The 144,179-nt window shown below is 33.1% G+C and overlaps 5 protein-coding genes across 8 annotated transcripts; 2 read left to right on the top strand and 3 right to left on the bottom strand.

The window, feature by feature from the left end:
- The first annotated feature begins 13,921 nt into the window (after positions 1 to 13,921).
- LOC132724218 (large ribosomal subunit protein uL22-like) lies at positions 13,922 to 25,047 on the top strand. The gene is made up of 6 exons (XM_060709042.1): positions 13,922 to 14,050; positions 16,760 to 16,800; positions 18,937 to 19,071; positions 23,027 to 23,125; positions 24,180 to 24,276; positions 24,850 to 25,047. The coding sequence occupies exons 1-6, from the start codon at positions 14,011 to 14,013 to the stop codon at positions 24,996 to 24,998; spliced, it is 561 nt and encodes a 186-aa protein (XP_060565025.1). The 5' UTR covers positions 13,922 to 14,010; the 3' UTR covers positions 24,999 to 25,047.
- Positions 25,048 to 27,689: 2,642 nt separating this feature from the next.
- Positions 27,690 to 41,076, bottom strand: LOC132724217 (uncharacterized). 2 transcript variants are annotated; one of them, XM_060709039.1, is made up of 14 exons: positions 40,938 to 41,076; positions 39,266 to 39,406; positions 37,238 to 37,287; positions 36,513 to 36,612; positions 35,543 to 35,631; positions 35,000 to 35,114; positions 34,186 to 34,317; positions 33,523 to 33,750; positions 32,928 to 33,083; positions 31,844 to 31,932; positions 31,584 to 31,642; positions 30,826 to 30,917; positions 30,375 to 30,426; positions 27,690 to 29,775 (listed from the first exon to the last, which is right to left on the bottom strand). In XM_060709039.1, the coding sequence occupies exons 2-14, from the start codon at positions 39,386 to 39,388 to the stop codon at positions 28,943 to 28,945; spliced, it is 2,118 nt and encodes a 705-aa protein (XP_060565022.1). In that variant the 5' UTR covers positions 39,389 to 39,406; positions 40,938 to 41,076; the 3' UTR covers positions 27,690 to 28,942. The 2 variants fall into 2 exon arrangements, with proteins under 2 accessions (XP_060565022.1, XP_060565023.1); XM_060709040.1 differs by having other exon boundaries at positions 39,266 to 39,393; positions 40,938 to 40,959.
- Positions 41,077 to 46,465: 5,389 nt separating this feature from the next.
- LOC132724215 (regulation of nuclear pre-mRNA domain-containing protein 2-like) lies at positions 46,466 to 66,446 on the bottom strand. 2 transcript variants are annotated; one of them, XM_060709037.1, is made up of 10 exons: positions 66,035 to 66,446; positions 63,232 to 63,361; positions 61,712 to 61,818; positions 60,966 to 61,147; positions 60,269 to 60,395; positions 59,368 to 59,543; positions 58,863 to 59,073; positions 57,008 to 57,106; positions 51,497 to 51,559; positions 46,466 to 50,708 (listed from the first exon to the last, which is right to left on the bottom strand). In XM_060709037.1, exons 1-10 carry the CDS (start codon positions 66,195 to 66,197, stop codon positions 48,313 to 48,315), a joined length of 3,654 nt encoding a protein of 1,217 aa, XP_060565020.1. In that variant the 5' UTR covers positions 66,198 to 66,446; the 3' UTR covers positions 46,466 to 48,312. The 2 variants fall into 2 exon arrangements, with proteins under 2 accessions (XP_060565020.1, XP_060565021.1); XM_060709038.1 differs by lacking the exon at positions 57,008 to 57,106.
- A 3,383-nt stretch (positions 66,447 to 69,829) lies between these two features.
- On the top strand, positions 69,830 to 104,080 carry LOC132724214 (chondroitin sulfate synthase 1-like). 2 transcript variants are annotated; one of them, XM_060709036.1, is made up of 3 exons: positions 69,830 to 69,955; positions 70,046 to 71,020; positions 101,797 to 104,080. In XM_060709036.1, the coding sequence occupies exons 2-3, from the start codon at positions 70,217 to 70,219 to the stop codon at positions 103,330 to 103,332; spliced, it is 2,340 nt and encodes a 779-aa protein (XP_060565019.1). In that variant the 5' UTR covers positions 69,830 to 69,955; positions 70,046 to 70,216; the 3' UTR covers positions 103,333 to 104,080. The 2 variants fall into 2 exon arrangements, with proteins under 2 accessions (XP_060565019.1, XP_060565018.1); XM_060709035.1 differs by having other exon boundaries at positions 69,830 to 71,020.
- A 22,157-nt stretch (positions 104,081 to 126,237) lies between these two features.
- Positions 126,238 to 140,657, bottom strand: LOC132724213 (stabilizer of axonemal microtubules 5-like). The gene is made up of 8 exons (XM_060709034.1): positions 140,505 to 140,657; positions 137,373 to 137,929; positions 133,935 to 134,041; positions 131,150 to 131,381; positions 129,845 to 129,963; positions 129,221 to 129,419; positions 128,720 to 128,808; positions 126,238 to 127,920 (listed from the first exon to the last, which is right to left on the bottom strand). Exons 2-8 carry the CDS (start codon positions 137,923 to 137,925, stop codon positions 127,756 to 127,758), a joined length of 1,464 nt encoding a protein of 487 aa, XP_060565017.1. The 5' UTR covers positions 137,926 to 137,929; positions 140,505 to 140,657; the 3' UTR covers positions 126,238 to 127,755.
- Positions 140,658 to 144,179: the final 3,522 nt, after the last annotated feature.

Below are 144,179 nucleotides of genomic sequence, written 5' to 3'. Positions count from 1 at the left end.
AAACTTTGTAGACACTTACAAGAAGATGTTTCATGCTTAATATCTAAACTCTAGCTATTTGGGTTTTTTTCAAAGAAGATTTTAAGATTTTGCTATACACATATAAAGAAAATCAATGACCCCCAGGGCGGGGCCAATTTTGACCCCAGGTCTTTTATTTGAACAAACTTTGTAGACACTCACTAAAAGATGTTTCATGCTTAATATCTTAACTCTAGCTATTTGGGTTTTTTCAAAGAAGATTTTTTAAGTTTTTGCTATACACATATAAGGAAAATCTATGACCCCCGGGGCGGTGCCAATTTTGACCCCAGGGCTTTTATTTGAACAAACTTGGTAGACACCTATTAGAACATGTTTGATGCTAAATATCTTAGCCATAGCTCTTTGAGTTCTTTAATAGAAGATTTTTTAAGTTTTTACTATATGCATCTTGGGAAAATCAATGACCCCCTGGGGCGGGGCCAATTTTGACCCCAGAGCTTTTATTTGAACAAACTTGGTAGACACTTATTAGAACATGTTTCATGCTAAATATCTTAGCTCTAACTCTTTTGGTTCTTTAAAAGAAGATTTTTTAAGTTTTTACTATATGCATATAGGGAAAATCAATGACCCCCTGGGGCGGGGCCAATTTTGACCCCAGGGCTTTTATTTGAACAAACTTAGTAGACACCTTTTAGAACATGTTTGATGCTCAATATCTTAGCCATAGCTCTTTGAGTTCTTTAAAAGAAGATTTTTTAAGTTTTTACTATATGCATATAGGGAAAATCAATGACCCCCCGGGGCGGGGCCAATTTTGACCCCAGGGCTTTTATTTGAACAAACTTGGTAGACACCCATTAGAAAATGTTTCATGCTAAATATCTTAGCTCTAGCTCTTTGGGTTCTTTAAAAGAAGATTTTTTAAGTTTTACTATATGCATATAGGGAAAATCAATGACCCCCCCCCCCGGGGCGGGGCCAATTTTGACCCCAGGGCTTTTATTTGAACAAACTTGGTAGACACCCATAAGAACATGTTTCATGCTTAATATCTTAGCTCTAGCTCTTTGGGTTATTTAAAAGAAGCTTTTTTAAGTTTTTACTATATGCATATAGGGAAAATCAATGACCCCCCGGGGCGGGGCCAATTTTGACCCCAGGGCTTTTATTTGAACAAATTTGGTAGACACTCACTAGAAGATGTTTCATGCCAAATATCTAAGCTCTAGCTCTTATGGTTTTTAAAAGAAGATATTTAAAGTTTTTTCTTTCGGTTGCCATGGCAACCAGAGTTCTGCATGGAATTAAATTCTTTGAACAATTTTTAAAGGTGACCACCAAAGGAACATTCCTGTGAAGTTTGGATGAAATTGGCTTAGTGGTTTATGAGGAGATGTCATTTAAAGTAAAAGTTTACGGACGGACGACGGACGGACGGACGGACGCCGGACGAAAAGCGATCACAAAAGCTCACCCTGTCACTTTGTGACAGGTGAGCTAAAAAGTAAAGAAGTTATAATATTTCTTAAAGAAAATCCTAAGTTCAAAGAAAGATAAATCTGTAAATATTGCTTCAAGAGTTATTAACCTTGTCACATAAAATGTAATTGATGATAAGGAATAAGTATTTGAAGTTTGAGGGAGATACCTTTAAAAATAAAAAAGTTATAATAAAAAATAACATTTTTCTAGTAAAAAAATCTAAGTTCAAAGGGAGATAATTCTTGCAATATTGGTGCTAGAGTTATGAACCTTGTCACACAAGATGTGGATGATGATAACATAAATATATTTGAAGTATGAAGTTTATCCCTTTAGAAATAAATAAGTAACAGTAAAAAATAGTACTTTTTATGGAAAATTCTAAGTTCAAGGGGAGATAAATCTGAAAATATTGGTGCTAGAGTTATGAACATTGTCACATAAGATGGGGATGATGATAAGGTACATATATTTGAAGTATGAGGTTGATCCCTTAAGAAATAAAGAAGTAACAGTAAAAATTAGTATTTTTTAAGGAAAATTCTAAGTTCAAGGGGAGATAAATCTGAAAAATATTGGTGCTAGAGTTATGAACCTTGTCACATCAGATGTGGTTGATGATAAGGAACATATATTTGAAGTTTGAAGTTGATACCTTAAGAAATGACAAAGTTATAGTGAAAAATATTTTACTGCACCAAAACTTTAATCTAAAATCTGGACGCGGACGCCGACGCCGGGGCGAGTAGGACAGCTCTCCATATACTTCGTATAGTCAAGCTAAAAAGTGAACATTAAGATCTCTCAATTCATTTTGACTAAATGGTTAATACTCACATTTTATTGTTGTTTTTTTTAACTTCACTTTAAAATATTGTGCACAACACTGTAAATTTGTATTACAATTTTGAATTCTTGTGTCAGGTTATATAACAATCTCTCATATCACTATGGAGATGACCTTGACCTTTGACCTAGAGATTTTTTCCATGTTTGCAATGCTATGTGTCATGATGGTGTGTCAAGTGATACCAAGATTCCTGCATGCATGTACAACTGAAGATATGCTCCAGACAAATGTCTCTGGTAATTTTGACCCTTTGACCTATGTAATGCTGACAGATATATATGTACTTTTTATCTGACCTTTGACTTTACATGTGTTCTTGAACTTGAAAACAGAGCCCTTAACTGGTAATACATGTAATAATGTAATAAGGATTCGATATTCTGATCAGAAAAGCTTGTCATTTCATTTAAAAGGTCTGAAGTATCGTAAACATCTACCAATCATTTAAATGTGGGAGACTTATTCCTATCAAGTAATAGAAATAGAATGTTGCCTGCCATAAGGCAATTCCATAATACAACCTCTTTATTAACAGGAAAATAATAAATTAAAGCCGTATGGTGCCTAGTCAGATTACCTGTTTATTTCTAAATGAAAAATCCATGCATCTGAAAATTTACAACAGTTACTAACTTAACATTTAACAAAAAATAAAAAAATTAGCAATAAAGGAAAAAGGAACATAACTGCATTAGACAAAAAGGAAAATGATTTTCTTTGATCATGTTAAAAATAGTCTATGAAAACACAAAAACATTAGCTTCAACATTGTTTGGTGTTCACTGTCCTAGACAAAACATGTTTTTTAAAACTTCTATATAATACAGTAACAAACTTCTGGTCAAACATGAACACACCTTGTCAAATTAACAAGTGTATTCTCAGCGTAAATTTAAGTTCATCAAAACATATCCCCCAAAAAACACAAAACAGGATGAATATCAGAAATTCCTTCTGCGCAATTACCTCCAGTCCGTGTTATACAGCTATAGTTTTCAATGCTCATATATTATAACATGTTCACATTATACCGGCTGGTAGAACTATTCTAATTTGATCATCATCATAACAAACAACAAGAAGATAGTTTTCTACAAACATCATTTTCTCATCACATTAACCATTCTATACAGCAAACAATATACAAAAATGTATATTTTTTTCCTATACTTACAACTTACATTAGTCATACAATCATAAATTACTTTCAGATAATTATTTAGAATAATCCATTATGATAAGAATATTTATCTGTTTATTGCACAATAAATATTATATACATGTAAATGTTCACTGACATAATTATGAGAAGCAAAAAAATCAAACAACAAGTCAAGGTATTTTTATTAGGTCATTACTATCCGAAGTTATCCTATTATATGTACATATTATTATCATTATTATTTATTACTATTATTATTATTATTATTATGTATATTCATAAGAAAATTTGAATGTATTTTTCCTTTAGACATTGAACAGAAAAATGTATGTTGCGGTACAATGTACAAGACTATTAAATGGTATATACCTACATGTATATCAAGTTTAGTGAAGCATTTATCTATATAAATCCGTTTTTTTTTTAAATTCCAATGACACGCACAAATGCTACTGTATTTTATAATGATTGAAATGTATGGTTTTATAAATCTACGGTATATAATATTATACTAATATTCTTTGTATTCCATTACATGTATAATCCTGTATAAACCAGTATACCAGTATGTTTGTTGTTTCAAAGCGGCCAGCTGTCACATGAGACATCATTCAATTAGTACTGACATAGGTTAACGCCCTCTACATCACAGGTTAACATATATCATAGTCATTTACAGGGAGGTTCATTCAAATGTAAATACCCTCTTTGCTAATAAATGCAAAAAAATGTTGGTGACTGACTGATCAAAGGACTGATCATAATGCAAAGTATTTCTGAATTATAAGTTTCTCTCCTGAAATTGGAATTATCCCATAAAAACTCAGAATTTCCTTTTTCTAAATTGCGCAGTAAAAATTTCAATATATCCAAGTTTGTGAATTTTTTTTAATTACTTAAATGCCCATTTTGGCTCCAAAGTGCTTTTTTTTATTTTTGATATACAAGTACTTTTACAAAAATTTACTAGTATTTAATTCTGAGGCATATTGTTTTTGTTTTGTTTTTTCCAGAAAAATGTAAGATAAACAATTTTAGATTTTTTTCAAATTACTTTCCTTTTCTCCTCAAAAATGAATCCCAAATTATATCATGGCAACTTTTATTTCTTCTTTTAAAAAAACACCTTCCATTACTCTACAATATCTTACATCACTTTTACTCTTTTTCCTATAACTCTAAAATAGTAACATAACTAAAGTACATGTACCTATCCTACCATTATTTGCATTGATTCAAAAATACCTATAGTATAATGTTTTTTTCAAATATATTTTGTCACTCTAAATAAAGTACCTTCAAATCCTTCTATAAGACACTCCATTACTTTAAGTGAGACTTTTTTCCATAGCTGGTTACCCTAGTTACTGAAGAAAGGTCATTACACTTACAAAACATTATCATATCTGTTCAGTGATCTGACAAAGGTCATGTTATATCATGTACCCAAATTATCTTGATATAAATGATAATTTCCATAAATTAATTATATGCTGCTTATCAATAAAAAGCTAAAATATATATTGGGTATTCTAAATAATATGTGTATTAAATTATAAACATATTTCTATTTCTGACACTGAAACCTAACGATTTACCATAGTTTCATTACTTGTTAGCTAAATCATGTAAATGTTGCATGTATGATTACTGTACTCTGTATAAGTTATTGCTTTTTCCCTTTTTGTGCCTTTTGTAAGTCACTTGGAATAGCCTGATACACAAGTCTAAGTCTTGATCTCTCAAAGTCATTTCAGAAGTGCCTTCAACTTCGTCTCACCAAAGTTCTTCTGCAATTATCAGTGTCTATTCTAAAATGCTCAATTGCGAGATTCACACTATTTTTTCAAAGATAGAGCACATTTATCAGGCATGAGCATACAAATCCCTCATCTGAATTGATGTTAAATTTTCAGTGGGCCTATTTGACCAAAAACTAATGGAAGCCATCAGAAGGTAACTATTATATTATTAAAAAAATTTGTTGAAAAAGTTTAGGGGGACAACTCTTGTAGCCGTAAATAAAAATAATAATTTTAATCAAAGAATTACATTGATTGAACATTACTGTGAACAAAGTTTAGACAATCATGTCATTCAAAAGAATAATACATTTCTTTCATAAACTGGCACTGATCAAGCATAATTCTCAGGAGATGCACAGTTCAATAATTCTATAACACAACCTGAATGAGGCTGCTGACAGCCATATAGCTGGCAGCCTTGTAAATTTCTGGGAAAAAGATTGGTCCTGACTTGATATAAACATCATTGTTGGCACCCATTGTTTTTGGAAATCACCCCTATTTTTCGATTCACCCCTATTTTTTTTAAATTCACCCTGAGGGGGAAATTCACTATTTCTAGAATTCTGAATAGGCACTGAATTATTATAAATAATTCAACTGGCATACCCATATTCTTTTATTTAATTTAATTTCTTAATCATCTTTTTAATTTGTATCAACTTGCACTAAACCAAAGAAGTCTTACGTTGAATATATACAATATAAAATAAGACTATAGTCTATACTGAAGATAAAAACGTAAGTAATAATCAATAAGAAAACTATAATCATCCATTTTGTTTAGAATTTTGACAATGAATGAGTCATAAAATGTGAACAAAACTGATAAAACTATCTCAAATGCACAAATATTATCATTAACAAGTTTATCTGTAAGTCATATCCATATTATGGCCAGCTATCAAATTTAGGATAAGAAATAATTCAAGCAATATTTTGCAAGAAAGTTTGCCCAATATATCATAAGCATAATCTTCAACATTGTCATTGTAAAATGTTGGTATTTATATGTCATGGTGACAGACATGGTCACCTGTGGAAAAATCCCTGGATCCAATATACAGAGTTGTATTTCAATGACAGTTACTAAGTTAGGCTGGCAAATGTTTGTGTTTCCAACAGGAGGGCTGACCCTGCCACAAGGATGAGAAGGCAAATCTTTCAGAAAATGATAGAACTTTATTCGATGAATAGTTAACCTTTAAAAAAAAATAAAAGGAGATATTTATATAGAAGAAAATAACTTACTTTCCAAAAATTCTCTAGCCTTGCCATGTCCAAGACCTGTATAACCAATAAGTTTTTCAACTGCGTCTAACTTCTGTGACTGATCCATCTGGCCTTTAATTATAGGAAAATCTCATCTACAAACAGAAGTATTTATATCAATTAACAGTACATATAAATTAAATGAATTTAGCATTTTAGCATACTGTGGGAGTGTGGGCAGAAGAATGTATTTCAATATGCTTGTTATAAGTGCAATATGCTGTCAAATCTTGCACATAACAAACTGGCCTAGCTAAAAGTAACTTTTATAGTGCTATTTAAATATACTATATTTACTAATGATCCATGCATTCTATGTTGTAGAAATTTTGCAGATCTATACATTAACTTTACTTTGATGTTTAAAACTATCCAATGGTTTTCTTTCTTAACAAACATTTGTTGAAACTTTCTGACTTACACTTAAAAGGTGTTGACTCGAGGAGTAGGACACTCAGGGACAAAATTAGCATCAATATAGTCCAACTAATTGTATACTATTACGCAATGAGATATTGTGGTATTTTGTGCCTGGGCATTCCAGCATTCTGACCCAGAACGAAAATTTCTCAGAATCTAGCTTTGGCACATCAAAATATCTTCATTATCATCGATGGAATTGTCCGCAGTAATCAATTAAAAACGGTCAAGTAAAACATTGACGACTAACAGTTTGTTCTATTTATAGATATTTTGTATTTTTCTAAGCATAATATAGACTTCTAGCAACATTCCAGATTTATGTTATTATTAATAGAAACACATGTTACTATTTATAGTAACACACATGACTATTTGTTACCTCTTTTTTAGTCACGTCATTTGTATGGTTTTTCTATCGATGGATAATCGATACACATTTCAAAAAAAAGAGATAATTTTGACTTTAATAAACTGAAGGCATAGGAGGACTAAGAGAAACCACATGTCACCACCTGATTGGTTGAAATTAAATTTTTAAAGTCTACTTACAATGATCTTCATCAGGACAAAAAATGGTTAAATTCATCATTAAAGTACTAAAGGCACGAATCGATGAGAATAAGGCATATATGGCATATTGTATATTGTTTTGTTGCTTGAGGAGGGGTAGCCTCCAACATACTGGCTGACTTAGCAAAAGATGAAATGTATGTAGAATAAATTCAGAAGAACAAAACCTTATACAAGCGGTACATTAATGTTTTGATTTTTTTTTCTCATCTGGGAACTGATAAATATTTTTAGATATGATATTTAAGGTCTATTTTAGTCCTATAACATAAGACGTTTCCGTTAGTACTACGTACACTCCAACGTCTTATCGACTTCTTCATAAGTTCCTTAAGCAAAACACGTTCACAAGTATACAGGTAAAATGGCCGAATGTATATAGCAGTGAAAGAGGTATAAATTGTTTTGGATTGGATTTATTTACATTCGAAGGTGAGTCATTTATTTTTTTTTTGCTGCACATTGATGCAAAAATGTTTAAATTTACTGTTTGCATATCTTTTGACTCAAAATATTGTTTTTGTAGAAAATTACGACGGTTTATATAGTGCTTCAAAATCGCTGCAGGTTTTGCTAAAGGAACTTATGAAAAAGTCGATAAGACATTGGAGTGTACGTAGTAGTAATGGAAACGTCTTATGTTATAGCTGGGATATACGATATCGTATGTCCCAGGTTATAGGACTAGGTCTATTTGAACTTTGAAGTAGATAAAACTAAAATATAAACAACTTTTGTTTGGTAATACAATACAAAACTTAATTGTAATTAAACTGTGTATACAAAACATGTAACAAACTATAGCAAAACAATAGGTTAGACGCAATTATTTGTGTTAAAACTATCATTCAGTTGAATAAATAAATACCATTGACAAGTTGGTGGGTGGGGTATGCTCCAGCACGAACAACAGAAATAAAAACGTTTGTGACTAGATAACTGCAATGACGTTTTCATAGCATCCTTTATATCATATGTATATATCCATCCTGGTATGTTCCATAAATTTTTTACTTGAAATATAACTGCTTTAGAATGGTACTAAAATAATTTGGAATATTTTCTGTTGATTATTCACCAACGAACAGAAGAGCATGTGCGCATGCGCAGTCATTTTGACAGACGGCTCGAGTTTTTGGGCTATGAATCATATAGGGATGCTGTTTACCAATAGTAGCCTCTCCTATAAGTCATTATTATGGCACTATTTCATGAATTTTGTGACGTTTTGATAATGATCATGATGACATGCAGTATCATTCTCTGCTAAACCTTAAAGTATGTCTAATTCAAGATTACACTTAGCACATTAATTCTGAATCTTTTTTATTAATAAATTAATTTATGTATTTCTTATTTTTTCTTCCCCTTTTTTGGAGGGGGTGGGGTGTTTGGTGGTTTTTAATTAAATTCAGTCAAATGGACATTTAAGACATTTTGATATTTAATTTACATCACTCTATTATGCCTATCACTTTTAAGGCTACGTACATGACGTGCACATTACCTGGCTTGAAACACTCGTATCAACTTTAAATTTCATATACTTGTGAGTAAGGACCTGTCATAATATCTTTATGATATGTGATATTCTTTACATGTATGTCATGTAACCATATCATTATATAAATATTGATTTCAAAAAAACATAAAAGTCATTTATGGCACCTTTTTTGCACAGAGCTATATATAATGTAATAAAGTCTCTCTTTAAATTACTTACTAGGATGCACTAGGCCGGGAAAATTTAAATTTTCATTTATGCATTATAATTATCAAGCGATAAGGCTTAATTAAGATAAAGTAAATGGAAATTATACGTGTTCATTTTGATATACCTTTGTATAACAAAAATGGAATGATGAAGAGCTGTGAAGACGGAAAATGATACGGACTGTGTTGAAGAGCAATGGGCTACTTTCCAATTTATACCGAACTTTATGGATTGTTGAATCCACCCCTTTCCTTATATTTGGTGGGTCGCAATGAGAATGAAAACCTTTTAAATATTTTATGGTATTTTGTTTTACAGATCGAATGATTTTCTGAAGAATTCATTATGTATACTAAAGAAAGTCAAATTTTAACAAAAACACATGTCAAGATTAACATCGCTTGCGGCACTCATTGCTTCCTAGGATGATATGTACTGTTTTTTTTTTTAAATAGAACACTATTTCTTAATATGTAGATGAATTTACCTGTCCCCACAGATTTTTAAACGCAACCCCAACACAATATAGCAACACAAGACCACCGCCAAGGAGCCCAGCAGGACACCAAACAAAAACAGGGAAGGTCACATATATAACGCAAAAAAGGGACGGGGCGATCACTTTAATAATAGGAAACAACAGAAACCGACAAGGAAATTAAAGTAGACGATTTTTTACGGTAATAGGCATCATCACTGCTTGGAGTTTAAACCGTTTATGGTGCACTTAACCCCACTCATAGCTCCCACGATTCGTTTAAACGAGACAGTGTAAAAATGAATCACAGGCAAGTAAAATTCTAACAGTTGTTATGGTTACAAAAGATGAAATAAGTAAAACACGGAAAATACGATGTAGATAAATATAAAAGTAAACCCAATGACCGTAACAAAAGTATTCAAAGACAGAGCAGCAATAAAATCACCTACACGGGCCCGACGAAGCAAGCAGAAGACGAAAATTAAGATCATTCATTCCTAAAAGGATTAACGAACTGTCCATCATAGAGCTCCATTTGGTACGTCAGATGTAATCAAAAGAGGAAGCGTAGCCTCCAACTATACAAGGGTTGAACATAAAGCATTTAGTAAATATAAAAAAAAAACATCAACAAGTTTTGGTGACCCGGGGGCAGAACATGCTTCTTCAAATTAATATTCCCCGTCCCATTCAATTTGCACCTATCAGCTAAGGTTCACGAATAAACTCGAACGTTGTCTCAGTATGTTTTCAGGATATTCCTAATAGATAACTATTTGAAAAACCCTTTCCTAGCCCTTTTGAAATGAGTCAGCTCTGGGTCTAGGGCATAAAATAAGTTCGATATATAATGTCCCAAACTAACAACAATTATTTTTTCTTGCCCTCCCTGTTCTACAATTTGCATACATATATGTACATTTACCCAGGTGTCCTTTCCATTTTTGTCATGTTTTATACTATTTATATTCTGTACTCTGCTGGATCAGTTTGGGTATCTATCAAGTGGCTGTTGTGTGTGTTTGGGGGATACAACATTCAGTGATGGCTGCTTTCCTTTTTATTTTGTTTTCATATCATATCCAGTTTTATAAATACGCATATATGTATTAATAGAAAAATTCATTGACTTATTTTCTTTCTAAAATAAATCCATCAAGGCTATGTACAACTTGATTTCAAGATTTATTCAATACTTTTATGGTTCATAAGAACATATGGCATAAATTTCAAAATTGTGAACATGTAACAACCGGAACACATGAAATATACGTAAAAACGGGAGAATTAATGAGTGACAATTATATTGTACCCGTAAAATAAGTAATAGAAAGAGCACCGAAACACGAGGCTATCTGATTTGTACGAGGGGGCGTATTAATCAGATTGCCGAGTGTTTTGGTGTTCTTTCTCTTTTGTATCATAGTCAAACATAAAAACACGTTCCTTAATGTCACAATATGAAACCCCGGCAAAAATGAACCAATGAACGAACATCTGAATATGATATTTCTGTCGCTTTCCCTTTCTCTGCCGTCACAATATGTAAACCCCAGCAAAAATGAGCCAATCAATGGGCATGCTCTGGAGTGCGGGTAACTAATACCCGCACTCCAGTTAACGCACGGTGCATGTATATGTATATACGATTTAACCCTGACACATTTTCAACAGAAAGGTCTCCAAACTATGATACAAATTAAAGATATGACTAGATTCTTAATAATAACAGAGACCTTAAAATACATGTTATATGTCTCTGTTGATAACCGAAATTTATGTTTCATAAACAAATTTTTCTAGGAGATTAATGATACAATTGATACTAATTATTACTTGCATGTTGTGATTATTTAAAAAACATGACAAAATTTGTAAAATGTTGGTGTTTGACACCTACTTGGGGTAAAATGATTCGATTAGGGCAATTCATGTGAATTCGATTGGTTGCTAAAAAAACCAAATACAGTCTACTTGTATACCTACACTTCCTTTTCCGGTTCAGTCTCAGGTTTTAACGTTTGTTTATTTAGATCAAATTTACATCCTTCAGAATCTATGTAACTAGAGCCTTTGAAACACATTATGTTCAAATTATTGAAAGCTTCTTCATTTATCTTACTACTCAAGATGTCGTGTCCCGGTTTAACGCCTTAATGAACTTGTAATAGTCGTTTAAATTTACCGTCCTAGTCTGATGTTTCTTCAACAGTCCCGCAAATAAACATGCATGTAACGATCTACATCTACATCTACATTGTACGTCGGCGCAATCACACTTGATTATGACGCGACGGGTGGTGCTAGGTCAAGAAAAAGAAATATACAAGAAATGATAGAAAGTAAGAAGAGGTTGGATAGTACAAAGATAGAGATATAGACAAAAAGTATGGCCAGCTATATTTCGCCTCTTCAACCCAAACCTCTCCGGTTACGGTGGCCGCTGCCGGCACAGCCTTGGATATCACTAGTGGGTACTTGTAGCTGGGCCCCTAAGGCGACTTAGAATGTGAGGGCTGATAGCCCCTGCTTGAAGGATACCAAGTCAGGAGCCTCTGCAACGGAGGCAGGTAAGCTGTTCCATATCGTGGCTGTACGAGGGAAGAAGGAGTTCTTGTAGTACGATGTAGATGTTGATGGTAGATGGAACTTCTTGGAGTGGTCACTTCTAGTGCGGCTCGGGGCAGGGGTGAGATAATCGCTGACTGGTATGTCCACAAGGTCATTGGTGATCTTGAACATCATGGTCAGCTGGGCTTTGGTCCGTCGTGACTCTAATGTCTCCCACTCCAAGTGTTGGATCATTGAGGATACGCTGCTTGTGTTGTGGTAACGGTTCGTCACATATCTTGCAGCTCTCCTCTGGACCATCTCGAGCTTGCGTGTAAGGTCCTTGGTATAAGGGTTCCAGATGGTGGAGCAATATTCAAGGCCTGGTCGCACGAGTGACATGTAGGCTGCGCTCTTGACCTGTTCATTGCTGATGCGCAGGTTGCGTCGAAGGAAGCCGAGTGTGCTGTTGCCCTTCTTTACGATCTTGTCAACATGTTGATTCCAGGAGAGGTTTCCAGACATATGGACTCCGAGGTACTTGGTTATCGAGTCTATCTCGAGTGTGTGGCCCTTCAAGGAGTACGGGTATATGATGGGGTTCCTCTTCCTGTGGACCCTGATTATACTGCATTTCTCTGGGTGAAAACTCATGCCCCAGCGTTTCTCCCACAATGCCAACTTCTTCAGGTCATCCTGCAAAACGTGGCAGTCCTCTTCAGTGTTGATTTCCCGGTATACCACACAGTCGTCAGCAAAGAGTCTGGCTTTGGACGTGACATGAAGTGGCAGGTCATTGATGAAGACCAGGAAGAGTATGGGTCCGAGCACACTTCCCTGGGGGACTCCGCTGATAACGGGTGCTGGGTCGGACGTTGCTCCATCAAGAACTACGCGCTGAGTGCGGCCTGTGAGAAATGCCTCAATCCACTTCAAGGTATGGTTTCTGATGCCATAATGATGTAGCTTGACAAGCAAGCGGCTGTGTGGGACGCGGTCGAAGGCTTTGCTGAAGTCCAGCACAGCGAGGTCATGTTGTTTACGTCTGTCCATGGACTTGATGAGCTCGTCTGTCAGCGTTAGTAGCTGGGTTTCGCAGCTCCGCCTTCTTCTAAATCCAGATGTTTCTTTTGTCATGGGATTTAAACGTGGCTAAGCTGCTACTCTGAAGCGACTAAGTCTCCTCAAATAATCATTTACCATTTAAAATGACAGTATATGATCATCAATTAAGACAAGTCGAACGAATAATAAACTTAAAATTTTAATTTGACAATAATTTCAGACAAACCCTGATGTAATATGTTATGGTCTGGCATTACGAACGGATAAAAGTTATGTGACAGTGTTTATATGTACACATCGTCGGTGTAAAAAGCTCATCAGAGCTTATGTTTATTGTTGATGTATCCGACTTATAAATAAAATTGACTTGACTTGATTGAGCGGCTATATCCTGGATTAGACCCCGGGGTCTAAACCAGGAGTATATATAAGGTTCATTCCGTTTTCTCTAGTGTATTATATATACAAGTTTTTTACTCCTGAAAAATACATAGAGGTCTAAACCAGGAGATTGCCGATTGAGCATTAATGCATGAAACAAGTAAAATTGTTTTGTACAAGTGCTATGTGTTAAAGCTTTACTGAAAAGTGTTGTATGTATAGAGTTATAATTTATATTTATGTTTATTTATTATTTACAGAACCAATATGACGAGATACGCTTCAGAACCAGAGAACCCCTCAAAATGTGAGTTCTTGTGTTTGTTTACAAACATTTAATATGGGGAAGACAAACCGTGGGCCCGGGCTTTGGCTTGCCCGGCTATAGACTACACGTGTATATTTAAAAGAAAATCAAATAAAAAAAAAAAAATAAAAAATATGTAGAATTCTATACCTATCAATAAAAATTTTCAGTGTCGGTTTTAGTTAGGGGCCGCCATTTACAATGTTACTCAATGATAACGGAACAAATCTCAACTTTTCGGATTAATAATAATCGTCGAGGGTTCCAAGTGAAAACGGAAGCGGGTACATATAATACTGAATGACACCTTTAAAACGGAAAAATGAAATGATTTTTTTACCGACTTCCCCGTTCATAGGCTTTGACTAATTTCATATTATCATTTTAAAAGTTATTTAATATCATTTTAAAAGTATCATTCACTTGAATTTTTTACAAGCTTTATCATGGAAAATATATCACAGACATGTCAGTCTTTCAGTTTGGACAAAATAAAATACGACCTGTCATCAGAAAACCACAAGGTAGTTGGGTTAGTGGTTGTCAAAATCTACTAATTGGTTCAGGTTTAAATTAACACATGTACAAGCCAAAAAATATTTAACTTTGAAAGTGGAAAATTGGATGAAGAATAATGAATCCTGTAGTAATTTTGTAGCTCTTTTCCTTGAATTGGGGTTAACTTGCATAAATTTGAAATTCATTTCATTTTCAGAAACTGATATTACTAATTTTTCATAAGCTAGTTATCCAGAGCTCCAGATAGCGTGCGTATAAGCGTAAAATACGCATAGAAATTCTAAAATACGCATCACTTTCAAAATTCGTGCGTCAAAGTTACGCACAACAAAATGAAAATACGCCTGTATGTCCAGGGCCAAAAAACCCTTCTTTGTAGAGGCCGTATATAGGCTACTTCCCCAACAAAACTAGCCTCTTTTTTTCCCCAGTTTGGTCCTCAAAATTCCCCAGTCTTTTGAAATTTCCCATAGAATTAAGAACAAAATTAAATGATGGTGTTGAATTATGGATTTTGACTGCCTCATTTGTATTTCCCAGTGCTTTTTGCTTTTCTATTTTAAAGAACTTGTTAAAAGTTTGTGTTAAATTTGAGACCCCTTTTCCCAAAGTATGCCAAAATCACGCATATTTTCCCCAAGAAAAAGGCTGAGGCCCCTTCCCCAAAAATGGTGTTTTGGCCCTGATGTCAAAATTTAAGCGTGAAAGAAAAGAAGTGTAAACATTCGATATTAAGAAAGAGGATGTTTTGAGCATAAAAATACAATATATTTCCATTTTATTGCATTGAAAACTAAAAATTCTGTTGTCAACAACGCATGTTTAAAACGAAAGTAGCAGGAAGTACAGAAGAGAGGTAACTCGCGTAACTCAACCTGTGAAATTATTGATAAAATTTGTTCCAGATAATCATCGTAGGAGTTAACATAGTATTAAGTTTGTTTTGGCATCTGTTGACCAGTGATTTTCCTACTTATATATCAGACTCCGAAAAAAGGCCTCTTCCCTATTGAAATTTTCTTTAAAATCATGCAGTTTTCCCAAAAATCTGAACTTAAACCAGCTTTTTTACTTCCCAAATCAGCAGTTTTAGCGATGTTTTTTCCCAAAATCAAGAGGCTAAGGCCTCTTCCCAATTAAGTGAGAAAAATCACTGGTTGACATGCTTATGCCTCAATGTAAACAGAAATATATTTTAATTTCTTTCACTTTTGTTGTGGGAACAAAATAACATGTTTTTCACCTGCAGTTTTGTACTCAATATTTTCGTACCCAGTCTACAGTTACGGACACTTCTCTCAGACCAATATTTTTTTAAGGAAAGATGAAAAAAATCTTGTTTATTTTTTCTTTAATTCTAATTTCAACTATAATTGTTCAAACTGGAGTACATGATAAGATACATGCCAACAGAAATAAAGAAAGAAAATATTGACTCCTAGAAAATAAAATAATTTCAAGGCATCCACTCCTTCATTTTGGCTTTTGACCTCCTAAAATCTAATACTTTTCCTTCTATACCTAGCCCTATATAATGTGACTTCCAATATCAGAGATTTTGAAGTCTTTGACTTCCAAATTTTGAAAATGGAAATCCTGATAATTTTGCTGTGTATCCTTAACTTGAGTTCCAGTATACTCTGGAAGTCTGCCTTTGCAGGGCATGTTTTGTATTGTTTCACATTGAATCAGTATTTTATTTGTAAAGGGTTTTCTAAAAAAAGAAAATAAACAAACAAACAAAAACAACAAGTTTAATTTGCTTATAAAAAATGCAAAATGCTTCTTTGACAGATTTTACCCCTTAAGTTTTTCAGAATTTGCATTTTACCCCTCACTCTAAATTTTGAGGGGTAAAAACCCCTTGGCCAAAAAAATTATCTGGAGCTCTGGTTATCAATTGAATTTTACGGGCCTGATCAAAGTTTTACTTGCTAGTGGCCTTTGCGCTAAACTCTCACACAGAAACAGTTTATTCTTTGGTAATTTGACATTTTTTTTGTCAAATTTTCAATGAAAGAAAAAGTACAATGATCAGACAGCAGGAATGACATGCAGGTTGGTCATGGTCTCCCTAGTTACTTGGGTTTATGTACTTGCGGCCAGCAGGCTTTGTCTTATATTTGATAGTTGAAAATATGTTCTAATTTATAAAGATGTTTTTAATACAAATCTTTCTTCTCATTTCAGCGGCAAAAGCCAAGGGTTCCTATCTCAGGGTTCACTTCAAGGTATGACCAGTATAAGTTTTTCATAATTCGTGGCAGATATAATTATTTAAAAACATTCACAACTGACTAGATGCTAGATTGAACTTTAAATCTCAAAATTAGTGTTTATAACTTTGAAAGTGGAAAGGAACTAAGAATTATGAATCATGTAGTAATGACTAATTTTGTAGTTCTATTGCCTGAATTGGGATTAAGTTAACTTGTATAACATTATTTCTCTAGCTTCATATATATAAATTTATTGTAATAAACAGTAAGCAATTACAATCAAAAGGTATAAACATGAAAAAATTCATTATGACAAGGTGCAGTTTTAGACTAAGGACATAATTCTGAAAGCAATTTTTGGAGTTGGGTCTCTTTTTAACTTACAATTTTAACCGACTTTTAACTTCTAACATTTTTCCAAATTTATGCTAGGGGCCTTTTTCCAAAATATAGCTTGAAAGGCCCTGTTAAATGATGTGAAAGTATCATAATCTACTTACTTGTTTTTTTAGCTCACCTGTCACAAAGTGACAGGGTGAGCTTTTGTGATCGCTTTTCGTCCGGCGTCCGTCGTCCGTCCGTCCGTCCGTAAACTTTTGCTTTAAATGACATCTCCTCATAAACCACTGAGCCAATTTCATCCAAACTTCACAGGAATGTTCCTTTGGTGGTCACCTTTAAAAATTGTTCAAAGAATTTAATTCCATGCAGAACTCTGGTTGCCATGGCAACCGAAAGAAAAATCTTTAAATATCTTCTTTTAAACAACCCTAAGAGCTAGAGCTTAGATATATGGCATGAAACATCTTCTAGTGAGTGTCTACCAAGTTTGTTCAAATAAAAGCCCTGGGGTCAAAATTGGCCCCGCCCCAGGGGGTCATTGATTTTCCCTATATGCATATAGTAAAAACTTAAAAAATCTTTTTTTAAAGAACCCAAAGAGCTAGAGCTAAGATATTTGGCATGAAACATCTTCTAGTGAGTGTCTACCAAGTTTGTTGAAATAAAAGCCCTGGGGTCAAAATTGGCACCGCCCCGGGGGGTCATTGATTTTCCCTATATGCATATAGTAAAAACTTATAAAATCTTCTTTTCAAGAACCCAAAGAGCTAGAGCTAAGATATTAAGCATGAAACATCTTCTAGTGAGTGTCTACCAAGTTTGTTCAAATTAAAGCCCTGGGGTCAAAATTGGCCCCGCCCCGGGGGGTCATTGATTTTCCCTATATGCATATAGTAAAAACTTAAAAAATCTTCTTTTAAAGAACCATAAGCGCTAGAGCTTAGATATTTGGCATGAAACGTCTTCTAGTGAATGTCTACCAAGTTTGTTCAAATAAAAGCCCTGGGGTCAAAATTGACCCCGCCCCAGGGGGTCATAGATTTTCCCTATATGCATATAGTAAAAACTTAAAAAATCTTCTTTTAAAGAACCCAAAGAGCTAGATCTAAGATATTTAGCATGAAACATCTTCTAATGAGTGTCTACCAAGTTTGTTCAAATAAAAGCCCTTGGGTCAAAATTGGCCCCGCCCCAGGGAGTCATTGATTTTCCCTATATGCATATAGTAAAAACTTAAAAAATCTTCTTTTAAAGAACTCAAAGAGCTAGAGCTAAGATATTTAGCATGAAACATGTTCTAATGGGTGTCTACCAAGTATGTTCAAATGAAAGCCCTGGGGTCAAAACTGGCCCCGCCCGGGGGGGTCATTGATTTTCCTTATATGTGTATAGCAAAAACTTAAAAATCTTCTTTGAAAAAAACCAAATAGCTAGAGTTTAGATATTAAGCATGAAACATCTTTAAGTAAATATCTACAAAGTTTGTTCAAATAAAAGCCCGGGGGTCAAAACTGGCTCTGCCCCAGGGGTGTCATTGTTTTTAACTATATGTGTATAGTAAAAACTTTAAAAATCTTCTTTTAAAGAACCCAATGAGCTAGAACTTAGATGTTTAGCATGAAACATCTTCTTATGGGTGTCTACCAAGTCTGTTCAAATAAACAAATAAAAGCCCTTGGATAAAAATTGGCCCGGGGGGGGGGGGCCTATATACAGGTGAGCGACCTCAGGGCCATCATGGCCCTCTTGTTTATCTGATCATTTTCGAATTCTGATTTATGCCAACATTGGTTTTGATATTTTTAGAACACCAGAGAGACGGCTGCGGCTGTCAAGCATATGCATGTCAAGCGTGCTACACGTTATTTAAAAAATGTTATTGCCAAGAAGGAAGTTGTTCCCTTCACACATTTTAATGGAGCTGTAGGCAGAAAAGCACAGGTAAATTATTATGTTAAGTGTTATAGAAAGGTTCTGTTACGTTGTTTATCATAGTTGAAATGGCAACAGTAATTAAACAATACGGAAGACTTGCCCTTGTCTGTCCTGATATCCATATACAGTAAATTGTGTAGTATGTAAAAAAGTAAAAAAAGTAATAACTGCCAAAATGTGACTCTTTCTATGAATAGTTACCAGCTTGTGAACTTGAGCACTTTGGTATTTAAATTTGATGTTTTTAACATTTAAGATTGGCAGCGCTGTAACGTCTCAACTAAGCAACAATTCATTTTAGACATCAGTCATGTGTACTAAGTCCAATAGTATTGCAGCTATGACCATAAAACCTCTATTCATATTTGATGTGAGCATGTGACCTTAAACAATTACAGTACTTTGATGTAGATTTGTTTGGGATCTACAGTCATGCAAGCCGATTTATTATGCCACCGCGGCATCTGCGATGCGGTGGCATATAGCGATTCACCTGTGTGTGTGTTTGTGTGTGTGTTATATAGATTATATAGTGAACTTAAAAAATCTTCTTGTAAAAAACCGCTAGTCCAATTTCAACCAAACTTGGCAGGATTGTTCCTTGGGTGAAGGGCTTCCAAAGTTGTTCAAAGAATTTCATTCCATGCAGATATCTGGTTGCCATGGCAATCAGAAGGAATTATAAGAATAAATTTAAAAGATCTTCTTGTAAAGACCCAAAGGCCTAGATCTTAGATATTTTGCATAAGGCATTTTCTGGTAGACCTCTAACAAGATTGTTCAAATTATAGCCCTGGGGTCAAAATTGGCCCCGCCCCAGGGGTCATGGATTTTCACTATGTACCAGGGTTCTCACTAGGACTTTAAAACATGGAGTCCATGGACTCCCAACCCTGAAAAAGTTGGAGTCCAAAAGCGTGTCGCAATTAATATGTTTACAGATTAGTCATTCAATGCTCACAATAGTATTGCTGATATTTTGAATCTTCAAGAGACTTCCAAAGTTTATAGTTATTCAAAAGAAACTCTGAACTACATAGTATAATTATTGTTTTGTTGTTAATATTCATTATGAAATTATTTCATTATAATGCATCAACACATGGAAATCGTTGTTTTTGTTTTTTTCACTTTTATACCAAATTAAATTTAATTCTGGTTAAATAAGTCCACTCTAAAGATTTGTAAAAAAACGTAAAGCGTTTAGCGGAATGAATAGGAAAATCGTGTACAGCTTCACACAGTGTGTAAGAGATTCATCCGGTCGACAATTATTTTAGCAAATATCTTCAAAAGGGGGCAAATTGAAGATCGATATTTAAAGATTTAAAGTTGATTAAATAATAAAAGAACAATTCATTCGTATGTTTGGCTTGGAAACCGAGAATTTTTGCAAAATTTTAGGGTTTCTGGCGAACGTGAAATCGCCGATGTTCGGGATCAATTTTCGGATAGAATCTAAATATCAAAGAAAAGTGTATGTGTATTTTGGTTTGTTGTCCTGGCATTTCGGCAAAATATCTTAAATTCTTAATACTCTTATAGAAAGATTTTGCAAGAATGAAACTAAAGCAAAATTGTGCCTAGAAAATGCCGAAACTATTGGACAATCATTCAAAATTACACTCGTTTGTAATTTGAGAAAACAGTCTTTAAACTTGCGGTGTAATTGATAATTTATCCTTTTGTCGGTAAAATTTGCTAATTTCCAATCAACTGTTGATCAAAGATATAAAATTATCACCTCGTGTTATATCTGGTAATTACATACAGCGCGTGTATACATTAGTCTAATCACTATTGCGTGATAATGATCGGAAGCGTTAGCGCTGATTGGCTAATCGCTTCACGGGTCGATGTGCATAGGACCGCCTACCATAGATTGACACGCGCTGACGCATTTGTGTATTTGTGGTTGTAAACAATCGGTAATGTTTATGCGTCCCCAGGCAAAATTAAGCATACGTGGAATCCTTGCTCTGAAATATTTGCGTCCAGCTGTAATAAACATGCGTACCGGGACGCCAAAATAAGCGTCCCCGAGAACCCTGTGTACATATAGTAAAAACTTAAAATACCTTCTTGTAAAAACCCAAAAGGCCTAGAGCTTAGATATTTTGCATAAGGCATCGTCTGGTAGACCCTTACTAAGATTGTTCAAATTATAGCCCTTGGATCAAAATCGGCCCCGCCCCGGGGTCATTGATTTTCAATATATTTACATATAGTAAAAACTTAAAACACCTTGTAAAGACCCAAAAGGCCTAGAGCTTAGATATTTCGCATAAGGCATTGTCTTGTAGACCTCTACCCAGATTGTTCAAATTATAGCCCTGGGGTCAAAATCGGCCCGCCCCGGGGGTCATTGGTTTTCCTTATATGTATATAGTAAAAACTTATAGTAAAAACTTCAAAAAAAAATTATTCTAGCAATTGACAAATGCTAGAGGTTAGATATTTTGCATGAAACATGGTGTAGTAAACCTCTAGCAAGATTGTTCAAATTATAGCCCTGGGGTCAAAATTGCCCCCGCCCTGGGGGTCATTGATTTCAATATATACATATAGTAAAAAATAAAAAAATCTTATTGTCTGAAGGTACTAGGCTTAGAGCTTTAATATTTGTTAAATAATATCATCTAAAGGTACTCTACAAAAGTCATTCAAATTTTGCCTCTTGTGTCAAAATTAGCCCCGGCCCCGGGGGCCATATGTTTTCCTTATATGTATATAGTAAAAACTTAAAAAATCATCTTCTCTAAATTTACAAAGGCTAGAGTTAAGATATTTTGCATGAAACATTGTGTAGTGAACCTCTTGCAAGATTGTTCAAATTATAGCCCTGGGGTCAAAATTGGTTCCGCCCCGGGGGTCATTGATTTTCATTATGTACATATAGTGAAAAAAATAAAAAATATTTTTGTCTGAAGATACAAGGCATAGAGCTTTGATGTTTGATATATATCATTTATAGGTCCTCTACCAAAGTTGTTAAAATTTTTACCCTGGTGTCAAAATTGGCCCTGCCCAGGGGCAGTGATTCTCATTATGTTCACATAGTAAAAACAGAAAATAAAACAAATGTTTTCTGAATGGGAGAAAGCTATAGCTTAGATATTTGACTTGAAATGTTGTTTGGTGGACCTGTATCAAAATTGTTTTGAATTAAACCCTTGGGTAAAAATTATGCCTTGCCCAAGGGGACAGTGACCTACTTTCTTGTCCTTTGATGTACAGCAATGACATTTTGACCATGTGCACAGGTTTAGTTGTAAAATTGAACTTTGATATCAGGTGACCTAGATTTTGATGATGTGACCTACTTTCTTGTCCTTTGATGTACAGCTATGAAATTTGAACCATGCGGTGGCATAGCATTTTTCTCAAATGCAATCTTGTTTTTAGGCTTGTGTCTAGCTCCAAATTTACCGCCTCCGTGGTCGAAGGGTTAGAGTCGATGACTTCTAATCCAGTTACCTCTCTGGCGTGGGTTCGATCCCCGGGAGATGCTTTGGTAGTTTAGCGCGGAGGAAGGTAGTCTAGTACTGGTGTAACCCTCCAGGAACGATGGTTAGGAAACTACCCGCCTATATGACTGAAATACTGTTGGGAAAAGGCGTAAAATGAAACAAACAAGCTCCAAATTTAGAACTAAGTTTGTACAGGATTGCTTGTAATGTGGGGTTATCCATGACTAAGTTCTCCTACTATGACAAGTTTTTCGAGTCCTGTCAAAGCAGTATCAAGTGTAACCAAAACAGTATTTTTACTTTTCAAAAACTTTTCCCCAAATGACAAAAATGCCTGTTTTTCCAGAATTTATGGATTCAAAAGGTGACTTTTAAAGAATTAATCTATTAATAAAGTAATAATATTGCTGTTATATAAAAATGTTCAATTGGACTAATAGTATAAAAGACACTGCCACAATCTTGTTTTGATACAAATTATTTTCTTACAGGCTAAGGCATGGGGTGTCACACAAGGTCGTTGGCCAAAAAAGAGTGCAGAATTTCTTCTGCAGCTATTGAAAAATGCTGAGAGCAATGCTGAGTTCAAGGTGAGTCTATTTTACTTTGTTCTAATTTTCCATTTGTTCAAGTATCACATTGAGTACCCTCATTATTTTTAAAAAGATGGAAACAGAAACGGGTCATTGAATGGGATTGCACATGGTGTGGTCCAGATAATTTCCATAATGGACCTTTCCGGTGTTTACAGTTTTATGTAAATTGGCTAACTTGTTATCCAATCGCTACAGTGAGATAATACATAGTCACTGGTTGACCTGGTTTGCACAAAAGAACACATGCTTATGTTTGTGATACTGTTTGTGAGCAGTTGACCTAGCAATGAATGGAAAAGGTGTGGCTAAATGTTTCGCTACGAAAAACCGGAATGGTCCATTGCTTGGAGCATTACGAGGCATAGTAATAATAGCAAAATCAAGTCAGGTAATTTTGACAAAGGTCAAGGTTGCATGCTTGTCAAAGGTCAGATGATATTTTGAAAATTTAAGTTACAGTATCTGTTTTTTAGTCACTATGAATTATAGTATTTTAATGTAAATGTTCACTGTTGTCAGTGATTTTTCTCAATTAATTGGGAAGAGGCCTGAGCCTCTTGATTTTGGGAAAAATTATCGCTAAAATTGCTAATTTGGGAAGTAAAAAAGCTGGTTTGAGTTCAGATTTTTGGGAAAACTGCATGATTTTAAAGAAAATTTCAATTGGGAAGAGGCCTTTTTTCGGAGTCTGTTATATAAGTAGGAAAATCACTGGTTGTATGTAAGGCTAAACACAAGTGGCAAACTGGCATTTCTGTTGCAGTTTAAATTGACAATTTGTATATTGAATGTAGGAAATGAGAGATTATTTCCATAAATATAAACTAGGTAACAGTTTTCTGGCCATGCTCCAGTGAATTGTTATACCTGAAATAATACAAAGAGCACCAGCGGTCTCTGTCCTATTAAAGAAATGTTGTGTGACTTGCCACCTAACCAAAAAAAGATATACATGTATATTAATTTGTTATGAAGAATTTATATTACTTGCTTTGTTAAGGAATAAAGGTCAGTGTAACACTAGCTTATTAATCCATTATGTTTTCAGGGACTTGACACAGATCATTTGGTGATTGAACATATTATGGTAAATGCAGCTCCAAAAATGAGGAGACGAACATACAGAGCTCATGGTAGAATTAACCGTAAGTATTGAATACTCTGATTTATATCTTACTGTACGGTAACTCGAGAGTTAGTTGTACAAAAGGACATGGTGCCAGGGTTATCCTAAGTTAGACTTCTGTGTCCCTGTCACAAGTTCTGTCCTCCCAAGATGTGCATTCATCTTTCTGTGGATGTGTCATATCATCCTATTTATACTTTTAACATTGTGAATTATTGCACTGCCAGTAAATTGCACACCGGTTTAAGCTGACAAATTTCCTCATTTATGTAAAATAAGGTTTTAGATTTATTGAATACGTCTCCTTGAAAGGTGTGTCATATTTTCATTTGAAGCACTGCTGGCAGTGCATTACAAAATTAAATATTAGAAAAATCTTTTATATTCTGGCAGAAGTAGAGACAATAGTCACACCACAGATATTTAATAGGAGTAACTTAATGTTTGTAATTGTTTATAATGTCTAGACTTCAAACCCAGTTTCTATCAACAAACTCCTCTCGGTAAATATTAATAAAAAGATGAATTATGCACATGGTAAAAATTTTTTTCAAGGGAACTAATCAAATGTTTTTGTTTTAAATGATTCTAGCATACATGAGCAGTCCATGTCACATTGAGTTGATCCTGGCTGAACGTGAGGCGGCTGTACCTCGACCAGTGGGTGGTGAAGATGAACCAGTCAAAAAGAAGGTCTCGCAAAAGAAATTGAAAAGACAAAAGATGATGATGAGAGAATAAACCATTCACTGACCTGTACAGTTAATACAAATAAAGAAAAAAAACTGAACATTTTCTTATTATATTTTCTTATTTTAATATTACCTTTCGGAATCAATATGAATAGATGTATAAACACAACTGGTAGGAAATTTATGAAAAACTTGAGTCTAAAGCATTAAACTTAGAATTCTTGCTTCATAAAATTGAAAAAAAAAACCTGCAAAAGATGGTAAAGAAAAATACTAATTTTTAATGCGGTTTGAGTGAAAAGTATTGCAACGCCTTTAAGGTTTTTGGTAATTTTTCACAAAAATATGTCTTGGAATACAGATTTAGGGGATGTTTGAAATTTTGCACACTAGTTACAATTAAAAATACACATCTCGAAAGAAAATATTTTCAGTTCCTGCATGTCAAAAAACTTTAGTGAACAAGTTAATAGATGATGATAAAACACGATGATACTAGATGCTTGTGTTACATGTATGGGGATGTCTTTAAATTAAATGATATGTTCAGTCTATTTTGAGGGGTCACAGCGGTTAAGATGCACAATTTTGAATTTGAGAATCCTACCAGTGCTTATATTGTTTCATGTTGGAAAGCTTCTTGGCTAGTTTATTAGGTCTTCCTTCATCTGTAATGTTGCCATATGACATATACTTGTATTAGAAGGACTACAATCAACTACAAAATGATAGAGGAATAGCAAAACAATATTGTGTAAAATATACCTTTGGAAACAATGAATGGCAGAAAGTAGGAAAGTCTATACTACGATTACTTGGTGCATACATTTGAAAGGAAATTAAAGATATTACAATTGAAATGTAATTTCATACAGAATGGAGGATATGAAGTTTTGTCAACCTGGAAAGATCATTAAATGATATTTAATATTAGAAATAAGTAATCTAAAATTGTCAACATACTGATGTCTAAAATCAATATTAAAAGGAATTCCACCATTGATCAAATCAGCATCCCATAAATTACAAATCCAGTTGAGATAAGCAGGTGGTTGAATGATAATCTGGAATTGCAAAACACCAGTAATCAACTATATGACTATATTTCGAATCTATGATTTTCTTATTGCCCTGCTGATACTGTACTTGAATGCTACAGAATGTTGCTAGTGTATTACACAAACTTATATGCAGAAAAAAGGTACTGATGACTTTCTCAAAGGTTTTAATCTGGCTATTCATTCCATCTACATGTAGTGCAGTTTCCTTATACTAATTGCAACATGTGGGAGAGGACACTCATAAGCTTTATAGCTTTCTGCCCAATCCCAAAATGTACTTTGTAAATATTGTTCATGTCACGGTTCAGAACTGTTCACTATTTAGGGGAGAAGATGTGTAAGCGGCCGGATAGCTCAGTCGGTAGAACCGCGGAACGGTATTCCGAGGGTCCCGGGTTCGAGTCCCGGTCAGGCTGCACATTTTTCTCACCCTGTGACACCTTGTTGAATGTTTTGTTGAATAAAAATGTTTAAACCAATTGCAACATGTAACATAAATTCCTATTGGGTCTTAGGACTGCTTGCTGTCTCAATAAAAGATCCAACTAAACACTTCAGACTTTGAGGAATAACCAGAGTATTGTTGGTGATATTATTTAATATTTGTATGGACATGGAGGAAAACTTGTATCAAATTCAGTAGTGTAAAAATCAAATGGTAATTTCATTATCTTTAACACAATATAGAATTGATCTGCACTATCCTTAAAACCAGAAGTCATAAGTTTGATGTCTGTATGTTGTCAACAGTATTACTTGTTAATTTCAATTGCACATGGAGTGTAGTATCTGATGTAGACTGATGAATAGTTGATCTTAACGAAATTCAAGAAAATTTTTGCTGACCATGTATCAAAATGATTTTGGTTCAGACATTGATGGAAAATCAACACATAAAACAATATACAATCTGATTTTTGCACCATAATTTCTCTGTCTTGTCCACATCAAGTATAGAATTACCACCACCAGTAGAGGCTTCGTAGCTGAGGGTTTAAATCTCGACAAGGACTCTGGATTCTTTCATGTGAGGAAGCTTTTCAGCTAGCTTACAGAAGGTTGGTGGTTCCACTCGGGTACCTGAAATAATGCACCCGAGGTCTTTCTCAATCATTAAGCTGGAATGTTGCCATATGACCTATACTGTGTTGGTGCAACATAAGAGCCAACCAAAAAAAACACTTCCAGTATTCTGATTATTCCACAAAACTCCATCTAGGTGGGACTTGTAAAAATGGATGCTATGTGAACCTAGTAAATTGTCAGTTACACAAAACCTTCAGCAGAATAAGTTTTAAATTGACCATAATCCTACTACATTTGTTGTATAAGTACACAAGAGAATTTCTTTGAAATTTGATCTGTCCCATGATCATCTTAATGCTCTGACAGATTGACCAGTGATCCAATCATAGTAGTTTCCGTAATAAATTTTCAGTAAATGCCCCAATATTATCTTTTATGGAAAACTCAAATAATGCTAGTCTCTTTTCAATTCATAGCAAGCAAAAAGTTGATGTTTCTACAATGCTACAAATCTGGTAAAGTTGTGTGTGCCACCACAAGGAAGAGGGACTTTCCCAGGGGTTTTAAAAATCCTAAAGTCAAAGTTGCCACTGTTGCTGTGGGTGGGCAACAATACAGCATAATCTTATAACGACAAAACAAAAACATCTGTAAAATAAAATTTATTTGCATAACATAATGTCTAACATTTCATTGCAAAACAAATAAGGCAATATAACTATAAAGTTGCATAATGTTTAACAATAAATATACAAAACATTCTTCGAGATCAATATAAATTATTACTGTCCAACAATATTGACCTGGCACTTCATTAAATTTCAAAAAGGTCATATGAATAAACATTGACCATTACCAATCGAATATATCGATATTTTTGCTAACTTCACTCGTCAGTGAGGTGTGGTGTATTGGTATAGATGTCGGACTACAGATCTGAAGGTCTCTGGTTCGATACCTAACCAACACCACATTATGTTTTTTTTGAAATTTAATTGTTAGAATTAATTTGAAATCGTTTTACTACACCTGGTTTTAGAATACCTTTTAAGTGGTGTTTTTATGCACAATTTTATTTTATTACAGTATCTTTCAACGGTTCTTTTTGTGACATTATGCAATCGTATATGCTTAAGCGCATACATGCTATAAAGGCAGTTATTAAAAATTCTAAATAGCAAAAAGGTTTTCAATAGTTTAAAGAGAATGGCAATTTTAAAATTAAAATAAAAAATAAATCGCTGAAATAGGATTCGAACCTACAGGTCTACGTCTACAAGTGAAAACTCTTTATCAAGGCATTTTAATTTACACCACATTAACAATTGGATATTTACATTCATATTGATTTACAAGTAGATCGTAACGTTTACGGAATATACCGACTACAGGGTCAAATGCAAGAGTGCCAGGTCAATGTTGTTGGACAAAATCAGGCACTAGTACCCTAAGTTGTCTCACTGAGGTATTGTTTATTTTGGTCAATCCAAGTACATATTAGGTATAAAAATATGGTAATCATACTAATTGAAATGTTATAATATGGTTTAATCATTTAGCAAATATTTAAATAATAATAAAATTTCTGACAAATGAGAAACTATGTTAAAAGAAAATTACATAAAGTAAACAATTCATGTTTTTATTTTATTCTTACATGTAACAACAGTTTTGTAAGGAAACAAATGAATTAAAATATGAGGCAATTAATTGAAACATACTGTAAGCTTGATTGTGAGAAATCTGACAGCCTATTTCAATCAAAAAAGAAATTGAAATGGAAAATACATGGCAAAATATGGACATGACCCTAATATAGTTTGAATAGATGATCCCTGGGTTGAGATGTAGATATGCTAATCACTTGGTCGCTCCTCCCCTGAGATAATTTATCAATTGAGGTATGTTACCTAAATGCTGGTCTACTTCTGTGGAAGCCTTTCCCCTGAATTTGTTTCCCTAATTTCTCAGTAAGAACTTCCTCTTGAGAGACTGGTCTCTCAGCAGCAGACTGATTACTTTCAAAACTTTCTTCTTTAGAGGACAGTCTACTTAAACTTCCTGATCTCCTCAACTGAAGAGTTTTATTTGGTACAAAGGTATTTGGCACATATCCCAGTTTTTTCTTTTTTACTTTTGGAGGTTTTTGACTGGTAGTAGTCTCAATATGTTTATTAACACCTGTATCAATGCTGTCAACACTTGTGTGAATATCTTCCCCAAAATCTGTTTTTGAAAGATAATTAAAAAGTTCAGCATCTGACATTTCTTTTGTATCACTTTCCGAATGTTCTCTTTCTGTTTCATGTGATTCTAAATTTAGATCAGATATACCTCTCTCTAATGGCTTTTCATCTAATATACTGACCCATTCTTTCTTATGTAGTGGTTTCTCTTTTGACCTTTGCTTTGACCTTTTTAAAGTTGGCAGCGGTTTTTCACTGATATCACACTCTAAGCTTAGCTCTTTGTCTACTGCATTATTTTTATCACTTTCAACAACATTGTCTGCAATATCTGATGATGTAAAACTATTTTGCACTGTTGATATTAATGATGATTGAGATCTGTTTTCTTGCTCTTCTAAAAGGTCTCGCAATTCTTTATCTAGTCTGGCCTGCTCATTGCGAACTTCCTCGACACGGCCCGCCTCTATATCTCTCCTTGACTGCTCTTTACGTACCAACTTTTCCAGTGCTTCAAAGAACTCGTCACCATATTGTGACAACACCTTAGAACCTGTATGGAAAATATAAATCAGTCCTATATATAAAATTGATAAATAATTTATATAGACATTAACATTTCTAGTATTGTATATAGGGGAGAGTAAACGCAACCTATTGAGGCCAAAACAACATTATAAAAGTTTCTTTAAGATAATTGAGAATTATTCCATAACTCTCCTTTGCTCTTTAAGAAGAGTGGTGGCCTAATGGTTAAGGTGTTTGCCTCTCAACCCAGGGACCATGGGTTCGAGCCTTACTTGGGTCAGGTCATGTTTCTTCATATGACAACAGTACGAAGTGGACTTGAAAGTGATTGATAAAAGTTGCAAGAACTTGTTTTGCAATCAAGCTTAAATAAATATGTTTAAACAAAGTCCTTTACTCTTATGAACTTTGTGTAGTAATGGAATGTCCTTCTTATAATCTAGAATCTGTAAATGTCCATTACTTAATTTTGTACATATACCTAGACACCTGCACGAGAGTTAAATCTAGCCAGGTCTATATATAATGAAACCTCAAAACTGAATCGATTTTTAAATAAGTATGTATGCAGTAGTATGCAAACAAAAGCCTTAAAATACTGTAAGAGTTTTAAAAGAAAAGTACCTTCTGATTCTTCAAATGCTTTCACTTGAATTGTCTCCACTATAGTGCTCAGCTAAAATAATGAAATTAAAATTCTTTTTTAGCAAAATTGAAGAACAAAGAAATACAGAAGAGTACATTTTTTCAAATAATTAAACTGTTTTAACTTAACAAATTGTTCCAATTAGTAGGATTTCCTAGTTGAAATGCTGGCAGTATTTTGCTACTGAATAAAAAAGAAATTACAGAAAGAAAATGTATATTTATATTTATGATTATTTCTTTTTTAAAATAGGTCTGCATGTTTCAGATATCTAAATAAATGTCTAGTAGTCTATTTTATCCTATGTATTTAGCTATAATTTTCCTCCACATGAGCTCAGCACATGCACAAAGTATTTGGATATACAAGCTACCCAAAGGAAACATAAAAATCTTATGTGGGTGCTTCACAAGAGTGTTAATATGTTACCTGCGGAACCTGGTCTTTAAATGTCTGTATGAATTTTTTAAGGGAAACCTCAGATGCTGACTGACTTAAATTCATGTAAGCTTCTAGAACCACTGAAAATATATCATATGTGTAATATAATTAGACTGACAGGGCAGTTACAGGTAATTCTTTATTTACAATAAATCTTTAATCTAAACATAGACAATATTGAACAAAGTTGCACAAAACACATTTTTTTTACAAATGGCAAACTGTACCTTTGAGGTTAAAATCAGACCAAAATTCAGTCAAAAACCAGAGTTTGAGCTGGAGTTATGGGCCTTAGTTAATGACATCCTTTTATTCGCTTAAGTTATAAGGAAGATCTCTAGTGGTTGAAAAAAAATGATGTTGTACAAGAAGTTGCTTGAGAAACTTTTACCAAAGTGTTAAGCTTATGCAGACTCCCAGGTATGAAGGATAGCCCCACTTCTTTGAATATTCAATCTAAAAACATATTTTGAACATGGCCTTTCCAAATACAAATTTTAGATTATTTTTTTAGATTAGGATACTTCATTTTCAAGCCTTGATCTTGAATGAAATGTAAAAATGAACATGGCAGGAAAATGGTAACATATGCAATGCAATCTTCTTTCCAATTCATTTTATCTTTCCTTAAAGTTTCCTTAAAGGTAGAACACAATATTTTTTTGTTGTCTGTACAAAAAAACCAATATGCTGTACAAGAGTTTCAGAGAAGAAAATGATAATAAATTTTGTTTATAAGAAATTACCATTGATTGGTTTAACTATCAAGTCATTACTAGTATCTTCAAAACTTGTGTAGGCCTCCCTGAAATTAAACAAACATATCCAATGTAATTGTCAAATGTAAATAATAAGGTTAGAAAGCAGACTACATTTGTATTTATAAACTTTAGGTTATCAATCAAATTAGAACAAATTAATAGTAAATAACAGACAGCTTCTCAATATAAGGGGGACAAAAAGGAATTAGTACTAGTTTCAGAAAAGAAATGAAACAACCAATTACCTTATAGCTTGAAATAAAGACTCTGTATATTTGAGCTGCAGATTGTAAACTTTCTGATGATACTTCACTTCTTCTCTCAAACATTTATTCTGAAAATTTCAAACATAATCATGCATCAGTATTTAACCTTGAATCTGCTGGAACCAAAAGTCTTTAACCTTTGCCACAAGTATAAAGCCAGGCCAGCATGCACATTGGTAAGTCTGAACTGACTCTATACTGTTGGTAGCTCAATTTTTGTGTTTGAACACAGTATATTTATCGAAATAGTCTCTAAAAACATGTAACACTGATATGCCTGGATTGCTTGATTACCTGTAAAATCTATGTTTACTATACATATGTTGATTTGTCGTTTTACATGTCATGAGTCTACTATATACTTTTAATGTCATTTGGATATGTTCGTTGTTCTCTATTTACTTAATAAGAAAATTTAAAATACTTTAAACTTTGAACAGATTGTGCAGGAATATCATGATATTTGACAGAATTCTTTGACTACCAGCAACTCATTTTATAAAATTTCAATATTGTGATTTTCAATAATATGATGTAACTGATCTTAAAAGTCTTCAAATATGTAAGTTTAACTCTTGACCTAATGAATTTATATAATGGACAGGACTGGTCCTTATTTTATTTCAGAACAGTCCATTTGTATTTTTTCAGGGACCTCAAAATTGCAAACCTTTTTATCATTGTTTAGAAAATGTTTTAAACTTGACACTTTTACCAAAGCCATAAGTAACTGATTCAAAATTAATTTTAATATTCTATCTTTATTTGTTATGTTTATAGATAAAAAAAACAAAAAACAATTTTAATGGTGAAAGAAAGTTAGCAAAAGAGCCTGCATGAAACTTCAACAAAGCAAGGTTTCCAATTCAGAGGCTTTGATGAAGAATCCATATTATCACCTGCAAGGCACATTCTTTTCTACTTGTGTCTACTACCTTTTCTTTACCATAAATTGGATCCTAATAAGTATCAATGGTTCTTAGAATTTTTAACTTCAAGAAAGAACCTTGCCCAAATAAATCTTATGGGAACACAGATTTTCAAAATTTAGGAAGTTCATTACCTGGTTTTGAAGCATATATACTTTATAGTTGAAAGCTTTCACCAATGCTTTTATCATCTGGTTCATGTCCTCTGACCTTGACCTTGACCTAGCTGGTAAACATGCCAACACTCTCTCTGCTGTGATCTCTTTAAGTGCACATGTCTTCAGTGGTGGCTATAAATAGAAAACGAAAAAAAGGTTACCCCTAAACCTAAGGAATTTCTAAAATGGACTTGTCCAGCTTCAATTTTTGGAATTGTCCATTATCAATTTGGGGGATATCAAAATGAAAATTTGAAGCTGATCAGCCATCAGTACAGTTTATGGAAGTGCAGTCTAATAAAATAATGTCCTTTGCCTCAGTAGAGCACCTTGTCACCAATTATTCAAAGTTACTTCTTAATATCTTTTAAAATGTTTAAATAACTGGCTACATTAAAGTTTTTGCATGATAACAACAACAACAAAAGAGACACTGTGATGACAATATCTTGACTATTTTGATGATAGATAAAAATGATAAATATTTTATTTTTAAGATTTTATATTTTCTTTTGTTTTAAGAAAGGCAGAATAAAAAGATGATTTCTTTAGAAATGCTCCACTTTCTTACCCAAGGTGCACTTGGATACAGTATTGATAAATTAAGAAGGTCTGAGCTACATTCTTTCATCACTGCACATGTTTTTAGAATCTGGGTCATCAGCCTCTCTCTGGCAGGTGTGGTCACATGACAGGAAGTCCATAAATATGCTGAGTCACTGTCATTTTCAGGTTCCATGATGGAATGAAGTTGAATGAGATCCTTGTAAAGGGAGCTAAGTTTTGTTTCTAACTTTGTCTGTGGAAAATAACATACCATTATAAACATGGGCAATACATAGAACTGGTGAGAGTAAAACATAAGAACTGATAAATGCGAGTAAAATCTTTTTCAAACTGAAGATCAACATTTGTCATTTATAAGAATAAGCAAATAAACATTAGAAAATGATTTCTATTTTTGTAAAAGGTACATCTTTGCACACTGTCGACCATCTTTTCATACTAACTTCTAAATAAATTACAATTTTAATTTAAAAGAAAAAAAGGAAACCTCCTTTTTACATGTATTAACTCATATATTAATGAATTCAAGTACAAATAACATCTCCATTACAGAATCAAATCTGGAGCAAAACTACATTTAATATCCTATGAAACAGTTCCCAGTAATTTTAAATTAAATTTGGAAAATATAGTATTTATATCAAACTAATTAAATAAGTATAAATACCACATGTTTGAGATTTAAATGTTCAAGATTTCCAGAGGCTATCTCTAACAGTGTAACATCATGTTCTCTACTAGACTGTAGAAAATCACTAGTGAATTTCAATGGTCTAGATAAATTCTCCGTGGATCTATTCTGGAAAATACAGTATATTTAAAAACAATGATAAGATGTTGTGAAATAAAGTGAGCAAGTATTGTAACTTCAAATTCTCAATTTGTATAGTGGACTTTCATTTCTTTGAATTGTGGACAGTCCATAAGTAGTTTAAATGGTCAGAATCAAATAGTAAAATTAACAGTTAAACATAGTGTTTGGATAAACTGAAGGAATATTCACAAGTTGATATTGTTTGATAAAAGAAGCAAAGGTCTGTTAATTACTACTGTCACTAACTTAAATTAAGATATGCATTAGGTTTAACTTCAGTTTAAAGAGGTATTTCAGTTTTACTTCACCAATCAATTACTTAACCTGTTTTCTATAATTCTGTATTAATTTGTTAGTGTTTTTTTTTAAGTAATAATACCATTTCATTTGTATACATGTATATACAAATACAAGTACTAAGTTGAAGAACAAATGTCCATGACGAACACATTGTTTTCATCTAAATCTATAAATAAAGAACAGTGCCATGTCTGAAACTTGAACTTGCTAATTTAGTTGTGTAAACCTAATACATGTACTCTTCTACAATAAATGGCTAGGCTTGCGCCACTACCTTACCGACCATATGAAGTTCTTCAATTTAAACATTGATTCGTACTGTTTTGAAAAGTTTTTTTTTTAAATCAGAATTGAGAAAATAGAGTACCTCAATCTGTTTGTACAACTTGATCCTTGCAGATTCTGTGGTCTCTACCATCAATGTTAACTCTGATCTATCTACAGGAACTTGAGCACCTCTCACATCTTTACTGATTAATGACCTTCAATAATTATCACGGAATAATGAAATACTATTTTATGTTGAATGCATCAATCTTTTAACCATATTATTTCATCACAGGATATCTAAACTTAAACTTGTATGTAAAGGTACATAACTCTGTTGTACTATCTCAACATATCGGGCAGGTAACAAGTAGGTGTCAAAATGGCGACAGAGGGTATAGCCACATTATTGTTGTTTAAAGAAATGTTTGATAGTGAAAGTAAGAGAAACATTTTGCTTGATAACAATCTGATTAATATCTCTTTTAAAACATGCAGCGAAACACAATGTATGAAGGGGTTTATAACAGTGGAGCGATTAAGACATTATATGCATGTGCATTGCCTTTACCCAACCAGTCCTTTTTGCAACTTTTGTCACTACGAGAATTATCATGTTAATATGTTGTTTCTATTACAATACCTGCATTTATCTGCCAGCCACTGAAGATTATTCTCTACATCAAACAAAGTCTCACTTCTAGATGTCAGGGCTTCACTAAATAACAGCAACTGTGAAAACATAAAACAGATAATAACATAAGACACAACATGTTGAGGAAATGCCCTTAAAGCTACTTACTTTTATAAGCTCTGGTGGCCACTTTGTTTAACAGACCCTAACCATTTTTGTAAAGGACCACCTAATGACCATTCCTGTAGAGTTTCATTAAAAACTAAAGCATAGTTGAAAAGGAAATGTTGTTTGAAGCTTATATTTTAAGTGCTGGAAACAATCTTCTGCAGCAGACTGTAAGGGTTTCAACAATTATTAATCATATACCACTGTATGTAAAATTTCACAATAATCTAGTTAAGAAGGAGATGTTGATAAGGGGTTTTACTAGTTTTGGCTCTAGTGGCTATTTAATGCAGTAGACCTGAGCAATTTTAGCAAAAAATCTAATAGTCACTTCTATATAGTTTCATCAAAATCTATCCAGTTGTTGAGATATTGTTTAAACATTTTACTAATTTTAGCTCTGACAGCAAGCCGATTTAAGTATTTTTCATAGAAGACCAAGGAAGACCCTTTTTAGTTTCATTACTATTGGGTAAGGCATTTAGGAGGAGATTTTGTTTAAGTAAAATGTTAACAACGCAGATCAATGCTGGACACAGGGTGATCACAATAACTCACCTTTACCTCTGGTGAGCTCATTAATTAAAGTTGATATGACACCTTAGTGCAGTAACAAGTCTCCTTAAATAATTTAATAGGAATTAACCCATTACTGCACTAAGGTGACAAATTGTGATGGTTTATCAATTAACTAATTGTTCACAAACAAACAATTATGTAATGCATGTTTACTTCAATGGCTTCAATTACTAAACTTATGGTTATTTTGTCATGCGTTCTTTTAAATAGTCTCATACATCATGAAGAATACCTGTCTCTCTAGCTGTATAATCTGTGACTTCAACAGAGTTACCCTCCGTTCATCAAACTTCTCATGGCTATTCTCTTGTACTAGCTGATTGTACAATGACCTAGTGTGAATAATATATGAGCCGTGTCATGACAAAACCAACATAATGGGTTTGCGACCAGCATGGATCGAGACCAGCCTGCGCATCCGCGTAGTCTGATCAGGATCCATGCTGTTCGCTTACCGACTCTATTAAAAGTAGAAAAACTGATAGCGAACAGCATGGATCCTGATCAGGCTGGTCTGGATCCATGCTGGTCGCAAACCCATTATGTTGGTTTTGTCATGACACGGCTCATATTAATATAATTATGTATATTGTTAGTTTTAAAGATTTTTGACAGATTATATGACATATGGTTATGTTACATATATTATAGTACCGTAGATAGATCCGAAATGATTCCATTTAAATAAGTCTGACAACTGACAGTAGCTACAAAGTCTAAAAAAAAATCAAAATGTTTACTGCCAGGATATTTATCAGTTTCAAACAGTACACTGTAAAGTACATTATAATAATATTCCAGTAAAGTTATGTGTATGTTATCATTTGTTATGTTTGTTGCTTGTTAGAATATGTAATAAATCTGTACCAATAGATAGCAGAAAATGGATTAATGAATACAGTATTCATTATAGCATTATACAACCATGATGAAATAATTTGATAACAGTCAACAAACCTGACTTCTGTTAGATCATCCTTTAACTTCCGGTTCTCTTGCTTTAACAGCTGAAAATATTCAACACTTTCATACAAAAGTTATCGCAAGCATGGGTGATGAATTTTAAATCTTTATGTAGGAAACATGTACAAAAATATGTATCAGATAATGAAAGCTATCTGACAAATGAATTTATTAGGTTACAAAAAGTTTAAAATTTATATAATATTATACATTATCTACCAACACTTGATGGATAAATAGTTTTTAAACAGATAACAAATCCTACATTGCAAGATATATGCATCAGTTGATCTTTAACATTATGTTAATTTATAATAAACTGATTTATTCTCTATAAAACTAAATGTTTTTCTTTCTGTTTTCTGAGGAGTTATAATATTTAATGTATTTAACCAAGAGATTATTGAGTACAATTTCTTTATAATATATGTTTTCAATGGCCCTGAAATCGCTCACCTGTATATAGGCCCCTGGGGTAGGACCAATTTTAACCCAAGGGCTTTTATTTGAACAATTTTGGTAGACACCCATTAGAAGATTTTTCATGATAAAAAATCTTAGCTCTAGTGCATTGAGAATTTTAAAAGAAGATTTTTTTAGTTTTTACGATACACATATATATAGGTAAAAACAATAATCCCCGACTCCCGGGTGGGGCCAATTTTGACCCCAGGGATTTTATTTAAACAAAGTTGGTATACACTCACTAGAAGATATTTCATCCTTGGTATCTAAACTCTAGTTCTTTGGGTTTTTAAAAGAAGATTTTTTAAGTTTTCATAATATACATATTGGGATAACAATGACCCCCTGGGGTGGGGCCAATTTTGACCATAAAACACACTTGGAAGACACCCACCAGAAGATGTTTTATGCTTAATATCTAAGCTCTAGCTATTTGAATTTTTTAAAAGAAGATTTTTTCAGTTTTTACTATATACATTAAGGGAAAAACAATGACCCCAGGGGCCGGGCCAATTTTGACCCTAGGGCTTATATTTGAACAAACTTGGTAGACACCCACTAGAAGATGTTTCATGCTTAATATCTAAGCTCCACTAGAAGATGTTTCATGCTTAATATCTAAGCTCTAGCTATTTGGGTTTTTTAAAAAGAAGATTTTTTAAGTTTTCACTATATACATATAGGGAAAACAATGACACCCTGGGGCGGGGCCAATTTTGACCCTAAGGCTTTTATTTGAACAAACTTGTTATACACCCACCAGAAGATGTTTCATGCCAAAAATCTAAGCTATAGCTATTTGAAAGTTTTTTCTATATACAAATCAATGACACCCCCCCCCCCCCCAGGCGGGGCCAATTTTGACCCCAGGGCATTTATTTGAACAAACAAACCTGGTAGACTCTGACTAGATGATGTTTCATGCAAAATATTTAAGCTCTAGCTCTTTTGATTTTTTCAAAGAAGATTTTTTAAGTTTTTTTCTTTCGTTTGCCATGGCAACCAGAGTTCTGCATGGAATTAAATTCTTTGAACAATTTTTAAAGTTCACTACCAAAGGAACTGTCCTGTGAAGTTTGGATGAAATTGGCTCAGCCGTTTATGAGGAGATGTCGTTTAAATTAAAAGTTTATGGCCGGACAAAAAACGATCACAAAATCTCACCATGTCATTTTGTGACAGGTGAACTAAAAATTAAGGAATAATTAGGACTGCTGTTATTGAAATCATAAGTACACTGGATTGTTTTAGGAATTTGGGAACATGACACATACCCACAAAATTATAATGACTGAAAAAATATATGACTGAATTGTAATTAAATTAATCCAAACAATCACTGTCTGTGATGGCATCTTCATACATTTAAACTCTATAACAGTGAATAAGCCCTTATTTTCAAAGAATTCAATATTTTTATTTTGTAACTTTCAATTGGGATTTTTTTTCCGTGGATTGGGAAAGTAATATACTATTTTCATTTGGGAATAATGACCAAATATCAGCTATAAAATATGCCAAAAATCCCTGGTACATGTAAACACATTTCATGACAACCTTTATTTCTTTTTCTGCTTTAGTCACACTTGAGCTTTTAATCTCACTAGTGTCCAATGGCTCAAGGTGTGGCTGTCTTGCCATCGCACCAGACAGGGTCAATCTAGCTCCAGTCTTCCTCATGGTCACTGTAAGAAGAACCTGAAATATAAACAAATAATCGACAAATATAACAGAAAATCAATATTTTTTTCTGTCATTTCTCAGGGAGAAATTATTTAAGGACAGAAACAATATTTCTGCGACAATCTCAGATGTACAAGACATTTTATGGACCTGCATGTAATGCCAAACATAGAAATTTCAATTACAATGTAAGGTATAATTTTATGGATGTAAGTAATTACGTATCTATAAGTGATAACAAAGGGACAGCAGAAGTCATAGTCAGTATCTGTCACCATTTTAAACAGATGTAATATGCATTTACAACTAGAGGCATTATAGTTTTTGGTACCATATATGTAAAAAGAAATTAATCTACAAAGCAAGCTTTTTTCTGTCTAAGATTTGCCTGTGAAACCAGATACCAGCATCAACTGTAGCTGCTGTCACCATCAATCTAGACCTGATTAGTCTCAATATATTGACTACAAGACTGACCGACTTTACAAACTGATATTACACAGACGTCGGCAAAGGTTGACCATCCTTTATATGATAAAAAGCCCTAAATCGCACAATTTGTTGGGGTAAGTCACTATAGGATATATCGTCTATCTAGCAGTCAGTACAACTAATGTAGACTTGCCAAAGAGACATCAAGATCATTTTGGACGGGATAAGTAAATGGTGTGAAAGAAAGTAAAAACTGAAAATAAACATTATGATTATCAGTGAGAGACTTTGAAAACATCAAGTCCTTGTTTAACCCATTACTTCATATACACGCCTTTTTCACCCCCCCCCCCCTTTTGTTGTCTCAAATGATGAAAAAATGCCTTATTTAGGCCCCCAAACACTTGTTTTTGTTTGAGAAATGTTGTTAAAAAAAGTGACCTCTTTTTCGGCGCGGCCCCCCAACCAAAAGATACATCAGGGGGTTGCCAGAAGGGGGATGTGCCCCCTTCTGTTTGGGGGGGTTTGAAGGGGGGCGGAGTCCCACTCATCGCCAAGAAAATTTTGGACTTGTGAGAGGCTGTAAATGACCCCAGATTGATCATAAGGTAACGTGTAACCAACGCTGAAAAGCATTTGACTCTATCTTAATCCATTGAGAAGTGGCAGCACTTTGAAATCAATTTTGATGGAAAAAATCAACGCAAAATAGTGATTTTTGGCAATTTTGAGATGTCCCCGTTGTCATGGTAACAGAAAATTTAGGCCTGAGCATGTTGTTGCAAGGGCAATGGTCCAGTCAACATTTGTGCCAAGTTTGATTAGTGTTGAAGCAGTTTTTCTAGTATTATAGCAATTTGAACTTGTAACGGGAGACTTTTCAATGAAAACAGCCATTTTTTCACAAAATGCTCATGAAGTAATGGGTTAAATGTTTTTATTGCTAAGTGCCATCTAGGTAATCCTGAGTGAAACAGTGTGAAAAGCTGAAGACAAGACATTCATTTCTTTTAGTCCTATAGGCCCTATTGGACTGAGTCAGTTGATGAGTTCTGTTTGTTTTTTGTGATTTTTATACATTTATCATAAAATCAGGATATATGAACTCTGTTACCTGATGGATTTAAAAATGTCAAAAAATGGAAAATGTTGCTACATGGACCAAACATCCTTGGTAAATTTACTTCTTCACCCAAATTTCTGGTTTCCAGCACGAAGAGGATGGTTCCCTAAATGCTGACTATGGTTGCACGCCCCTAAATGATTTTCCAAATTAAAAAAACAAAACAAAAAAAAAACGATTTAGATCTATAAGATATTTATGGTTATTTATCCTTTCAAGACTTAAATAACAGATAAAGGTCCGTGAATTTATTGCCTGAAAAGTCTCAATAATAAAACAAGAGCTAGTTTTATGAGTACAATAAAGCAGTCCTCTTTTTACAGTTCCACTACAATGATGAAAAGAGGAACGGGTGGACAGATGAAAAGTAAAATGATGAACAAAAAAGTAGGTCTATCATCAACCCAAATTGTGTACTTTTTGAATAAGGCAGGCCTACATGTATAGGCAAACTGAAAGTATAATAATAAGGCCTCCATAACAAAAATTAAAATGCCATAGTGTCAAGTTGTCCACAAACCCTTGCCCTATAATGTTCATCCCCTAAGGTCGGACAGACGAAGGATAAAACTGCCAAGGGGCATAAGTAAAATTCAGGAAAGCAATTTTCTTGAAAATCATATAAAATAGGATAACACCTTAGACGATAGCAAAGTGTTGTACATATGCTATTATATCAACCATGTATTAAAAATTTGAAGACAAAAAGCAATTATCAAAATATTGCAAGCAATACAAAATAAATGGTTTCAGTAGAAGTCAGTGCCTGCTATGAAATTTAATGCTTTGATTGGGTTAAACCTCACATCAACATGGTATATTACATATGGCGACATTACAGCCTTATTTGTGGTGGAAGACTTGAGGTGCCCTTCCTTGATTGAAATTCAAAAGACTCACTGTTTGCTATAGGAATCATCAGTTGCTATGCAAAATCAATGGTTGCAATGGAAAGTCAAAGGTTGTTATGGAAAGTCAATGGTTGTTATGAGGGTCAATATTGCTATTTGAAGTCATTGTTTGCTACCAAAGTCAACGGTTGCTGCAGAAATCCACTGGTTACTATGGAAGTTAACAGTTGTTATGGAAATTCAGTGGTTGCTATGGAAGTCAATTGTTGCTATGGAAAGCAATTTTGCTTTTGAAAGGCACTGATTGCTATGGAAAACCAATGGTTGATATTGATGGTAATACATGTAGTTGCTATGACAAATCGATGGTTGCTATATTTGTCAATGTCACTGGTTGCTATGTAAAGTCACTAGTAGCTTTGGAAGTCAATGGTTGCTATGGACAGTCACTGGTTGCTATGGAAAGTCACATGTAAGGAAAATCTATGTACACCTAGGATTTTCAATAATTTTGTCAAGTTTTTAATGTTAAATATCTAAAATATACAGTACAGTAGCCCTTGCATTTTTCAAGAAGATTTTTGAAGTATTCATGGTGTTTATTGGCTATTTTACACTGATTTTGGTGTTTTGATGCTTAGGAATTAACATCAACTAGAACTATCGCTGAATGCAATTCATACCCCCCACCAATGTCCTTGACAGAAGACGACTTGGAAAGGTGTTTAAGGGAATAACTTAAGTGGCACAAATACATAAAAAGAAATTATCTCTGGTGAAAACTAGAAATGTGTCATCATGCCACGGATGCCCCCGCATGCAGCCAAAATTTCACATGGTGCATTAATTATTTTTTTTATTTTAAGTTTAAAGCCCTTAAAACTTTTCAATGTTAACACAAACCATTTTCATACAATGTTCAAGGCACCGTAATTATTCAGTCTTAACCTTTTAAAAAATAGAATATTGCATATTTGTAGCCAAAATAATGGCTAAAAGTATGAGTGCTGAAACTGAAAGTTCAAAATTTTTCCAACATTCAGGAAAGATAAGTTTGTCTTAAATCATTGAACCACTACCAAATTCAAACTTAAACTGCTTATTCCTAAGATGTATCTATATTATTTTCAAAGTGAAAGGGACATAACTGTGCCAAAAAATCATCAAACCATGACCAAATTCCTTATTGACCTGCCCATTCCTTTGACATATCCATATGTCAAATTCAAGTTGAATATGTAACACTGTTGGGTAGATAATGAACAGAAACTGTAAATTTCATATTATTTTCAAAGTGAAAGGGGCATTACTCTGCCAAAAATCATTGAACCATGACCAAATTCGAACTTGGCCTGGGCATTCCAAAAATATATCCATATGTCAAATTTGAGTTGAATGTGTTGTACCATTGGGGAGATAATTAACGGAAACTGAAAATTTCATATTATTTTCAAAGTGAAAGGGGCATAACTCTGCCAAAAATCATTGAACCATGACCAAATTTTGAACTTGACCTGCGCATTTCTTTGACGCATCCATATGTCAAGTTTGAGTTGAATGTGTTGTACCTTTGCGGAGATAAAGAACGGAAACTGAAAATTTCATATTATTTTCAAAGTAAAAGGGGCATAACTCTGCCAAAAATCATCGAACCATGACCAAATTCGAACTTGACCTGTATTTTTTCATGACATATCCATATGTGAAGTTCGAGTTGAATGTGTTGTACCGTTGGGGAGATAATGAACGGAAACTGAAAATTTCATATTATTTTCAAAGTAAAAGGGGCAAAACTCTGCCAAAAATCATTGAACCATGACCAAATTCGAACTTGACCTGTATTTTCTCATGACATATCCATATGTCAAGTTTGAGTTGAATGTGTTGTACCGTTGGGGAGATAATAAACGGAAACTGAAATTTCATATTATTTTCAAAGTAAAAGGGGCATAACTGCCAAAAATGATCGAACTATGACCAAATTCGAACTTGACCTGTATTTTCTCATGACATATCCATATTTCAAATTTGAGTTGAATGTGTGCAACCGTTCTTAAGATAATGAACAGAAACTGATGATGACGGAATGACAGAAGGACGGAATGACGGAACAGGGTAACACTATATGCCCCGGCCATTACATGGCGGGGGCATAAAAAGACGAATTGTACAGGTAATAGTATAAATATATATTATCAAATCATGTTCGAAACAGTTATAAATAACCTTTCATTTTCCCAATGTACTAAACATTTTATAAGTCAATTTTTGACCTTCAAGTGTGGACTTGACCTTAGCTGGCACAAGGGTAAGATGGGTTCTGCACATCGCCCAGTTGGGGTGAACATTTGAGTCAAGTTTGAAGAAAATCCTTCCATTAGTATAGAATTTATAGAGCGGACACAACATATTGTCTAGTATTGATTGTATGTAAATTTAAAGACTTAAAAAGGGGTATAACTTTGTCAAAATGCAATACAGAGTTATGAAACTTGACCTGCATATCTTATTTGTGACACCTCATATATCTTTTAAGTTTCAACCAAATACCTGTGCTAGTTTCAGAAATATTCAAGTACATGTTAAAATTTAAGAACATTTTCTAAGTCAATTTTTGACCTTCAAGTGTGACCTTGACCTTTAGCCAGCACAAAGGTGACATGGATTCTGCACATAACCTTGTTGAGGTGAACATTTGAGTAAAGTTTGAAGAAAATTCTTCCATGAGTATAGGATTTATAGAGCGGACACGACATATTGTCTAATATTATTTGAAGTCTTAAAAGGGGGCATAACTTTGTTAAAATGCAATACAGAGTTATGAAACTTTACCAGCATATCTTAATTGTGACACTTCATATATATTTTAAGTTTCAAGCAAATACCTTTTCTAGATTCAGAAATATTCAAATAAATGTTAAAATTTAAGAATATTTTCTAAGTCAATTTTTGACCTTAAAGTGTGACCTTGACCTTAAGCCGGCAAAAAGGTGACATGGGTTCTGCACATTAACTTGTTGAGGTGAACATTTGAGCCAAGATTGAAGAAAATCTTTCAATTAGTGTAGGACTTACAGAGCGGACACGACATACTGTGTAATATTTGATTGTTTAATATTTGACCTTCAATTGTGACCTTGACCTTGAGCTGACACATGGGCAACATGGGTTCTGCACATCCCCTTGTTGAGGTGAACATTTGAGCCAAGTTTGAAGAAAATCCTTCAATTAGTGTAGGACTTACAGAGCGGACACAACATAATGTGTAATATTTGATTGTTTAATATTTGACCTTCAATTGTGACCTTGACCTTGAGCTGACACATGGTCAACATGGGTTCTGCACATTCCCTTGTTGAGGTGAACATTTGAGCCAAGTTTGAAGAAAAGATATAGAAATTATTAACAAAAAAATAGTTATTTTATCAAATTTTCAACAATCAAAACTTACATCTTAGACTAGATTGTATTGTGTTTACACCAGTGCTCGATTGATCATTTTTGTCAGTTTAAAATGACGTCATTCTAGCGCATTTATGAATAAGTTGCATATTTAGGATGACGTCATTGCGCTGCTTACGATTTGGCGCCAATTTGTAAAAAGTTTTATCAACTGATAAGGATCAAACCTGTGGCGCTAACTAGTGTATGTGTGATATTATTTCAGCATTTTATGAAAACAAAATATTATAAGAACGGAAAATATCGATAATAAAACCTTATTACACTATATAAAGGGAGGAAAAATAACAGCCGCATAATTATACAAGTAGTCCCTTACCAGTGTTTGTTGGCAGTTTAACACTGTTTTTTTTCTTCTTTGTGTATAGTGAGAAAATCACGAGTGTTAGAAAATAATTTAACAACATATACGTTTTATTATTATTATTCAGTTCCTCAGATCTGCTTGTGCATCCAACGTATTTTCATCGAGTGTTGTATAGGACAATTATATGACCATTCCTGTAAAGCAGGGTCTATTTGAAAGCCCCTGTGTAAAGTTTTCGGAAATCCAACATGTCCTTTTGATGTTGTTTACAGAACTTGTAGATAAAAATCGAGCATGGCTGGGTGGTAAATAACACATCCCAATAGTAATCTGAGGATCTCTTGCTGCGTGTGTTCAACGGGGCGACTTTTTTTTCCTTGAGCAAGATACTTTACCAGTACACTCATTGCTCAGTACTGGTTTGTTCCTTAAAATCTTAAAATTATCCCTGTAAATAACACTGTTCGAGGGAAAATGTATTCAAGTCATAAACAGCATTTCTAACACACTAATAATCTTACACCCATATGTTATCATGTCTTGTAATACCAATTAATTTAGGCTGCCTTCCAAAACTGCTCATAACTGAGATTTACTAGTATACTTCAAAATTTTATTTACATTCTTGCATCAATACAACAAGAATAAGTTGTAGAGTAAACAAAGTAAACTTAAATCATTTAACAACCAAGATGATATATCAACATAATAATGAGCCGCGTCACGACAAAACCAACATAATGGGTTTGCTGCCAGCATGGATGCAGACCAGCCTGCGCATCCGCGCAGTCTTATCAGGATTCATGCTGTTCCCTTCAGTTTCTTTACTTGTTATAGGGTATGTAAGTGAACAGCATGGATCCTGATCAGACTGCGCGGATGCGCAGGCTGGTCTGGATCCATGCTGGTTGCAAACAGATTATGTTGGTTTTGTCGTGATGTGGCTCAATTATATGTGTACATGTATGTTCAAAGTATATTATCAGAATTTACCTATATTAAAGATGTATGGTAACCAGTACAGGCCAACCTGTGTGTATGTGCCTTCTGACCAGACTCTATACTGTTTCACTCTGATATTGAAACCCCATTTAGATTAAACAGGTCCAGAAAAAAATAACAAGATATGTTTATTACACAGATTTAAAATGGGGATGACATCATATTGGCCACATTATTTTATTTTTTTTACATTAAGGAGTGATCACAATGTTACATTTAACAATTAATAAATCTCTTCAGTATTGACCATTGATTTCATTTTGGACATATTCAACAGACAAACCTTGGGATCTGTCTATTCTAAAACAAATAATTTTCAAAAATTAAAAAACTGGAAATAGATTTACTAAACATATAATAATTATCAATCATGTGTACATTCTTTTCACATAGTGAAAAAAATAATTAGCTGCATTAACAAATATACATTCAAAGGTTTTGATGTAATATGAAGAAATTGCCCATAAAGTAACCCTTTAAAATTATCAAAATGACTGAAGCAAAAAGAAAATCAATAATTTTGTAAAAGTAATTCTGCTGCTATAAAAACAAATACACATTCATTCTTTAAAAACGTGTAATAACAACAAATAAAATTACAAAGAAATTCTTACACAAAATATGTATTGTATGAACAAATGAATTTAAAATCATAGTCGTATTTGACCAGTCGGACAAAATTTATACACCTGAAATTATGTGCACTCCAAATTAACATCTTAATATTAGGACGACTTCTCTCCAAATTAACCTTAATTGTGACCACAGCAATAATGACTTATCTTTATAACATAGAGCAATGGTAGTTGCAAAGTGTGAACAATCCAACCAGACTCTTTCCCTGTTGGCAGCTCAATCTTTATATTCTGATTCTGAACCCCTGAAAACCAGGAAGATTCCTAAATTTAAAACAGAACAAGATCATCCCAATTATTCATATTAAGTCACTGCTCAGTCTGCTGTGGTACTTTGAAATCTTGTACAACAATTTCTATGTTATCAAGTATTACCTTGCTCTCTATTCATACAAAACACATACATGTACATTATTACAACTTTTTGATACTGAATAGTAATTCTCCAGAAAACTTTCATCAGAATGGTCAAACAGGAATATTGCTACACACTATTTATTGTTGCTACAAACACAATACAAAGAGATCACTGATACTGTGGTAGAGGTAACACTCTAGTATTTCATCTATTTAAACTAGGGATAATTGTTAAATCATATATATAAAACAGCAAATATAGTGTTTTAACGAACCTTGAAAATCCTCTTTTAGAACCATTATGGCTTCATGATAAGAGTCTGACATGATAATTACTTCTTCGTTCAATTTTAACAATAATTTAAATGTATTAAGCTGAAACAGTTGTACAAATGTATAGAAACTCAATATAACTGAGTAAATACTAACTTATAAGGTATTTGTTTATCTTTTGATTTTAAGTGATATACTCAGCACTTCTTCGAGAGTAAAAAAAAAATAAACCATTTGAAATCACTTCTGTCTGGTATGTTAACTTCATGCCCCTTTTACCATCTTAATACATCACACAAATGTCACAAAAGAAACACATGTACTTAAAAATAAATGCATGAATGTTAAAAATTTGCTAACACACAATCTTCTCTTCAGGAAAAGTAGAGGCTTATTAACATTACGAATTTAACAAAATCAACAAGAAAAATGAGTTTTTGACATATGAATGAAAATAATGATAAAAACGATACTAATTTTCAGAACCTATTATAAGGCATTCTTTGCCTCGGGGAGAAAAAAGGCCTTTTAGCCGGAGATGGTCCCCTGAAATTGTCCTGAAATCTTGGTCTATGCGGGAATCCACCCCTTGGCCTGAATCCACCATAATCTGGTGGCCCCTGAGGCCTATGCTGCCATGGCCTTTGTTCTTGCCAATGTGGTGCATGTGGCGGACCATTATTATCATGTCTATCAAATTCAGAATGCCTTTCAAAACCTTCATGCCTTTCAAAGTCATTTCTCCTTGCAAAATTTTCATGCCTATCATACTCTGGCTGATACTCAAAATCACGATTGTTATCAAAGTCTTCACTTCTTTTTCTTTCCTGCACTTCATTGTTTGCCTGGTTAACATTCCAGTCATTTTCAGGTTGCCAAACATTGTCAACATTACCGTTATTTCCAAATTCCTGATCTTCATTATCTAACTCCATATCATCTGACTTAACAGATGATGGTCTACCTAACACACCTATTGTACTAATAGGCTCCCCTTTTGAATGATTATTAGAAAAATTACTTTCTGAATCATATCTCGAGTGATGTGATTCAGCTGTAGATATTGTTGTTAAGTTTCTACTTGATGGCGGTGCACTCGGAAAATTTGCATTTGCACCGGATTTTTGCTTAAGAATGTTGATGAATTCAGACTGCGTACTGTCAGCATGATTTGTTACCGGTATATTTTCAGCAGGCGATTTTTTCAAGATACCCACTGGTTTATGTTCTCGAGTCTGAGGAATAACTGGATTATAGTTTGGACTTGTGTCCAATGAGGATGCAAATGAGTTTGCCTGGCCAGATGTTTCTTCTACTAAGGTTACTTCTCGCAGGGAGGACTTGCGATTGTTGCGCAATATACTTTTCTTTGGTGCTGGAGGCAGTGTTGTCTCCAACATCTCGTCAGCAAATTCATTGTCATCATCATCCTCGTCATAATTCTGAGGCTGATCCCATGGATGTGCATAACCTTCAGACTGGTTACCTTGATCCCCTACATTTTCCTCCCAGTTAGAATCATTAAAACCAGAATCACCTTGGTTTTCCCAATCTGCTCTCTGTAAAGAAGCTGATGAGATTTGGTTACCATAGTTTTCATCTGGTTGGTTTTGAGCCCTAGAATTTTCAGGCTGCCAAGTCAAAGGAGCGGCAGAATTTGGGGGAGGTGGTGGGGGAGCAAAGGGCACCCTAGCAAATGGGGGCTGGGAAGGGGGAGGAGGGTAACTAGATACTTGTGTTGGATGTTGATTTAGAGTTTGTGGGTACCTAGGAGCTTGTACAGGCTGCTGTGGAGGAGGGAAACGAGGAGCTGAGTTCAGCTGCTGTTGCTGTCCTGCAAGAGGACCCCTTTGTGACAAGAGAATAGGTCCAGAGTTTGATGCTGGTGGTGCTACACCAAATGGTACATTTGGATTGAATGGCATTCCTGGTTGAGGTGGAACCATATTTGTTGGTGCTACAGAAGCTGATAAAACTACAGGTTGACTTGAACTGACCTGTGGTAAAAACTGTTGACTGTTTGATGGTGGTGGAGGCAGTGGGGGTGGGGGATTAATGAATGACTGAGAGACACTTTGTCTCATTGATGGCGGAGGAAGGGAGAAATCTTGTGGAGATGGGGGTTGCATATTGAAAGGGCGGGATGGTAAAGATTCAGGGGGAAGAGGGTGTTGTGGTAAAGGTGGCTGGTGAGCCATATCTGTTGTTTTAGGTTGGGAGATTACAGGAGGGGATGAAGGGTCAGGTTGACCAGCATTAACTTGTTTCCAACCTGACCATGAATTAGCCTGGGTACTTGGTACTGGAGGCGGGACCCCAGAAAACTCTGCAGGGGCTGATTTTGGAGGGCCTGTTAACCCTCCAGAGAAGGTTGGGGAAGGAGGCTTAGGATCTTCCTCTGGCTTCGGAATTTCAGCTTCCTCACTTTGTTTCTTTTGGTATTGTGTTTTCACTGTATTTGTTAACAGTGACAAAGTCTGAAGAAAATTAGAGCTGCTTGAAGAACTACTTGTTTTCGTTAACAACTGACTAAGAAAGTCAATTGGATTTGTTTTGGTTTTGGTTTCCTGTTTGGGTGGCGGCACAATTTTTGGTGGAGGTGAGGGTTCTTTATCCTCCTGCTCATCCTGGACTGGAGTTGAAGACCCAGCATCATCCCCTATTGGCTCAACTGGTTGAACAGGTGGTACCGGTTGTGGTGGAGGCGGGTTCAACCTGGGTGGAGGCGTGTACACATCTGGTACCTTGATGGCAGGAGGGTCGGCTTTAAACAGATCTGGTGGTTGACCTTGGGCTGTAATACCAGGCATGTTACTATTCCCTTTAGCTAGATTGGGCAGCATTGTAGCAATTCTTGACTCCAGGATATTAGTTCCTGAAAATTTAAAAGCACAACATTATACATACATAACATGGTACAATTATTGTAATAATGTGCTTGCATTCAATGAGAGAACATTCTGTATACCCAACCTATCATAAAAGAGTGTTTAGTGAATAGTGACAAGCCAAAGACCTCTCAATTTTACAGCCAAATGAATACAACATGTAATATCATAACTTAAAACTCACCCAAACAATCAGAACAATGCAAGAATGGTTAATATAAGATAATATAAACAAATAATTTCATTGTAAAATACAAACCACCTGACTGAAGCCTTTCAGTAATCTTAGGTACATAATATTAATAGGAGTGACAACGAATTAAGTATCTTTAAAAACATTGATAGAACTGCATAATAAATGTTAAATAGCTCAGTTAGATTAAAAAATATTTTATAAAAATCATTTCCTTACCAGTAGATACTAAAATGCATAGAGTTAATTATATTCTAACATTTGTACCATTTAGCTAAAACAGTAATTTTGCCTAAATAAATGCCCCTATTATTCAATCAGTAACAAAGGGCCAAAACTCAGAAACAATAGCTCATTAAGCATTGAACATATAGATCTCTAAAGTTCACAATAGACATTTGATAATTCATAACTAGACTAGCACATTACACCGTCCAGACAGTAGGGTAAGAGATAAACTCAGTATACTGTGGTTCATGAGACAAAACACTCATATTATTGAATAATATCTGGCTGGACAGAAGACTAGTAACAGATGACACGTTATAAATGAATGAAATACGACATAAAACTGATACTAACCTTGAAAAGATCCACCTAGCATGCCTTGATTACCAGTTTCTGCTTCAGGTTTAGATACTTGGTCTGAAACAAAAGTAGAAATATCATTAAATGTTGAAAACTTACAAGGCCTTTCATTTTCCTATATAGTAACTAACAGTTAACTGAGGCATTCCAAATGCCGAAACATTTTTTTTCTCTCCTATTTGATATCATTCTCATTTGTGTGACTGTCACTCAGCATTAATGCTATTGTTTACTTTCTATGAAATGGCATTTTTTTTTGTTAAAGAAAAATTCTTACAGATACAGAGCTGACACAAAAATTTTGAAATTCATACAAAATGACTTAGTGTGACCTTGACCTGAGGCGGGTCAAACCTGCACTCTGCACATCATTCCATTATGATTAACATTTCTGTTACGTAGCTTCAATTTCCTTCCACATGTTTAAAAGATACAGATCAGACAAGAAAACTGCTAACAGTTTTTTTGTTTGTTTTGGGTTTTATGTCACACCGACACAGTATAGGTCATTTGGCGACGTTCCAGCTTTACTGGTGGAGGAAGACCTAAGGTGCCCTTCTGTGCTTATTTCAGGCACGAACGGGCAACTTAGTAAAACCACCGATGTTCTGTAAGTTAGCTGGATAGCTTCCTCACATGAAAGAATCCAAAGTCCCTGTAGGGATTTGAACCCACAACGGTGAGGGGCAAGTGGTTTGAAGTCAACGACCTTAACCACTCGGCCAAACCCCCTAAAACTGCAAACAGACAAATGGACAACAAGGTGTATAACATCAGTTTTCAGGCGTATAAAAAAATATCAACAACTACAATGACATTAATTTCATAAAGTAAAAGATTTCATATTGAACTGAAGTTGTCATATCTGGTCACAATTTTGGTAAAAGATTGTCTCATTTATGCATGTAAATTATGTAAGAAAACAGAATAAGATATTCTTTAACACAATATTCAATATAAATTTTTAGAAAGGTTAGTAATTTCCATTAACTTTGCCCATACAAAATCTGTTTTCATAGAAATTTACATAAATCACTCTGGTTAGATACATTTATATCACTTTTATCAAGATAAAAACAAAACAATTTAGTGACAACAGACAACTTGAAATAGAACTTTTTAATATTTAAATCAATTCAACTTTAAAGTCATACATTTCAAAAATTGAGCATTACATAAATCACAAAATTTACAGGTACAATAACCTAACTGTGTTGATAATCATTGAGTACTGTTAATACTTAAACATTTGACAAAGATGCACATATTAATTCAAAAACTATTAATCAGTATTCTGACATCAAAACTTTTCTTCAATTAACATATTATAACATGTTGGAACTCAAATTGACCAGTCTTTGCCCTGAGTATAAAGCCATGCCAGTCTGTATGTCTCAAATGTGTAGACTGACCAGGCTCTACACTATTATCAGCTATATATTTATATTTTGATATTAAAATCCTACGCTAAACCTATGAATGGATTGTTTAAAATTCTAAGATAGGCAAATCAGTTACACAAACTGAGCAGGTTAAGAGATAAAGTACAAGTTATATTACAGTACAGTGTATGGTTTTCTTTATTTCATAAGGACTTATTAATGCAGTTTCGAGTTTTTTATAAAATTTTCTAAATTGGTAATTTCACCAGTTTTAAACATGAAACTTTATAAAATATTGATAATTTGTTGGAAATTTTAAGGCGTTGTTTCAGTGAAATACCAGCATGCACAGTACTGGGAACCAACTTTATGACGTGACGTCATAAATGACGTCACGTTGTATTATTATTTGGCGCGCTTTTCATTCAGTATTAGGTTTAATGTCTTTTTAAAACGTTTCTTTGCATATAATAAAAAGAAAATTTGTTTAGATTAGTGTAAGATTGAAATATATTTCACCTTGTGAACACCAAAAGTTCATATTTCACTTGTGGCTGCGCCACTCGTGAAATTTACCTTTTGGTGCTCACTCAGTGAAATATATTCCGATCTTACACTGAACTAAACAAATATCCTCTATATAATTGAAGTTTCTGAGAACCAATTCTATTTTGCTAAAGGTTCTTCTAAATTTGAAAGTTTACCAACCAGAAATATTGTAAAACTCAGAAACTTTTAAACAAATATATGAATTGTTGGGAAATGAGGACTGAAAATATGATATGCTCAACAGTTTTCTTTTCTTTAAAATGTTTTAAAGAAGGTTCAAAAGTTGATCCAATAACTTAAGGTATGAGGACCCAAATGGGCACTATCAGGAACTAAAAAATTGACATCATAAGTCAGGTGTATACCTTAAAGTACACCTGTATGCAAAATTTAAACAAAGTTTACCGTACGGAAATCAAGTTATTGCCACTTTTCTGAACTCAAGCTAGGATGTTATGAGGGCCCTTTTTTAGAAAGTAGGAACCTTTAAATAATCTGCAATAACATTCTAATGAAAAATGTTTTCCCATTAAATTTTAGTAAGAAACAAATAGTACTATTCAGGTAACAATCCAAATAAGCAAAATTATGATTTCTACTTAAAATTTATGAAATCTGTATAAAAATGTTACCTTACCCCACCCATTTTTACCACGTGTCTGACCATTTTTCTACTTAGGGAGCCTAATTTAAAAAATTCTTAAAATTTACCCAAATGAGTGCCTGTTTTCAAAGTTTCCCTAAATTTTTAAAAAAGTATATTGGTTGATATTGTAAAATATGAAATACTTTTACCGTCTAGTTTTGATTATATTACACTTTGAAAATATCAGGTACCATATTTATTACTAGATTTAGCATAATTTAGCCAATAAATACCTATATAAATTAAAAAATCAAAATTAAACACTTTTTTCTTTCCAAATGGGACATGAGAGATACATAAATAATGTTAAAAGAAAAAAAGAAAGAAAAAAAAAAAAGTTGACCCTTCTGGGGATTGAACCCATGGCCCTCATTTTCAATGTAGTTAACAGTAGTTCTAGCCTATTTGAATACTCTTCAAAGCGGAGGTAATGCATTAGGGTGCTAATACCTTAAGTAAATGATTTTTTTTTAATGTATTAGTGGAAACTAAAGAAAGAGTAAGCAGTATATGTCACATGATGTGTATATGTGTTTATAGCTGCATATATTTATGAAATTTAGTCAAAGTGAAAAGGTTGGGTCATAAATAACCATTATAATTCCTTCAAGAAAAACATTATGATCTATTTTGTTAATTGATAATGCAATATCAAGTATTTGATGATAATCATTCGAACTTTAAATGCCAACACTCTTGTCAGATTAAATGCAAACATTATGATATTAATTGGTCAGCTTAGACAGCTTGATTGTATATTATAAGAGCTTGATAGTTAAACAAGAGCCTGAATAACGCAGAAATTTTTATGCTCAAAAAGGGCCAAAATTCTGTCAAAATCAGTTATGGGCCTTGGACAGTCATCAACTGTGCTCGCAAAGTGTGTAAAAATTTCAACCAGTTCCCTTCGGTAGTTTTGGCAATACAAACTGGCACACAAAAACTTAACCAAAGTGTCTGGCACACAAAAACTTAGCCAAAGTGTTGACACTGATGTTGACGCATGAGTGAATACAACAGCTTCCCCTATTCCTTGAATTGTCTAGCAAAAACTTTCTTTTGGTTTGAGGCTCTAGTATATTGGGACTTAAACTTCACACTTACACACTTATAAAGTCTGCTTTAAATTAACTAAGTGTTTGAAATTATTTTTTGTCCAATAGAATTGCAGTATTTCAAATGAATCATAAAACATTTACTTTGGTAAATCGGCAAACTGATAATCAGTCTAGTAAATCAACTGTTTGTAAAAATAATTTAAAACACTAAGCCACGCCAGACCAATTTAATTTTGTAAATACATACTAATAAACTTTCACATTTACATGGAGCTTAATCCTTTAAATTATATGACAAAATATTCAATAAAATAACCATAATAGACATTTCAAGTTTCGATTAGTGCTGGATAGTAAACTTCACAAAACATTATCTGATAAAATGACCATGTTTTGGATCCCGGGAACTTTTTGCTAAGAATTTGATCATTTGTAATACAGTTTGTCATATAATTCCATAATTCTTTTAAACAATACAGATGGATTAAGCCTAATTTATGTCAGTATCCTTGTTTTTTGTACATGTAGCTCTCATTTATTACTTTTATTCTAAATCAAGTTACATTACCCATAACTGGTAAACTTTATTCTACTCTATTTTACACTTTGAGTCAGCATAATACATGTATTCTTAGGTCCCCATTCCTAAAAGACTTTATACAAACAATGAATCCATTCATTTAAAATTATACAAGTTCAAACCCTACATAATGGCAGTAAGATGTTTCAGTAATTGACCCGTACCACATGAAGTATGTAAAATGGACATGTCCATCTTTCAGTCTGGATAAAAACACTTATCATTTTTAGAGAAAATTTCTAAATATGTACTGACTGTTAAAACCTATTTAATTGTACATGACTGAATGGAGAACAAAGCGGGCACGGATATGTCTGGGTTGATTCAGTCGCGGGACAAATAGTTAAAGGTTAAAAAGCTTGCAAGGAGCAAACATATAAAGCAGAAACTGAATAAACAGCAATCTATAGTCTTTGTATCACCAAGTCTCTCTGCCAACCTTCATTGTCACTTTTCTTTGCCTCTCACAAGGTTTTCTTATAACCCTTTAGTGCTGAACTTATTTGGCCATCATTTTTAAAATGTGTGTAACAGTATTTTTGGCATGTAACTAAATTTTTATTACATACATTATTTAATTGAAAGTGAAAAATATAGATCTAGTTAAATGAACAAACAGCCAGCAAAATATCTTGTTCCAATATTCCTTCAAAAATTACTTTCATTTCTGCACTTACATTTTTTTAATATACAAAATAAAAATAGTTATATTTTTCTTAACTTTCCAAGAGTTCAGATACAGTCAGACTCAGGCAATAATTAAAAGGAAAAAATCCATGCAGCTCATAAAATTCGGTTTTGCAAGTCACTTTTAGACAGTGTAAAATTTCTTCATTTTCTTATTTTTATACTTATATTGCACAAAATAATTAAAAGCCAGAGTGATTTCTTCCCAATAATAAAAGAATCTTCAGTTTACTGTCTAAGGCCGTAACCAGGCCCTGTAGAGACTGAGTTTACAATCAAAAGAATTTTATTTATCTTTTTTTTTTTTTTTGGATAGAAGCAAATGAATTAACAACTTCATCCATAACGTAAAAATGGTTTTATCCTTAGTAAGCAACTGAAAGATAATAGCTATGGAATTAATTTATTTTGAGCATATGATGTATTTTATCGGAGGCTGTATGATGACATTTTACCAGCATAACTTTGAACACTAGAAAATGCAGTCTGATGTGTTAAAATAGTCCTTACATAATGCAATCAAAGTAATTACTTAAAATCAATGTCTACTTAGTGTACTTGATGATACAAAGACTGTCATTCTTGCTCTAGGAAGAATGGTACCTGTCTTGCCCACGACAATGTTAGTTAGACTTGCAATTGGTTGACCAATTGATTTAACCATCGCTGTATAAGCACGACCTGGCATTATAGGCACAGGATCTAGAAGGCAAACATTAAATTGTTACATAAATTCATATATAAGAAACAGTAAGCTGTCAGATAGCTAGTCTTTTCGTAGAACTAAATAAAAGTGAAATAAGTCTTTATAATCTGAAGTAAAAAAGGGGCATAACTAAAAAATATTTGTCCTAAAGTAATGTATTCTTGCCTTAAAATGTGGGTGAACATCTCTAGTGAAGTATCATATGTTTACAAGCAATATCTCAAAGGGTTAAAAAGTGAGATGGTACAAAAAAAATAAAAAAAGAGGGATGGTAGAAAAACTTAAACTAAAATGGCCAGAAATTTGGCATACTGCCATGATCCGGAGTGAAAACCAACACCACCTCACTGCAAAGAGGCACTTATTGTCAAAATCCATTACAGAATTGTGTCATGGGGGAAGATGGTCTAAGTTTCAAAACAATACTTCAAAGGGTATATTTCAAGTGTAGGGTAGTACAATAAGCATAAAGAGAGTAATACTGGAACCAAGGCAATGGTGTGTATATGTGGTATGTTTTTAAGTATCAAATATTATTCAATAAATTTTATATAACTTGGTGCTAAAACAGTAATAAACTTTTCTTTTTCTTTGAAATAAGACCTAATAGCTCTTCTTGAGCTTCAATTACAGTTTAAAACAATACCTTAGCAAGATGAGCGTACTAATACCTTAGTAAGATGAGCATTTCTAACAGTATTTTAAATATCACAGAAAAGTGACAGAAATGTACCAAAATCTTACTTTCTACCATTTAATCAAATTGGGATTGATTTTGGAACAGGAAAGACAGATATTTAATTTTTATTTGACTATGTGTAAAACAGTACATTGTGTGTGAAAATACCACACATCTTAAATACATGCACAAAACATTAAAACAAGGCCAACATTAAGAGTTGAAACTTAAAACTATGACCTTCACCTGTCATGTATTGATTAACCTTTAAAAACTCAAATAAGTAAGGTTAACATTTTTGTTTAATTAGATTTTTTGACTCACTAAGCTATAGTTAGGCCCGATATTTAATTTTGGAGACCTTAAACCTACAAGTTACATTCCAATCACTTATAAAATTGAGCCCTCAACACACAAACACAAGAGATTATAGACTGATAATCAAACTCTGAACAATTTTTTTCTTCTTCCATTATTCAAATTCTATAAATATAAATTGACAAGACAGTTTCTAGATCCGTTATCACTATTTAGAGGGGTATAAATCTAATACCTTACAGATGAGAAATTTCTATTCAAATTTCTGTCTGATCACCTTCTTTATAAAACATTTTCATTACTTTTAATAACTTTTGAATACCTTTGATTTTTTGCTTATTGTATTTTTAATAAGATACTTAAATATATCAGTAAGATATAAGCCATATCACATCAGTGTAATATAGAATTTTGTTGCCATTCAATACAATGAAATGCACAGCAAAGTAGAACTCATTACATAGGAAGATTGTTATAACTTCATATAAATCAGAGTCCTTCTATGTCATTTTTGTTAATTCTTGATAAAACATATTTTTATGCCAAAACTAGAAAGTAGAATATGATGTAAGGCAAAAGTAAACTTTGTTTGTTTTCAGTAAATATGGAATATATCAAACTTTGAAACAAGTTTTTTTCCCTTACATTTCCAATTTTGAAAATATTGCGGAAAAAAAATCTCGCTTCTTAATGAGATATATTCCATATTTACTAAGACCAAACAAATATCCTATACTTTACAATGATATTCTCACCTTGCTGTTTAGCTGCCTCTGAATCTTCATTACAAATTTCCATATCCACCGTCTCATTATCATCCATGTTTAGCAGTGGCGGAGTGTTACCAGGGGAAGGGGCGTCGGCTGTCGGCGAGGGCATGGGGCTCGGTGTGGATGGTATAATCTTTTTCATGTCATCAACACGTTTTTTCATATTTGTCACCCTTGCACCAAAGTTTTTGTAAGCCTAAAAGAAAGTCATTTCATATTGTACAATTTAATACGTAAACTCCATGTAAAATATGTTTTGCTCTTAACCTGTTATATATGGACCTTTCAGTTTTTAGCAGCAAAAGATTTAGTCTATTGCTAACGAACAATATCACAAACAAAAGTCCAAACCAAAGTCTAAAAACAGAAGTTTATTACAGAATAGACACAGTGTTCTATAAAATTTGTTTCTTACTTGAATTGCATTTTCTTATAATTAAGACTTAACACTGGTAAACACATTTAGACAGCAAAGGAAGGTAATACATACATTTGCCACAACTTTAGCTTCATCAAACTGGGTACAATAGAAATCTTCAGCATTGTCACACATTGACAGGACTACCCTGCGCTGGCGTATTTCTTTTTCCAACATTGCAACATAGTCTTCTATCTTCACACAAGACTCCTCAAATTGGCGACAAAATTCATTGCCATGGGAACGATCTAGAAAAATTTCAATCATGCAGAAATATGTATTCAAGCTTTCTTTTATTTTAAGCTAAACTTAAACTTTAAACTGTTGTTTAAGGAACTATGTTAAGGAAATTCTAAATATAATTTTTTTTATTTTTTTCATTTAAAATGTTTTTTATTTGTTTGTTTGTCTGATTGGTTTTTACGTCACACTGACATTTCATATGGCGTCATTCCAGCTTTACTGGTAGAGGAAGACCTCAGGTGCACTTCTGTGCATTATTTCAGGCACTAATGCGCATCAACGTTTCGTAAGCTTGCTGGATTGTAAAATGTTTTTTAAACAACATTGTAATTTCTTACAGTATTTAAACAATTAGTGATTTGTGGTATGATTTGTGATTTGTCAGGTCAGAATCATCGATCGTACCAGATCGCTACCTGTCTGGCAATATACAGCCCTTGTAAGTTATAAAGATTTTGAATAACTGTCATCATATTTTTCGACTGCGAGTTTTCATTTAAATTCCCTTATCAAATAAAAGACAATATACATAGGCAGTTGACAATCAGATATACAAACAAAGCAATGAGATAGTATGTCCTGAAGACACATCTACAGGTCTGTCAAAAATATCATTTTTTATATGTGCATTTTGCATACAGGTTTCTTAAATTGGTAAATAAAGCTACCAAAAATCATCTTAATATTTCAAAGAAAACTGGTAAACACAGATATAACAATGTAAACCAACCTTTTAGCTGTTTCACTGCCTCAATATTTGTTGCATCAATTCTGAGGGCTGCTAACTGTTTCGCTTTCAGAGTAACATCCCCTTCAAACTTCTTTAATGATGATATTTGATCCAGAAATGATGGAGGCTAAAATATAAGTGTCAAAAAATATGAATAAGTTTTTATAATGTATCGCTCTCTACCAAAAATTGACCATGGAACATTTAAAGAATTCAATCTAGCTTAAGACTGTAACTGTATTCCAACAAACATTAATCCAAACTGTATTCAACTCAGATCCAAACTGATATTTATCTTTTTTTTCAGTTTATATAGATATCATTTACCTGAACGATTGTTTGCTCCAAATGAAATTGTACTCCTCTGTATTAATCTTCAGCTGATCATACAGTACAGATATACTAATGTATAACAAGAGCATTACATGCAGTGTTGTAAATGCTTGCCTTTTCAAAATTCTAAAGTAAAGGGAGCATAACTGCAAAAATGTTGCATTCAGAATTATGCCCCTTGTCTAACAACTGCCCCTTATCTTCATATGATAAAAAGCAAGTATTCCAAGTTCCATGTTGATGCCTTTTTAAATGTTTGAATAAAGAACTACATGATGACAACCACCCTTCAGCTATTACCATAGCTTGATTTTTTCTTCAAAACAGTAAAAAGTAAAGTACATTCATTTTTAGCAAAGTTTACCTTAAATTCACCAGATATATCTGGGGTTTCTTCAACTGGTTTGGCAATAATTTTATCACTATCTTTGTTAGCCTTTTCCTTCCTGTGTTTCTCTTTCAGCTCTTTACTGCTTGGCTTATACACCACTGGGGAAACTTGGGCCGGAGTACCACTTGCACTAGAGCTTTTACTTGATGATCCACCTGTAACATGCAAATTTTACAATATAAAGACTAAACAGTTTGCTGAAATTTATGTGTGTTAATCTTAAAACTTTTGTATATCAAGAGTCTCAGAAGTTATCCTTGTCAAAAATGATTCTATTCATCAAAAGGTTTATAAATCCATGTATGGGGAATGCCCCCACATTCCAATCATAAGACATGATTCAGATGAACAGCAGCACAGCCAGACGAAATGACGAGTGCAAGTCTATTTCTTCACACCAAGGGGCATAAAAACAAGGCATTATAATAACCAAAACATGCTGGAAGGGTTGGAACAGTGACTCATCTACCTAAAGCACTTAAAAGACATGATCAAATTAAATTTATGATTGAAATTTTGATGAATGTATTTAAGCAACCTCTTATTTCTTTTTATGGACAAATTTTTTCTTACTGAATTGGATGCCCACATGAGAATCATTTTTTAAATCCAAATTTCACATAAAGTTAGACTGTAAATATACATTTTACTTATTTAAATGATGAGAAACAGGTTCTCATGAGAGTGATAAAAGAATTTCATGAGATATAAACACCAACCTTCCATAAGACTTCGAAGTTCCTTGATGAACTTTGCATCGTATGTCCTTCTTTCATCCCATATCTTAAAGATGCGCTCAATGTTTGGTTTAATTGACTCAAATTCTCTGAAAACATTAAACAGACACTCCATGTCAATAATCCTTACAGCTGTCATCCACAGAAACAATATCATTGCATCATTAAAAATTTTCTGTTGATCACTAATTGATATACACATTCGAAAAAAATCAATGATTTTGACTAATTAGTTAAAATGTCTAGAAATTATGTCTAAAACTATGCTGAGTGTACGTAATGGACATATTTCATGTCAGTGATGAGAAAAAAATGATGCAATTGGCATTTATATACAAGACACGTCAAATTGTAAGAACATAATAATGATTTTTACTGAAATCATTTAAATGGGTATAAAAGTAAATTAAAGACAAGTTATAATTATATGTAACATTTTAACACTCCTCGTGATTTTGTCACTACAGACAAAGAAGAAAAAAGCCGGTGTTAAACTGCCAATAAACACTGGTTAGGGACTACTTGTATATGCGGCTGTTATGTTTTCTCCCTTGATTAGGCCATCCTTAAAAAAATGTTTGTTTGCAGTAACGCGACCGACTCACAAAATTTGCCCCTACTCAAAATTTTTTTTCATGGTCTGGATAAAAATTTATTTTTTTTGAATCAGGAAATTATGCCTTGTGCTTTGTTTTTGTTCTTTTAAAGGTTAATAGAAGAAATAAAATGTAGGTCTTATTAAATTAGAATTCAGTTATCAATTTATTAATTGTTACCAGATTATCAAAGCATATATTGTCCAGCATTTTGAAATTCCATGTTTATTTGGGAGTACAGTTGAATAAAAAAAAAAAAAAAATCGACCTACCTACCCACCTTGGAAATTCTGGGTCGGGTTACTGCAAACAAACATTTTTTTTAAGGATGGCCTTATTAACATTGTCGTTTAATGAACTATATTTGAGTGATATAGCACCATATTTCATGGGTAAGATTAAATAAATTGGTGTATTATTGTTATTTTGCAGTGTTCGAAATTAGCAGTAGTCCTATAGCCTCTGACTACTTAATTTCTCCTCGGGCTATCAACTTTTCACAGTAACAAGCCCGACCAGGCTACTGTATTTTCAGAGGCAATATAAGCAACTGTTTTGAACAAGTGAATCATGCTAGTGAAATGTCTTTTGGGCTAGTGAATATCCCAATCTGGTAGTCCGACCAGCCTAGTGGATTCAAATCCTAATTTCTTACACTGATTTTGTCATCCAATATTGATATATCGTCATAATGCTTCAAAATGAATCAATGTAACTTAATTCTTGACTTACTAACTGTAATATTGTATTATAACACAAATTTATATTTGTCTATCTGCTTAATTCAATTAATTATTGTAATGGATGCTAAAGATATCCTGCAGTTTTAAGATAGTAAATGCATGCTTTAACAGAATACCAACATTTTTTCTGACATTAATTTAATAAAGGAAAAATAAAACTTACCTTACAATCTGTACCGCTTCCCGCAAGTTATCTTTAAAGTTCTCCAGATAATACAATGCTTTTTTCTTTTTAGCATGCTGAACAACATCATTGCACAGATAAAACAATGTCAACTTGTGTTTCGAGTCACCTGTATAATAATATAAACAACAGTATTAATAACTATTTTCATTCTGAAGATCTTGGACTGGTACTATATTAAATTTTGTGGTATAATTAGATTTCAGGACGCTTTTGTAAAAAACATGTAATAAAAGCACCTTCACAATTCGGACTGTTGCTAGAAGATGCAGCAGTCTTCTGTCCTAAATTACACTTCCAGAATGATGTAGAAAATCAGTAAATAAAGTCTATATAAATCATTGTTAAAAATGGAGGTAATGATGATTAATATAAAAGCCACTGTCGGACGGTGTCAATGCTCGACTTTTTTTCTGTTTTTTTAAAGCAAAAAAATAAAAGGTTGTAACAAATCTATTATTAGTTGACAAGAAAAATTAAAGAAAAAAAAGATTTTGCATTTTTTTAAAATTTCAATAGGTAGGTCTAGTCAAACTGTTGTTTTGTTCAAGTATGAATCATTACCATTATGTTCAATGATCAATCAAAAACTGTGCACATGGTCATATCACAAATGCTCATACACATAGCATATTCCACAAGAAAATCTTGCAGAATGATAAAACACGTATTAGTCAGCGTATATAATAAATACATTAAATTTAATTTTGAACTGTTAATGGATATAAGTAAAAAATAAATATCTTTTAACTAAATAATTAAACTGTCACATCCTAAAAATCATGTTTAACTCCGTTTATTGAATAAAATTCCTTATACAGCTGATATACAAATTGCCGTCACACAGTTTGCAAAATCTGATTGGCTAATTGAATGCAAGTGTATACACGAGTCAAAAGTTTAAAATGAAATATTTGCCCATACAATGTCAGCGTGAACTAATATATTTTTCTGTTCAAAAATTTGGAATCAACCTGTAGAGCGCGTTACTAAACCAATATGGCAGATAGACAAAAATAGAATATTGTATACATTTGATCTTAGATTAATATGGGGAAGTTAAAGGCAGAGACTTAGTGTTGCATCTAGAAATTATGGGGGACTGTCCCCCACTCAACTGAAAAATGTGGGGGATTTGAAAAAAATGTGGGGGACATGCATTTACCTAACAATATGAAATACCGAAAAGAATTCATTTATCTTACATTTAGGCATTTTTGACAGCTATTGTACGCTCAACAACGGAAATACAAAAAAAAAATATTGATAAATACTACAATACACACGCGAGATGACCGAGTTGGCTGCTACATGGCGATTTAATACGTATTTTAGTCATTACCGTAAGTGAAAACAAACATGGCTGAAGCGTTCAAGCAGCTCGTTTAAGATACGATGACGATAAAAAGATCGTTATATGCGCGACTTGGCTTCATTAAAATGCGCGATCTGCAAAAAAATATGTGCAAATCACTCAATGGCGCTGGAGACTGCACTTGGGCTTTGGCTTAACCCGCTATAGAATATTCATAATTATATATATTTAAAAAGAAATCAAAAAAAAAAGAAAAAAAAAAAAAAAATTGAAAAATATATGCAATTCTATATCTATCAGTGAAATTAAAGGATAACTCAAAGATAAGCACTGGGGTATTCCGATAACAGAACTATCGCAACTTTTCGTCTTTTAAGTCAGGGTTTTTTTTTTGGCTTATTTTATAGCCGTTATTGGGTCATACTCCCAATTGGAAATAGTATGTTATTTTCCCAACCCACAGGAAAAAATTCCAAATTGAATGTTACAAAATAAAAATATTGAATAAAAATTCTAAAAGCTTCTTCACTGTAATAGCGCTTAAATGTTTGAAGATGCCATCGTAGACAGTAATTGTTTGCATCCATTTAATCACTGTAAAATTTCAATCATGTAATTTTTCACAAAACACCGCTGAAATTTATGGGTCATGTTCCCAAAATCCTGGAAAAAATCCCTGTTCAGAATAATCACCAAAGTGCATGAAATACACCCATTCTCTATATGAACTACGTAAATAATCAACGTCTATTGAGGTTGGGTCCCTTATCTTAGAGTAAAGTCAATTTATATAGGGAAGTCAAAGGCCAGGTCTGCGGCTTGCCTTGCTTTAGACAACATGTGTATATTTAAAAGGAAATCAAATAAAAAAACAATTAAAAAATATTTAGATTTCTATACGTATCAGTGAAATTTTCAGTATCATATCTTGTAGGGCGATGCCATTTGCAATGAAAATAAATGAATAATGATAATAGGCAGGGAATTCCAATAAAGGAACAATGGCAACTTTAACAGCTCAATAATAATCGTCAAAATGTTTTGAGTAAAGACGTATGTGGTCCGTGAAATACTGAATAACACCTTTAAAACGCAAATTTTATGTAAAATAAAAAAATGAAAGTTTATTTTAACCGACTTCCCCGTTCATAGGCTTTGCCTGATTTCATATTACAGTGAGATACGCAATTCGTCGCAATTATACTGAATAACTGATAAAAATAGCCTGTCGTCTGCAAGTTTTGCAACTGTCAATCGGTCTATTGATAGAAAATCTGATAAACTTTTGATTAAAGGAATAAAGCTTGAAAGGCAAGACAATAAATATTTTTTAAAAAAAAATTATGCTGCTATGCGTATATGGCCAATAGCTATTTGGCGTTGGGCTTGTTCAACATAAACTATAACATGCCCGTAAATAATTGGAATATCTTTTCAATAGACAGATAGATCTCTAAATCTACTTACTCTTTCGCAACACTTTTATCCATGAATCAACAATCTTCTTATGGTGTGCCTTATTGTGCATTATCCAAAGGGACATTGCTTGAACACTTTCCTGACTACTATTGAATAGAATAAGTTTCTGTTCTATAAATTCTGACGAGATCTTCCCTTTTTTATCCGCCATTTTGCTGAGATTTTTTAACTTGAGAGTAAATTAAAGTGATTTTGCATAAGAATGCAAACTTGACTTGTCGATTTTTTTATCTGTCTACATAGGCGTGATGTTTCTCCAAGCATTCACTTTAGTTTTTAGTCACAAAACTATGACTAAAACAGTAAATTTGACGCAATTTCATTTTTTACAAAACGCATCATGCAAGGTAGCCATGTTGCAATCCCGGAGCAAATGACATTGAATACTCTGTTTTGATATTATTTATTTTTACAGTTATCATTTTATAAAAAAAAGGAACTGCCATTTGAAATATAAAAAATAAACGAGTTTAACATTTCTTCATTTGTTTTTGTATTCGTCATTGATATTTGCTGCTTTATTTATTGGAAGAAGATAAATAACGAAATGGATGAGATAAACGCGGAAAAGATATATTGTCATATCAATTGATGTTAAACTTGACATATTTGTATACTTGGGGAACACATAGATCTGCGGATGTTTCTAATTTCAAAATTCCACCATTTTCGTGTTTATTAAATGTTGAATTCTGCTTCAGTTGGTGCTAGGGGGCGTGGCCGGTAACTTACACATTCCAGTACCGTCCATGTAAGGCTCAATCAAACCGAATCTGCAACATTTTCAATTTTGCCGTGTTTGGCTTGCTTTAGGGAATTTTTATTTCTTCTGTGTTTTGTCTGCCAAAAAGAAATGTTGTTTATGGCTTTTATATTTTGTTTTGTTTTATTTTTATGTGCTTCTTATGTACTTCTTATGTGGTTACAACTGTTTTGTTTTGATGCTACTGATATATGCTTAAGCAGCAAGATGGTCGTTGGGTTAGTCTTACTGAAATATGACTGATTCCTCATTTTCATTTTTATTCTTTTTTAATTCCGATTATATGGCTAAGTGCACATAAAATGGAATTCTAGTATGTTGTAAACTAATATTCTGTGATGTTTGATTGTAGTGTGATATTTGCTTTTAATCAATTATTCTCTTATTCATATTGATATGTGTTTATAAATCTAATTTATTTTACGGATTCACTCATAAATGAACATCGATCTTCTTAATAATATTTTTTTCATTTATACAGGTTTTTTGTTTGAATTGTTAAATGATAGTCTGTTCTGTCGGAAAAAAGCTTATATAGCTAATGTTATTATGTTTTCTTTTTAACCGACTATAAATAATGATTATCTTATCTTATCTTTTTCTTTATTTCTCTATTTGAAAAAGAATGTCATTTGGAAGAATGCACGCCGTACACCTATAAGAAAAAGACCGTTAATTGAAAGAGTAATCTCAAAACAGCATTTTAGGTGAACAATTTTACTTTGAGATTTGTTACATGTTAGTAAATATGTTTACCGTCTCTGTTATTGTCGGTAAATAGCTTATTAGCTAATATTTGTTGTAATGTGTACACCGACTTAAAAAAGCTTCTTGTATTTTGTAAATTGAAGCCGTGATTCTTTGACACTGTAATACAAACTTAATTATGCATGAATTTCATTATTTGCTTGAATGTGATATTTTTAAGGACATTATAACTAAAATATTATAGAAATACGATTGTTGTTATTAATGCTAATATGTACATTGGAAAAATTAATAAACTGTTAAAATCAGGCTAAATATGCTCTGTTAGAATTTTCTTATATTTCGCAGTTTCTCAAAACAGCATCTTAGGAGTACAATATTAGGCTTAAATAAGCAAGTCAATTTATTAAAATTTAGACAATCTTTGGGAAAATCGGTAATGGGACATTTCGGACCGGACACTTCGGATCAGTTTTTTTGGACACTTCGGATCAGATTTCTGGTCATTTCGGATCAGTTAATATTAGGATATTTCGGCCCAATCGCATCTTCTTGACCCTTTCTGTCAAACCTCGGATTAGAAACTCGAACACAACAGTAAGAATTCACATACCGGATGTGGTCAATCGAAACATCTCGGCTATTAGCAATACTAACATCGGATTTAATACAAATTGAAAGTAGTTATACCTCGTGGTTTTAACAAAAACAGAGAATTTAATCATTGATAATGTATAACGAATGTAAATATTTGACATCCGAAGATTAGTTGATTTCGGATCGCATTGGACACATCGGGCCATGCCTTGGACACTCTGGACCACTGTATGGGATATTTCGGACCGAACCAAAATATAAAGTTTTTCAAAATATAAAATAACATAGCCTGTCAATTTTTTTTTATAAAAAGACATTCGCATACATGTATTCAAAATACATTGATCAATATAGAGCAATATGTATTTCACTATTGGTATAGTGTCCAGATCATGATCTGAAATATCCATCTCATGGTACGACATGTCCCAAAATCTGGTCTTGGTCCGAAATGACCAAACAATCTGGTCCGAAGTGTCTAGTCCGAAAAGTCCATGGTCAGAAATGACCATAAATAAAAAATCTAAATATTAAAAAGAAGTTTTTATGTACATGTACTCCCACGTATATAATTTAAAATTACTAATTTTCTCAGAAAATTTTCATACATAATAACACATATAAGGGTGTTAAATACTAGCCTGATGCATTCTTAAGTGCACATTTTAGAATACATGTTTCTACATTTCTATTATTAGAACATTTCAGACATTTAACGGTTTTAAATACTAATATAGAGAGTATATATGATATATAGACTCATAGATTTATTGCGGGTTGGTAGAATGACATGGTTTGAAATTACGCTTTTACTCGTAGAAAATCTAGTGGGGACAGGTAACACGGCCGTGCCCGACCTAGCAAAAATACGATATTCTATTCGAAATATCGGTTTGTTGTTCAAAAACGATTTAAGTGGGGACATTAATGTTATTGTCAACGTCTAGTGATGTCTATCAAGCAATATTATATATACAGTATATGTTTTTTTTTCTAGAATTACTTTTTTACACTATCTCAACCCTGTGCATTCAATGGGGGCTATTTTTACTTTATCAGTTTATTTTTTTTTTTTTTGATGCGTTTATTTAAGGTCGCCGCCGGAAAGCCCATATGGGCGACCGTACACTCAAGTCGGGCCATCCTAGAGCGTCCCGCCGAGATTTTTCGTCGATTTTTTCCAGCTTTATTGGTGGAGGAAGACCCCAGGTGCCCCTCCGGGCATTATTTCAGGCACGAGCGGGCACCTGGGTAGAACCACCGACCTTCCGTAAGCCAGCTGGATGGCTTCCTCACATGAAAGAATCGACCCGAGTGAGGATCGAACCTACAGTGGTGAGGGACCTGTGATCTCAAGTCAACGACTTTAACCACTCGGCCACGGAGGCCCCTTGATTTTATCAGTTTATCTAACTAGGGGCTCTATTTGTAGAATTATTTACCCAGTACTGTACCATGCAGACGCTAGAATCTGCCTTTATTCCTATATACAGTGACCTTAGTCTGGATTACCTGCCCTTTGTCTAAACAATTTGTTTACAATAGAAGCTGGGAACCAGACTACAGTGACCTTAAAAGCGGTACAAAATTGCGTCCGCGTTTAAGTCCGTTTCGGTATTTAGTCATTTTTGCTCAAAACACATTCCGCTTATTATGCATTCATTTCGAGTATTTTGGCAACTTAAAACGGAAATGAACTTTAGTGGATGACCTACATGACATGATTGACGTACGCTATCGTAAACTCCATCGAATGATTTTCCCATGAATGAAAAACGCACTGATATGAATGTGAACTCTTGCAAACGAAGTTATTTGCATAAAAGGCGGAGTTAATTATGGTATGAAATAACATACATTGAGTAAATATGTGTAAAAGTTGTAAAAGCCACATGTTTGTTCATACTTAAAGTTTTCTTTCATTCTTTCAGTTTCACAATAGCAGCACTTTGTCAGACTGATGGGATACAAAATTTTAGTTCAGAAGAATCAAACTTTACAAGAAGAAAAAGATAATATCACCAGTGTGGATATAAAATTTTAAGTTGTATGAATGTCATTCTTTGGATATTATTCCTTCAGTAGTGTTAGAAGTGCAGAAAATGGCACGGACAAGACTTGATCGAAACTTAAATTTTGTAGCTGGGACAATATTTGGCTTGTGTGTAGGACTGGTTTTGTCAACTTGGTGTCGAAACAAGTTACTACCATGTATGCCGACTTTCTCAAGATCCGGGTGCTGCAGTGGAGCTTTGGACTTCATCGAAAATGGTAATTTCAATGGCGATAATCAAAATAAAGAATCTCCAAATAGTGTTTATATCGAAGAAGCAGATGAAAAAGGTTTTATATTCATAGGAATCATGACTGCTAAAAAATACTTAGATTCGCGTGTTGTGGCTGCATACAGAACTTGGGCACAAAGTGTAAATGGTGAAGTAATGTTTTTCTCTAGTGAAAACTCAGAATCTTCATATGACGTGCCAGTTGTTAGTTTGAAAAATGTTGATGATTCTTATCCACCACAGAAAAAATCATTTGCTATGTTAAAGTATATGAGTGAACATTATCTTGATAAATATGAATGGTTTATGAGAGCTGATGATGATATATTTATCAAAGGTGACAAGTTAGAACAGTTTTTAAGGTCAATTAACAGCTCCAAGCCACAATACATCGGACAAGCTGGAGTTGGAACTAAGGAAGAGATAGGGTTGCTCAATCTAGGGAGCACTGACAATTATTGTATGGGAGGCACAGGGATGGTTTTTAGTCATGAAACTTTAAGATTACTGAAACCTCATCTGAAATTTTGTGTTGGAAACCTCTACAGTACACACGAAGATGTTGAGATTGGACGTTGTGTCAGAAAAGCAGCAGGGATTCCATGTACATGGGCTTTTGAGGTATTGTATTTGAAATCTTTGCATTTTTACTTATGGATGGCTATTTAAGTCAGTATTTTTTTCCACAATGAGAGTCCAGTCATGTTTTGTAACATCAAAAGATCTGTTACTGAAGACCATGAATGAAATCTGGTTAAGACATGTAGATCTACCATATCACTAATTTACTAAATGTCAATTATCCAATTGATAAATTATGCCATTCATCATTTCATGAAAATATTGGACTACAGAAGGTACTAACAGGAGGAGATGGAGGATTATAATGTCAATTACGTTACTGTAAGGTTGAAACGTAGTCAGTACGGACTTATATTGATTAAATAATAGACAGTACTTAGAGTAAATGATAACTTTGAATTTTTGACAGATGCAGCATAATTATGAATATTGATAATTCAATAGAAATATAGATATTAATATATGGGATCCATGTACATAATAAAATACAACAAAATAAAATGAAAATAAGAACCAAATTCTGAAACAAATGTATTTAAATTAGTTTTATTAAACACTGGCTAGTCATTATTTGTACTTATTCAGTCATTGTAATTAAATGAACAGTGTCATTCTGACTTTCTCACTAGAAATGAAAAAGTGACTGTCTCTTGTGAAAGTAAATTTATGAATATTATGGAAAAGGATTTTATACAAATTTTAATTGATCTGTTCAACCAACAAACTTATACAATACATAATGATATACATCCATGCTCTATAAATAATATTATGTTATCTTTTCATAAATCCAGCAAATAAATTCTCACATAGGTCATAACAAATGACATTTAAGTAATTATGTAGCGTGTGAAAAGGCGTTGTAAAATCTAGTCTTAAATGATTGTCAAAGTGTTGTCAATTCTGATGATGTGTAAATTTTCATGTATAGATACTGTTTAATCATGTATGATGAAGTTTAGAGATGAGAAAAAAAATGAAATAAAATTGAAAAGAAAAAGACTTCAATTTGTTACAAATTTTTAAGAATTATTTTTGTGTATATTACAATTTGGGCATTGTTCCAAGAGCACTTCTGTTTTCAGTTACTAGGTTCATTGGTTAAATGGCACTGTCTTGATTAAAACATAAGATTTTTACTGAATTTTATAACTCAGACTCAGAGGGTGCATTCTAGTATTATTGATATGAATCTAATTATCACAAGTTTGTTTCCCCCATACCAATATTTTATTTGAAGTTTATCAGATAAAAAAGTATAGAATTTAAAGTGTTATGGTCCATTTTTAGATTGTATTTCAAGCAACCACCTTGATGATTCAGTGCTGTAATTCAAACTCTGTTTGCTCCAGACATTGGAAAACAAGATGCTGTTTATAAATTGAATAATTAAGTAAAGGTGGCATGGTTCATTTTACCACAGCTATGTGAGCCTATTGTTATCCAAATAGACTTTATGGGTCAAATATTTAGTTAGACCTCAAAGTTGAACTCTTAAGTGTTGAGAGTGTCTGAATTTGTTAAGAGGATTATAATACCAGTATTTAATTTGACTAACACTTGATGTGTATTAGTACTTCAAGTCTAAACAGTAATTCACTAATTGATTGACAGAGTTATAAGCCAGCTTCCGACTGATTCAATGACTTCATTTGTTTTACATTATTTTAACTCCCTTTATTGTGTAAAGTACATTTAATTACAAATTGACTGTAATAGTATGAATGTCTTCGTAAGAAAAAAAAAATGCATTGCTAAAGCCGGACTTTTTTAATAAACATTATAATGAAGCCTGGGTGTATAAATTATAATAACAAAACTACAGATTTTTTTTTCGTTAATAAAATATATTATTAATATATAAATGTTTAATTCTGAATAATTAGGAAACATTTTAAGGACTGTCAAGAGCTTTTTTGGATTGTAACAAACAATGACTCTTCCACGAAACATTTGTAAACTTAAAAATATACTTTTCCGTGACGGTTTTAAAATATAAAGAATTTTTTTTTATAAGTAGTTGCCCTGCCCATCTTTTTACCACATAATTATATTAAGTTGTCATATATAATGACAAACATTAAATAGTTTGTCAGTGAAGTGGGAGGGAAGAGTGGTTTTACTTTATATTATGGAAAAAATATACAAATAATTTCAGATTGTGAATATTTCTCCATTATCTCAATTAGGAATGTAAAATGTATATATTTTGTTTTTTTGTTGTTTTTTTGTGTGAAAATTTCTTAATTATTTGAAGGTATCTAGCTTTAAAATTCTGTGAAAATGTTCTCTTATTAACACTGATTTGCAAGATATGACAAAATGATCAACTCTTAACTGATGACATTATTGGCCTGTTAGATGCTTATAATGTAACCTTAAATAATTTAGATGTAATTTGTATACTGGACATGTAGTGCAAGTATTTTGGACTTTTGAACTATATACCCTAATTGGGTGGGAATGGGGATTATATAATGCTTAAATTTACAAATTGACATGCAGGGGTATTTTCAACTATAATATTTGGGAGAAAGACCCTTGGCTTAAATTGGGGGAAAAAGTGGCATTTCATAAATTTGAGAAATTTTCAAATGTTGATAAGCTACAATAAATGACTTAAGTTTTATTCATATGACATATATGATCATATAACCTTCAATTAAGATTGTTTCTTAATTGTCATCAATTTTCTCAGAAATTGAAAGTGTTAAAACAATTTACAGCAGTTTGGACCACCCCTCCCCCCAAAAAAAAGATAAGAAGAAAAAAAATGCAAATATATAACCAGAGTCATTCATCTTAAGTCACTGATTCATGTGAATTGTAAAAGTATAAAAAAGGAGTTTTTCTTCAGTATAGCAGGTTTGAATGGAACATTATCAAAAAACACCTTTTTGGTAAACACTGCCCTCTGGTATCACTTGAGCTATAAGTGTAACTAACTAACAAACAGATTTCCTGGGACTGTTTTGAATAATTTATTTAATTGTGGAGCAGCATCCTTCTCTAGTATTACATGGTTTTGTTATTTACAACTGCAGAAGTTAAATGATTGCCAGTTGTCTGTTCCCAGACAAAATCAATATGTTGTTTCCTTTGCATCCAAGATTTATAATTTTGACTTTTGCAGTTGAGATTATTCTAGAGTATTAATAACCTTTGCATTTGAGATATTTAGATAATTGAAAATTATATATGAGCCGTGTCATGACAAAACCAACAATGGCTTTGCGACCAGCATGGATCCAGACCAGCCTGCGCATTTGCGCAGTCGAATGCGCAGTCTGATCAGGATCCATGCTGTTCGCTATCAGTTTCTCTACTTGTAATAGAGTTGGTAAGCGAACAGCATGAATCCTGATCAGACTGCACGGAGGCGCAGGCTGGTCTGGATCCATGCTGGTTGCAAACGCACTATGTTGGTTTTGTCATAGCGCAGCTCATATATATTAGATTAATTTCTCTGTAGTATTATGTAAGCTAGATGAAATGATTAATTTCTCGAGTGTCAGTTTTTATCTATATACATGTATACATATACATGTATATACTAAGTATTTCATCAAGAAAGGAATTAATGTACAATATTTCTTTATAATTTGATCCCCATAGGAATATATATATACTAATTGTCCTTGCAAGTTTTTGAAGCGGATCAACAGCAATAATTTCTGTCATGAAACAAAAAAAAAGCTGGTTGTAAAATACAAGAAAAAAATCACTGCTTATATAATGTGGTCATGTGCATCATATATTTAAAACACTGAAATGTGACCATGTGTATTAATTTTCTTTGAAAATTGTGAATATCAGCGGCTGACTGAGGAACAGTATGAAATTATTACATGATCAGTATTTATGCCCTTGCCATGTGATTACAGACAAACTAATTCTGAAAATGCTGTTTGCTGGTGTTCATAGATACAAAGTTTTTCTTTGGCAACTTTGTATATATATTTACAAAGTTTGAACAAGGGATAGGTCAGTCAGTTAGATTTCACCATATGGTACTATGTAAATCACCTGGTAATGTTTGTGCATTGTTTGTAATACATCAGAGAATTAAGGTTTTTATGTTTTTAATTAATATATGCATTTATATTATTAAAATTAAAAATTAATGGTTTGGGAAAAAAATCACATTATTATATGTTGCCACTAAATTCCTATGCATACTCTGAAAACTCACAACAAATATCAAACTTTAATATGCCACGAAATTGGTCAGTATTATGTAACCCCCAGATTGCAGACAATTTATGTATGGTAGCATTAGCAACTGATGAGAAAGGTTTGAAACAACTAGTAAGATGTCTGGCTGATGTGCTCCTTTATTTAACAAATAAGTTCCAGATATTATAGTGATGTAACATGAATATATACTGGAATGTTTTATCAATGGATTCATTATCTTGTAACTTAGATAAGGAACATGGGGCCTATAATACTTGCAATTCCATGAGATTGTTTATTATATTGTAGTTCCAATACATACATGTAACTATGATATATCCACCTGTCCTACACTTAAAATCCAACAACATTTCAAACCACAAAGACTGTCAGAGAGTGAAATACTGTAAATTAATGTTTGTGTTGTTATAATTTATTACTGATTACAAAATGTTTCTCATATATACAAAATAATATGACTGTTCTCATTTTTGAAACAGTATTTGCATGCAATAATATTACCAGTTTAAAGAAGGAGGGACTGTTTGGCTGTGGCTGTCACTAAGGTGATTAAGATGTGCCATTGACTTACTCAACCCAGGAATGGCCAGGGTTTGAAGCCTTAATTAAATTGAGTAACTGTCAATGACATGTTGTCTCACAGGGTCTTCATAATTAACAGATTGGTGGTCCATATCATCAAAAATCAGTTGTATTTTCGTCCTGTAGATTAAAATATCCCCATTGACCCCTGGCCAAATCTGTTGTTTTTACTGGCTCTTCAGATCTGTTGCCTCAGATAAAAATGAAAATCCTAGTCCTCATACTGACACCAGTACAGTGTATAAAATTTGAAACTGGTACAAAGTGGAACATTTATATAAAATTATATAGATATATCACATTATGTAGACATCTTGAAAATCATAATGTTACAAAAACGAGCTGTCATGGCCAGCTTTACTTCCGAGTTACTTAACATAATTGTAAGAATAATAAATGACTGTTTATTATAACTAAAAAAATATTTCTTTAAATATTTTTAACTGTTAATTTTCTTTCAAGAATATATGGAAATTAAGCGTAATATGAAAGAAAAATTAAATAAGGTATGTAGTTTTGTTTTAAATATGTCATTTTACTTAAATGATTGAAAGTGTGATATTTTCGTTTTATAGATTTTACTTTTTGATAGGGATCCAGAGGTAGAAATCCCGCATAACAATTTTTTTAGTTGTTTGTCATTTATAGACAAAATCTGCTTTTAAATGACACATTAGAATATATCAAATTTTGTGTGAAATTATTTTATCTTGAGAGAATAAAATAAATATAGTCTTGCTGCTTTGAAGTGTGACTGTAACCTATTGAAGATATCGCCATTGATCATATTATAATTTTAAATACTTACCTTTAAATTAAAAGTTTTAATTTGACACAATGTGGCCCTCAAGCTCTGTTGCATGGTAAAGTAAATTATTTTTGTAATAGTCCCTCTCAATCAAAATTTAGGCTGGTGGGTACTATATGGGAGTTAGCTTGTATAGGACCATCAACAGTTGGTTGTTCGGTTTTGTGGGTTCTGGACAATATTTGTAAACACATTTGATATATATTATATACCGGTAGCAATCTTATGTGATGACCTCGCGTTGGATTGCTCTATGGCTCCATAGGGTCAAGGTCACTGTTACTAAAAATAGAAAAACCTGGTTTATAGAAAGCTTATAGGATCCCCTCCCCTCCAAGGATCAAGGTCAAGGTCACTTTGACAAAAAAAATAAGAAAATGGTTTCCGGCTTATTTGGAGAAGTTGAAAATTGCTTTCGGGGCCAGTAAGTGGAGACCTCACTTGGGGATTGCTTATGGAACTCTCAAGTTCTATTCATTTTGTAATACAAAAAAGGTTAACTTTCTAGATGGCTATTCTTCAACAATGAGGCATTTAATTTTTGTTATTTTTTTTTAATAAGGATTGTATCTAGGGTGTGGCGTCATAACACAGGTTTTTCTATCATAGTTTTTGCAATACAGTTTTAATTTTTTATATTATTTAAATTTTTCATTGTCACTGTTACTGTTATAATTGACAATATATAGGTCTTTTGGCACAGGAGTTCATTACTTTATAATTTTGATTTGAAAATGCAACTATTATAATACATTCGACATTGTATTCAGTATAATTTTTGTTTAACTCAGACAGTTGAGTATAATCTAGAGATGTATATGAACTATGAACTTGAGATATATGAACTAGATTTTGTTTGATCACATAGTTAAACACATACAGAGTAATTTGTCTAGCAATATAAAAATATGTAATAAATTTACAGTAAAACAGTTGAGGATGGGGCATAGGTTAGGCCACCTGTTATTACTGGGTTAGGAGAGCAAATTGTTTTTAAGACCAGTCTGACTCGAGTTTTGTTAAGACAGACATTTAACCTTTCATACACTGAATTTGTTGTTATGGACTTGCCCTACCTTGAGTTTGTTTAAATGTCTGATCAGTCCATTAAAGGTTTCAAGGAATTCAAGACCATTAAATCTGTAATACTAATAATTTATGATATTTAAATGTAATACAGTATAGATACATAGATAACAAATTTTCTGTACATCAGTTAACAATGGATACATGTCTAGTTTTCTTTCAATTAGAAATATATATTGTAGCAATAAATTATCAAAGAAGAAAAACTTTAAAAGAGGGTGTAGTGCATATACAGCGTACCTGATAAATAAACATTGAAAGCTATAAAATAATTTTAATTACTTGGTAAACATGTAAACAAGTAAATATTTTGATATACCTTTTGCTGTATAATTATAAAGTGGGATATTTGTTTATGCATCTGTACATACTAATAATTTAATATGTTATTTAAATGTTATACAGTATAGATATATAGATAACAAATTTTCTGTACATCAATTAACAACTGTCGTCATTTTCTGCTTCAAATATTATAAAAGCAATTATTTCATAAACCTGAAATAACAAAATATGAAGAAAAATAATGTTTGTAATTTTGTGCTGGAACGGTTTCTGTATAATTTTCTTCGCTAGAAAGGTTTCTAGCTGTTTAATTGATAATTGCCAATTTTCGCTTTCAGGCTTCAGATTTTTGACCGGAAAAATATGTACATGTCTTTTCAATATTAATCAAAGCAACCCCAAGTCTGCAGTTCATTGGACAGCTTAAAATGCAGCATAACATAATTATGTCCAGTGTAACTTATGTCCTTTGTGAAATAAACTGTATAAAACAATTAATATTTTAAGCCATTATTGCATTTAAATTTGATTACTGTGATTAACTTTGATTGAATATAATTTGTTGGTATGAACAAATAAACAAATGCAATATGTATTTTCAATCAAATATTATCTTTATTTTTATTTCCATGGTCAAGGAAATAAAGGTACTATCTTGTGCAAGTTGTTGTTGTCATCATCTTAGTCTTACTGGTAGACATCTGTTGAAATATAAAGTCTTAAGATATAAATACAGGGGATTATTGTGTTCATTTTACATCATAATGTTTTAATTAAGACCATTCATTATAGAAGCCTGCAAGGTAAGAAGTCTGCATGGTAGATGATCTAGCTGTTGGAGGTTTGGTTAACTAGGGGTTTAAACTAAACAATTTACATCTGGAGTTAATATTTGTTGAACAAAATATCTCTGTAAATATGTATGTTTTAGAATTTGCCTTGCACTTGATCCCCCTTGATTAAGTTTTGTCTGAGCTGTCAAAATGATGTGTGTGTGGTTGGGGGGACAGGGTGGGGGGGCTCCCTTTTACAATTGTTGTTGTTTATGTTATGTTGAATGATCTAGCTATCATTCTTATTCAGTCTGATTCCAAAACAAGTCTCATGGGACACTATTTTATTGCCCCCACTTCATTTGCTGTCATAGTGGAATATTTCTGTATATAAGGCAAGTGTCACAAACCTTTGATTGATGAAACTCTTGTTCTTGATTTTAAGTATCTCATGTGTCCTGGTGACCTTGCAGGATCTTCAATTCATGTGCCAAAATTCAGCACTGTCAAATTTTTCTCCCCCAAACCCCTTCTTAAAAAGTACATGTATAGTATTCTAAAATATTCTCCCTTTTTACTTTTTTACTTTTTTTTTTAAATCCCCATAAAAAACAACCATTTTTAAAACATTTTTACCTGTCAATTTTTGCCAAAAGCAGAGGCCCTTGAAAATATCATGTGAGATTAAAAATTCCCCCTCATACAACGAAGAATATGTAGGTACTGTTCCCCCTAAAAAGAGAGGGCCCTGCCTTAATTAACCTAATTACCTCAAAGCAAATGAACTTGCAATCAAAAGGGTTCATTCACAAGTAATCATGACCAGCCTCCGTCCTCCACAACTGAAGCAGTGTCTATTCTAGGAGGGGCGATGGGGGGATTCACCCCTATTTTTGAGAATTCACCCGTATTTTTTGAGAGGAAGGGGGAAAATTTTACATAGACAAAGAAGGAAAAAGATCAACAAATGTAATAAATTCTCACTTTTCGATAACAATCCCCCCTGTTTTTCAAATCCTAGAATAGACACTGCTGAAGACCTAAGTTTTCTCAACAATTTTTCAGAGGACAAGGCTATGGTAACCAAGGTGTCTTTTGACCTACTGACCTCAAAATTAAAATGGGTCATCTCTGGTTATGGCAAACTTCCACATAAAAAATCTAAGGATTGTAGGCCAAAGATTTCTCTAGTTTAACAAAGTGTAATTGGCAAGGCTCAAGGCTATGGTGACCTAGACCTTCTAACCTTAATTCTAATAGGGGTCATTCTACTAGTCATGGCCAATCTCTACACCAAATCAGGACTGTATGTAAAAATGTTCTCTAGGTATCGGTTAGACAAGCTTTTGGTTGTCAAGGTCATGGTACCTTTACTTTTGACCTCACTGTTACCTAGACTTTTGACCTCATAATTAAAAACAGGTCATTTACTTTAGTTATGACCTGATAGTACCTCCAGACTGTAGGCTAAAGCTTTCTGTAGTTTTTGGTTAGACAAGGAAAAATTGAATCTTGATATACCGTGATGCACACTGCCAGACAAATAGACAAACCTCTTTGCAGTTGCCTATATGTTTTTCCGATTGCAACTACTATATAATTATGACATACTTTGAATATATTAATTAATACAGTCTTACGGCTGTCTTATATCTGTGACATTTTGAATTAATAAATCACTCATGTGTCAACAATAAACAGTTCTGAATTCTAAAATAGGAAAATACAGAGCCAGTTTAGACATAGACATTTATGATGATGGGTCAGTTAATGGTAATTGACCATTATTAGTTGAAATAATGTATTCAGTTTAGTTTTATGTACTTTTTTTGTAAATGTCAAAGGTTATCTTGTGACCTATTAACTGATCAAACTTTAATACAGTAAGATATATTTATATCATTTAAATTAATTCAAGGTCGATACATTAAAATTTTGTAATTAGTTTTTTTTGGTGACTGAAAAAAAAACATTTTGGTAAAATTTTGGGCTATGTACATTGAACTGAATTCAACAACAGACTAAAAGAAATAAGCTGAAAGAAGTAAAAGGCAGTTATCAGGACATTAATACAAATTGATGTTTTCTTAACTCTCTTAAATTACAAGTGTGCATTGGCAGCTATTTACCAGACACTGCATAATGTCTTTATACTACTTGTTTTTCCTATGCACCTGAATGTAAAGCTCATCATTCTGAATTTCGGTTAATAGTATTTACTTAACTAGACAAAAAAGAGCATGGAGTACATATTGTATAGTATCTGGTGAATCAATCAGTGCACGAGATCATTGATGCCGTTTGTCGACTCATCGGCTGATGCGAGTTGGCCAATCATAGCATTTCTTGTAAAGCTTTTATGATTCCACATGGTCCGATGATAAAAATCCAACATACTTTTCTGACATCAAACAATCCTCAATGAATACATATATTCACCAGTAAACTGCTTCATAATTAGAACATGCTTTTTTAATGGTCTTTTTAATACTGTAGTATTTATCAGGAAAAAAATATTTTAGTAAAAGCTTAGTAATAGCTGACCCGGGGGCCTTCTTGAGAAATGCCACGAGAGTTCATGTTGTTTTGTTTTATAGAAGTGACTACTCAACACTAATGTGTTTAGAAGGATTATGTTTAGTTGTTAAATAGTTAAAGTCAGGTATATGTCTTGGGAAGAAATACTTAAGTAGAAGATGATGATGAGATCTTAAAGGAAACAGGTTCATTATGTGAAAGCTTTGTTAAAGGGACTTGACCACATTTCTTGGGTGATTTTCTCTTAAAAATAAGTTAGCGAATACAAACTATTATATCTCTCAATGACCTTTCAGCTTCATATTAATGACTAAATGAGTCAATGATTTCATTATTTTAAGTTGACATTCAATGACATACCTGCCCTGTCCTCTTTCCCCCATCCCACTAAAACATTTAACTTTAAAGAATTATTAGTCCCCTACCGGTTTACCGGAGGGGACTTGAGGTTTACCCTCCGTCCGTCCGTCTGTCCGTCTGTCTGTCAGTCCGAGCAGACGAGAGCTACATTATGAGGTTTAGGTTTATGTACAGGCACTCTGTATGGGGTTCATTCCGTAGAGACATGTATTTATGTGGTTAAAAATGCTCTTATGGGGTTAAAAAAATTTGCTCTTGTGGGGTTAAGAGATCAAAGGAATAACCCCACAAAACGTCTGCTAAGTATGTCCGTCAGTCCGTCCGTCCACAAAACTGGATCCCGTGATAACTTGAAAAGTACTGGAAATATTTTTATGAAACTTGGTATATGGATAGATGGCAGTATGGAGATTATGCACGTCTTTTTCTTTTCTTCCTATGTTGAAAATTCTGGTTGCTATGGCAACAAATAGGCTGAAAATATGACAAATGTTACACATAAACTGGATCCAGTGATAACGCAAAAAGTACTGGAAATATTTTTATGAAACTTGACATATGGGTAGGTGGCAGTCTTGGGATTATGCACATCTTTTTCTTTACTTCCTATGTTGAAAATTCTGGTTGCTATAGGCAACAAATAGGCTGAAAATATGGCAAATTTTACACATAAACTGGATCCAGTGATAAAAGCAAAAAGTACTGGAAATATTTTTATGAAACTTGACATATGGGTAGATGGCAGTCTTGAGATTATGCACATCTTTTTTCTTCTTCCTATGTTGATAATTCTGGTTGCTATGGCAACAAATAGGCTGAAATTATGGCAAATTTTACACATAAACTGGATGGGGTTCTAACCGGTAGGGGACTTATGGATTGCTTGCAATACTATGATAATTGCTTGTTGTCTTATTGCTTAAGGCACTGAAGGCTTGGTTACTTACAATCCCTTTAAACATGTAAATATAGCTGTCATAATAATTCAGTTAAAAACATATTGATGATACATTAGTATCAGATGACAAATGCTGCTGATACACTAATATGATACACTAATATATTGTTTAAATTTAACTTATAAATATTTATCTGTAATTCACTTTCCTACCTGTTTTACTAAAAAACATGTTCTGTTCATACAATTATGTCTTTCTTAATTCCCATGATTGTTAATTCCTATGTTTGTTAATTCCCATGTTTTATTAATGCCCATGTTTGTTAATTCCAATGTTTGTCAATGCCTATGTTTATTAATGCCCATGTTTGTTAATGCCTATGTTTGTTAATTCCCATGTTTATTAATGCCCATGTTTATTAATGCCCATGTTTGTTAATGCTCATGTTTATTAATGCCCATGTTTGTTAATGCCCATGTTTATTAATGCCCATGTTTGTTAATGCCCATGTTTATTAATGCCCGTGTTTATTAATTCCCATGTTTGTTAATGCCCATGTTTGTTAATGCCCATGTTTGTTAATGCCCATGTTTATTAATGCCCATGTTTGTTAATGCCCATGTTTGTTAATGCCCATGTTTGTTAATGGCAATTTTGTTAATGCCCATGATTGTTTAAATGCCCATGTTTGTAAAATTTAAGTGCTGGATAATTATTTTGGTCTTGATAACCAAGGGGTGATTATTTTATGATAATTTGACCATAATTGGCAAATGTGCAGAACCCCAGGTGTGCCATTCCCTGGATTTTTCCTCACCATTTTTTTGTCTTCTCTGCTAAGATGTAGCAAAGCATAGTTCCTTTACATTAGCCATGGACACCTGCTTCTGTATTATGTTTGGGTGAATTTTCATAATTTTTAGACTAGATTAATTGGTCAATCAAAATTACTGATTTTTGTGTCGCCTCTACGGAGTAGTGGCGACTCTACGGAGTAGTGGCGACATATAGGGATCACTTCTCCGTCGTCTGTCTGTCCGTCTGTCTGTCTGTCTGTCTGTCCGTGCGTCCGTCACAAAACTTGTCCGGACTACTCCTCATAAACTACTGGTGCAATTTCATCCAAACTTTACAGGAATGATCAGTACCAAGTCTAGTTGTGCATATTGTCAGCATTTTCCGGTTCAATGATTTTTGTCAGAGTTATGGCCCTTTAATAATTTTTATTTTTAAAGTTTGTCCGGACTACTTTTCTTATACACTCATGCAATTTCAATGAAACTTTACAGGATTGATCTGTAGCTCAAGTCCTTGCGCATATTGCAAGGGTTTTTCCGGTTGAAATGATTTTTTGGCCGAGTTAGGGCCCTTTGATAAAAAGGTGTTTTTTTCTGTGTGTTGCCAGATACGCAAAAGCTTGTCCGGACTACTACTCATAAACAACTGGTGCAATTTTATCCAAACTTTACAGGAATGATCAGTACCAAGTCTAGTTGTGCACTGTCCGTCTGTCTGTCTGTCTGTCACAAAATTTGTCCCAACATGAAATTTGCCTTCATGAGGCGACACATGTGATTACTGATCGCTCTTGTTTTCAAAATGTGTATTGATATTGATTGGCAGACAAAATATCAACAATATGTTGGTTTTGATATTGTTTCTATCAATTTCAGCTCTAAATGAAAGTAAGTCAAAATGATGAATGAAATCAGTCACCCCAATCTATATTTTTGTACTTGTTTATAAACGATTTTTGAACAAACAGGACATAACCTTTAATACGTGACATGTGAAAAAGGGAATTGAAAAACACTAATTAAGATAATGGAAAAATGATTGATGGTTGGTGACGCAGAAAATCATAAAAGGTAAAACCACTTTAATACGTGGTCATCTAGAAAATCAAAAATATATCTAAGTAATAAAGTGGCTTGTAATAGCTGTTCACGTATTTAGTTTGTTAAGTTGTAAGTGGATAATAAGATAAGCTATTTAGATACTGTATATTTTATTAAGATTAAGTAGAGTGATAATTCCTGTATATATAATATTACTTGTAATTAACCAACTTTTTGCTGTGACTACGTGTCTACAAAGCAATTGGTCACATTGGTCGTACCTTCCTTTAACAAGTTACCATAATTCCTATTAATCGAATCTTTTATGTGTTAGGTACAAAAAGGCAAATTTTCCCTATCAATTCAATATAGATTTTATTGCTTTAATTACATGTACCTATCAAATTGATGATATCTGCCCGTAATGATGGTTGTACAAATAAGACACCTAAAGTACTGATATAAAATCAATTATTGCTATTAGAATTAATGTATTTTATGATTAAAAGCATTGCTTTAAGAGATAGTAATGTTGCAGACTACATGTACCTACCCATGCACATAAGTCACTGCTTTCCAAAATATTTTATGGCCAAACTTCAAAAAAATTATTTTGCGTTAAACATTAAAGGAGTGTCTGTAAATGAGAATCACATCTTTTTTATTATTGTTCCATGTTTTTAACATTATAAATATGCAAAATGGGAGGTTTATTGAATAAAACTTAATAAATTTTTATTTATAAGCTTTGTAAAGATCCCAACCATTCAAAATTTTCATTTTTGAAATCAATGATTTCATTCAGGTGCTATTTCATTCAGTAATAAAAAGAATTACCTACCTGCCCTATTTTAACTAAATCTGTCTCAGTCGTGTCCATATTGTAACATTTTAAACACAACAAGAGCAGATGTGGTATAATGGTTAAGATGTTTACTGGGTTGTTGATGTAAGCCTTACCCAGGAATTGTGAACTGTGCTCACAATTGTATTAATTGGTTATAATAATTATAATTATCCTGGGATCATAGACCAAAAAAAATGCGCAGTGATTTGCCGAGTTCCAGATAATATCTTTAGCTGGCTTGTAAGAAATTATTTCTGTATGTAAACTTAATTAGGACTTTAAATAGTAACAAATTTCAACATGACACAAAAAGTCATGACTAAAAGTGTAAATTGAGTTTCTTGCTTGTGACTGAACTTTTCATATTACCATAATTACCTGCTCAACTTGTCAGCAAGGGAACTGCGACATTATGCCAACATGGGGCTGTCCGGTTACTCACCTGATCTTTCTCCATGTATTAACCTTTTACTGTTTCATCTCATTTAACATCAGTCTCCATGTTATGATTTATCAAATGATAATTCAGGGCAGTGATTATCCTTAAATTAACACCAAAGTGAGATATATTGAACGTTTGAATTTGTCATCTATTATTTTGATAAAGTTATGTCAAGGGGTTGACATAAAGTTCAACCCAAGTTTCAATAACTGATAACTAGATTCCCTTTTAAATGATCAAATGATCACTCAGTATGGTTATTTATTTTGACAAATGAATATTTGTAATTTTTTTCTTTTCTTTGAAAAATATATAGAGCTTGACTATACCGTATAATTCATGAGTCTGTCGATAAGAAAATCAAAGTTTTTTTTTTTTTTTTTTTTTTTTTTTTAAAATTTGTTTGCTCTTGAATTTCTTTTTTTTTTTTTTTGTGAATGAAAGTTTTCTCGGTCACTGGAGCATTTTCTTACCTTATCTGTTTGTTCAGGTGTAAGGAAATGAATGAATCTGTGATATGTAGGTAATAAAAAAAAGTGTAGACGAGATTTATCGTTGTCATACATTCCAATTCTGATGAGTTTCTTCTATCTTTTTGTAGTTCCATTTTTTGTTATTTCATTAAGATGTGCAATGCATCTCATAAAATTTTTACCATGTGATGATGAAAAACTTTGATTAAAATTCGGTTACAATTACACATCTGACATAATTATATAAACCTAGTTGTAAAATTTGGTGTTTTGATGACGAGGTTACAATATTTTTATTGTCCGAAAATATTAACCTCCCCTTTTTTTCATACATTATCCAGTTGTGTTGAACATACTATTTTGAGACTTTTTAATAAGACCAGACCAATTGTTTTTAGGGGCACCTGGTCAATGTTGAAAACACTACCGAAACTCAAGCTAACATGAAAACTCTGTTCTGGCTGTGAGTGTTTAAGTAATTGAATTACTGCCTATCATCACAAATTATGCTTAAGGTCAGATAAAGAATAGTAGCTCTTTAAAATTAAAAGCAAATTTGAATTAAATGCTAATATGGCTTGATGACCATTATCCTTTTTGTTGACTCAGACAAGCTTTATTTGGCAATCTTATTTTAAACACAATGGATAAAATTTTTGAAACTCTTGCATCTAAATTAGTTAATGTCAGACATCAGATTAGAACTTTAGCAGTGACCGAGTTTCACTATTTTTTTGTTTTTGTTTTTAACCCTGCTAAGTTTGTTTAAGCCAAGCCAAATTCTTAGCCTGACATAGTGTTAAAGTTAATCAATCTTGATATCCCCAAAGATTCTAGTTGACCGTTCCAAAAACTGCAGCTGGACAAGCCCATTTATGAAATTTAGCAGGTTAAGTGTCAAGACTTAGGGATATAATCTGTTATCAGTTAAAAGACTTTCCATTGCTCTAAGACACCCCATAAATCTTCTTGTATAGGAAAATTGCAAATCTGCATTGAATTTTACACTTGAACTTTAACAGAGACAGAATTTGTCTTGTGCAAAATCAATACAGTGCAGAAAAAGTGGCTCACTGTATGAATGAAATATCATGAGCAGGGTTTGATTTGCAGAGATATTATTTAGTTTAACCACATAAACACCTAATTTTACTATCATTTATTGACAAATATCACTACATGCAAAACCTGGGTAAATAAAAAAACTTGTTTTAACAAAAGGAAGGTAACTTTTAGGGTCACTTTGCCCAAGATAAGAAACTTTGGACTGTTGACATAACTGTAAATTATTAAATGAGTAATTACTCAATTACAAAAAAAATATATATAAATTTATGTATTTTTTCAAATGGATTTTTATTTCATTTCAAGTACCAGTTTTCTTAAGTTAACTGAGCCCATTTGGTTTTGTTGGTGGTGTCCTTAGACATACCGTAGAACTAGGTCGATCAAGCCCTGAGAGTCAATGATTTTGGTGTAAAATCATTATTTTGCATATAATTTCAAATTGTCAGTCAAAAGTATGTGTTTGTTATAAATTTCTATGTATAAACTGATAATGTCTTTCTTATAATTCGATGATGAAGGACTTTGCTATACTATTCATGCATCTATGTGAATACCATCTGACAGTACCTAAAATGAAGGAAATAGGAGATTATATAGTACTACTAGTTTGATTTCTGTTTTACTGCTTTATTGTTTTAATTTATCATACATAAGTTATATTTTTAGCTTGTTATTGCATAATACGGAAATAAATCTATTTATCTACTTAACAAATTTCAATTTGCAGTGATTGTTAAAAAATTGGATAATAAGTAATATAAACTAATTATAGGGTTAAACTAATTATAGGGTTTCGGTTATACATTGTAACCGAAATGCTTTTGAACTTGAAGCATGCTTTTTAAAATCATTTAAGTTTATTAAATGGAAGAAAACCAAATAATTATTGTCATACAACACGATTGTTAAGTTTTTAATATTTGTAAGTATTTTGTCCTTAATATTTACAGTGTAAGTAATATGTCCTCTATGATCTGTTGATGCATATTGCAACAGAATAAGGCTTTTGTTTTATCATATGAGTATAATGACTCTCCTTGCTTTTAAAAATGCTGGTCATTTAAGGTTGGTCACCTTTGACCCTAAATTGCACTGGGTTATCCGAGGTCATTTAAGTGGTTTTCCCATTAAATAAGGCTACTACTGACTCACTCTGTAATGAGAATAATACAAACCAGTTGCTGTACCTCTAACATTATGTTGAGATATAGGTCAGTAAATGGTGCTTCCAGACGAGACTCAACATGTGGTAGACACATGAAAAAAAATTGCTCAGTAATGAAATAATTAGCTGGTCTTTAAAATCCTCATCTTGATAAGCCTTTGATGCTGAGAGCAATAATATAAACAGGTTAATGATATAGTTTGATGTATTGTTTCTTTCTTATATGTTCAGTTAGAAATTCACAGAGATCTGTATGTCACAGGCTATGCATACATATAAATTGCCCTGCTGAAATTGTGAGGTCTGTCAAGGAGCAAAATACAAAGTAGTACTTTGACTTTCATACAAAATACTAATTCACCATAAGTGTACTTACATGTATTGCCAAAAAGCAACAGATCAAGAAGATGATTCAGGGAAATTGGCCAATGTCGTGAATGAGTACTATAAAAGTGCACGCTTTTCAGAAATAAAAATAAATAAATTCCTGAGGCATAATGGGCCTTTAAGGTACCAATTACTAGAAATACTGGTATGCATTACAATAAATCGATCATTATGTTAGAATATAAGATTTTTAATATCAGCTCTACTCAAACAACTGGCTCAAACAGGTTTGTTACCAAAAAAATGCTTACCTAGCAGCCGGTTATACAATATGTAGAATAATTTTCAAAATGTTATTATCATCATTGTGGTATAGGTTAAATTGAAAAGGAAAACATTCCTTCTTGAAAGATCTAGCTAATTGGTTTACCTGTTGGAACAAGAATGATGTGTACAATGATGTCATAGGGATGTGAATATCATTTTCTAGTAAGAGGAATGCTTATAATGCTTCTGGAACTTGGGAAATGCAAAGTTGAGGTGACCTCTTCAAAAAATTCAGTCTGGTAGAAAATTAGCTGTCAAAACTATTACCTGTTGAGAAAAAGAGTATTATTATGGTAAAGTTATGTAACTAAAAATATAAGAATTTATCTCACTAGTTACACCAGACAATAAAAAGATTTTTCTTGATGTATTACCAGCTGTGAAATTATTCTAATGTTTATAATGGAATAGGTAAAAGGGCCTTAATATGAAATGTGATACTTTGATTTAATTGTGGGAAGATGCATTTATGAAGGTTTCTGTGTGGATATAGACATTGTTCAAGCACTTTAGGTAAACTTGTTATAATATTGGCCCCACAAACAATGTTTTCGGGGATATCAAGGAGCCAAGCTTGGATGTTCTGTCAGTTAGTCAGATTTTATGGTTTCAAGATGATAACTTGAGTTAGGAGTGCCATCATGTAAGGTCACAAACCGAGCTTCTGGTATAAAACAAGCTTATGTCAGAAAGCCTCACTTTGGATTTATTGCAGACCCCTTATTGTCAAGGTCACTGTTACTAAAAATAAAAAATGGTTTCCAAATGATTATAAACTAGAGTTAGGAATGAGATATTGTACGCAAACTATGTACTGTATAAAACGAGCTTTTGTTGAGATCTCTTTTATGATTGATTTTTTTATCTCTAGGGTCAAAGTCAAGGTCACTGTTACTTTAGTTCAAAGTTAGTTCATATGCACACTTACTAAAATTGAGTAGATATTATAGTGTAATCAAACTTGGTATTTACCAAGCTTATGTGGAGACCTTGTTTTGTGGCCCTCTGGGGTCAAGGTCGTTGTAACTAAAAGTAGAAAAATAATTTTTGGCCAATAACTAGAATTGTAAATGACATATTGTAATCAACCTTAGTATATTGTATAGCAAGCTTATGCGGAGACTTGCTTGGCCTGCCTGGGTAAATATGAAGGTCACAGGGATGGAGTGTTAACAATATTTATACACCCGCACAACAAAGTTGTAAGGGGGGTATACTGGAATCAGCTTGTCCGTCCGGCCGTCCGTCCGTCGGTTTTTTCTTGTCCGCCCAATAACTTAAGATTCCTTTGACCCTTAGTCTTCATATGGCATGGAGGTTAGTCATGATTAGTAGATGACCCCTATTGATTTTGAGGTCACTAGGTCAAAGGTCAAGGTCACAGGGGCATTGACTTCAAAAAGCTTGTCCGCCCAATAACTTAAGATTCCTTTGACCCTTAGTCGTCATATTTGGCATGGAGGTTAGTCATGATTAGTAGATGACCCCTATTGATTTTGAGGTCACAAGGTCAAAGGTCAAGGTCACAGGGGCCTTGACTTCAAAAAGCTTGTCCGCCCAATAACTTAAGATTCCTTTGACCTACAGTTGTCATATTTGGCATGGAGGTTAGTCATGATTAGTAGATGACCCCTATTGATTTTGAGGTCACTAGGTCAAAGGTCAAGGTCACAGGGGCCTTGACTTCAAAAAGCTTGTCCGCCCAATAACTGAAGATTCCTTTGACCCACAGTCGTCATATTTGGCATGGAGGTTAGTCATGTTTAGTAGATGACCCCTATTGATTTTGAGGTCACCAGGTCAAAGTCACAGGGGTCTTGACTTCAAAAAGCTTGTCCGCCCAATAACTTAAGATTCCTTTGACCCACAGTCTTCATATTTGGCATGGAGGTAAGTCATGATTAGTAGATGACCCCTATTGATTTTGAGGTCAAAGGTCAAGGTCACAGGGGCCTTAACTTCAAAAAGCTTGTCCGCCCAATAACTGAAGACTCCTTTGACCCATAGTCTTCGTATTTGGCATGGAGGCTAGTTCATGATTAGTAGATGACCCCTATTGATTTTGAGGTCACCAGGTCAAAGGTCAAGGTCACAGGGGCCTTGACTTCAAAAAGCTTGTCCGCCCAATAACTTAAGATTCCTTTGACCCATACTCTTCGTAATTTGGCATTGAGGTTAGTCATGATTAGTAGATGACCCCTATTGACTTTGAGGTCACCAGGTCAAAGGTCAAGGTCACAGGGGCCTTGACTTCAAAAAGCTTGTCCGACCAATAACTTAAGATTCCTTTGACCCACAATCTTTGTATTTGGCATGGAGGCCAGTCATGATAAGAAGTTGACCCCTATTGACTTTGAGGTCACCAGGTCAAAGGTCAAGGTCACAGGGGCCTTGACTTCAAAAAGCTTGTCCGCCAAATAACTTAAGATTCCTTTTACCCACAGTCTTCGTATTTGGCATGGAGGCTAGTCATGATAAATAGATGACCCCTATTGACTTTGAGGTCACCAGATCAAAGGTCAAGGTCACAGGGGCCTTGACTTCAAAAAGCTTGTCCGCCCAATAACTTAAGATTCCTTTGACCCACAGTCTTCATATTTGGCATGGAGGTTAGTCATGATTAGTAGATGACCCCTATTGACTTTAAGGGCACCAGGTCAAAGGTCAAGGTCACAGGGGCCTTGACTTCAAAAAGCTTGTCCGCCCTATAACTTAAGATTCCTTTGACCGACAGTGTTCATATTTGGCATGGAGGTTAGTCATGATTAGTAGATGACCCCTATTGATTTTGAGGTCAAAGGTCAAGGTCACAGGGGCCTTGACTTCAAAAAGCTTGTCTGCCCAATAACTTAAGATTCCTATGACCCACAGTCTTCATATTTGGAATGGAGGTTAGTCATGATTAGTAGATGACCCCTTTTGATTTTGAGGTCACTGGATCAAAGGTCAAGGTCATAGGGACTTTGACTTCAAAAAGTTTGTCCACCCATTAACTTAAGATTCCTTTGACCCACAGTCTTCATATTTGGCATGGATGTTGATCATGACTATAAGGTGACCCCTATTGATTTTGAGGTCACTGGGTCAAAGGTCAAGGTCACAGGGACCTTGACAAAAAAAAAGCTTTTCTTCTCAATTGCTTAACCCTTTCCCCCATGAGCAGGTTGTGAAAAATGGCCGTTTTCACTGAAAAGCCTCCTGTTACAAGTTCAAACTGCTATGAAACTATGAAAAATGCTTCAATACTAATCAAACTTGGCACAAATGTTGACTGGACCATTGCCTTTGTAACGACATGCTCAGTCTTAAATTTCCTGTTACCATGGCAACGAGGGGACATCTCAAAATTGCCAAAAATCACTATTTTGCCCCGATTTTTTCCATCAAAATTTATTTCAAAGTGCTGTAACTGCTCAAGGGATTGAGATAGAGTCTAAAGCTTTTCAGTGTTGGTTAAACGTTACATTATGATCGACCTGGGGTCATTTTTAGCCTCTCACAAGTCCAAAATTTTCTTGGCGATGAGGGGGACTCCGCCCCCCTTCAAACCCCCCCTAACAGAAGGGGGCATGTATCTTTTGGATGGGGGGCGGCGCCGAAAAAGTGCTAAATTTTTTTAGCAACATTTCTCAAACGAAAACTTATGTTGGGGCCCAAATAGGACATTTTTTTCACTATTTGAGGCCTAAAAAAAGGGGGGGGTCGAAAGTGCGTTGTTTCGCGTATATATGTGGTAAAGGGTTAAGAATGTCCTGTCCGCAATGTATTGATTTTGACATTTTCACATTTGAAGCATGTAGAATACATAACTTAGCAATGCACTGGCTTAGTAACCTCAGATTTGGCAGGGAGGTTGTCCTTGAGCTCTAAATGGCCACTGTTGATTCTGACAAAGTGGTATGCGGGGGTATTCAAGCCATGATAGTGGCAGTTCTAGTTTATTTTAAAAAAGGACTCTGGTCCCAAGATCTGTTAGGAAAATGATATTCTAAAATGCAGATTAATTAAGTTCAGATTATAACAAAAGTATTGGTTGGTAACCTTTAAATAATCAGCCTGCTGAATTGAATATCATATGACCCATGCAAGTTGTGCAGATCTAGGTCAGAGCCGGCACAACCAGCAGGTCCACCATGGTCTGCACTCAGTTGTTCAGTCAGTACATATTTTGAAATTTTCCTAAAATTATGAATAAATTTGTCTGGATTGAAAGACAAAAAAGTTGATTTTACAATATTTAGCAAGGAAATAATTAATAGCAGTCAGTTGTTTTAGACCTTGCCTTAGGGCCCAGTTACACAGACGGTCGGTCCCCAATCGGTCATTTAATTTTAAATTTACTCGCTGTTATGATCGGTTGTCATGCATGATTTTATTTCTGGTTTTCTGTGTAAATGGCCATCGGTAACAGAAAGCAAACTCAAAGGGGAATGGGTCGATGATTAAATGCTGAAATACTTTTGGTCTTTATCGTTTGTAAATCGGAGCTAAATCGGGCGTAACGCTGATTAATCGGTGTTTGATAGCTAGTCATCAGTGGTTAAACACTTTCCATCAGATTATGGTCGGTGATTCATATTTGGTTATCTTTGTCCGATCGGCGATATCGGTGATTAAGAGCTTGCATATCTCGTGATATAGGTTGCTGTAGGTTATTTTTAAAATATTTTCACCGATCGAGAATTTTAAACATGTTTAAAAATCCCAATCGATAATTTTTCACCGATGAAACTTATCTTTCCCCAATAGCAGTTGATAGTTGGAAAACAGGTGACCAATAGGTGATATCGGTGTTAAATACGTTGCCATCGGTTCACTCCATAATTTGGCTAAAAAAACTACCGATCAATCACCGATGGCTCTGTGTAACTGGGGTGTTACTTACATATATGCACTGTGAATCGTCATACATATCAGCCAGAGGTCATGAGACATAAAATATTGGAAGTGTTATAATAAAGTATATTACAAAGACAAGGAAATGAATTGAAGTAATTTTAAAAGATGAGAAGATATAAAAATATTTCACACCTGAAAGATAAAAATATTTCACACATGAAAGATTATAAATGGGTGAACTCATTATGGACATTTTTGGAATAGGTAAAATGGCCTGAATATGAAATGTGATACTTTGATTTAATTGTGGGAAGATGCATTTATGAAGGTTTCTGTGTGGATATAGACATTGTAATTTTAAAAAAAATCATCAGGGGTATAATAAATACTTTGTTCCTAGAAATTCATGATATAATATGATCCTATTGACATGAGGCAGCTCTCATTATGTCACTTGAGGTGATTGAATGATTTCATATTGCATTGACGTATTAGAACGGGAAAAAAAAGTTATTTTATGAAATCAAGAACATAATGGCATAAGAGTTTATTAATTTTGTGTCATTTAACTTGGAGAGTCCCTGATCCCCTGATCACAGTGGGATTGAATAGACAAGTTTGCCATTTTAATTTCCATCCCATATAATCATTGTACATGATATATTGAAGTTGCCAGTACTGGAGGTACCATTGTCATTTGCTGGGATAGCGTTACAATAGTCATTTGCCATTATAATCAGTTGCCATAAACAGCAGACATCAAATTTTGCCAATATCATAATTAAATTATGTCTGTAATTCAGTTTGTATTGTATTTGGTTTTTTTTGTTTTTGTTTTTTTTTTGGTTTCCATTTTCATTTGTTAATTGTTCTGCTAAGTATATATTTTGCTTTCTTGCAACTAGACTTACTCGGCACTAAGTATACTTAAGGTTTTTCCTAGCTAATCCAGGGGTACTCTTAAACAAACTTTTACATGCAGTTACAGCTTTGAAATAAGGGCAACAGGTTGACGTTAGGTATTTTAGCGGTAGTGCATTGTGAAGCTATGATGGGAAAAGTTTGTTTGTAATACCCACGTTTACGGAGTTCCCGATAACATCAATTTATGGGCTTTATTTTAAGTTCCATTATTTTTCATACACTTATTAGATTTTAGAGTTCACATCTATAAGAAGCTTATTATTTTCATTACCATATGTTTCACACCTATTTTGAACCGATTTTTTGAGTTTTAAATGTTATATATAACTAGATAAGATTCAACCGAAATAACCTAGTCTTATGTAACCTTTAAAAATGGACAGGTACATATAACGTATAATTTACAGCCACAAAACTGTATGACGTACATGGCATAGGTCTTATCACTTTGACCTGCACTTAAAGACCAAGTACAATTCATGATTTTGAAAGAAAAAACAATTTATTTTTCAAAAGATAACGCCTTATGACCCATGGTAAAAATTTTTGTTATCTAATCAAAAACAAAAGTGTATTTTAAGTACAAATCATGATCATTAAATTTAGATTGGTTATAATCAAGTGAATGCATTGAAATAATATTGAAATTAAAATCCAGAATACTACAAAATAATAACCACTGTGGTAAATATAAATTACAATCTTTCAATTATTGTGTGCAGTGTAAAATATACTTCAAAAGAGTAAATGAAGAGGTAGACATATAACTGCATCAATCAATCATAAAACATGGTGTTAATGATATCTGTTTCACAGATTTACATTTTGTGTGAAATATTATACCGTAACATTTAAGAAACCCCTCCCAATTCTTTACTTTATGGGTATCTGAAAATTAGTTGAATCAAATTGAAAGGCAATGTAATATTATACATTGCATTTATATATCAAATCAAGATCTTCTTGTCTTCTTGTCAATTTTTGGTGTACAAGTATTTGCATTGGAAGCTGAGTATAGCTATATATAGCTAGTTGTAATTAGCTAGTTTTGAGGTTTTCGTCCGATAAGGAAAGCATTTCCTTATATTTTTCATATTTTCTTGTAGCTAACTTCTGTTTGAGTTATGCAAAAATTCAAGAACAAATAAGGAGCAGATTGTTTCTTTCCCTTTCTTTTCCACGCCCGGCAAACTGTCGCTCCACTTCAAAATTGTGGTGTACGGTAAAACGAGCGAACGGCATTTCCGAGATAGAGCGGAAGGCCGATTTAAACGCCTAATTGTAAGTATTGTTTATGTATTTGTCTTGTTATTCATTTAAGTTGTATTTTTTCGAAAAACGGAAAATGTGGTTCCGTGTAGAATTGATTTAAGCTTGCAATGATCTAAGCTGTTACAAAAATAAAATTATATTAAGCCCGGGAGAACTTTTCTCCCTGACGAAGCGAACGATGATTTGTAGAATATTGAACTTTCCAACCATAGAAATGCCATACATTTCGGATTTCTTGAAAAAGTGTATTAGTAAATTATCAACCCGTAATAAGAACTTGTCCTTCGTGCAAAATAAATTACTCCTGAAGGATTTCTTAAATTTGTAAACCGGTATTTTTCGAAAGTAGTGGAGCGAAAGGGTGAGAGATGGAGCAAAAGGTTCGATGTTGAGCGCAAGGCGATATTAATTTGACGTATTAGTAGGAGCGTAGTCTATGATTTTTTACATATAAAAGCTATAGAAGTTAAAATAGACGTGATCAAGTGATCAGACCGAGATATATATACCTTTTGAAGACAACTAATAAAGTGTGATATCCTTTCAACGACTATAGCGTAATAAATGTAATCGCGAAGGTGTCACCTATGGCTTCCGTGTAGATTCCTATATTTATGTTCGAATTTTGAATGAGGCCCGACCATTGAATCATACACATGTATGCATGGCATAGTACAGGATGCCACTTATTCGAGGTCAATCATGATTTTTGACACGGTTATGTACATTTAAAAACGCGTGTCCGTGCAAATGCGACTAAGTCGAGTATTTTTAGTTCTACCGCGAACAAATATTTCCGAGCAGGTACGTGTAACTCGATTGTTTACGCCAAAATGTTATGTTTTTCGAAAAGTTAGATATTCAAGGTGCAGAACAGAAACAAAATTATGCAATACATGGAACACATTAAATTAAATGGATCACTACTACCGAGTTCAGTTCACAATGACTTTCTGTAATTAATAGCTCTAACGACTTTCTGTAATTAATAGCTCTAACTTACCTGTTCTGAGCAAAAACACAAATAAGCCACGTTTTCATGAATTTGTATGGTGGGGAATCGCTATGAAAATGGTTGACAAGGTGTCAGTCGTTATAAGGATATAACACGTGTTCCAGTTATGTTTCAAGATACTTCCTCCCTTATTTAGCATTGTTGTTAAGTTTATTATTTTCGTCTGAAAGTGTAAATAGAAAATTCTACTATAACTAGGTCTATTATATTATTGATAATTTTAGTCCGTACACCGACTGAGTTCTGCCTCACTTTGAGAGGGAAATCATAAACTAAACAACAATGATAAATAAGGGAGGAAGTATCTTGAAACATAACTGGAACACGTGTTATATCCTTATAACGACTGACACCTTGTCAACCATTTTCATAGCAATTCCCCAACTTACAAATTCATGAAAAAGTGACTTTTTTGTGTTTTTGCTCAGAACATGTACGTTAGAGCTATTAATTACAGAAAGTCATTGTGAACTGAACTTGGTAGTAGTGATCCATTTATTTTAATGTGTTCCATGCATTGCATAATTTTGTTTCTGATCTGCACCTTGAATATCTAACTTTTCGAAAAACATAACATTTTGGCGTCAACAATCGAGTTACACGTACCTGCTCGGAAACATTTGTTCGCTGTAGAACTAAAAATATTCTACTTTGTCGCATTTGCACGGAGACACGTTTTTAAATGTAAATAACCGTGTCAAAACTCATGATTGACCTCGAATAAGTTATTGCATTAATGTGTGTGATTCAATGGTCGGGCCTCATCCAAATTTCGAACATAAATAATGGAATCTACACGGAAGCCATAGGTGACACCTACGCGATTACAGTCATTACGCTTTAGTCGTTAAAAGGCTATCAAACTTTATTAGTTGTCTTTAAAAGGTAAATATACACTTGATCATGTCTATGTTAACTTCTATAGCTTTTATTTATACAAAACCACTAACTACGCTCCTCCTAAAACGTCAAATTAATATCGCCTTGCGCTCAACATCGAACCTTTTGCTCCATCTCTCACCCTTTCGCTCCACTACTTTCGAAAAATACCGGTTTGCAAATTTAAGAAATCCTTCAGTAGTAATTTATTTTGCACGAAGGACAAGTTCTTATTACGGGTTGATAATTTACTAATACACTTTTTCAAGAAATCCGAAAGGTATGGCATTTCTATGGTTGGAAAGTTCAATATTCTACAAATCATCGTTCGCTTCGTCAGGGAGAAAAGTTCTCCCGGGCTTAATATAATTTTCTTTTTGTAACAGCTTAGATCATTGGAAGCCTAACTCAATCCTACACGGAACTACATTTTCCGTTTTTCGAAAAAATACAACTTAAATAAATAATAAGACAAAAACATAAACAATACTTACAATTAGGCGTTTAAATCGGCCTTCCGCTCTATCTCGGAAATGCCGTTCGCTCGTTTTACCGTACACCACAATTTTGAAGTGGAGCGACAGTTTGCCGGGCGTGTTTTCTAAACCTATAATACCATTTTTTCTTTCTAAAAAAATAGCCAATTTTAAAGGAACTTTTAAGTCCCTTTTTTCAAACTGAAAAATTGTAATAGAAAAAAATTATTGAAATGTATGTTATTATTTATTGTGATCAATAAAAAGAAAAGCATAATCCAGAAGTAAAAACAAGATTTTGATGACATATGAAGAAGTTATCTGCCCTTGAAATGACTTAAAGTCAATAAATAATTCTTATTCAAGGGCAGATAACTCAGAAATGAAATAGATGGTACACAATTTTTTTCTGCTTAAAATATTTCTGTTATCATATTCTAACAACATGCCATTTTTTTTAGTTTAAAGACATTCTATTGAACAGTTTTAATAAAAAGGTCATTATAACCACCAGGATACATTATGAATCAACCAGGATACACTATGAATAAGAAAGGAATTATTTGAAACTAAATTTATACATAAATAGCCTCTTTGGGATGTCAAACATCTGTATAAAGTATAAGGATCTTGCATAGGCTTCCGGTACAGATCATAGGAATATCTAGTTTAAGGATAACTGTTTACAGAGGAAACTAGTCTCTGCCGAGTTTCTGCTAAACAGTTACTGGAGAGCAAGATATGCTGTCTGTAATGACAGCCCCTGTTTGATTCTTTTTCTTGCATATTACATATTAATCATAAGAAAGAAATTAAGAAACAAAATTTATACTTTCATTTAGCGTTTTTTTCTTATAGAAGCATACATGTATGACTTTACAACTTCATTCATAACAGCAAGATGACGTCATTCTAAGAATGCAATTCATTCATCAAAGGTATGCAGGAATGATGTCATTTAAAGCACGCGACTTAATGCATGTGACTTGTCCCTCACACCAGGCAGAGTGGGGTGGAGGGTAGGTGTGTAAGATGGGGTTGTCTAGCATTGGTGTAAACAGTAGATAGTCCTTAGCTGTCTGACATGCAAGAAAATATTATCCTTTTCCTGAATTTCACGAGTATGATATTTTGGATGCCTATAGTGTAGTATTCATTCTTTCGATGAAGTTATTCTTTATTCAGAATTTCTTTATAATAATGAATAACAAAAATTTGATTTTTATAATTTTATTGGCGGTAAAATTATGCATCTTCATGAATAGATAAAAAACAACAAGGATTTTGATTGAAGAATCTCTTTGTTAATATTGAATATGTTTATTGTTCAAATATAAATAATAAGCTAGGGTATGAATTTCATAAAACTTATAAAGGAATTATTTAATGGGAAAATCTGAATAATAGATGATATTTTGTTAACTGGTGTAGGCGTATAGAAAATGTTTGAAACTGAAGATTTATTGGTTTCTGTAAAGAATCATTCCCTTTCATCCTGAATATCTTTCAATACTAATATTGGTGTACAACACATTTAAGTGAATGAATTCATGTGTTCCAGTGATGTAATTTGTAGGTCTTAAAGTTATAGAATGGAGTACATTAAACTTGACTTATAGAATACATTAAACTATATTCAGGAGTTTCACCTCAGTCAGAATTGATGTTTATACAGGCTAGAGAGGGGAGGAGTTTAGGGTGGGGGAGGAGTTTAGAATGGGTGGGGGTGTTTCAATGTTGGGGTTTCCAATTTTATTTTAATGAAAGTGTTGTCTGTCATGTTTTAATAATTTAGAAAAAAAGCTTCTGTCTCTTAATGTATAGTTTCTGGTATATCAAAGTGAGCTTGACCAGCTGATGGACTGACTGTACATGTATTAATGTAGGCCCAATAAGTGCTGAAGGTTTTCAATCCCAGATTTTTATTCATTTGAGGAACCTTGTACTAGTATAAATATTATCCATGTTAGCGTATTTATTCAAACTTGGATGCAGGCTCAAGTCTGAAATTGTGCACCTCACGCCTGAGGTGTTCTGCACCCATTATACCCTAGATGAGTCTCACATCAATGATTGGCTTATAATTTTTTTAATAAAAGCAACATTGACCCAAACACATTGTTAGAGCATGGAGACCTGTAATAAAACTTCCTCATGTTTGAATAGACGAAAAAATAATAAATTTGATTGTAATCTTCATATCTTGACATGAACAGCTTAGTAACAAAAAATACTGTCTGAATTAACCTGATGTAGTTTCTATCTTGATGATAGTAAAATATATCAGTAGAACAGAAGGATGTTATATGATCGAATGAACGAAAACAGGTCAGGGCTACACTGCTGGAAAATCAAAGTCTACTGTTGACCTAGTTAAGAACAAATTTTATGATTTTTCTTTAGTTATAATAAAGATATGATGTTTATTGGATTTAAAATAGGTAATACATATAATTGGGACCATTTCAGTATAAGCTTTTTATTTTGTATACTTTGATATGTCATACAGTATATAGGGGTGTATACAAAAACCTCCAATTAAGTCCCACATTATTTGACTTCATGATCTTAGTTATTTGGTAGTAATTTCATGATAGTTTAAAACTATAATTAGTACATTGGTATGAAAATATTTGATGTGATTTTTTATGACTTGTTAGTAGATCAATTGGTTGTATATTGATATTTCACTGTGGTCTGTCATTCCCAGTTGTATACATTGAGTGTTGAATTTAAAACAGTCCATTTAAAGTTCATTAGATTACAGTAACCCCAGCAGTTAAGAGCCTGGTCAGATTCCATTCGTGGCAAATGCTAAACATAAGCATCCAGCAGACATAGGGGTAATAACTACAATTCATAAAGAAAAAGTGCCTGTGATACGTTGGCCATTCACCCACCTATACAGTCAAACCCTTGTTAAAAATACCTGAATAAAAATAACCCTGCAAATAAAGGCCACTTTTAGATAATCCTAGATTTATATAATGCAATAAGGTAACCTCTAAATAAAGACCACTTTTCTATAAAGACCACAATTTATTTCACCCTTGGGTGGCCTTTTTACACATGTTTGACTGTATTATGTGTTCAGTTATATACATGCATTTTCTTTACAGTCTGTAATTGACCCTATTTAAGATTACAGTACAAAAAATATGTGTCATATTTCTGTATTATTCTTTTATTCAATTTCCAAATATCTGATTTTCTGTATTGTTATGTTAAGTTTTTGCTTAAATATCTCAAACTATTTTATTCATTATGTTTACACATTAATGTAAAGCTTTTCTTATGTTGCTCTATTACACATGAAAATATGATTCATTAATTAATTTATTAAGCCCATGCAATTTGTTACAGAAGTTATTGCATATTGTTATTTCTATTTTCAGATGCAGAAATACTTCTACCAGAACTTCAAGGAGTACAAAGGTTCATTTGTGGACACATTATTAGACAAGGAAGTTCAAAGGGCAATAACTCTTCATCCAATCAAGATGCCCACCTACCAGTACAGAATCAACAATCATTTCACATCCGTAAAAATCAAAGAAATGAAGCAAAAGGAGCTTGAACTTCATAGAGAGATAACTGAGATGAATCAAGTTCTAAATGCCAAGTATGACTTTGATAAATATGGTCTCAAGCCTTCGGTCACCACTTTTATACCACAGAAACCTAGCGATGTGATTGGATGGGAATTTATCAACTCTAAAGTAGTTACTTCCCACCTAAATGTCAACCCAAGAAAAGGTTTGACAGCTTACCGAAAGGAAACACTAAATGAAGTAGTTGCTCAAACAATGGAAATAATAAACAAGAATTCCAAACACCGGGGACGAACTATTGACTATAAGGATGTTTTATATGGTTATACTAATACAGATCCCCTAAATGGTGCAAATTATATTCTAGATATTTTGCTTACTTATAGAAAACACAAAGGAAAGAATTTGAATGTCCCTGTAAGGCGACATGCATACTTACACCAGACTTTCTTGAAAACAGAATTTATTGAAAGTCCATGGACTTCGGAACAAGATAATAAAGTGACTGCAGATTCTCCTCACATATTCCAGCAGCTGAGAGGGAGTGAGAAAAATTTGGAGAAAAATAAATTGAAAGAAACTGTACATTTGATTTTACCTTTGGCGGGTAAAGTTAAAGAATTTGACCGGTTTATGAAAATATTTGAAGAAATCTGTTTAGCTAAGAAAGATAATGCTCAAATGCATATTGTATTATTTACAGAGAATAGTTCAGCTAAAGAAGTTGAAGATATTTTAAATATTGTCGGCAAGTATCAAAGAAAATATGGCGGTCATCTCTTAGAGGTTATAGAGACGGAAGGTGATTTTGCTCGAGCAAAAGCTCTAGACCTTGGTGCAAAACAGTGTTCAGTTGATGATTTGATATTTTGTGTTGATGTAGATATAGTGTTGACTCAAGATGCCATAAATCGTATACGACTGAACACTATACAAGGTGTGCAAGTGTACTACCCTATAGTTTTTAGCCAATACGATCCAAGTGTTTTATGTGGTAACCAATCAAATTGTAAGATAGAAATGTTCGACTTCGACCATCGAATGGGTTATTGGCGACAATTTGGATTCGGGATAGCTGCAATGTATAGGAGTGACCTTGAGCGCGTAGGGGGCTATGACACAGGCATACAAGGGTGGGGAAAGGAAGATGTTGACTTGTTTGACAAGGTTGTTCAAAGCAATCTTACAATATTCCGTGCAGTAGACACTGGTATGATACATGCATTCCATCCGATAAAATGTGATGTTAACTTAGAACCTTCGCAATTCCAAATGTGTATAGGGTCCAAAGCTACATGTCTCGCGTCGCAAAATCAACTTGCGCAAATGACTCTAAAAATAGACAAGATACTCAACAGAAATTTAGATGTAAAAGTCTGACCATAGTTTTATTTCTAGAACATTGTTATTATTTTCTCTTTTTTGTTGTTGTAATTTTAAAGGGATTTTTTTGTTGCTTAAAAAGGGTCATTATAATCATTCATTGTTTAAATAAAGAATTGTGTGATGGTCATATCAGATTGAAATCTATTTTGTTATATTTATACATCACTGTCGAGCATAGCTTTTGTTTCACTTTAAATGAAAAACTTTTTCAAAATGTTATTTTGAATGGACATTTTTTTATATTACGTGTAAAAGTCTTAAATGTTTAATTCAATTTGAACAATTTTATTTATCTGAAATAGATAGTGAATAGTTTGCTATGCATTGCTTTGAAATTGAATTGATTTGAAAGTATGGTTTTCAATAATTTTGTTATAGTATGCGTGGTTTGTGTGATTTTTTTAATTGTTTAAACTTTTTTGTTTGTTTTGTTTTAAAGAATAGGAATATATTGCCATGGAATTAAATGTTTCAATGTATTAGGTACCAACCAGAGTGCTATCTCTTCATACATTGCTAGTTATTTTTGTGTTTATACGGATATAAAATGTTGTAAACATTGTTGCTTAGGCCATTAGTCATGGTGTTTAAAAAAACCATAATTCCTCACCTTAGTGCAGTAATGGGATATAACCTTCTAGATTTAATAAGAGTTAACCAGTTATTGCACTTAGGTGACAAATTATATTAATAGAACTAGTATGACAAAGTAACTTGTCTATTTTTAAAATATTTGTCACAATTTATCATGTAACGTAAATCAAAATTGTGTAAAAAATCATGCATTTATTGACACTAACCCTTATGTTACCATTCAGTTGTTCTGCACCAAATAACATAAGAGCATCCTGAATTTTACCCTCTAAATTTAATTGAAATTTTATAAGGTATCAAAGTTATATTTAAATGCATGACTTTTTCAAAATTTCTTTAGAAACTTGACATGGTGAGAAAGACATTTAAAAAACTATCATTTTGTTGAGGTACCTGGTGGCTTTGTACATGTTGAAGGTGATTTTACCATTGACTTTACTCATGGTGACTGTTTATATGAGTTGATTACTCATCCAAGGTGACTGTTTATATAAGTTGACTGTTTATCCAAGGTGACTGTTTATATGAGTTGATTGCTCATCCAAGGTGACTGTTACTGTTTGTATAAAATGATTGTTTATTTGAGGTTACTGATAACATTATGGTGACTGCTCACTCAAGGTGACTGTTCTGAAGTGGACAAAAAGTAACTTACAAATTGCAAATAGCCCTTACAATCCATGTTAATAAAAACCAAAAAAAGGTCAAAATAATGCACATTATTACTTGAACCTTGAATCTTTATACTTTTCTTAAAATATTAGTACATTAATTTTAATGTTTATACTTTTCTTAAAGTCTTAGTACATTTTTTTCAAGTTTGATTTTCTTGAAATATTTTTGCTCATCAGGAGGCATGCAGCTTTAATATGATAAATTAGAAATGAATAAGTATTATTTTTTTAGAAAGGTCAAACATGATTTTTATAATGTTTAAATAATAGTTTTAGAGCATGTTAGGTGCTGGTACCTAAAGAAATTAGCACTAAATGTAAAATAATTTGTCATAAAAGAAGCAAAATGTCAACATAGAATTATTTTGACTTCCAAACAAAATACTAAGTCACTATGTACTAAAATTTGCCAAAAAGCAACAGAAAAAGAGGGTCTTTAATGCAAGCCATTATTGCCTTCAGCACTCAGATATCTACTACATAGTATTATTTATATTGCTGAAGTATTTTATTTTTAGGGCATTTTCTACAATCCATGGGAACTATTACTTCACTTCATATCACTATGAATAGGTGGGCCTTGGTTTCTTTGTAATTTAAATAGCGTATGTTTTAGTTTATTGGGTAGCATGACTTCATTATGAGGACAGGGGCATAAATATAATTCTGTCTCAATTGTAATTACTTAAACATGATGATTAGTAAGCATTATATTAAAACTGTAATTATAATAAAAGGTTGGCATAATTTATACCTTACCACATTCTCTAAGGGCTGTTTTGGTTAACCGAGAGATTAAAAGAAATTTCAAAAGTCGGTTAGAAATCTGCAGAGACATAATGATTTTAAGTGTATAAGTTAACATATAAAAGATATATTTAGCTTCAAGAACTGTTTTTATGTATTAAAAAAATTAATCCCAGTGGCAAGAATGAACAAATTACAAAATTAACATTAAAACCATGTGTTATTGTAATCAGAGCTATCACGAAACTTGTTTGTTATGAATTAATTACAACATTTACTTATGATATGGCACAGATTTAAAAAAAAAGAATGAGATTTGGAAAATTAACTTTATAAACAGTTTTGAAGAATATTTCCCACAGTGCTTCATAAATTAAAACTTTAAAATTTCTTCCCACAGTTTGTTTAATTCGAACCAGTATATGGGTTGGACCAGTGCTTCACTTCTTTATAATCGTAATTTATGAATTAATGGCCCTTCCACTATGTTTTACTTTCAACATTTAAATTATAACTGTGCTTTCTACAATTTTTGTTAATATTATTTTGATTTTATTTTGAAATCTGGGTAGACAAATTTTAACTACTGGTATTACTTAAACAAATTATATCTCAGTCATCATGCACATTACGCATGTCAGGTTGACCTTTTCTTTATTTGTTCACTGTATTTCGTTAATTTTTGAAAAACTTTTTACAAGTCTTTCCCAAACATTTTGAAAGGACATTACGTATTCTTTTCAACTTTTATTACACATACGTACTTACAAAGTTATGTTCCGATTTTATCATATTCCTCCACCCATTTTAATCACTGAGGTGTATCTTCATTAAATTCAACGTACCAGTACCTCTTATGTTACGACAGTGTATTCTAAGCATTGATAAATATTGCCCTTTTTAAGTCTAGAATGCCTATTAGTTAATTATTTTTTCCCTTTAGTATTTAAATGAAGGTTTTGAATACTTGATGAACATATAAAGAAGCCATTAAAAACTATGATGAATTGACTTGGCTAATGATTTTTTTTCCGATTGAAAGAACATAGTGTATAATACTTAAAAAATTATGACATTCAATATTAAGTATAATTTCTTAAGTTCTATTTTGACCTGGCTTAAGGTATTTATTTTGTAACCTAGCAATTATGTATTAACATGATTTAATGTCTCAAACGGACTTTCTTTTTTTATTAAATACTAAATGTTTTTTTTATGGAAATTGGCATAGGAAAAAAATATCATACAATCTCATAACATGTAAGATATGTATTCTTTGCTTAGCTGAGCTGAGCTTTTTTGACAGAATCATCTCTACCATGCATTAATATCCATAATATCTTAATAAATAACATCTCCTTTTTCCACACTGTAGATTTTGATCAAACTTCACAGGTATGATCTATTATAGTTGGCCCTGTACAAAAGTTGTATAATTGGTTCAAGAACAGTGCATAAGTAGATGAAATGAGCTGAAATAGATTTAGAAAATGAAAAAAATCTACCCCTTGTAAATTCATTAGGTTACAATGAGGTCTAATTTTAGAATGTTCTATATAATACAAGAATATGATTCTTATTCTTATATAGACTTTTCCAGATTTAGACTTAATTGTCACCTAATGGTATTTATCAATTTTGTAGATTTTATTATCGTTGTAGTTTTCATTATTTAAATGTCTTGAAAATATGTCCTGTTAGGAAACCTTTAAAGGCATTTATTGAGAAATGTTTTTTTTCCGCTTTTTGTGGTTCTTTTTTTCACATCAAAAGTTATTTTAGGTAATACATATCCAGGTAGAATTTAGAATTAATTAGCAATCAAATCAAACTCTAATATTTTTTTGTATAGTTGAATAAAATTTTGATACTTTGATCATTTTAATTTTAACTGTTCAATATTGGTTAAAATTATAGATAACCGTTAGAAATGACACACCTGGCCATATGATGAAGGTAGATAGCACTTTGGTATGGTATTTCAGCATAGTTGTATTTTTGCCCTACACTTACAGAATGATATTGTTAAAACAGATGTCGAAGTTTTTCCAAACTTTTGTGATTTTATCTAAAACATTACAAGTTTCAGGTCTCAAAATTTCCATGTTAAGTTAACAGGTAGTATACTTTTATTGTTTCCACAACTTGTTGTGCTTAATAGAATTTCTTTAGCTAGTGCAAGTTGTTTTGTTTCTTACGAATGTTTAAGTCTAAAATGCACGGCTATGAAAGTATTTCAAGAAAAGCATGGCTGATGCAGTTTCATTTTATTGCTTTAACATTTGCCATAAACTTCTTTTGTTTCATTTTAAAGATAGTATCGTATGTGCAGTTATGCTATTATGTCCCTGGTTTGTTTCATTTTTATTCTCGTTTTATTAGGAAATCAAAGTAATTTTGTGATATCTTTGTTGTCATTTTTATTGTATAATAATTGTAAACAGCCTTTGAAATGTGTTTTTATGCAATGTTTTGTGCTAAGGTTTGTTGGTATGCCAGTCATACAGTCATCTCTTCCCCTCCTGTAATTTGTACGATGAACTTGTCTTGTGAATTTACAACTGTTCATTGTTTGTTTTAAAGCTATGAAGCTATATATCTGCTGCAAAAATTATTGTTTGAATTTTAAGAAAAGAATACTTCCAAGGAAGAAATATAGTATAATACTTCCAAGAAAGAAATATAGTCTATTGATAGTATAATGTCTTATAAGCAAATGGCGCATGCATAAAATCATTGGTTAAAACTGTATTTAAAATAGCAGAATAATAATTTTGTTCCAGAAATTTTTTATTCTGTTGATGTATGATATTCATGTGTTTCAAAAAGCGGATAGATTTTATGTTACTGCTCTTTTGGGGAATAAACCATAAGGTTATGGAAACAACAAAATTTTACTGTTGATAAATTTTATAACAGTATTTCATTTCATAAGATGTGGCTTTATACCCTTTAAGGGTTTTGAAGATACGCGACAAGATTACGAAAGATATCCAACTAACCATTTTCCACTATGGTAGCATGCAATAGGGGAAAAACAAACACAGGTCTGTACGACTAAATTAAAAACAAAATGTCATATCTTATTGTAATAAAACAAAGGTATTATTTAAAATTAATCTAAAACTTCTTTGGCTATTGTACAAAATACTAACCTCGGTTATCGTTTATTACATTTTTAATTTTGGCTAAAAATTCAATGAAACCCTTTTAAACAGTTAAACGCTGCACTCCTAGTTAAATCACATTACAAGTGTGTGAAGGCTGGCCTTGTTCTATACATGTACTGGTCTCATAGGCAAGTTATCTTTACTGCCAGCAATGCAAGATTTGATGCAAAATTTATATGTTTTTGTGTCTGTAATTTCATTTTCCACTTTAATGGTTGTTACTTTATTATCAAAAAACATGTGTGATTGTAAGATACTATTTCAATGAAATGAATTCCAAAATCTATTTTTTTTTTGTTTTGACAAGTTCTAAGCCAAGACTAGCCTATTGAAATGCCTAGAAAAAAAATGTAATTATCTGGTTCTCCCCATATGTATGCTCATTATTAATGCAGAACACATAAAACAGTAAATTATTTTACCTACTTTACATGTGTTATAAAAAAATTAGTTATGTAATATGAAGACTAATTTAATGGAAGATATTGTCAGTTTGTATGTATCTAAAAAGATTAATGTGAGGATATCTAATTATTTGAACAATGTTTTTAAAATTTGATGGCATGTCAAAATTATATTACCACATTTAACTTAAGTGAATTCATGCAAATTTCTATAGAAATTCATGCTTCTAAATTGCTTTTTAATGTTGATAATTTCAGAAATAGTTTCTGGAGATGCACTTTTGTACATAAAAGGGAGAGAACTTCAGATGTATACAAACAATATATTTAAGAGTAACATCCCTTGTTGACGTCATTATCATGACTGTGTAAAAGAGAATTTTATATTAAAGAAAATATTTGCTACCTGATTCAGCAGACTATAACTTAGTCATCACCAAACATTTATCAAATCTTTTGGTCAGTTACGTAATTTTAAAGCTTTGAATTCTTTATTATCAGATTTGTAACAGCTTTGTTTTGTGGCTTATTAGTCTTTTTTTAGTGTGAAAAATTGAAAGCTTACAAATATGACAAACTGACAGTAACCAATTTTTTTACCACTTGTGAGGCACATGTAGATCTGTTTGTGGCATAAGTCCAACACTATAACCCTTAGTATTTTTGTGCAAAAACTAGACTCTATTGCAAAGAGGAAATTACTACTGATAAATGTATGATTATTTTCTGACAAACCCTTCGTACATGTTAAAAAGTTGGGCTGTTGTTAAGCCAGGATTTCCCATACATTTCATCTATGACATATATTGACAAGACTCCTTCATTATGGCATAACTCTGGCCCATTGCACATTGCATTTTTTCATGCTCCAAAATAGAAGCATATAATTTTTGATTGCCTGTCTGGTCAAACATCAAATGGTTTATGAGCTTCATTTGTCTATAATCTTTGGGTTTTTTTTTAAAAAAAAAAAGGAACACACATAAAACATTGGTTCATAAAGTAAATTTTACTGGAAAAAATATACTGAGAGTAGAATAGTCTGTTAATGTTTCTTGATTCTTAAAACACTCCTTTTATAGTTATCATTTTAAGTCAGAAGTAATGGTTCCTATCCTGGACACAGCTTTATCATTTGTCTGTTTCTAACAAGTCTTGGGTTCATCAGTGTACAACTCCTTCACAATTTCTCAGGGGATGTCAACAAAACTTACATTAATGTTGTGAAACCTTGTTTTTTTCCCTCACAATTGTTGCCATCTGTTGTTCTTTTTATAAATACACCATCATAAATGAGTTTTTAGTAACTTATCACAACATTTTTTTCCATGAAATTCTAACCAAAATTTCACAAAATTAATGTCATAAGTTTCAGAAGGCACATTGTTGGGTTTTATGAGTAAATCAAAATTGATAAAATGTGATAATATCCTGTCACTCCATTTTTTTTTTGGGGGGGGTGGGGGGGGGGGGGGGGGGTGAGGATTAGGGGGTTGTGAATAGTCATTTGTTTAATTGGAAGAATTTTAATGATAATGTAATATAAGTTTCAATTTTTCAATTTTAAAACACTGATATTTTAAAAATATACTTTTCATATGAAAGTTTTTGTCTCAATTTATTTTACAGTTTTATATTTTGTTTAAAAATGGTTGTATAGATACATTATGCTATGTCATATTATGTTTTCATTGTAATGTATACATGTATATATAGTTAACTGAGGTTGATGGAAGAAATTCTCAGATCTTTATTTAGATTTAAACAGCGTTTTCTTTTATTTGTAAATCAAAAATAAGTTTCAGTCAGCAGACCTGAGATATCATATTTTTTATTGGCCATTTATCATTTTTATCACGTTTTCATTTTTCACTTTTGTATGAGTAAATTAGAGGGTGTGTCTGTGTGTGTTTATACTTGTTACTGTGATCTTTATGTCATGAAAGTTAAATTGACCAAATAGGACACAAACCTCTATATTCTAATTGCTTTTTAACCGACTGTTTTCCATATAGTAAGAAATTGCTTGACATGCTTTATTTAAGAAGATACTGGAAAATGCCAGGATTATATCTAGCTATACACAGCTTGTATAGTTGTCATTTTGAATTGTCACATAGTATAAAGTGATTTTATTTTAGGCCAATGATAATTTATGATTGAACATTGTTCTACTTGTCCTTTTTTAACCATAAGGTTATGGAATCAACATAATAAAACATTTTTTAAATTTTATAAAAAAAGAAAATATTAGATAGGGCTATATGCCTTTTCAAACAAATTTGATTTATCTTTTTTAAATCAGCTTTATCAAATTGTAAATGATTCAATCAGTAGTTATTTTGGTCCAATTTACTATAGGTTTGATATATATACATTTTACTGTGGATTTAGTAAGGGGCTGTAACTCTTCATGCGTTTGTCAGTACTTCGGTAAAATTAATGTTTGTCAATGTTCAAAATGATGCCTTGGTTTTCTTAAAGCAGCACAACCACCAGATTTGTTTTAATTTTCATGAAAATTTTGAAAATGCATTTAAAAGTTAAATGTTGTGAATTGAACTAAGAAAGTAAATAACACATCGTAAATGGCACTAGCAATTCATATCAATTACCAAAAAGGGGTCAAAATATGCAAAAATATGCAGTAGAACTATGATGATAAATACTGCCAAAATCAGTCAAATTGAATTACACAAAACATGTAAATCATTACTTGAATCTTGAACTGTTTTACTTTTCTTAAAATGTTAGAACACTTTTCTCAAGGTTGATTTTCTTGAAATATTTTTGGCTCATCACAAGGCATGCTGCTTTAATATGAAACCTGGTTACACAGTTTTAGCAATGTGCGGTAACTAAATACTTGTTCATATGTTTATAGTGGTGGATAGAAATTTTCTCTTTCTTTTTTTTTTTTACATTAACCCCATCTTTTGTATGATATAATTAAGATCATTAAGATCCTTTAAGATAACTTTGAAAGCAAAATTTTTTTTTTCTCATTTACAGAAATGATTTATGTGGTCCTTTAAAATTAATGTGGTCTTTTGAAATCTTACATAAAAATGGACATTATTAATAATGAGTTTTCTCAAAAATTAGGCAACAGTATAATATTATGAAAATATGTCATAAACGATATTGAGAGGCAGATAAAGGTAAAAGCATTGATTTAAGCTTTTAGAAAGTAAAATTTATGTAGTCATTCTTGTTATAATGGACAAATTTAAAAAGCTGAGTAAGCTTAATTATTTAAACAACTCTAATTGGGATATAATACATTTTCCTATGTGGTAATAGTATGGTTATGAAAGTTTATGAATATCTTTAAGAAAAAAACACTCAGCGTATGATTTACATCCCTCTTACCTACAGATAATTGCCTCATTTACTAAGTTTATATTTTGTCAATGGTTAATAAAAACATATTAGCTTAAAAGCATTTAAAAGATGACTGGAAGTTAATGTGCCTTTGAAATAACACAATTAAGATTGAATTGATATGACTAGCAATATTCATGACCTGGAGCATCAAACTTTAGGATTGAAATTTCATTACATAGTAATATGTTAGAATTCAAGGTTATATTCATAAGTAGTTGAACTACATTTTAAAATCAGTGGGAATAATAACATAATGGCATTGAGTGATTTTGAGATGTGAATAATAAATGTATTTTAAAACTTGTTATTTATGGTCTAGGGGATAATGTTAGTACTTTTCTTGTTGTAGATTATTAACAAACTTTAATTTTTCTCACTGAATTGTAAAGAAAAGATTTAAGTCTTCTTGATGTTTTTCGATTGAATTGCCAATATATGCTTTACTGTCACACTAATTCCTAATTTTTCAATATTTACCTCTCTTGCCAAATATGATATTAAAACCATTTTGGAGGAAAATATAAAAGATATAAGAAGCAGTATAAACATTTGATTTTGGTGAATAGTCAAATTTTGTTATATTTATATGAAAGGAAGTATTATAGCACCAATATCTGATTTTTTTATCGGGTTAGGTGAAGAGTATGGAATTTATTTTTATCTTCTCTTGACTATAAAATTTTTTAGGGGATAAATCTTAAATTGCGGCCAGGGGAAGTAATTCTTTGTGAAAATCTCCTGTATTTTCTCCTCTGACATTTAATTATCAACTGCTATTCAATAGTTTTTGGTGTGTTAGTAAATAACATTTCGTAGATTTCTCCCCTTATATTAGGTTTTAGCTTGCTCGGTCAGTGTTAATGGTCGTAAAAGTTATATCTAGATTTAAACATATCATGATAACGCCAGGTTTTTATCATACAACATCAAGATGCATCCACCAGTGTTACTGATATGCTTATTCGGTTATGTTTTAAATGAACAATTTTCTGTATATAACTGTATATCCCTTAATTCCTGTAAAAAAAAGAATTTAACAGAATTGATCTTTAATTGCATAATAAAAGAGGAGGGTATTTGTATCTGATCATGTTATAAATTTAGATGATATAATGATTTTACTGCATGTGCTAATGTTTTTATGTGTCTATCTCTTTTTGTTTTTACAAGGCTGTATCTTGTGTTTTAGTTATAAGTGTTACGGTCAAACATGAAATATATGTTATCAACAGTCGAAATGTAGCTATGGTGGCGTACAAGTAATCTAAAGATTGCTGACCGTGTGTGTTTAAATCCCATCAGGGGCAAGCTGTTGTTTATTTGAGCAAGAAACTTTACACTCATTGCTTCCAGGAACGGATTCGAAAGTGTGTCTAGAAGCTTTTAGCTTCCTACACAATCGAACAAAAGTAAATCCTTTATAAAGCCCAAATGTAGCTAAAACATTATACAAAGTATATTAATTGTGTGTTATTGTTTGTAATAATATTTATGTCAAAGTATGTTTAGATTAGATTAGATTAGACGTTGTGCAAATGCTTACAATTGTGTTTTTATATGCCTATTTTTATATGTGTGTATGATAAGTGTTGATAAAATAGTACATGTATTTTATATATGAAAATGTGGATAAATGTTTGTATGAGGATGTTAATAATCTACTTTATAAAATATGACAAAATGAGGAATAGTGGCATGTGCAAATTCATGTATATAATTATGTTATAAATAATGGTAGATCAATGTTATGTGTAGATGCATTTATATTAGATATAGATATTTTTTCTCTGTGGAAAGATGTATGCATTGGTACATGCTTATAATGATGTGTGGATAACCTTTTTTGTATGACTTGGATACATGTATTTGAAATACGAAACATGATGGATTAATGTTAATGTGTTACACTTATGTGTGAATCATGGATATACTTTTATGTGTGGATAGAAATATACAAAAAATGTGATTAAGAGTAGAGTTATAATTATGATATAATATATATATTTGTTAATGTATGGATTAATATGGTTGATAAATATGTGTAAATATGTGTATGTGTGGATATGTTGTGAGATGCTATGTGAATGCTTTTCTTACTGCATAATGCTCAATTTGCTGCCAGTATTGCTGTTTGTTTTCAAGCTGGACTTGGAAAAATATTAAAATGCTTGCTAGATTTTAACATAGGAAAAATGAAGTATGCCTTCTTTAAAAACAGACAAAGTATGCTTTGTTAATTAAAGGCAACACTATCAAAAAAAAAATATATATATATATATATAATAATAATAAAAGGTAGAATGTCATTCAAGGAAACTAATTGTTAATGGAGAAGTTAAGATGGTTATAAAAATGTTTTAGTTTCCTATATTTTAAACATAATCTATTAAATAATCTGGCAACTCATATTTAAAAACTTATTTTTTTATGAATCTCAGTACAAAGGCATTTCTTTTTTATTTATTTAAGGAGAAAAAACATGTACTTTAAGTTTTAGACTTGCAAACCCCTATTACATACTGGCACGCAGATGGGGGTGGGGGACATTCAAAAATGTAAAATCTCTTTAACCCACCCAAATGTCATTGCAAGTTTGGCATTGTTCTTTCAAATTACTATTTTGATGACGCAAAGAATGAAACACAAACTTACTACCACAATGACCCTGAAGTGCTGAGGTAAAGACTGAAGGCCGTGCATGACGTCATTTGTGTTATATGAATAGTGTTATAACTCGCTAAATGTGTTAGCTTTATACATACTAGGCACATCAATGAAAAATGGTTCTTTTTCACTTCAAATGGTCATTATTTTTGGTATGTGATAAATAGAATATTAAATTCATGTAAGTTCATCACTGAATTTATTGAACTTGTTGAATGAAATAATACTATACTCGCCACAGGCTCACATAATATAATTTTATTCAACTCGTTCAATAAATTCAGTATTAAACTTACACTCATTCAATATCCTCTATGTCTTCCTAATATTTTACTGTAATTTTTATGTTGTTATCCATTTATAAATATGTCTCTTTGTTAATGTCCCTTATTATTATTTTTTACATGTTTATTTCATTGAACTACAATATACCCTGCAGTATTAAAATATGCTAATGGAAACTACATATTAAATTTATTATCAGGGAATTTAGGGACCCATTCATATAACCATGCTAAGGTTTTTAGGGTCAGTTGTGTTACAAAAATAGCTTTTTTCTTAATGATCTTTTCACTATTATTTATATAGAAAAAATATAAGAAGTGGTGAGAAGAAAAATATATATTTATGAGCCGCGTCATGACAAAACCAACATAGTGCGTTTGCGACCAGCCTGTGCATCCGGGCAGTCTGATCAGGATCCATGCTGTTCGCTTACCAACTCTATTGCAAGTAGAGAAACTAATAGCGAACAGCATGGATCCTGATCAGACTGCGTGGATGCGCAGACTGGTCTGGATCCATGCTGGTCGCAAACGCACTATGTTGGTTTTGTCGTGACGCGGCTCATATATATTTTGACCATTCTTGTGTTGTGAAGATGAATATTTTCATTATATGAATGAAAAAAAGAAGATAAAAAGATGAAGTTCTAAATTTATATAACCTAAAACACTGAAATATTTTTAGCTGAATTCTGAAAAATCTACAAAAAAACATGGTGCAGATTTATAAAACATAGTATTTTTTTTCTTTACATTTATTTTTTTTTTAAATTTTGAATAAAAATTAAAAAACAGATTTTAAACATTGAATTTTTTAGCGAAACTTTACAGATTTGTAGATGTATATTTTAAATGAAAAAATGTTTAAAAGAGAGCGTTGAATTCATTTTTATGAACCTATTTGAGTAAATTGTTAATTTTTTTTAAGTTATGTATTTGTATTTTTGTACAAAGATATATAAAATAAGTGGGACATTATTGTTTATATTACCGGTAGAATAAAGGGAACATCAAATTTTATAATGTCAGCTTAAATGCTAGTATATGTTTTCATGTGGGTTAATTTCATATTAGATATGTTAGAGTCACTTTTACATGCAGATTTTTCATCAGGTATCTCATAGTACATGTCGGTGTTAGGACTGTCACCTTGGGACAGTAACTGTTATTGACGTCATGGGGGTATGACGTCATGATGTTTATTGTTGACGTCACGGGGGTATATTATTGATGTCTTTAACTTTTGATGTAATGGGGGTATATACTGGACAGCATGACCTATATTGTTTAAATCATGATGTATATTATTTGTGTCATCATGTACATATATATTTGAGTTCAAAACATATATTAATGACGCCATGACGTTTATACTTAAATTGCAAAGGTTTTATCTCTTGTCTCGGACCAGCTTTCTAACCAGACACGGAAACATGATGTCTTTAAAATTTTCATAAGCTGATAATGGACTATTTCTGAATGGAAGACTAATACCCAAACTCAAGAAAATGTGGCAGATTAAGGGTTGACAAGATTGTGTAAAGGTGACAGTCCTAATAGTTGTCAATTTTCACCAAATTTAATCAAAAGGTTGCATTTAATGGAAGGTTGTTGGGGATTATTTGTGGGGCATTGTTTATTGTATTATACGCCAAAGACTTTGTGATGTCACGATGAATCTGTTATAATCATTATACTCAACTTACATGCACTCTTGCTTGCAATTTTCTTTCATTAAAATAATAAATGAAAAAAAAATTGTCTTGTTCTATATGTTTTTGAATTTAATCCACGGTGATCCCCATTCTAAATACAAATCCCTGGTTCTTGGTCTCATAGTGTTAGATCTAAATGTTTTTTTATGCCCCCGCCATATAATGGCAGGGGCATATAGTGTTACCCTGTTCCGTCCTTCCGTCATCATCAGTTTCCGTTCATTATCTTAATAACCGTTGCACATATTGAACTCAAATTTGACATATGAATATGTCATGAGAAAATACAGGTCAAGTTCGAAATTGGTCATGGTTTGATGATTTTTGGCAGAGTTATGCCCCTTTTACTTTGAAAATAATATGAAATTTTCAGTTTCCGTTCATTATCTCCCCAATGGTACAATACATTCAACTCAAACTTGACATATGGATACGTCAAAGGAATGCGCAGGTCAAATTTAAATTTGGTCATGGTTCGATGATTTTTGGCAGAGTTATGCCCCTTTCACTTTGAAAATAATATGAAATTTTCAGTTGTCGTTCATTATCTCCCCAATGGTACAACACATTCAACTCAAACTTGACATATGGATATGTCATGAAAAAATACAGGTCAAGGTCGAATTTGGTCATGGTTCGATGATTTTTGGCAGAGTTATGCCCCTTTTACTTTGAAAATAATATGAAATTTTCAGTTTCCGTTTATTATCTCCGCAACAGTATTACACATTCAACTCATATATGACATATGGATATGTCAAAGGAATGCGCAGGTCAAGTTCAAATTTGGTCATGGTTTGATGATTTTTGGCAGAGTTATGCCCCTTTCACTTTAAAAATAATATGAAATTTTCAGTTTCCGTTTATTATCTCCCCAACAGTATTACACATTCAACTCAAACTTGACATATGGATACTGTCAAAGGAATGCGCAGGTCATGTTCAAATTTGGTCATGGTTTGATGATTTTTGGCAGAGTTATGCCCCTTTCACTTTAAAAATAATACGAAATTTTCAGTTTCCGTTTATTACCTCCCCAACAGTATTACACATTCAACTCAAATTTGACATATGGATATGTTTTTGGAATGCGCAGGCCAAGTTCGAATTTGGTCATGGTTCAATGATTTTTGGCAGAGTAAAGCCCCTTTCACTTTGAAAATGATATGAAATTTAAAGTTTCTGTCCATTATCAACCCAACAGTGTTACATATTCAACTCAAATTGACATATGGATATGTCAAAGGAAGGACAGGTTCAAGTTGGAATTTGGTCATGGTTCGATGATTTTTTGCAGAGTTATGTCCCTTTTTACTTTGAAAATAATATAGATACATCTTAGAATAAGCAGTTTAAGTTTGAATTGGTTGTGGTTCAATGATTTGGAACAAACTTATCTTTCCGAATGTTGGAAAAATTTTGAACTTTCAGTTTCAGCACTCATACTTTTGTGGAAATGTATATATAGCCATTATTTTTGGCTACAAATATGCAATATGCTATTTTCAAAAGGTTAAGACTGAATAATTTCAGTGCCTTGAACATTGTATAAAAATGGTTTGTGTTAACATTGAAAAGTTTTAAGTGCTTTGAACCTAGAATGAAAAAAATAATTTGTGCAAACAAATTTGGAACTAAATAATATAACATTTGAAATTTTGGCTGCATGCGGGGGCATCCGTGGCATGATGACGCATTTCTAGTTTTAGTTTTGGATCTTTTTTCATCAGCAAACAACTGAAGGTGATTCGAAAGAAATATTATTTTGATGGAGGAAAGCAGTGGATTTGCCTGTATCCGATACATGTCAGAGGAAATGTTCTTTCTGATTGATGAAGAAACTGCTTAGTAAACCACAAAATACTCATCCATCCTGGCAGTAGTTTCTTGTCCCGTAATCGATTAGATTATCTCCCTTGATTAACTATAGCTAGTTTGATTTCATTGATTGTCTTCAGTTGATAAAAAAGGAGAACAATATTTGAAAAGTTAAGCTTTCAAGAAAGTTATCAAAATTCTTTCTGTGTTTAAATTGTTTAGATAGTTATAAATACTGATATAGTCTACATGTATACATCAATAGGAATAAAGTTCTGGCTCAGATTTATGCCGAAATTTATCACAAGAAGAGAGGTTTTAAAAAAAATCGGATCATAGTAAAACCGTCACACCGGTCCTATTATTTGTGCCCCAAACATAGGGAGACATGTAGTTTTTACAGTGTCCGTTCGTCCTTCTACTTTGTAACATGTCTATTACTTTGTCATTTTAAAATAATTTTGGATAAATGTGTAGAACATTGAGAGACGATGCGCCGCATGCAATATTCAGAATAAAGGTGACACTTTTGGACAGCAGGGATTTTTATTCATAAAAGAGTTGCTTGATGTTTTGTGTCGCTCTCCCCCCCCTCCCCCCTAAGCAATTTTTTGTAATTCCTTGATGGATCTTTAAATAACTATGCATAATTGAGCCGCTTCATGACAAAACCAACATAATGGGTTTGCGACCAGCATGAATCCAGACAAGCTGGTCGCAAACGCACTATGTTGGTTTTGTCATGACGCGGCTCAAATGTGTTTGATAGGATGACGACGTGTTATCAAGTCAAGTCTTAAAAGAAATATTTACTTCTTTAAAAAGAGCAAACATGAATTTATAATATTTTAATAACGGCTTTAGCTCATGTTAGATGTTTGTAACCTGAAGAAAGAAGCGGTAAATGTGAAATAATTTGTCATAAAAGAAGCAAAAAGTAAACAAAGTATAACTTTAACTGTACTAATAGCCAAAAAGCAACAGATGAAAAGACGGGTCAGATTACTGGCCAATGAGTAACATTTTGGAAACTATAAAAGTATACCATAAATAAAAAAAAGCTTTTGAGAAATAAGAATAGAAGCATTTCTAGGGCATAATGGACCTTTAATGTAAAGGTTGTTAATAGATAATCGTGTATAGTCATGGTAAGGAAATGTTTCATTGAAGTGTTTTTGATGTGCAGGTCAAGTCAACAATACTGGATTCTGAAATACCCATGCATAATAATGTGGTACATAAAAAACTTGTCACAAGCAAAGACCAATTTGACAGTTTGAAAGATGCTTGTTACATGTACACTTGGATGTTAACATAGTTGGCTGTGTTTGGTCATCCATTCATGGATGCTTTATGAAATAATTGGACACTCTCAGAATATATGAGCCGTGTCATAACAAAACCAACATATTAATGTCTTTGCGACCAGCATGGATCCAGACCAGCCTGCGCATCCGCACAGTCTGATCAGGATCCATGCTGTTCGTTTACAAACCCTATTACAAGTAGAGAAACTGATCGCGAACAGCTCATATGAAGGCGTTTCTTTTTGGAACACTCTTTTTTACAGTAATCATGCATTTGTTGGAAGTCAAAGGTCATGTTCCTTTATATATCTGCTGAAAAAATATTATTTGGATTTTGTAAAAGAATAATTCTAATATACCTTTATGAAAGAATCATTGCTAAATTGTAAAAAATTACTGTTAAAGTTAAGCATATAATTTGTCGGTGTATTTTCATTCTGTATATGTGCAATATTCATGTGTGTTATATAGCAGAGACATTCCAAATTACATCTGTTTCAAGAATCGTCCATAATATGGAAACAACTTTATTTTACTGTTTTTAGATTTTATAAAAAAAGTATTTCACTACATTTAGCTTTATATTTAATTTGTTAGGTAACTCATATTTCAAAAACAATATTTATTTCTAAAATGTATCGAAACTCTTTAAAAAAATGCCCCTTTTTCGTTATATATCTATCATAAATTGAAATTTAACTGCCCTGTCTTACATGTATATATGAAACTCATTTAATCTGGCTGTCAATAGCCTCGAGTCTCCCATTTGGTGAAATATCAAAGTTCAATTTCTCAACAAATTAGAACTTTATTCTGAGACATGTTTGCCCTTTTTTGGGACTGGATTGGCTTTTTGTGGAATGGAAAAATACCAATGGCATAATTTTACATACTTTGGGGTTCGGTTCTACACGGGAGGCTTTGTCTTGCAGGGAACATCTAAAGTGATGGCATTAGTTAACTTCCGTGCAGTATCACCTAACTTTATATACTGTTGGTAATTCAATTTTACATGCATTGAAATACAAACTTTCAAAAAGAAATGATAAATCGTATATTAGATATGATTAATGTCTATTTAAATACGAGATGAATTCTCATTTGTAATATTAAAAACAGTCTTGACACGGTCTAATCATTAGAATGTATGTTAAGATGCACGTAACGATGTAATAAACGATAAGCTGATATGCTCTGTTCCATGAAAAGCGTATGGCAGTCAAAGAAATAAAGTTAAATATCAGTAAAATACAGAAAAAATAACACTGAAACGTCGAGTGAAGTGTTAATGGTGCTAATCTGCAATAAAAACAGATAATATACGCGTTTTTATGATGCATTAAAATATTTGAAATTGATTTACCCGGAAAACGATACCCAAAGGTGGCACGAGCCGTGTGCATGATAAATTTTGCATTAACAAATGACGACTTTCCTAATGTATTTAGAAAGTTGAAGTGTAAGAGACCTATTAATGACTTCATTCGTTGCACGCCATCTCTATTTTTATATTTCAGATAACTTTCTACTTACAAACAGTTTTAATAGTGGCACAAATCTATACATATAGGTAAATATATTATAGTCATCGGACACAAACGTAATATATAACAAGTGTTCATCATTATTTTCTACTTGTCCCTTTATTTAATTTAGCCGTTTCCCTGAAACAACAGGATTTTCAGAGACGGTGATCCGTTTGCCTTCTGTCACCATCTTACCCAATCGACACGCATGTTAGTATTTAGCAGTTAAAATGGCAAAACAAATGTCTAATAAAACGAGGATGAACTGATATATAATCGTATAATTTATCACGAACTAACCAAAGAGATCGCAAGGTTTTTCAATGGCGTAGTCACTTTTAACATATATTTAACTAATATACCAGTGCCTCATATTTCCGTATTACTTTGCTTTCAATACAGACGACAAAGGTTAGAAGAAAAAATTTGTATTAGCTTTGCTCTTAATCTGAATAAAATAATAAGTTTTCTCAGCTGTATATGTGAAAGCTAAAAGTAAAATGGTGAAATAATTCACTTTGCTCTTAATCTGAATAAAATAATAAGTTTTCTCAGCTGTTTATGTGAAAACTAAAAATAAAATGGTGAAATAATTCACTTTGCTCTTAATCTGAATAAAATAATAAGTTTTCTTAGCTGTAAATGTGAAAACTAAAAATAAAATGGTGAAATAATTCACTTTGCTCTTAATCTGAATAAAATAATAAGTTTTCTCAGCTGTATATGTGAAAACTAAAAATAAAATGGTGAAATAATTCACTTTGCTCTTAATCTGAATAAAATAATAAGTTTTCTCAGCTGTAAATGTGAAAACTAAAAGTAAAATGGTGAAATAATTCACTTTGCTCTTAATCTGAATAAAATAATAAGTTTTCTCAGCTGTATATGTGAAAACTAAAAATAAAATGGTGAAATAATTCACTTTGCTCTTAATCTGAATAAAATAATAAGTTTTCTCAGCTGTAAATGTGAAAACTAAAAGTAAAATGGTGAAATAATTCACTTTGCTCTTAATCTGAATAAAATAATAAGTTTTCTCAGCTGTATATGTGAAAACTAAAAATAAAATGGTGAAATAATTCACTTTGCTCTTAATCTGAATAAAATAATAAGTTTACTCAGTTGTTCATGTAGCATTTCGATAAAAATACAATAAAAGAGTAAAATTAAAACTACTGCCAGGTGCATGAGGTCTAGAAGGTGTTTGAGACTGTTTATGCCTAATACCTTGGAATTATGGGTAACACGGAAATATGAGGCACCAGTATAAAGGTAAAAATGTTTCAATGTCTGGTTTTAAAACTCTATCAATTTAGCATATCGCTATCATTTTGCTTAAAGCCAGGGACTCAAGTACCCTGAATAAAATACCTTTTTAATGTTCGGCTTTTGTAACAGTGGTACCATTTGATAAACAAAATTTATTACCGTATGTAAATATTATTAACCACTTGAACGACAACAAAATATTGTAAATATACATTTAGTTTTAACAGATTATGAGCAAGGCTTTTATTTACTTATTTACACAAACAAGTTGTTTTCACATAAGACGCTGTCAGGCAACATTTAATTCGTTCTGCCAGCAATTAAATGACAGTTACAGTATTTTTATAATGAAGTTTGAAATAATTACAAGTGCATACCACTTACAAAATGTCTAAAATTTTGAATAATTTAACGCTTAGGGAATATTATTTAGAAAAATATTGGCAAATTTGTCGTTGATGATGAACACGCGTGCTAATATAAATTTTGAATGATACTTTTAAGATGCTACTGATGTCCCTGCGCGTGTTTATCAAACATGCATGCAGCATGGATAATGCATTTTAATTTTCCATTTCAGTAAATTATAAAGTATGCGCAAAATTTTGCATATAAAGCTGTCAAATTTGCAAAAATTATTTATCCAAGGCGTCAAATCTTTTTGGAGAAAATGACTCCTAACACATGACAGATTTTCTTCTACTTTCTCTTTTTTTTACATTCTACTTAAGCACGGTATGTATCCATATTATCAGGGCTTGCTGATAATACCAGGGTCTAATGATAATTACTGGCTCGAAGTCTAGATAATAGTGAAAATATCGTAATTAATGTTTTTATTTTTTAACTTATGTCAATGTAGTCCTGTATTAGATTGCCATTGTTCTATGCTGTTCTATGCAAACATAAGCAATACAAAACTGCTCTTATTTTGCAGAAAGCCCCTGCATCATGATGAAAATCACCAACAAAGGTTGATACATGTGTGCTTAGACCCCTTGCTCAAAGAAACAAAAATTTCCATCTATTTAGAGGTAGCTGTGTGAAGTAAATAAAACTATCTGATCATTTATTATTTCTCTGTTGGTAAATCATCAAGTCGTGATGATTTGGATGCATACCGTGTCTGGAATATTAAACTGACATATGCCGAGCAGCTCATTATATATCATCTTAATTTCCAATGATGAAGCTGGACAAAAATATGAACCAGGCCTTTAAAATTTGACAGACAGATAAAGCCTCAAAAATGAATATGTATTTTTTCTCTGAAGTTAAGGTAATATAGTGGATGATAATGATTTTAAACTACATGTATGCTAGATAATAATTACATGAAGAAAGCAGCAGGGTTAAGTGAAATGATTTGTTAATTTAATAACACAGATTAACAACGTAAACAAAGAGGTATTTTTTGTATTCCATACAAAATACTAACTCACTACAGCTTTACTTATGGAAAAAAAGCAAAGGTTGGTTCAGGTGTAAGACCAAACAAATAATGGTAGCGAAATTTCAGACTCTAATGCTGTTAATTGCAAGTACCGAAAGTAGTCCGCTTTTTTGAAGCGGTTACTTCCCTTTATATGTAAACTAACGCCGAAAAATTCAGGAGAGATCACTGCGTAAAGATGGTCAAATGACAGGTGCATTAATTTTCAAGCAAAATAATTCCCGAATGGTCGAAGATTTCTAATATTGTTTTATTCTTTATAGATATACATGCTTATAGTAAGCTCCATGATTATTAACATCTGTATTAAACAGTTAGCGTCGTTACACACCCTAATAGAGAATAATATAGTTTTCTTCAAGTTGTTAACAAATAACTTCACCGTGGCCGAGGGGTTTGCGCGCTCGCTTAGGAAGCGAGAGGGCTGGAGTTCAACCTAGTAAAGGCAACTCATTTTTTTTTTCTAATTGTTTAAGTCAAATAAACATTGGATTGAATATCAGTGTTTAAATTAGTCTTATAGCCAATTTACTACAATTAAAACGCTGGAAAGCATTGGTGGCACTTTACAAAAACAAATTGGTTTATAATCTCACAACGTTCACCTTTCTGACATTCTGAGACCCAAACAAATTCAACGCCTTCTGTGCTTTGATTTATACTTATTTTTAAAAGATGTTAGAGAATTAGAAGAACTTATATTAGATGGTATTCTATTCCAAATCTTTGCACCATCGCATAACAGATAGTCTTTTTACCATAGTTTGTGCGGTGTTGAGGTATAACTATATCATTATGCGATATGTTATTTCTTTACATAATGACAATGTAATACAAAATTAATTTAGATAATACCAGTTTATGTGTTTCACAGAAACTAGGTCTGTTATCATTTTAATTATTCCGCTGATGGAATAATTTGCAAAATCATATACATGTATGATGTTGTATAGTATACGTATATGGTACATGTGTCAATTATTACAGCCCATTGCAATAAGACGAACGACGTGTATTCTCTGTAACCAAAAAAAATCTGTTATTACTTTTCACGAAATTAAGTTATCTTTACATTGAACCTATTGATTTTAGACATTTACCTATTTGTACTTTGACGTTAAGAACACTTAACTGTTCACAAATTAAGCGATGATCATAAACTTGTTTTTGATGGGGTCTCTATCGTGCAAGGTTGCACGCCACATCGTTATTAAGAGCTTTACCTTTTCCTCTTCTAATAACTTGTTGAGATAGTATAAGCTCGCTTGCACGCTATTTTTTGACGAAAATGTGCCTCCTCTTATATATTTATTATTTACATAATAAAGTAATTTTGTATAATCGCACATATATTTGGAATAAACATTAAAACATATTCGGCGTCGCACTTGTTATATACCCGTTAGTTATTTGAGTGACTTGCAAAATCTAGACATCGCAGATCAAGACACGGTGGTAGAAATCAAAGAGGACCTTTTTGCACTTGTTTCTTTTTTCATTTGATAAATATGTAACCGCCGCATGAATACATCTGCAGATCTTTCTAAATTAATAAACATCCATAATAATTATGTTTTAGAGATGAATTCACGTAATGCTTAATTAAGCCGATGCAAGGGGCCAGAAGCTAATTGCAGACTCTTGATCAAACCGAGTCTGCAACATTTTTAATTTTGCGCTTTTGGCGTTCTTTAAGGTTTACATTATTACCATGTGAATGAAAATATTAGAAGCAGTTTACATATTTTTATAATGTACAAAACCCGTCATGTTAATATATATCGTTTCATGATGTTTGCTTTACGACTTTACTTTTTCGAGAAAAACAATGTTTGAAAAATATTATAAAAACAATGAAAATATATAAAAAAGAAGAAACATTTGACGAAATGTTTAAATTATTTATTGAAAATATTTATTTGTACATGGTCTATAAGCAATTAAAATGGTTCAATTTCATCATCTAGACTACAGTAAAACATTATAAAATATACAATCAGAATAATAAATTTCTTTGTAAAACGTGTAAAACAATTAACAATTAATAAACAGGACTGTAAAATATACATGTATATATAAAAAACAAGATAATACTGATCAATAAGTAGACGACTAAATACATCATACGTTGTCACATACTTCATTTTGCAGGTTTGATTAGCAACCACAAAGAATATTTCCAGCATGAATGCCAAATGTTTTCAGGAAAAAAAACTTGATGTAAACGACCGATGCTTGATTAACTAAATTGTGTACTTGTAGACACGAGTATAAGTCACTGAATATCACTCTAGAACATATAACACCATCTCTGTTAAGTTGTGGCAGTTATTACTGTGACTGTTCAAACTACACATACATTTCAGACATGATTATTCGAATACATTTACATGTTACACAGCCATTTGAAAGACCCCTGTGGTCGATCAGTAGTAATCTGGTCAAGATTGGAATTAAAATGATATTTCAAATATTTTTGACTGTATATCTGGAAAATGTGGTATGACTTTCAAGTTTTTGTAACGGATAAGTGGCAAAGTAGATGAAACCGTCGCGGGGCGCCAATTGATCCGTAGTTCCAAAATCGTCTCTGTCTCTAATTTTCCCACTTTAACAATCAGTGTAAGGCCTTTGTGCCCTTAAAAATGGACTTCAAATTATGAATCATGGAAAACTCTCTTTTAACTGTCTGCTCACTGGGATTTGGACACCACTATATCCTCAGTGAATCAACACAACCGCATTGGCCCGAATGTGCGGGGACAGACGATATGTAAACGCCGCCACAATTTACCCCTTATTCGCAGCACTACAGTACGTCGGACTATTTGGGACTGACTTGCATGATTTATCGACAACTGAGAATGGTAGCATTGTTCGTACTATTTCTGATTCTTTGACATTTCCTTCGAATGTATGAAGTTGTTACAGAGTATAATAAAGTAGTTCGCCTGGAGCAAGAATACATATTGCACGCCACAGCACACATAAAAATATAGAATATTTTCTGTTAATTTGATACTCATGCACGTCCTATGAATTACGAAACAAGCAGTAAGTACACCAACAATGAGTATCAGTTTATATTGGCCAAATCAACTCCACGTTCATCTTTTATACATGATGATCATGTATTTCCATGATTTATGGAGATTTGACTTTTATTGATGGAAAGTTTTCTCTTCTTTTTTTTTAATCTCATCAAGAAAAAGGTGTTCTCCCAAATAAGAGCCTGTATAGCCCTACCTTGAAATTTCTTATTTACCAAAAAGGAATTTATTCGTTAAAATTCTTTTTCTTTTCAAAGCACAACATATTTAATATTCCTAGGGAAAAATACAATTCAGGCAAATCAGTTTTATTGACATGAATGTTATACAAAATATCTAGAGTAGAAAATTTACATTATACATCAATTTTTGTCATTGTTCCCAAAGGGACAGAACTCTTCTGTAAACGACCAGCGTCATATGAATATTTATCTGCCCTTTTAGGCGTAAATGTGTCGTTATGAGTGGTAGTAAAGAATCCGGAGTTTCTCAAAGGTGGCATAATATGTGATCGGCTTATCTGGAAAACAAATTAAACAATGTGGTTAGGCAAAAAAAGTCAGAAAAATGTCCATACAATGAAAATATTGGAAGTTGCTCGCTCATTTAAAGTTTGAAGTTTTCATATTTGAACATCTAAAAACTTGTAGTCATTTTTATCAAGGCAATCGATTAATTGTTGTATTTGAAGACCTATTCAATGACCATGTCAAAGGTTATTGTATAGACCAATTACATCTGGACACCATTGGTGCATGGCGTAGTTCAATTCGACATGGCAAGATACAGATATTGTAGGTCATGTATGTGATCAAAATATAGCATCTTCGAAATTCATTTTTCATTTATATCTTCGAAAAAAATACTGTGAAAAAAATACATAAAGTATAAATAAACAATCTTGCTTTTCAATTTCTTTCAGAGAATTTTTTTCTTGTCATACAATAACATACATTTGTACATGTCTGGTTTAATAAGGTAATACTACATTGCGACCTTGTATACCAATTTGACGTCTTTTCGAAGGATGTGTAGTATTATTATGTTTCTAAAAAGCTCGGTTGGGTTGTACGTAAGGTCTTATGGTCACTTTTCAGCTTTACAGTTGAATGAAGACCTCATTTCAGGCACGAACGGGTACTTCAGTAGAACCACCGACGGTCCGTAAGCTTGATGAATAGCTTCTTGACGTGAAAGAATCCAATGACACTTGCGGGATCCGAAACCCACAGCGATATGGGGCAAGTGGTTTGAAGTCAAGAAGCTTAACAACTCGGCCACGAACGGGCTAAAGCCGTTAAAATAAAAGAATTACATACATTGTTGATAGCTACGGGATTTGGAGCTGTTCTAGCCTGTCTGGGGTTCTGATAATCTGTGTACGACGTAGTGTGGTTTCTTTCATTTTCTGAAGAAGAATAAGAAAAGATTTCTGGACCATATAAATAAAGTCGGTGTGGAACCTGTTCTCCGTGTTTATAGTAAGTCTTGTCTTCGACTCCAAATTCGTCTCCTTTGATTGAAGTATGCGCTCAAAGTAATGATAATATGTGTTCTCACACTTTACGGACGATTCCGTTAATAAAGTATAATTATGTTATCTTTCAATGTCAAGTGATAGAAAAATATAAGAGGCTTAAATCACGGAGAAAAAAATCGTGAAGACAAGCAGGCAGTTTCTTGTGGAAGATATGACGGTTAAAACTAATCAAGAAACGCGTAAGGTAAGTGTCTGTTGGAATATGCATGTAGATATTGTATATTACAGACGTGTAACATTACAACTGCAATAATCAAATGTGCCTTATAACAAAACTTACTGTAATAATCCAACGGTATATCACTGTCTTTGTGGAAACTGTTTCTGTTATAAGAGTATGGTACAGACTTGGCAGCGAATGTTCCAGCGTTGGTTGTGTTGTAAAAAGAGCCACCTAGCGGCGGTTCACCGAACCAGACGTTACTTTTGGTTCGCAAGTTTGCTCCAGAAACAATACTGTTGTGAAGACCTCTCGGAGGCTACAAGTTATTAAAATATGCATGAAATCTATTAATATGGTTCACAATTAATAACCCTGTGTAGGTAAGTATGGTACTTCAGAGTAGGTTTCGGCATGCAGTCTTTATATGGAATAAATATGCACGTGCCTACGAAAGCTCGCTGACCTCCAATGAAAATCGACAAAGAACATTTTGGATAGCTATTCTTTGAAATCCATGACTTTAAAAACATGAATCATTTTACTCTTTGATTTATCGAAAATGTTCATTCACAATTCTTAGATAACACACTTTGTTCGTGAAACGATGAAACGTTCTCATTTTCTTAAAAATATATTAGTTTGTCGACTGCTTTACCATTAAGATTGGGATAATCTGCATCTGTTGTTTACTTAGGATTTTTTTTAATCAAAACAATATTCAGTTCAATATGTGATATTTACATTGCCGTGGTAAAATCTGTTTGTTGTCAGGCTGACGCGATCATTGGTTCGACTGGGGTCCATGTCACCCTCGGGGAAATCACTGTGATTTCTATGTTTGTTAGGCCGGTATCTTTCAACTATGAGAAAAAATACATCAAATTAATAAATTATTGAGTAAATAGAGGATATTGAATGAGTGTAAGTTCAATACTGAATTTATTGCACGAGTTGAATAAAATTATATTATGCGAGCCTCTGGCGAGCATAATATTATTCTATTCAACGAGTGCAATAAATTCAGTATTGAACTTACACTCATTTAATATTCTATTTATCACATACCCAAAATAAAGACCGTTTAAAGTGAAATAATTATAAGAGTTATTTTCCGTTGACGCGCCTATAGTAGAACGCTAACATTTAGCGCGTCTTTACACTATGTTTGAATAACGCTAATGACGTCACGTCAAAATATATGCACGACCGTGCAATACCATATTTACGGAGTCGCAAAATCGGCACGGGTGTGTGATAAATACAAATCTTCAATGGTTTCTAAACAAATAGCTCTGTGGCTTATTTATGTATATCATTATTTGGTAATTATAGCATAATGCCATTGATCTCGTTTAAAGCTGCATGCCTCCAGATGAGCCAAAATATTTAAAGTAAATCATAACTCGAAAAAAAAGTACTAAGATTTAAAGTAAAAAGATTCAAGATTCAATTAATAATTTACATGTTATTTGCGACTTATGACTGATTTTGCAGTATTTATCGCCCTATATCTACTGACTAACGCTGTAAGGGCTATTTCGTATTTTTATTGACAACCTATTGATATTACACATGGATTGTCAGTGTAGTTTGCAAAGTGTAAATTACTTCTTTCATCTTTGACCACTTAACATGTATCAGGTAAGAGAAAGTACCTATCACATACGAGGCTATATACCGCGAACTGCTATATACATTTCCGGGACAACACAAATATCACAATTGAACATCAGATTATAAATAGAAATATGTCATTAGGACACGGATGCCCCCATATTCGATTGTTTCGTCTCAATGGACGGACAGCGTAAAGCCGGACAACGTGACAGCGAAACAGCGGGACGAACGGACGGACACGGATACAGTAGTGGGGGCAAAAACATTATATATATGACGATACAAACACTGTACCTTTATACATTGTATTATATAGATAGAAAACTGTTCGCACGATTAATACTTTGTTTTTTTACATATAGCACAATATATCTTGCTCTTTTTTTATCTTTTTTTTGCGACAAAAATGTATAATAAATGCAAATATACCTGGTACAGATGCGGGCATATAGGAGGCTAAAGCCGTGCTCCTGTAATCGTTCCATTTGTAATGACCGTCTTGTTGCTTGAAGTTGGTCTGGTTTAGTACCCGGCTGACTTCTTCTACGCTGTACTGTTGACGCTGATTCTGGTTGGAGACATCTTGAAACGATGCATTCATGGTTGTTTCACGTTCGACAACTTTATTAGGATCTCCTACAGGTACATTGTAACTTGGAGGCTGAAATGATTAACAAATTATTCAACAATCCAGTTAACAATGCGTACGCGGAAATATTTTTTGCAGAAATTAAGCGTTAATAATATTTGGACGCTAGACGAGGGGGTTTCATGATTAGCTTTTTTATAGAAGGTCTAATTTACCCTACAATTATAATCATTCGCTACTCTACAGGTATGTTAAGTGAAAAATGGCAGTTACCGGTTTCTTTGCTGCATTAATAGTAATCAAAAAACTTTAAACAAGAGGGACATGATAGTCCTATAGCGCTCACCTGACCATAAAGGCTGTTAATGCAGGCATTGGCCAAAATATCAAAATATGTCATTTGATTTTTAAAGTTAAAATCTACATCTCGTAATCTTAGTGCAGTAACGGATTGAGTTCTATTCAATATTAAAAGTGTTAGCATGTTACTGCAGTAGGGTAGGCACATAGTTGTAACTCTCAATACTGTTAAGTATAACTTAAATGACGGGTCATATTGTTTAATAGGTCAAAATTTCAAAGATGAAGCTCCAAACAATACAGTAGAAACTAGTGCAGCAGCTTAACAGCCACTGTATCTAAAACTGTGAATGTATATACCTATAAAACACAAAATGAAGGTCACTGGGTCAAATGATAGCAAAATTGGTATAAAACTGAGCAACATTTAAAAGAAGAAAACTTTTTTGAATGTTTTTGCTATATGTTCAATATACATGTAAGAAAAATCAATGACCCAGGGACGAGGCCAATTTTGACCCCATGGCTCTTATTTCGTTTGGTGGAGCCTTTACGGTTTTAGAGGAGAAAATTTTTAAAGACCTGTTCTAGCGCCTCTGACCAAGACATTTACCAGACCAAAACCATTTGAAAAAATTTTTGGTACAGCTTCACTTTCGGAACAGCACGGGCAAATTTCATCAAATCTGACCAAGTTGTTGGTTTAAACATATTTGTTTAAGCTCGATTGCAAAACAAGAATAACTTATATTAATCATTTTCGAGTCCGCTTCCTGGAACCAACCAGTACTGGTGTCATATGAAAAAACATGGTCGTGACCCGAGCAGGGCTCGAACTCAAGCTCTCTGAGTTGAGAGGCAGACACCTTAACCACTACCTTCCCCTGACCAAGTTGTAACAGAGGAGATGTTGTTTGAATGAAAAAGTTGACGACATGATAATGGACGGACTGGCGGGCCAACAGCGAATGGTTTATAAGTTACATTCCGCCTGTTCAGACAGACATTTTTACTTCTCATGTGGAAAATGCCACATGTATAAACATCAAATAAAAATCCCATAAATCCCAAATGTTGGTATGAACTGAAGTTATGACAGACGAACGATTGACGTCGTTAAAAGTACGATCATAATAGCTCACCTGAGTACAAAGTGCTCATGGTGAACTATTGTGATGCACTTTGTACTCAGGTGAGCGAAAAAAAAAACAATCAAGAATTGTGTATGATGAAGACAGGATAATTTTTCAGGGGCATTACATAACTCCAATTTTCACCCCTCTCTGTCAAAGTATGAATAATTGGCAAAGTTTTCCGTATGAGATACCATCTACATTTTTCTCTTCAAATACCATGAGAATTGTAGTCAAAAAGAGCCTGTACATGGACGGTAATGTCAAGTGCAAACTACCCACCACCCACCCTAGCACTGCTTAAGCAGACTATGAATATTGGTGACACTTAGAATTTAGAAACATTCGCAGATGTGTTCATACGGCGGTTATAATGGAACTTTTCAATGTGACATTTTCGTGTCATCCCATGAAAACAAGTAAAAGAAAGTGTGCGCCTTAAACGAGAAAGCGTATAAGTTTAATGTTAGTTTTTATTCATGAGATGACAACAAACTTAAGAGACTATTTACCACTTGCACTACATGTACTATAAGTTTAAGAAATCAACTTGATCTTTCTAACCTAAAATGTATTTTCAAAATAGAATATTGTTTACTTTTAACGATTATTGAAATTTCAACTTAAAAAAATCAAATAAAACGTTTTCATTTCTCATAAACTGCGTGGAGTCTCGTACATCAAATGTTGCAAGTGACATCAAATGACATTAACCCACTTGACGCGTACTTGTTTAAAGCTAGTCGAGATCGTCGTAATCTAACCAATTTCTCGATCAAGTATAGATGCATTGATAAGAAAAACACAATCATGCAATTTCTTATTATCCTAATTTTCTAAATGCTTATAGTATTTGTTATTATTAGTATTTGTCGCTCGTGTATTCGATCCACATCAAAAACAAACTTGTCGTTGCTTTTAAAAATAAGCTCCATTTATTCAAATTGCTCCTCCATTAAAACTTTATTCTGGTCTAGTTGAATAGACTTAACTTACAGGATGCTAAATATACCCGCACCGCGAGCTGGCGCCAAAATATTCGGCAGTACGAGGACAGACAGTAAGTACAAACACGACTCGTTTCTCACGCTATCTCCGCACTTGTCTATGAAATAACGCTGGGTTACAACAATTTGTGTATAATACACATTTCACTCAAATTATATTATAGTGTTTTAGTTTTTTTACTTACGACTGGAAGTGTTTGAACTGGTTTTTCATATTCTCCCATAAACGTATCATTGTGTGTCGTATTAAAATTACTAGTCCGACCATCACCCTTGATAGTAGGTGGTCCACCTGAAACACACAAAACTAGAAATGTGTCCATAGGACACGGATGCCCCCACACGCCACTGTTCTGTCAATCTTATGACTCTAGGTCAAATATTTTTTGGACTACATGTGCCACAAGTTGAAAACTAAAAATCAACAAAGGGCCATAATTCTGTTAAATTTGGGCGCAGCAAAAATTCCTTCCTTTACTACCATCTACACATTAAGGTTGTTAATCCCTGGAAGTTTAAGCAAAATCTGCCATTTGGTTTAAGAGGAGTTGCATTCACAAAATTTCTACATAGTATATAGTGAAAAAATCAACAAAGGGCCATAATTCTGTAAAATTTGGTCGCAGCAAAAATTCCTTCCTTTACTACCATCTACACCTAAAGGTTGTTCATCCCTGTAAGTTTAAGCAAAATCTGCCATCCGGTTTAAGAGGAGTTGCGTTCACAAAATTTCTACATAGTATATAGTGAAAAAATCAACAAAGGGCCATAATTCTGTAAAATTTGGTCGCAGCAAAAATTCCCTTCCTTTACTACCATCTACACCTTAAGGTTGTTCATCCCTGTAAGTTTAAGCAAAATCTGCCATCCGGTTTAAGAGGAGTTGCATTCACAAAATTTCTACATAGTATATAGTGAAAAAATCAACAAAGGGCCATAATTCTGTTAAATTTGGTCGCAGCAAAAATTCCTTCCTTTACTACCATCTACACATTAAGGTTGTTCATCCCTGTAAGTTTAAGCAAAATCTGCCATCTGGTTTTAGAGGAGTTGCGTTCACAAAATTTCTACATAGTATCTAGTGAAAAAATCAACAAAGGGCCATAATTCTGTTAAATTTGGTCGCAGCGAAAATTCCTTCCTTTACTACCATCTACACATTAAGGTTGTTCATCCCTGTAAGTTTAAGCAAAATCTGCCATCCGGTTTAAGAGGAGTTGCGTTCACAAGATTTCGGGACGTACGGACTGACGGACGGACTGACGGACGGACGGACGGACAAGTGCAACGCTATATGCTCCCACATTGTGGGGGCATAAAAATAAACAACTGAAATTTGAAATGTTTTTTGAAGTCAAATATATTTGTAATAAATGTTCTACATATTTTACAGGTAACGGCGATTTAATCACAAAATATGCTTTAAATTGTTAAATATTCGATATTGATGATCTTTTTAAAGGAACATTAGAATTTGGCGCGTATATGTGGCGTTGATATAGGCATGTTCGATATATCAGCAGTGTTTGTTATAGAGAAAAATGTTAATTTCTTAGTGACGAAGTGACGAAGCTAAGCAAAAATAGTTGGATTCAGATGTTAAGTCGAAATCATATTAGTAAGGTAACTCAAAATCATATATAAGTAGGGCAAAAATCATTTAAGAGCATTTTAGTTATGTCTACAAGTCGAAAGCATTTATAAATTTTAGTAAGGTAAGTACATGTAGACAGAGTTTATATATAGGACAAACGTATGATGTAAATTAGGTGAGTCAAAAATCATTTTTGTAAGGTTAATCGAGAGTGAAGATAGCAATTTAATGTAAGTCAAAATTATTGCAGGAATGTAAGGTAGGTCGAACTCGTGTCAGTAAGGTGAGCCGAAATAGTATCAATTTAGTAAGTCGAAATCATATATATTAAATCAGTTGAAAGCAAGTAAGCCGAAAGTCCAAAACATTGATATATGATATAAGCCGAGATCATACCGCATGTTGGTATGTGAGCAGTTTTGTCCCTCAGCCCTTAAGCCACACTACAGCAGTGCTGTCATAGAAACAGATCTGTTATTCGATTAAACTTGTTACAAATACTCATATGAAAATGGAACTTTTAATTCGTTTACTTTTTACATGTATATGTTTTCCTTATCTATTATGACATCTGAATACGTTGACTTTAAGTCGCAATTATACTGGGGAGTTTATTTCAGAATCCCTATAATTCATTCATGAGTACTATTCGTTTCCTACCTTAACCTTATAGTGAGCGGAAAAATACCTAATGTATTATTTAGAATACAAATGTATATATTCAAAATAAACTTAGGCTAGCACAATCAATGGTCTACTTATATAACTGTACTCAGTGATTCGTTATTAACGTACATTTGTTATTAACTTTATCTCGTATTCGAACAATAGGCCAACAGGTTATCTAGACGGAAAATAAGCCATGGGAAACATTGTTTACAGCGCTAATCTTTTAATCTTTCACTACAAGATTGTTTACAATTTAATCTACCCAATGTGCCATGTAAAAGACCACTTTACGGAGACAAATAAATTATTCTGTAGCCCTTTTAAGTATATAGATAAAGCCGTACATAAAAATAAAATATGTATGTGGCTTACCCCATAGTGCGAACTAAAACAGCACGAAATGTTAAAAATAACCCCTTCTAAAAGGAAAAAAGTAACATTTATTATATTGAAACATTTATACATGTAGAACAAAGACCAAAAACAAATATGTGTTTAAAATACGGCATTTTTCAGTTAGTTTGTTTGTAAATGAATAATTATTCTATATTAAATGTTTGTTTCTACTTATTCAACTAGTTTTAAATAAATTAAAAAGATCGAACGATTTTAAAGTAAATCGCTGACTTTGGGGCCTATGCACTGGTAGGAAAACACTGCACGCTGAATTCTGTTATCATTGGTCCCTTTTGTAGGAACTACTAAAATTTGCCCATGTATTATCTATGTCACTGTGTTGTTAGTTTAAACATAATTGTTTCAGGCAAGCTTGCTACATACACAAAAACGAGTACCGATATCATGAACGGGAAGATGGTTGTGACCCGAATAGGGCTCCAACCCATAACCTATTGGTTGAGTGGCAGACACACATTCATATTTATTGATATAATCTTTTTATAACGTTTCTTGAAGATGACATATACAGGTAGTAGTATTCAAGTTTTATAATTCTAGTTTTGTTTATCTATGTACAATGGAAACACATAAATCGCAAAATGTTTCTCACTAATTATAGTTTGTTCGATTTGTATATCGTAAAAGTGGCGTGCGTATTGTTTTATTGTAGAGACATGGATTGGTTTAATACGTTCGATGAATAAAAGATGAGAAACCTCGTCTGTGCAAGCTAGAAACTGATAGTACCAATAGTTTTATCTATAAAGTACCTACTTTAACACGATACGAACGCATTAATATCGTTACATTATGGACACAATCTTCTTGTCGTAATGTTCTTAAAATAATGAGTAAGTTAACATGATAACTACAACAGTTACTGTGCTATAATATAAGAGGGGTAATAGTGATCATAAACGTGTTTTCCTTTTACAAATGTCAATATTTTCAGTCACCTTACCTTCGTGCATTGACTTTGCTCGTATAGTTTTATGTTCACGCGTATCATGGCCCTTATAGCGATCTCTGTAGTCAGTCAGGGGCATTAACTCCTTTTCCTTATCACCCTGTGGTATGTAACTCTCTCTAATTGTAGGTGCTTTCACTCTATTGTAAGTATCCGCCATTTTAGGTGTGAAATAAGAGTTATGAACCGTTTCGAAAACATTGAATTTGTTAAGGTCTCTATCCATTTTGAAATTCGTAACTCTCAATTTTCCGCTCGCGCCCTGAATTTCCGGTTTGGCTAAGTGTCTATACTCAAAGGATTTCGTGGTCTCCGATTCCCTTTCATTGAAAAAGCTTTGATCTCTATGCATAACCTCCGAAAGAGGCGGAGGCTTGGCACCTTGTGTCCGTCCGTACGCTCCATATGGAGGAAAGTCTGATTTGAAAATACTGTTCATTCGGTTATTTGTAAGCAATTCATCTTGTCCTATTTTGAAACTTGTTGATTCGAGGAAGGCCTGGCCCGTCTTTGGCCTAGTTATTGGTGCTGCAACTTCCACAGTCATATTTCTGAAATGAAAAAATAACAGACTCACGTGTGTAAAAAAGGAGTAGCTGTTTATCAAGGCTGAAGACCCTGGCTATATAGAGACTAATATTATAATAAGATCAAACAGGCACTGAAAATTATTTCATTACTTTAGCATTTTCTCATGTTAGGAAAATAAAAAGTTCGATTCACAACTTATTCTTGCATAAATTAAAAACATTATTTTACACAAGAAATCTGCAAATTAATTCAGTATTCGTACGTTTTTTCTTCTTTCTTTTAGTCTAGTCAGTGATAGTGTTACTTTAATAATACCTGGAACATATTCACAGTATATAATTAGATATATATAATTTTCCAGATGAAATGTGGGTCAGGATCTTAATTAATCGTAACAGGACCGTGTATGAAAACTTATGTTCATTCTTTTTTAAAGGGCTTTGTAATTTGACAGAAATATTTTATTGTCATTGTGTTCCATTTTTTTTCTGCAGCGGTGTTATACACATATCATAATAAAATATTACACCGAAATAGGATAGCTGATTATTGTACCCCGAAGTTGTTATCAATAATGACAAATTGGCATTCTGTTCTTTTCTACTCCTTCAATGTTTATAACAATGTTTTATTGCCGATTATTATAAGGCATTCATGTAAATAATATATACACGTCTTGTAAATCTATCAAAACACAATCATTTTTTATTTGAAATATAAAAGATCTGATTTAATGCTAAAGTTTTTAGATTTATGATTGTCATCAGCTTTCTCGTGTTTTTAAAGGAAAGGTTTTCCGTGCCACATTTAAATAAAAAGAGAAAATTGGTGGGCACTGCCACGATGCGACTCCTTTATTGTATGAAAGAAAAAAAATCTTTATAATTTTTGTTATCATAAAGAGTACCGCATTCTCGGACCTGAAAAATGTTGAAAATTGGTTAACGTAAAAGTACCCACCCCCACCACCCAAGAGGCGCAAAAAGTTGACAGCCCTTTAATTGTTATGTTGCGATTGTTATAAAAAGTAAGTGCTTCTAATTATAATTTAAACAATCATGAGAAAAATATCTTCAAGTTCATATACTAAGTTTGATGACAAATTTGACTTAATCAGTTTTAATGATTTTTTTTTTAAAACACATAGGCCTACAGTACAGTACAGTAACAATTAGAATACATGTATATTATATTAACCCATTACTTCATATACACGCCTTTTAACGCCTTTTTCACCCCCACCCTTTTTGTTGTCTCAAATGATGAAAAAATGCCTTATTTAGGCCCCAAACACTTGTTTTTGTTTGAGAAATGTTGTTAAAAAAGTGACCCTTTTTTCGGCGCGGCCCCCCAACTAAAAGATACATCAGGGGGTTGCCAGAAGGGGGATGTGCCCCCTTCTGTTTGGGGGGGGGGGGTTGAAGGGGGGCGGAGTCCCCCTCATCGCCAAGAAAATTTTGGACTTGTGAGAGGCTGTAAATGACCCCAGATTGATCATAAGGTAACGTGTAACCAACGCTGAAAAGCATTTGACTCTATCTCAATCCATTGAGAAGTTGCAGCACTTTGAAATCAATTTTGATGGAAAAAATCAACGCAAAATAGTGATTTTTGGCAATTTTGAGATGTCCCCTCGTTGCCATGGTAACAGAAAATTTAAGCCTGAGCATGTTGTTGCAAGGTCAATGGTCCAGTCAACATTTGTGCCAAGTTTGATTAGTGTTGAAGCAGTTTTTATAGTATTATAGCAATTTGAACTTGTAACGGGAGACTTTTCAATGAAAACAGCCATTTTTCACAAAATGCTCATGAAGCAATGGGTTAATGAAAAAAATCAAAAAATCTACAAAACAACAATTTTTCTTCAAATTTATATGACAGGCCATGTTTAAACATGAAAAAACGCGATTTAGGGTAATTTCAAGTATTTTCATCATTTTCTGTTAACCCATTACTTCATATACACGCCTTTTAACGCCTTTTTCACCCCCCCCCCTTTTTTGTTGTCTCAAATGATGAAAAAATGCCTTATTTAGGCCCCAAACACTTGTTTTTGTTTGAGAAATGTTGTTAAAAAAAGTGACCCTTTTTTCGGCGCGGCCCCCCAACCAAAAGATACATCAGGGGGTTGCCAGAAGGGGGATGTGCCCCCTTCTGTTTGGGGGGAGTTTGAAGGGGGGCAGAGTCCCCCTCATCGCCAAGAAAATTTTGGACTTGTGAGAGGCTGTAAATGACCCCAGATTGATCATAAGGTAACGTGTAACCAACGCTGAAAAGCATTTGACTCTATCTCAATCCATTGAGAAGTTGCAGCACTTTGAAATCAATTTTGATGGAAAAAATCAACGCAAAATAGTGATTTTTGGCAATTTTGAGATGTCCCCTCGTTGCCATGGTAACAGAAAATTTAAGCCTGAGCATGTTGTTGCAAGGACAATGGTCCAGTCAACATTTGTGCCAAGTTTGATTAGTGTTGAAGCAGTTTTTATAGTATTATAGCAATTTGAACTTGTAACGGGAGACTTTTCAATGAAAACAGCCATTTTTCACAAAATGCTCATGAAGCAATGGGTTAAATTAAGTCATAGCTCTTACCTTTCTCCGTTAACTATTTATTTAGATAAAATCCGTTATTTAGAAATCATTACAATAGTGTCAATATTTTTCTTTGTTTATTGATCTCTTTTATTTTTAAAGAATTAAATGGTAGAAATAAAGCACTCGCACACGCTCCATATAATACCTATTGTGTGCGATCACTACGGGAGATCAAGGGGGATAATCTCTATAAAGACAAGGGAGACTACCTCTGAACATTAAAAACAAGCGTTTGGCGACGTGGAAGAAATAAACGGCAGCTTAAATTGAAAGTGGGTTTTTGTTTTTGTTTTGTTAAATAGTTTTCTATTCGTTAGGCCTATATTGAAGAACGTGAACAGAACACTGTTATAACAGGCAAAGTTTATGTCTAGATTCAATAGCGTTAAAAGAAATACGTGCACTGTAAATTAGATTTTTTTTTGTAATATTTCAGTTTGATCTATTGAATTTGAAGATTTTGGCATGGCTTTTACTGACTGGTTTAGATCTTGTCAATGAGACATAAAAATTTAAGCATATGGCTTTAGTATTTCATAACTGTAATGTGATATAAACATTATAAATGCTAAAATGGACATATCCTTTACATAATGGAACATTTTACCCTGTGCCACAGGGCTGTGGGCAAAATTATAATTATAAAGATTCTTATTTTTAATACATGTCTTGTCTCTTGAACCAAATGTCCTATAGATCTGTGGGATTATTTATGCTAATGATTGTTTTAATTTAACTATGTGGAAGTTTTTGGTTCTTTCCATGTCTCTGTGTCTAATATTTAAGATTTTTAGCATTTTAACTAGATATTTGTTTCAATTTACAATAAAGAAAACACATAAGGAAGTTTGTCACTTAATATTTATGTTTTACTTTTTTTCCAGATTCATGATAGGCTTTCCTTACCCTGTTAGTTGAACTGGGAATCTTCAAAAAAACTGAACTTTCATTGCTAATAGTTGGATATACTCATGAAGACACTGGCAAGTTTTTTTTTTAGCTCACCTTGCACAAAGTGCAGGTGAGCATTTAGGATGGCCAACCAAATGGCGTCCGTCGTCTGTCGTCCGTCCACATTTTAAATATTCTAAGGACATCTTCTATGATACCGCAAGGCCAATGTTAATGAAACTTGGCAGGAATACTCTTTGTATGAAGCTCTATCAAGATTGTTCAAAGAATTCCATTTCATGCAGAACTCTGGTTGCCATGGCAACCGAAAGAAAAATCTTTAAATATCTTCTTTTAAAGAACCGTAAGAGCTAGAGCTTAGATATTTGGCATGAAACATCTTCTAATGAGTGTCTACCAAGTTTGTTCAAATAAAAGCCCTAGGGTCAAAATTGGCCCCGCCCCAGGGGGTCATTGATTTTCCCTATATGCATATAGTAAAAACTTAAAAAATCTTCTTTTAAAGAACCCAAAGAGCTAGAGCTAAGATATTTGGCATGAAACATCTTCTAGTGAGTGTCTACCAAGTTTGTTCAAATAAAAGCCCTGGGGTCAAAATTGGCCCCGGCCCGGGGGGTCATTGATTTTCCCTATATGCATATAGTAAAAACTTAAAAATCTTCTTTTAAAGAACTGTAAGAGCTAGAGCTTAGATATTTGGCATGAAACATCTTCTAGTGAATGTCTACCAAGTTTGTTCAAATAAAAGCCCTGGGGTCAAAATTGGTCCCGCCCCAGGGGGTCATTGATTTTCCCTATATGCATATTAAGGCCCCCACGATTACACGTTTAAACGGATTCGTTTCGGTTTTCATTCATAAACGTTTACGATATTCTTTACCGTTTAATCGAAATGACCATATTGTCTTACAAAATTTCTTAATCATTGCCTGTAATCATGGATTTTATCAATTCCAGTGGTTTATTCCAAAGTAAACAAACGGAAAATAGGCGTTTACAACCCTCCACACAGCATTACGGTGCAAAATTGCTCGTGACATTATACATTTTTGGTAAAAATGAGGTTACAATGCAAAAAATATGTGCTGACTCAATCGTGATGAGCCCTGCATATTCTTTATTTGTACATGTATAAAAAATAGAAAGAAAGACATCATTTGGCGACTCAAATGCATGGTGTGTATAGTACATAGAGGTACCACCGTTTAAACGGTATCGTTTCGGTTCTTAGCAATCGTGTAAACGTTTACAAAAAATTGTAAACGTGGGAGCCTTAATGCATATAGTAAAAACTTAAAAAATCTTCTTTTAAAGAACCCAAAGAGCTAGAGCTAAGATATTTAGCATGAAACATCTTCTAATGAGTGTCTACCAAGTTTGTTCAAATAAAAGCCCTGGGGTCAAAATTGGCCCCGCCCCAGGGGGTCATTGATTTTCCCTATATGCATATAGTAAAAACTTAAAAAATCTTCTTTTAACCCTTTCCCCCATGAGCATATTGTGAAAAATGGCCATTTTCACTGAAAAGCCTCCTGTTACAAGTTCAAACTGCTATGAAACTATGAAAAATGCTTCAATACTAATCAAACTTGGCACAAATGTTGACTGGACCATTGCCTTTGTAACGACATGCTCAGTCTTAAATTTCCTGTTACCATGGCAACGAGGGGACATCTCAAAATTTCCAAAAATCACTTTTTTGCCTCGATTTTTTCCATCAAAATTTATTTCAAAGTGCTGCCACTTCTCAAGGGATTGAGATAGAGTCAAAGGCTTTTCAGCGTTGGTTACACGTTACCTTATGATCGACCTGGGGTCATTTTAAGCCTCTCACAAGTCCAAAATTTTCTTGGCGATGAGGGGGACTCCGCCCCCCTTCAAACCCCCCAAACAGAAGGGGGCACATCCCCCTTCTGGCAAACCCCTGATGTAATATTTGGATGGGGGACGGCGCCGAAAAAATGGTCACTTTTTTTAACAAGATTTCTCAAACGAAAGACAGTGTTTGGGGCCTAAATAGGACATTTTTTCACTGTTTGAGGCCTCAAAAAGGGGGGGGGGGGGGGGGCAAAAAGCCGTCGAAACACGCTTATATAAAGGAAAAGGTTAAAGAACCCAAAGAGCTAGAGCTAAGATATTTGACATGAAATATCTTCTAGTGAGTGTCTACCAAGTTTGTTCAAATAAAAGCCCTGGGGTCAAAATTGGCCCCGCCCCGGGGGTCATTGATTTTCCCTATATGCATATAGTAAAAACTTAAAAAAATCTTCTTTTAAAGAACCCAAAGAGCTAGAGCTTAGATATTTGGCATGAAACATCTTCTAGTGAATGTCTACCAAGTTTGTTCAAATAAAAGGCCTGGGGTCAAAATTGGCCCCGTCCCAGGGGGTCATAGATTTTCCCTATATGCATATAGTAAAAACTTAAAAAATCTTCTTTTAAAGAACCCAAAGAGCTAGAGCTTAGATATTTAGCATGAAACATCTTCTAATGAGTGTCTACCAAGTTTGTTCAAATAAAAGCCCTGGGGTCAAAATTGGTCCGCCCCAGGGGGTCATTGATTTTCCCTATATGCATATAGTAAAAACTTAAAAAATCTTCTTTTAAAGAACTCAAAGAGCTAGAGCTAAGATATTTAGCATGAAACATGTTCTAATGGGTGTCTACCAAGTATGTTCAAATAAAAGCCCTGGGGTCAAAACTGGCCCTGCCCCGGGGGTCATTGATTTTCCTTATATGCATATAGTAAAAACTTAAAAA

This window comes from Ruditapes philippinarum, unplaced genomic scaffold (assembly GCF_026571515.1).
Source record: "Ruditapes philippinarum isolate M1 unplaced genomic scaffold, ASM2657151v2 ctg4419_1_1_1_1, whole genome shotgun sequence".
Classification (NCBI taxonomy): domain Eukaryota; kingdom Metazoa; phylum Mollusca; class Bivalvia; order Venerida; family Veneridae; genus Ruditapes; species Ruditapes philippinarum.
The sequence above is the reverse complement of the archived record's forward strand: the minus strand, read 5'-3'. Positions and strand labels throughout refer to the sequence as shown.

What these genes read in the sequence shown, in the direction of transcription:
- LOC132724218 (XM_060709042.1), top strand. Translation starts at nt 14,011, where the DNA reads ATGACGAGATACGCTTCAGAACCAGAGAACCCCTCAAAAT. An exon ending in ATCTCAGGGTTCACTTCAAG is followed by an intron (nt 16,801 to 18,936) that starts GTATGACCAGTA and finishes TGATATTTTTAG; the next exon opens with AACACCAGAGAGACGGCTGC. An exon ending in AGCTCATGGTAGAATTAACC is followed by an intron (nt 24,277 to 24,849) that starts GTAAGTATTGAA and finishes AAATGATTCTAG; the next exon opens with CATACATGAGCAGTCCATGT.
- LOC132724217 (XM_060709039.1), bottom strand. Translation starts at nt 39,388, where the DNA reads ATGAGGAAGACTGGAGCTAGATTGACCCTGTCTGGTGCGATGGCAAGA. An exon ending in TTATACAGCTAGAGAGACAG is followed by an intron (nt 35,632 to 36,512) that starts GTATTCTTCATG and finishes ATGTTTTCACAG; the next exon opens with TTGCTGTTATTTAGTGAAGC. An exon ending in TGGCTGGCAGATAAATGCAG is followed by an intron (nt 35,115 to 35,542) that starts GTATTGTAATAG and finishes TAATTATTGAAG; the next exon opens with GTCATTAATCAGTAAAGATG.
- LOC132724215 (XM_060709037.1), bottom strand. Translation starts at nt 66,197, where the DNA reads ATGGCGGATAAAAAAGGGAAGATCTCGTCAGAATTTATAGAACAGAAA. An exon ending in AGAGGCAGCTAAACAGCAAG is followed by an intron (nt 57,107 to 58,862) that starts GTGAGAATATCA and finishes TTTGCCTTCTAG; the next exon opens with ATCCTGTGCCTATAATGCCA. An exon ending in CATTGTCGTGGGCAAGACAG is followed by an intron (nt 51,560 to 57,007) that starts GTACCATTCTTC and finishes CTTTTGTTTCAG; the next exon opens with ACCAAGTATCTAAACCTGAA.
- LOC132724214 (XM_060709036.1), top strand. Translation starts at nt 70,217, where the DNA reads ATGGCACGGACAAGACTTGATCGAAACTTAAATTTTGTAGCTGGGACA. An exon ending in CATGTACATGGGCTTTTGAG is followed by an intron (nt 71,021 to 101,796) that starts GTATTGTATTTG and finishes TTCTATTTTCAG; the next exon opens with ATGCAGAAATACTTCTACCA.
- LOC132724213 (XM_060709034.1), bottom strand. Translation starts at nt 137,925, where the DNA reads ATGACTGTGGAAGTTGCAGCACCAATAACTAGGCCAAAGACGGGCCAG. An exon ending in TATGCCCGCATCTGTACCAG is followed by an intron (nt 129,964 to 131,149) that starts GTATATTTGCAT and finishes TTTTTCTCATAG; the next exon opens with TTGAAAGATACCGGCCTAAC. An exon ending in ATCCCGTAGCTATCAACAAT is followed by an intron (nt 127,921 to 128,719) that starts GTATGTAATTCT and finishes TTTGTTTTCCAG; the next exon opens with ATAAGCCGATCACATATTAT.